Source organism: Dermacentor albipictus, unplaced genomic scaffold, assembly GCF_038994185.2.
Source record: "Dermacentor albipictus isolate Rhodes 1998 colony unplaced genomic scaffold, USDA_Dalb.pri_finalv2 scaffold_23, whole genome shotgun sequence".
NCBI lineage: Eukaryota > Metazoa > Arthropoda > Arachnida > Ixodida > Ixodidae > Dermacentor > Dermacentor albipictus.
The window spans coordinates 2,636,101-2,780,279 of record NW_027225577.1 but is presented as its reverse complement, the minus strand read 5'-3'; the positions used below and the strand labels follow the sequence as shown (position 1 = coordinate 2,780,279).

Here is a 144,179-nt window from a genome sequence, read left to right as displayed (position 1 = left end):
CGCAGAGGTAGCCAGTCTATTCCGGCTAAAGCGATGTCATCCGTAATCACCAATGATTGCTGATTGCAAAGTGATTTGCTTGTAATGCTACATTTGTGCTTTTAAGAAACAACGCGCGAATTCGTAGGGTGCAATGTAATGAGTGAAACTCGCCAACCGTTTTGAATATACTGGGATGTGAAAATCGTTTAATATTTAAACTGAGAATGCATGCTTATTCGAAAACTATTCGATATTCGATTGGAGTTGATTCCGGCATTGTTCTATTCCTAGTTGATTCGCTCTCGAAAATTGCTGTCCGCGCAATCCTATAATTTTCAGTGCTTACTCGAGCTTTGAAGCGATTTCGGCTTGTGAGCTACTCATCACATTAAAATGAAACTTCTCAAGAATAAAGTATTAATTGAGATAAACGTACAGAAGAAACTTCAAAGTTGTGGGTGTATTACCGGCAGGGTAAATAATTTCGAAGTTACGCTCTTCAAAACACTCTTTCAAGCAGTGAGATAAATTGTATAGTTGTTCGCGTGAGCAAATTCGTCGACATTTCTGCCTAATGCTTAACGCTTACATGGGAGACCCAGTGCGCTTAGAATTCAGCGTCAATCTGTAAGCGGTCTTGCCTGCAACGCTTCGGGCGCGGGCACTTTGTCGCCGGCGGTAAGTACTCCATGGCTTCGAGAAAGTTGCTCAGGAACCGGCAAAGCTCGTTGCTGGCAGTGGCGTACCAACTATTTCTCGGGTAGGGGGCCCGGGGCGGCAAACCGCAAACCATGTGACCGCACCCCCCCCTCTGTCTCTCTCTCTCTCTCTCTCTATATATATATATATAAATAAATAAATATATATATATATATATATATATATATATATATATATATATATATATATATATATATATATATATATATATATATATATATATATATATATGTTGTTTTGTGACCTTCAACAGCGCGTGCTTGGAGCTCGAAGGATGTTGACTATCGGAGAGGGTTCGGCAGGGAAGATGAGTTATGTAAAAACAATTAACAGAAGTTTAATACATTATGACGGATGAGCGGTGCGCTCCAAGACAAAAAAATTGAAAATAAATAATAAATTATGGGGTTTTACGTGCCAAAACCACTTTCTGCTTATGAGGCACGCCGTAGTGGGGGACTCCGGAAATTTCTACCACCTGGGGTTCTTTAACGTGCACTTAAATCTAAGCACACGGGTGTTTTCGCCCCCATCTAAATGCGGCCGCCGTGGCCGGGATTCGATCCCGCGACCTCGTGCTCAGCAGCCCAACACCATAGCCACTGAACAACCACGGCGGGTACAAAAGAAAAAAAAATAGAGGAACGTTCAGCGTGCGTGCGCCTGCACGCAAGGGCAGAGAAAATACGACTACGTGGCGGCTCGCTCCACCATACGGCCAACCTCATTCTCTCTCTCTCTCTCTCTCTCTCTCTCTCTATATATATATATATATATATATATATATATATATATATATATATATATATATATATATATATATATATATATATATATATATATATATATATATATATATATATATATATATATATATATATATATATATATATACACACAGTGAAGGTCTTGGATGGCAAGGCTAAAGGCAGTACATTGTCTGCCTGACTAAGGCCCTGTCACCCATACATTGCTCAACAGTGCGGTAGCATATAACATACAGATAGTATACACACATATCAATAGCGTGGATTAGAGAGAGAGAGAGAGAGAGTAGCGCGGAAGGAAACGGGAACGTAGGCCACGTCGGATCAAACCGTTCTTCTCTCTTTTTCAGAAGTTCAAAGCCCAGTTCAATTTCTTCCTCACTGGCCTGTTCGGAAATGATATGCAATAATTCCGATTTTAGCATTTCCTTGCGTACATCTAGGCCCAGTTCCTCACCAACAATCAACAACTCGTCTCTCAGCAGTGTCCTTAACTCCATGACTGCTGCTTTACTGCCTTGATTCTGCTCTCTAAATCTAGTTAGGAAAACACAACCTAGCTAACACTCAACAATCTAGCTTCCCTGCAGTTCTAAACAGAACAAACCCACGTGCGCGCTCTGCCAAAAGCACCATGTGCATGCATTCCTTGTGGTTTTGCAGAAAACAACGTCCGCGTCTACCAAAAGATGCATGTGCATGCTTAACAAGTGATTTGGCACAAATCCCTGTACCTGTAAACTCTATATACCGACAGTTGGAGCGAAATAACGGAAAAGGAATAGGAGGAGGGCCGGGAACACCTTGGTCGCCATTTTGAAGCGATGCCTTGCGCTCGTTTTCATGTCACTCTACATCCACCGTTTACAACGGGCGAGACAAAATCCTGTCTTTGGTCGCTAAATACATTCCCTCGAGAGTGATATCATCTAGACGTAGAATGGATAAACCTTGGATTAACAAAGCATGTCATAATGAAGCACAAAGAGGCAGATAGGACATCAGGAAGCGCGGAGTTGAGACGGTCGACAATCTATGTTGTACCGGGTCACTGCATTGTTCAGCAGCAAAGTTCAAGAGTTCAGAAACGCCAAGCACACAGGGCTGTAGTCGCTCGGTTCAGGCTCCATTTGGTGGACGGGGTACTGGTCAATATATAAATAAAATTGGCTGCATTTGACAAGGAATGCTCAGTTCCTCTCACTGTAAAAAGCTGAATTTTCATTCAAGCCATAGTTGTTTATATATTCTTCCCAAATATTTGTAAGTTTAAAGAAAAATAAAGCACGATGTTGATAAATGTGTACTTGCGCACCAACAACAGATATAGCAGTTCTGGGCTTCTTTTTAATTCAGGTACGACCAGAGGAAATTTTGTTTTGAAGAATGACTAAGGAACATTGCTGGATATAAATGACCGGCCGGCGCTTAGAGAGGACAGACGACGAGGGCTGCCTGTGAGCACGCCTTTTTCAATGTCTCGCTTATCGGAGAGGGTTTATCTGCCGCGCAACGCTGCTCTCTTGGGGAGACCGATCAGCTTACTGTCAGTTGCCTACAAACTAGTTACTAAGGTAATCGCAAATAGAATCAGGAACACCTTAGACTTCTGTCAACCAAAGGACCAGGAAGGATTCCGTAAAGGCTACTCAACAATCTGCCAAGTCAAATCCTAGCCACGATCCTCGCAAAGTGCCCGTGTTCGAACATGCGCAGGACTATTCATAGCGTTGTTCCTTTAATTTGCTCCCGAAAAACATTAACAGATGATTGCGATACTCGGAATTGCGAAATTTAAGCGTGCCTGATATAAATAAAATTGGCTGCATTTGACAAGGAAAGCTCAGTTCCTCTCACTGTAAAAAGCTGAATTTTCATTCAAGCCATAGTTGTTTATATATTCTTCCCAAATATTTGCAAGTTTAAAGAAAAATAAAGCACGATGTTGATAAATGTGTACCTGCGCACCAACAACAGATATAGCAGTTCTGGGCTTCTTTTTAATTCAGGTACGACCAGAGGAAATTTCGTTTTGAAGAATGACTAAGGAACATTGCTGGATATAAATGACCGATATATATATATATATATATATATATATATATATATATATATATATATATATATATATATATATATATATATATATATATATATATATATATATATATATATATATATATATATATATATATATATATATATATATATATATATATATATATATATATATAGAGAGAGAGAGAGAGAGAGAGAGAGAGAGAGAGAGAGAGAGAGAGAGAGTAGCGCGGAAGGAAACGTGAACGTAGGCCACGTCGGATCAAACCACACGGACGGCCATGGCAGGGAATCCACTCCTTACCGTAGAGGGAGTGAACACAGGACTGAGGGGAGTAGGATTTGCACATTACGCTCATAATCCCGTCGCACACACCCGACGGACAAATCTTTTTCATGTTGACGAGCGTGACAATTAGGCACAGCCGTGCTCCAGGCGCTTGGCATCTGTTCCATTCATTGCCGCACAAAGTGAACCGTAACCGTGTGCTACTCCATCTGTCGGCCCCCTTCTTGCTTTGAATTACATTAAGAGAAAGAGTCTGAAAATTCGTCGGTTAGTTGTCTTTATAATTAACAAACATAGGCTTTATTATCAATTATACATCGGGGACCACGGGAGATCGAAAGATTATTTGAATTTGATCTTTTAGGATGTATAAAATCTGAAGATGATGCAAGGACAAAGGCAATCAGTGCGTTACATAGGTCCCTGACCCCGAAGTACCAGCAGTACAGCGCATACGAAAAATACATAATTGCTATAAACAATTTTAATAGTTGAACAAAGACTAGCACTTCAGGTTTACGTATACAGCACGAGCTCATCGCTAGTTAAATCAATGGTTTTGTCAATGTTATACATAACAAAATACAATCAATATGAAGGACTTGCAACATTCGCAAGAAAAAAAAGATACTGCATATGTGTGGAACCTCGCAGAATTACAGCCCAAATGCTAGCAAGGCTCTTTCTTTCAACCGGCTGCAATAAATATCTCAGTTTCCTTCTGTAATTATATCGGATACATTAAAAAGTTGCCCGCATATGACTGTTCTGTTTGAAGCATTGCCCGTGTGTAACACTTTCGAGCACTTCCTGTAGGGAATTTTTAAAAAAGCCAGTAATTCATCAACGCATATTACTTCCATAGAACAATAACCATAGTGTCCCCCCTTCTCTCCCCCAATTCTCGCTAGATTTAATCTCGATTGCGGTTCTCGCAAGAGAGCGGGATAAATTCAACTCTGTTCTTAAAGCAACTTTCATAAATCGCATGTATGCCTAATTTACAGCAAAAGTCATAGTTAGTCTCCTCACTTTGAACTTTACCTACAGATTACCCATAACACGCCCTTTATTTTCTCCAAATATAAACAAAGTGCCTTCTTTAGTTCAGGAGGACGTCAAAGAAATCAACTACAAATGTCTTATGACGCGTGAAAATAGAAGAAAAAAAAAGCGACGGCTGAGTAATTATTGGCGAGGCTTCTAACAGGACCAAGACCGTAAAGGTTTTGTCACACATTGCACTTTTCATGACTCCCCCCACCCCAACCCCAACCTCCGCCTTTTTTCTGTATCCCTACCTTTCGTAAAGCCATGTAGGGACACTTGGGTAAATAATTGATAATGGCCATAACGGGATAACTCCGGATTAAATTTGACCACCAGTGGATCTTTAACTTGCCCCAATGCACGGGACACGGGCATTTTTGCATTTCGCCCTTATCGAAATGCGGCCTCCTTGCCGGGCTTTGATCCCGCGACCACGTGATAGCCTGTATGGATTCGCTGATAGCCTGATTCGCTATGATAGCCTGTATGGGCTCTCGATACTTTTCGAAAGCGACGTCCGGTTTACGAGTCTTGTCAGTGAAATATATAAGCGACGACATGTTGCGCGTTTAGAATTGGTGTCCGGATTCTTTTTTTATTCTCTGCCCCACAACCATTTGATGAAGGGCGTAAAAAAGTCGCAAATAATTTGCCCGAACGGTGAAGAACGGATAGCGATAACAGAGTGTTACAAACTAAACCAAGCATGGTTCGTAGTTTACCGTACGCATAAATTGCAGTAAACATTCGGCAATTAAATAAAAAGCACGGTCTCACGCGCGCACGTGCAAACATGAACAGATCTCACTCGATGACCGCCAGCACTGGCTGTCAAATCTCTGGCGGGATCAGAATTGCCGGCAGCAGTGGCGAGCGAATCGCCCGCCGTGCTGCCTCTAGCTTCAACGCGAACTAGTCGCACACGAAGCCGCGCCTAATATTCGCACCCACCGCAGATTATCTATACAAGCGCGCGGCCACGCTCAGCTTCCGAACTAGAAGACGAGACGATGTGCTAATTGAGCACCAAGCGCGATGTCGTGTGTTTGAGCTTACAATCAGCATTGGATATCAATTGCGTATTTCTAAAAAAATTGTTTCACGAATGTGACCGTACTGCAACCTTCACATTGTAGTTTTGTCTGTGTTCGCAGCAATGAGTATTAAGAAACAAAAGCGAGAATCAAAACAGCGTGGGTATACCGTTCTGTTCTGTTCTGTGAGTTCTGTTGTTTACTCTGGCAAGCGTTGAAATTGTTATCTGTAGATACATTGCACGACTACCTCGTTTATTGGACGTTTGTTGTTCGCGAATGACGGTGACCAAATTGGACAATTGGCCAAGAGAAAACCAATATTTATTGTTTTTGTTCGGTCTTGTTCGTCCCGTCCTCTGCGACGCACTCACCGGTTTTGCGGAAATTGTGTCCTTACATATAGGAGCCGCATTTTTTTATGCGATCCCCTTTGTATATTACTGTTTTACAGGGGGTAAAAAAAGGCAATGCCGAAGCACAAAGCTTATGCATGTATCATGCTGGCTTACCATGCGCAGTGATCGCTGTGCTGAGCCACGCCGTCGGCCTAATACAGGATGCTGATGTAGGCATAGCATAGTGAGTTCATGTCTGCTAGACTAGAAATGCTTGACAACGATCGATATCTTCGACACATTGATACCAACGATCAATCGATATCAACGATCGATCGATATCTTCGAGATTTTTTTGTCATCATTCTTTCGGCCGGATGGATGGATGGATGGATGGATCATATGAGCGTCCCTTTTGGAACGGGGCGGTGGGTTGCGCCACCAAGCTCTTGCTATTATACTGCCAATGTCCTACCTAGGTTAAACAATAAAAAAAAGACACTATGAACTTCCACAACCAAATTTTCTGATCCCCTATTGCGAACTGTGCTTTTGTACGTCTCCGTTTTTTGTCGTTTGCCGGCTAGCACTCGTTAGCTGCCGGCGACCTCCTTCCTCTCAGGCACGAGGCCATGTCCGACCTCATGGACCTGTTCGACAGTCTATTGGACGCTACGGGGAAAATAGCGGTGCCTGGCATCTACGACGACGTGCGCCCCGTGACGGACCAAGAACGCGAGCTCTACCGCCGCATCGACTTCAATCTCGTAAGACGCAGGCCGTTGCATTCACGCACGCACCTCCGCGACGCGAATACCATTGTACATGTCGCAATACAAAAATGCTTGGCAGGTTCGTCAGAAGTTTGTGACGTTTATTAACGATACACGTTAATAAATGGCCCACATGAAAGAAAAAAAAAGTAACCTCAAGGCTCTTCGCATAGATGTGCGACCGAAAGGACAACGGACAGCAAGTCCTCTTTCGGACATGGTGCCGCTGACGTATACGAGGCCGTGCTCGACAATCGCCGCTTAAGTTGCGCGATGACGAACTTGCCCTGGGAAGGCGTAGATGCGGCTTGGCCATCCACCATGTGCTCGGAGAATGTCGCCTGCGGCATTTGTGATTTATGTGCATACGTACATTTGCGCCTTTTACCGCTTTTACCGATTTGTATCAGTGTGTGTCTCGGCGCCTGTGTGTGTGCATGCGTGTATTTGTGTGCGTGTGTTTGCGTGCGTGTGTTTGTGTCCATGCGTGTCTGTGTTTGTGTTTGCGTGCGTGTGTGTTTTTGGGTGCGTGTGCACGTGCGTGTGTGTGTGTTTATCCGCGTTAATGTGCGCGTGTGTGCGTTTCAATGCGCGTGCGCGTATTTGCGTACGTGCGTGCATATGTGCATGCGTTTGCGAGCGTGTGTGTTTGTGCTTGTGTGCGCGCGTACGCGTGTCACCTTTGCGTGATTAGATATGTGACACATGAGGGACGTCAGACAAGGCGGCACGAACCAGTCTAAATACAGAGTACAACTTGCTATCCCGTTTCAAAGTTTGCGTGGTTACACACTTCGGAGTCACGTATCACAAGCAAAAGGCTCGCCACAAGAGGCTTAACGAGCCAGTCAAACACTAAGTATAAATTAATATTGCAAGTAAATGTAGTTCACATAGGTGCAATAATGCAGCGAAAGCTCGCCTCTTCTATATAGGCCCGGCGGAACGCTCACCGACGGAATCTGTTGCGGCATAAAAATTAACAGGAGGAGGTCATTTTTATGTTTCAAATGGCGTAACATATGCCGCATCAGGCTAGGTTTTGTTGAGCTGCGTTAGGTTGGATTATGTTAAGTTTATCTTATCTTAAGTTTTCGGTAGGTTAGGTTAAATTTGGTTGGGTTGGTGACTGCTTGAAGTCTCCCGAAAACTGCCATCATTTGCAGCGGTCCTTCTGAGTAAAACTGCATACCATATATTCAGTGCTACATTACTCTATGTACTCAATAAAATGTGGGCATTTGAATTTTCTGATTATAGAATTCTGCATTGAAAGCTGACTGAAATGACCAAAGACGCTAGAAACGCGTACAGTTTCTTTTTCTTTCTATTTGTACTTCTCTGTGTATGAACTTTCATAGGATGACACAGCAAGAATACGTGAACCCCAACTTGACTAAACATTTGTCTATAGTGAGCTTCTGCCTAGCTAAGAAAGAAAAGATAAACGAATATTTTCGTCTCAGATAATAAGTAGCGATATTTTATTTGCGGAGCCTTTAATCGGTGAGGTTATGTTCGGAGAGCTGTACGGGGGGAAGGGGGGGGGGGTGAACTGTCATAGGAGTGGTAAGCGTGTATGTCTTGGGTATTTTGCCCAAGAAACTCCACTTCCGTAACTTTTATCCTGGAGTCGCTTTTTTGAAGTTATTTCGCATTTGGTTACAGCGTCACTGCCTTCTCTCTCTAACAGAATGAGTACCGTTGGGAAATGGGTGCCTCGAGACTCGCCCACGAGGAGAAGGTCGAAACGCTGGTGAATCGTTGGCGTCAGCCGTGCCTCTCTCTGCACGGTAAGTGCCGAGGGGCGATGAGGACTCGACCGTCACTAGCGACGCAGTTGAGTTGTCTGCCTTTCGCGCACCCGCCGTCGCTTATACAATCAGACACTGCGAGAAGCTTTGACTTGGCATACGCCTGCTGTTCTTTACTTTGGGCCGAACAGGTTCGTTAACGATAACCTGTTGCAGATAGAGCGTTTAAACGATATGCAATACATGAAAGTACGCTTCTTCACATGCCTCCTTTTGCCTAACCAAGTTGGTGGACCTCGGGCTAGAATCGTGCTAGAAAGTGTCAACATGCCGGCTGCCGATATCCTTCCTGCCACCCTCCGTTCCGCGTGCTGTCAAGGCTTTCAAAACACGCTTCTTATCTATAGCGGCAGTGCGGCCATTTTGGTTATGACAAGTTATGTATGTGGGAAGGCATGCTTACGAAATTTTGCATATTGACCCGAAGAGGCGGGCGCTAGGTGCATACGAAAAATGGCAATATTAGTTTATCTAGTCAATAAGGTTTCATTAATAGCTTCCTAATTGTTCACTTTATCGCATAGGTTGTAATTTTTGTGTGATTGAATCCCGTCATCAGTAAAGGCATATACCTACCAAAGAAGGGGGCATGCGCTCTATCATGCTCTATCGCGCTTAGCATGATTCCCTTTTCAATAACGCATTTGCAGTACAAAAGAATATACCTTGCTTCCCAGTTAGCGTTAGCCAAGCTTGTCAGCTACAACACCAACTACAAAAGATTTGGAAGACATGGTACAACAAGTTACGACCTACGATGTTGCGTCGTCATACTTTTGACGATCAAATACCGTAGTTGTCATAGGGGTATAACTGCAGTTCTTGCGCGCGCACTAACCCCCGTATGCAGAGACGCAACTTAAGTCGAAGCACATGCTTGACTTGATCCGAGTGACGCCTATCGGGAACGCGCCGAAGGAAACGCAGTGAGCGTCTTTGGGCACGTTAACGCCAGGCGTCATCTAAATCAAGTCAAGCATGTGCTTCGACTTAAGTTGCATCTCTGCATACGGGGGTAAGTCTTCTCTGGATCGCACCGCGCCAGTGGAGCGGCAGTCGCTCGCTAACACTTTCGCAGCAGCCCTAGCATGTCAGAGCTGTGATCCCCAACCCGCGGTTCACTTCGAGCATGGCGGGTTCATGCCAGGGGAATAGGGCGAGTCTTTAACTTAAGGTGTTTATTCACCGTGGGTTCGTGTACCAACAAAAGCAGCAACATACAATACAAACACAAACAAAACAGAACCACAGCGGTAGAGAGTTCCGCAGGGCTGAAGCGAAAAGACGCTCAATGGTAGAACTACGCAGGAAGGTAATAATTGTGCAGCTCGCCTTGCGGGATACGCGCTCGGGCCCTGGGGCAGTCAGTCGCTCGCGAAGGCCGGGTGCTGTAGGGGGACGGGGTGCGGCGATCTGCGCGGCTGGTTTGACTTGCGGCCAGTCGCACGCTCGTCAGCTCAAAGACAAAAGCGCATCGGGGGAATAGCGCTTCTTTTCGAGCGGCGGAGAGGGAGTCTCCCCGGTTCCATGAAAGGAGAAAGGAGGGAAGCCTTGACTGTGGCGTCGCGGCCAGGCTTGAAGAGCAGCGGCAGCGGCGAAACGTGCCCTCTTCCCTTCCAGGGAAGAGATCATCGCGTGATAACTGAGCGACCGCACCGAAGGTATCGGAATGCGAGTGCATTCGCACAATCTTAAGATCGTATCTTGCACCATATCTTAGAAATTTTATTTCGTTGAACAGCTCGGCTAACTTTATCTGAGACACCCTACATACGGTAAGACAATGCAAAGTGTTTATTTGATGCCATGGTTTCGGTCTAGAGAGTTGGTTTTTTATTCGAAATGGTTTATGACTGCACGTGAACGTATATATGCATACCTGCGCAACATATTCTTGGAATAGCTGTTATATGGACACGCCAGGCGCACTTTTGCCGTCGCCGTCGCCGTGATGTTCCGTGTAAAGTCCGTCGCCGCGCGCCGTGTGCTGTACGTGCGAGTGTAAGCGTGAAGCGATGATCACTCTCGCACCGGAGGGTGATCGAGGGCAATACCCCTCCGATGCTTACTCTCGTGGCTCAATCTCGCGTGCGCAGGGAAGCGGGGGCTAGGGAGGCGGCCGTTGTACTTCGGCAGCAATTGCGCATGACGTGGGCATTTATCTTCAAAGCGATCCGGTTCGGGGACAGAGTCTATAGGTGGGTCGACGGCTCGTAGCTTTGCGTGTGCTGTGTTCGCGCCGTTCTGTTTGCGGTGAAGCGATAGACAGCACGAAGGTCATTTCCCTCGCTGCTTCTGCCGGGTTTTCTCACACCAGCGTTTTGACAGCGAGTGTCCGCGGTCATCGAGAGTGATGTGCATGTTTGTCTGTGTGCGCCTGAAACCATGCTTGTTAATTTATTTACAAAAAAAAATCGAGTGTTTACAAGTTTATACGGCCGATCAAACTAGTCTTACAATATGGCTGTCTACTAATTTACTATCGCAATCGATGCTTCGCCTTTAGGGCGAAACTGCGACTTTTTTAGTTAGTCCAGCATACACGAGAGAACGATAGAAGCTGGTCTCCTTAATTGCACGTCGATCAGTACACTATCTGACGACCTTGTTTTATGTGCTTGGCCTAACGCACACAGCATAGCCTTGATTATAACGGCGGCTGTAGCCTATTTACAAGCCACTCCCGGAAAATCACATATGCCCTGTTCCAATATTCCCTGTTTATTCCTTTATAAATCATAGAGGAACAAGCAAAACTGTTCAGGGCATATAGGACTTTCCGATAGGTCTGGCCTTGACTCACGGTCACCTCCTTCTCTTCATCATCACCGCTATCCGCAGCTGGCTATACTATTGAGCTGCTGTTCTCGAGGTCGAGGGTTCGATCCTGGCCGCGACGGCCGCATTTTGAAACAAAATACAAGAACGCCACTCTGCTTAGATATAGGTGCATTTCAAACACTCTGAACAGGCCAAAATTATTACGGGAGCTCCCCCCAACACGACGTGCCTCATAATCAGAACGTGGTTTTTGCACACGAAACCATAGAATTGATTTTGTTTCCTAATCGTTCCCTTTCTTTCCCATCCATCTTTGCCAGTGCAGCCAACTCAGACCGGTCTCTCTGCTTATTTGCGAATATATTAATCTCCATTTTTCTCTCTATCCGAGATCTTGGGAACTCGGGAGTCACCCAAGCATTAACTTTGTCCGGAAGTGCTGATGTATTATATGAAGGTGTATTTCGTAAACGTGCCGCACGCAGGTATCTCGGGCGCTTACTCTGATCCCGGCGAGCCGCAGTTGGTACCGACCCACGTGCACGGCAAGTTCTCCATCCGCACGGTTCCCAACCAACAGCCGGACAAGGTGAAGGAGTGCGTCACGAAACACCTGGAGCAACGCTTCGCCCAACGAAACAGCCCGAACCGCCTCAAGTGAGAGAAATCTGAGCGCCTCACGCTGACCGTATCGTGATCACGACGCTATGTTGCCGTAGCTGGCCACACGCTCCACGCTCTTCCCTGTATGTACAATTTGTTCCACGTAACTTGCGCCGAAATTTAAATATATGGAAGTGCCTCTTAGCTGGACGGATCCGAGGTAATGTTGTTTGCCGTCGCACGGAGCAAGTCAGACCATTCTTTATATTTCGCGTAATTACATAATTAGTTATAGAGTGTGTGTGTGTGCGTGAGAGAGAGAAATTTATTAGAGAGCACTAACAGTTTCTTCGTAAGTTTTGTAAGGGTGGTCTACAATTTTTTCGTTGACACTTTTGCTATAGATACAATATTTGAAAAGTTGATCAATAAATAATGACTAATTATGTAATTAGGCGAAATACAAAAAAAACAGTGACTTTTTCCAAGGGACGGCAAACAACATTATCTTAGTTCTCACCTCCCACGTTGCACTTGCATATTTTCAAATATTAAGACAAGTGACCTGGAACACTTGATATATTATATATGGTAGTGGTATCATATAGTATATAAGGTAAGGCAACCTAATTAGGAAAGCCCGCTAAGCTTCAACAAAGCACTCCCTCACCAGAACAGGAATTAACCTCCCTGGTGCAATGTTTGACCACTAGCTCCCTCATGACTCCTGCAATTAACCCATGGCCCTCAGTCCTCAGATGCTGCGGAGCACCTGACCAAGACGGCAGTCAGGCCTGTAACTCCGTGTGTAACTAATTGACTCTAGGAAGGATCATCGACACTAGGAAGGCGCTGACATTAACATCCAGTCTTCTTGTGAAGTACAGAACTATGTTGTGAAATACAGAGCTGTTATCGCAGTGGCTACCCATAATCTATTTGTCTACTTTCGTAAGCGTATCGCCAGTGGCATGTTGCTCCCGAAGGCATGTTTAATGTTATTATTATTATTTGTTGGTTTTCCAGAGAGAACGATTTTCAAGCGCAAGTTAAATTGTTCTTCCCTTCTTCCCTTTCATGAAACGTATGGCTCGCGGACTTCTGCAGAAACGATTTGTCGTGCAAGTGTTAAAGCTTGGGCAAGTTGCTAACAGTTCCTTTCAATGACGTTCACACCGCACACAGACCTAAGGAAATAAGAGACCTGCAGAAAGTCTCATATTTTCATGGTATGCGTGCGCTATAAATACCATCGAAATTATTTGTCCTATTCAGTGCCCCACGCTTCGAGTTGCTGGCTTCACCTTGTGACCTTGCTGGCCTTCTTGTTAGCATAGATGACAGTGTGACCGCCCCGAAAATGTGTGGTCCCGGGTTTGGTTCTCTGCCCAGGACAAAATTTTCATGAGCTGTGGTGGGTTTCTTTTTTAATGGGTGATCCCTGTGGGTTTTTTCTGTGGCTTCGTGCTAATGTTGGATGCATTACATTCCTTTCTTTTTTAACTTTCATGAAACTTCCCCTACCTTGCATATTGCCACAGAACTGATTTGCCAAGCACGAGTATACACGTACCTTTAAATTTTAGCCCATTATGATTCATCATAGTGCCACGAGATTTCGCCACGAGGGCTGCTATCTTTTGGGGCGTGTTCCATTACTTGTGGCATAAGACAACGTCAGCATAAGTCTATTATAAATCATTCTATTAGAAGCACCAACTTCTTTGTTATTTGGTTCTCTAGCGTGAGAGCTTAGGGGAACATCTTGGTCGTCGTATATGTCGTCAGACGGCTGATGCCGTACCTGGAGTATACCACTTCAAGCCTTTAACTACTGGCTCACCCGTCCAGATAGTATTGAACCTTCTCCCTCGTCTAGCAGAAAATAATTCGAGCGAGTAATGGGCCCACCGTGCTCTCAAAAGTGTGACGTGCACAGGAGTAGTGGAGGGATAGATAGATGCTCGAACTGATGCGCGCACTCACGCAGGGTGACGATGACTCACAGTACTTCCACATGGTTCACGGACCCAAGGACGCCGCACTTCAAGGCTGCTGCGGCTGCAGTTAAACACGGTGAGACCGCACGACGATCCCAGAAGACTGGCACAAATATCGCCTGAATGGCCAGATTACATTGCGAGTAAGAGATTTAGAGTAACTCTCTATCACACTTGCTCAACCATTTGTTGCAACTTCGACTGCAACCCGGATGCTGGCGTTGTGGAGCGTTGCTTGCGGTTGCGTGTCGCTTTAGATGATGTTCACCTGTACTTTATCAATATGACAGATAGTGCAGCGTTTAACACTTACTGCTGCAACGAAACTATAAGGTGCATCCACTGATCCGCGAATGAACGTCCATCTACGCTGAAAGACTTTGTCTTTGTGATAGCTTGAAGCAGGTTAGAAGACCAACAGGTAAGAAGACAAATAATCTCGAGAAGTCGGTACCGGGCGGTATTTTTGCCCACTGCTTTAAGACAGCAGCTGCGATTTTTAGTGTCAACTGAACTGTTTGTAAATGCATGATATGTATCACGTGTGCGCATTCACGAACTTATTCTCGTTTTCTTTCCTAGTATCATCTTTGCAACGATGGTTTTACCCTCTCCGATCGCAGGGTGCCATGTCTATAGAAAGGTAGCAAACTGAGGGCAATCCTGGTGAACCTCTCTGACTTTTATTCTTTTTCTCTTTGTATTGTCTACATGGGCCTACGAACTGTTATCGCGCCTGCTCGTCAAATACACCGCATAAAAAGACAGCGCATGGAAGCTGCTATAATCATAGCCATGTTTGAGTACTTAGGTTGTGCGAGTGAAAATAATTTCACGAAGGGAGCCCCTGCAAAATCTTCCACGCGATCGCGTTGATGCGTCGAAATTTTTGATCACAGCGTGCCTTACACAAGCTGAAATCTTGTTGGTCATTCAGTTAATAAGAAAATCTCTACTTCCTCGCGACAAAGAAACTAGAGCAATTTATTTTCATTGTCAACCCTGCGCCATTAAAAAAAAACAGAAGGGATTAATTGTTATGCTAAATAAAATGTTGAAATAATAGCGTAAAGGAAGATTAAAGCGCACGAGAAGGTTATTTGCCTCAAGTGGGAACCGTGCACACAACTTAAGAACTACGCGCACGGTTGTTTATCAATTATGCCGCCGTCGCGCCCATTATATTGTTGCACATGAAACGTATATTTACAAATATTTACAAGTGGGGCGAGCAGCACAGGAGTCACAGCAGCCAATATGGCGAGGACCCACCTCTACGTCTTCTTCATCGATGCTGGCCTAATGCGACAGACTTCTGTCTCGCGGCAATACCGCCCAATTTCTCTGGACGTTTGCGCACGTGTACAAGATTAGCGCTAGGAGCGTTAGCTAGCGCCACTTACGGTCAAAGAAGCGAAAGCGAAACATCCTTTTTTAACCGTAGGCGTCACGTATAGTACATCTGACGCAGTAATCTTCAACTAGTGCGTTATCGCGACACGCAGTGCACGGTGTGGAGCCCGACCTGACCTGCGAAGGAGGCACCATCGGTACTGTTTCGGCGTTGCAGGACCACGTGTGCCGCAACACGCTGTTGATGCCCATCAACTGCTCGGGCAGCGCGGCGCATGCGCAGAACGAGAACACTCGTCTCCGGAACTACGTCAACGGAGTAAGTCCATCCTCTCTCCTGTAACTTGCGCAGGTTTTATCTTAGGGCTGCGTATGATAGAATTTTCGGCAAACGTTTTTCGACAAGAGAATCTATTGTGTGACCATGTCCCAGCGTGTAAAACAATAGGTCGCAAAAAGTGTGGAACAGGCATGTCACGTCCCTCGTTTCACGATGCGTTATTCGATGATCAAGAATAACCAACATGCCCGAATTTCCGTATAGTGTGGTGCTCACAAATTCAAGAGCGTGCAAAACAGTGACCTCTATTTTCGTGGCTTAAAGAAACGATTTGTACTGAGGCCCCAGTACACAGCTCGTCATCAGGTTTGGTCATGTGCAGGGGTTTTAAAACTTTTGCCATGCATTATACTGGCGACGCTCTCCAGAAGTTTCTCTTTTTTTGTGGCTTTTTAAAATTGCCTTCCGAAGTTGGCTTCTCCGCAAGAATAAATGTGGTGAGGAGAAGCCGCCCCCCCCTCTAACTTTTGTTTTCTTTTTCTTTTTTTTTTGCGGGCGATAGCGACGGACGAATTAAGTGTGTGCGTGCCCAATAACCTCAGAACCTGTCTAAACGCCAAATGTTCTTATATATACGTGTAACTAAATAAACCAAGATGCATAGGCTGAAGTAACTGTACGTAGTATTTCTCCCTCTTGTGACCGGTGTACAATACAACGCTGCACGAAGGCATTTGTTTGGGTACATTCATGTGCTGAAGATTTTAAATGCTTCCTGGCAGTGCATGTAGTGTTCCGTTAATGTTCCGCAGGAATCCGCGCGATGACAGTGACTGGGGACTACACCAATGTTTTTTGTCTTTGGAAGAGACGGTGCGCACTTGTCAGGTTTGCATATTAATGCTCGGAAGTCTGTTTAGAATAGCCTGACGGTGAAATTATGGTTAACTTCCTGATAGTAACGCTAGTAGTAGTGTTCAGCGTGCGCTCAAGGTTGAAGCGGATAATTTTAGTACATAACGCATTAGAGAGACCAGCGAGATAAGTAACTGAGAGTCGACTGCGGCATTTCTTTGGGAGCCCCTTTCGCATTTGCAGCCTGTATACAGACACTGTAGACACTAGTATAGTGTGCGTGATTGATCTGGACTCATGTCTTCTCTATCTCTTTCACTCCCCCACGTGTAGGGTAGCAAACCAGACAAAGTCTAGTTAACTTCCCTGCCCTTCCTTTCCTCTCTCTCGCTCTCTCCCTTTGGATTTTCTGCGTGGGAGACAATTTAACAGCGACGAATGTTCCTTGCATAGTGTATAATTTATTCACTGCTGGTATCGGAGGCATAATTAAGATATCAATACACATTCACCCAGAACATTAACAGTGCTTCCTAAAGTGCGTATGCATTCTGCGTAGCAAGCCTTAGTGACGCCAGCAACGTTCAGCGTGCGCTCGAAGCACTTAACGCATTAAATAGACGCCAGAGCTAAGTCAGCCTCGAGTGGTGCATACTTTCGGGAACGATCTTTGCGTCTATTGCGTGGGAGAGAATTAACAGCAACGGAAGTGTCTTATAGCCTGCACAATTTATGCGCTGCTGGCAAGAGTCCTTGTTAAGAAACATCCACATATTTGTGGGCGTTGCTAAGAATTCCTTTTTGTTAAAGCACAGTACATGAATCAGAACAAGGCTACAGTGAGCTGCGGAACCAGATGACGCGTGTCACCTGTGCCGTCTAGCTATTATTTTTTGTTCGCAATGTGACACATTCGCCAAGCCCCTGCATATTCAGAATGTCTCCATGGAAAGCGAAAAGTATGCACTGAAAGACATCGAACTTGTACATGTGCGGAGCACAATTCTAGCGCGGGCGTTGAGTGAGAAGCAGACGAGGCTTATATCTTACGGACTTATTTCACCGTGTCGAGGCTGATGACGGAGCTGATGAAAGCCATGTCGGTTATTGACAGGGCCTTCGCGTTAAACTTAGCTATGTAAGTAAATATAATTTCATAAGCACTCGTTTATTCGTTTTCGTTTTCGCTCCTTTTGTTGCAGGCAAAGCAATTCGCTGCTTATTGGTACGAGGTCGCAAAGCTCCATTGACTGGACCGGACGACATGGCCCAGAAATCCGCCGTATCTCCAAGGGTTTTATTGCCGACAAAATGTTTCTGCGCTTACGGGCCGGTAGCACACTTTAAACACTCACCTCTCACTTCCAGCGTTCAATAAAACAGCGCAATCGGAATAAATTTACAGGTAATACATTTCTTGTTGTTTTCAGATTAAATATATTGCTAAGTGTCAGGAAAGTCTGAAGCTACATAACCACATGGAGTTGTGCAAAAGGTAACGCAATTTTTTAAAAATATATAACTAGTGAAGTGCTGGAGTGATGAAGTTGAAATGGGAAATGTTAGCAACTATTGTGTTTCTTCGCCACAGCGTCCGCATTTCGATGGAGGCGAAATGCGAAAGCACCCGCGTATTTAGACTTAGGTGCACGTTGAAGAAATCCATGTGGTACAAATTTTCGGAGTCCCCCGCTACGCCGCGCCTCATGATCAAATCGCGGTTTTGGCCCGTAAAGCTCTAAAATTTAATTTTAATTCAATTAGTTTCTTCACAAGAAAATAAATTGTCCGACGATCAAAGTAGAATAACATGAGGTGATATGAAATAGACTTCCAGGTAGTAAAGCACATTTCGTTTTTTTTCTTATTGAAATGAATATTACGAGAGGTTGGCGCTTTCATGATGACACCGGCTACTCCTTGTCACTTGGCAACGGAAAAAAATTTGCGTAAAAAGGGAGAATAACGACACAAAATATGTCACTATGTAGAACACTGGATGAACAAAAAAATATACAGTCCAACAGTACATGAATGGCAAAGTTTTGTGCATGAGTTCAGTACACGCACGCATATATAAAGCCAGATCTTTTGAACAGCCAAAACACACAACACATGTAATACTCTGCAAGTACAGAACAGAATTATACATATTGCGTAAAAGTTGCGATCACCACATAAACCAGCCAGGAACCACGAACAACATTTGTGTTACTCATTTAGCGTATTCGGACCATCTGGAACTTAATATTTTCGCAGAATGTTGGTGTCCTCTAAAAACTTTTTCAGAGCAAGAAGTGCTCTTTTCTGAAGGCCCGCAGTTGGCCATGGGCCAAGTACCTTTCTTAGAGTTAATGGTCTTCTGTCTAATATCAACAAATTCGCTTGCAGTACCCGTCTTTGTGGATCGTATTTCGAGCACTCGAGGAGAAGATGATGCACGTCTTCGTCTGGATGGCCACAAGAACACTGCGGACTAGAGACACGTTTTATCCTGTACAAGAAGTGTTTCGTAAATGCATCACCAAGACGCAGGCGGTGTACCAATGTTTCAAATTTTCTGTCTCTTAGATTTTCCGGCATTGATAAGTTTAATACATGTGTCTATAAAGTAAAACTCCGATTTTTTCGTTTGCTGATCAAACCAGGTAGTTTTGCTGAGGCGACAGGAAATCTGTCTCAGGATCAGACGGACTTCACTACGCAATAGGGGAAGATTGCTTGTCTCCGCGTTATTGTGCGCCCGATTCGCAGCTGCGTTCGCTGCAGTATTGCCAGGAATATTGCAATGCCCAGGTATCCACTGAAATGCTATTACGTGGTTCATTGCGCTTGCTTTTGTAAGTTCTTTGAGCGTCTCATACAATAGCAAAGTGTTCAAAGAATTTTTATTATTGCTCTGTAGTAACGTGAGAGCGGCTTGCGAATCACTAAAAATAACCCATTTTTCCGAACTCTTTTCTGATGTTATGAAACGCAAAGCACACAGGATTGCAAACAATTCTGCCATGGTGGAAAATGTCTCTCGGGATAATTTAAATGTTTGCTCTAGCACCAAATGTGGAATGACGAATGCTGAAGTCGAGAAATTTTTATGACTCGGGCAGTCTGTATACACGTGGATGTACTGGGGATATAATGAGTAAATTTGGAAGAGCGCCCAGTTGCTGTGCGGCTACCATGAACATGTATCTCTCAGATATTATCCCGTCAACCGATAATTCTATTTTAGGAATTTTTAACATCCAAGGAGGGTAACTAACATCTACTTTGCATAATTCAAATCTTGGTAATAATGCTTTGTGTTCTTGAACAACATCATGAATTTTGTTTTTGTTTGTTTCGGTAAGCCCGAGGTTTAATGGATGCTTCTCGTGTTGGGTTAAGATGCGATAAATATGTCGGCATGTTTCAACCGTTCGTATGACTGGAAATGGTGGGCGACGAGCTTAAGCAATTACTAAAGAACTCGAGGTAGCCTGCAGAACCTCAAGGCACACTCGTAGCTCCCTTGCTAGTAAACGCTGAAGACGTTCCTCAGAAGTTTGGGATAAACCATGGAGAATAGGTGCCGAGTAAGCATATTTTTTTGTTTTATGAGTGCGTTATGAACTTGTAGTAGTGAATAGACTGATCCCCCCCCCCCCCCAAGTTGTGCCAGCGAGTCGCCGAAGTACGTTTATTACTGCATTGGTCTGCTTTTCAATTGCGCGGATGTGTGATGCCCATGTTAGCTGGCGGTCACGAATAACTCCAAGAAATGTATGCTCTTTCACAAACATCAAAGTTTGCCCATTAAGCGTAAGTTGGAAATTATTCAGGTGTCGTCTAGAGAAAGGATGTACGGCTGTCTTTGCGCATGAAAGACTCATGCCTCTTTCTTTTAAAAGGTATCGATACTATCAAGACCCTCTTGCAGCGTTGTTTGAATGTCTTGTGTATGAGATCCAGAGGTCCATATGCAGATGTCATCTGTGTACAGAGAATAATGTAGACCAGACGGGAGTTTTTGTGGCAAGGCTGCCATGACACAGTTGAATAAGAACGGACTGAGAACACTGCCATGCGGAACGCCCTGCGTGATGCTGTGATAATTACTCACTCCTTCGATTGTTTCCATAAATATTTTTATATCTTTCAAAAAATTTGACACCCAGCGCAGTGTTCGACCATGTAGGCTAAGCTCTAACATACCAACAAGGACGTGTATGTGACTTACAGTGTCGAATGCTCTTTGAATGTCTAAGAATACTGCTACGGTCACATTTCCACAAATTCGCCCGTGCTTGACGCATGTGGCAATGTCTAATACTGCATCCATTGTACACTGATTTTGTTGAAAACCGGTCACGTAGCTGGAAAACACATTTGTGTGTTCACACTACCATTGCAGTCAACTGTCTATATCATCTTCTCCATTAGTTTGGAAAAACAGCTTGTGAGACTTATGGTTCGGTAGGAGTCAAGACAAAGGGGAGTTTTTCCTGGTTTTAGTACTGTAATTATCCGAGCTAATTTCCATGAATCTGGAAGAATCTCTCTTATGCAGATATAATTAAATGTATCCAAAAGAGCCATTCTACATCACATACGTAACACCATCTGGGCCTGCGGTTGTCTTTGTACGGCATGACGAAAGAGCACATTTCAATTCATTTAAACTAAACTCACAGTCAAGTTGAGGATGTTGTGACATAAATCACGCACGAACTTTATGTTCTGCTAGTGATGTCGAACTTGTAAATTGTAGGCAAGTAAACGGAATTTCTCGTCCAGATATAAGTTGACAGAATTCGTCAGCAAAAGATGTTTCCGGAGTGCTTCGAGCTACAACACGGGTTCGGAAGGGATGGCTCTGGGTAACTGGACCACTAAAAGATCGGACAACTGACCATATTCTGGGAACTGGAGTGAACGGAGACAACGACGCGCAGTATTCTCGCCACCTTCTCGTACCTAATTTTTGTAAGCGTCTGCGCAAAGTTGACCAAACTTTCTGTGCCATCTTGTAGTCATCCAGCTTTCCACTGCGGCGGTAAGCCCGTTCTGCGCGTCTTCTAATTGCTCTTGGAGATTCATATTCCCTGTGGACTGCAGCGTATTCATTTGGAACAATAACTTGTTTTGTGCAGATCTTGTAAGATTCACACAATATATTTCAGAATTTGAAAGTTCGGATTTTCGCCCAATGTGTTACTTAAATTGTGACGAAAACTTTGCCAGTTAGTATATGTTGAGTAGCATCGGGTCCCTTCACTCCGTATGAGACGATGTTTTACCAGGATCGAAAAATGATCACTACCATGCGTCTCTATGTCCGCTGATCATTCAACGCCATCAAGAAGGTCTTGTGAGCAAAGCGTAACATCTATACAGCTTGAGTATGTTGGAGTAAGTATGTCGGCTTGAGTAAGAATGTTGGAGAGCTGTCATTTAACACGATCAGATTACTTTGCTCTGCAGCAGACTCTATAATGCTTCCGCGGGAATCGTTATATTCACTGCCCCAGATGACGTTATGTGCGTTGAAGTCCCCACAAACCAGCACATGTGAGTTTGCGATACCGTACACATTCACCAAGCTGTCTACGGATATTTTGCTAGAACATTGTAGATAAAGACTGATTACTGTGACGCTTGTATTTCTTAAAGATATCTTGCGATCAGTGGTTGTTAAAACGGATCCTGAAAGGTGTTTCAGCCTGGCCTATGTATTGCATGTGACAAGTGCCGCACTCGAGCAACTACACTACGTTACATGAATCACAGTTGAAACTGCCTTTAATTTTGAACATGAATTGGCTGGCTGTGTTGGCGGCAGTATATGAGGGCAGACCTTGCAACGTGGTTGATTGCAGCGGCTGCAACGGGTTAGAAGTGGCGATTTTTGAAAACGTTAGTATGTCACCTATGCTTTCGGAACGTCTATGCACGACACGAGGTGACACACACACACACACACACACACACACACACACACACACACACACACACACACACACACACACACACACACACACACGCACACGCACACACACACGCACACGCACACACACACACACACACACACACACACACACACGCACGCGCACACACACACACACGCACACACACGCACACACACACACGCACACACACACACACACACACACACACACACGCGCACGCACGCACGCACGGGCGTGGCGCTGCTCGGGTAACTGACCAAGCGCAAAGCGCGAATGAATTGCAATATGATCGTTACTGCATACTGCATACACTGCGTATCTTGCTATTTCGATTTAAGTCACGCCATAGGCATAGGCATAGCAGTTGTGTGCGTACTGTAAGGAAATATAGCCTTTGCTTGAATCAAGGACTGTTTTGTAGTATCTCATGCGGTAACGACTTGCGAAGACATATTTCCACACCTAGACAGAAGCAGTCTGATTTGCAACGATGGACAAACCCATGATAGGCGGCGATAATTGGCTTCAGTTTCTGCAAGGACAGGAAATTTTTGAAGTTCAAGGATTCGCGCTTGGCCTTGCCGTAGTATATAGAGCGTGAATGCATGCCTTTGTGAACTTCCAAGAGCCAGCGCACTGCGAAGTGCAAAAAACTCGACAAGCATAAAACTGCCTGGAGTCAGTCATTACTGCAGCATCAGGTAGACGATAGTGCTTGTATGCAGGGAACACTTCGTGGGTCCCACCTATAGACCCCTGGCGTGAGGGGCACTACGGAATTTGTTTACAGAACTTATCTTCCACCGGACTAGGGGCGCTATAGCGTAAAACTATTCAAATTCTGCAATCAGCCCTCCACGATTGGCCAGAAACTTTTTTGGACCCCTCCCCCCCCCCCCCTTCACCTGTCTCTGTCAAGCGACGTCACGAAAACCATAATAGCTGCCCAGATGACGTGTGCACACTGATTATGCATGATTTGACCGAACAAAAAAAATAGTTAGTTTTCATTTGACGCCTTTTCGCCATTAGCCTTGGGATATTGGTCAAGAGCTTTCGGGCTGTGCCCACTTCACCTGCCTGTCATGCGAAGGCACAAAACCACAAAAACTCACCGCGTCAAAGCGACGTGTACGCGTTAAAGACGCATTAATATGCCTAACAAAACTGAATTTTCTTCTGAATACCCGCAGGCTGCCCCACTCCGAAAGGAATAAACGATGGCTGCCGCCAATCGCTCAGGCACTGGCTACTGGCACCTGCCGGAGAGCATGGTTTATTTGCGTGTAATACAACTTTCTGCGTGACAGTGCAACGTTTTCAAGCACTTTCGGCACGTTCATGACCTCGTTATGTCAACTCTTCCTCGCTGAAGATCCGTTTTAGCGTCATTCTGAAGCTTCCGTTGCGTGCCGCCGCGATTGTCGACGAGCCACCACAAGCTAAGTAAGAGAAAGCGGACCAATCGCAGACGCTGGCGCCACCCTCTTCATCCGCTTATCGAGTTTCAGTGCAGTGGCTCGGCCCCATCAAATCCCTCTCCACTTGAGCGTGTTCCTCGCCTCTTGTGCGCCAATTAGATAAGAGAAGCTGCTCAGTGTAGGCAATGTTATTCGTTTTTCAAGCAAAGAAAGGTGACCTCCTTTGAACGAGGAGAGCGTTTGATTGGTCTGTTGAGACAACCCTGCGGGTGACCGACCAATGCTTGCGTCGGCTGTTAAGCAAATTTGACGTCAGGCGATTGGAATAAAAACATATTGGAATAGTTTTACGTTATAGGGCCCCAGGCTCGTTAATGACAACTTGCTTCAGTACTTGCGTTACCAAACAAGCAGCGCGCCACTACTTGTGCATCTTGTTTTACAGCGACCCAGAATGGCTTATATTTATTATTGCGATAGCAATTATACGGACGTTAGAGGCGCATTAAAATTGAATTCTGAGTTTTACGTGTCACACCCACGATCCGATTATGAGGCACGCCGTAGTGGGGCACTCTGGATTAATTTTGACCCCGTGTGGTTCTTTAATGTGCACACAATGCACGGTACACGGGCGTTTTCTTTTCCTTTTTTTTCTATTTCGCCCGCATCGAAATGTGCTTAGCGCGCAGCTAAAGCCGAATCCCCTTAGGAGGCGCATTCCCGCCGCTGCCACCATCATCATGTTGTCCCCGTTATCGACGGCGCATGCGCGGCTCCCGCGCGGTAGGCTGTAGGGTTTTCAGATACGCGGTGTTTTGCTGGACAGCAAAAAAGAAAAAAAGATAAGAAAAAAAACCACGACGAAACGAAGTGGACCGTCACCACCTCCGGCGCTCCCGCTCATTCGGCTCGGTGGCGGGGCTAGGGCAACGTTGCGCCTCCCGCTGCTGGCTTGAGCACTGCGCGCACGCGCACTATATAAGCGCACCAGCTTTCCTGCTGAGCTGCTGCGCGTATGCACCGGTCTGAGCGCAACGGGTAGCGAACGTCGAGGTGACGACGTTTCACTGCAGGCGCCGACTAACGCCGACGGTTCCCCGCCGGTCTCTCGTATCTCGTTAACCATCGAGGTGCGACGCCTTCAGCGCCACTGCTGGTGCTCCTCGTTGCATTAGCGTTTTGAGACGCCTGGGAGCCGCCAGGGGGTTGTTCCTTGTGCCGCGCAGCAGTTGCTTCCCGTGTTGCGGTTCACCAGGATGTCGGACCAGCGACTAGCTAGAACACCATCGGAGTAGTTCAAATGAAACGTTACACCTTGCTACCGCTGTCACTACTTCTCCCTTCGAGTGAAACTTCCAAATTCGACATTATTATTATTATTATTATTATTATTATTATTATTATTATTATTATTTGTAGTAGTAGTAGTAGTAGTAGTAGTAGTAGTAGTAGTAGTAGTAGTAGTAGTAGTAGTAGTGGCCTTGGCGTTGCGCTGCTAAGTCCGAGGGTGCGGGATCAAAACCCGGTCACGGCGGACGCATACCGGTGGGGGCTAAATGCGAAAACGCCCGTGTACCTGGCAATAGGTGCACGTTAAAGAAAACACCAGGTGGTCAAAATTAATCCAGAAGCCTCTACTACGGCGTGCGTCATAATTATATCGTGGTTGTGAGACGTAAAACATCACATAATTTTCTGGATTTAGTATTAGTGGAAGGAGCAGCAGCAGCACCCATCTTAAAGGCAGTTGTGCCGTTGGCGAAGTATTGCGCGGCGCCATGTGAAATGCGTCATCGGTATGAAATTAAAAAGAAAAGCAAGAAAAGAAATGTGATTGAACAGTCAGACGCGAATCAAATAATATGTGTGTACGAAATAAAAGGGATGAATACAAGTGAGATAGAGAAAGAAATTAATAAAATAACAAGAAGTAGAACAGGATCGGTGAGGAGACAATAATTATACCAACGGAAGTTTGATCAATTACCAAGCGATGATCTGAACTCCAGCGAGTACCCCTACCCAAGCGTGTTCCTGGCAGGTGTTAGCCACAAAGAAATCTTTTGCATGACAATTATGCATTCATCTGGGTGTTTCGAAAGGAAAGCGGGACAGCAACGTTCAAAGGTAGGCCAAGCTTACCTCCCAGAGGGATTTACAAAACCTTTCTCCGCAGGAGGAAGCGACGATAACAAGCGAGTAAAAAAAATCATCAATTGATTCAGCTTTATCGCACTACAAACATAGTGGAGAGAGTGCCGCACCGGATCTGTGAGCGTAAAAGTTTAGAGATCGGACACGAATAGCGAAATCTCGCGAACGCCACTACAATCTGACGCATTTCACAGAATTTTCCGCTGCAAGGAAATGGCAACTATGAGTGCTCAGGGGAGGATGTTATGTCCGGATTCTTCCGTTGAAAGAGTGTACCCTACGCGATCTGGCCGCGGTAATAAAAGCCTGAGGTCGGATGAACAAAAAACCCGGGGCCGACAAGTGAGAGGGCTCACCTGAGGAAAGAGCCATTCCACTCAGAAATAGACCCTTGTGCGTAACGAAAAGAACAATCGTAAAAAATGAAGATAAAGGGGAGTCACAGTGAGTAGAAAGTCATTAAGACGCGTGATTCACCGAGCATAATCAACCAGAAGCGCTAAAATAATGAATATATGATGGTTACTGCCGTCAATAGGGTGGTGCAAATTTTGCGCGGAGATAAAACTACCGCTAAGATTTTTGCCATAAATATCGCGGTGAAGTTCAGCATTCCACAGGGAAGTTTCTTCCATACCAGTCACTCATAACATCAGACACCGCATTTGAAGCAGCAAAATCATTTCTGGGATGGCCACTAGAGTATTCCACGCAAGAAGGCAGCAAGTATATTGAAGCCTACAGATTGCGCCCAGTTCTATGCAGAAGTTAATATGTTGTTTGATAAACGTTTTCTATCGGAAACGCACAGCAATGTTACATATGTGAGCTCAACGCAGAAGCTGCATTTCTTGTATCTGAAAACATCAAGCACGTGTACCTGTAGTCGATCAAGGATCATAATTCCTCTTCCTTTTTTTTCGCAAGTTGGGATTCCAAGAAAGATCGTTCGCAGATTTATGCTAACTTCAGCAAGTGATACATCAAAGACAGCGAAGCTGCATAAATAGGCAACTTCTCACAACCTTCGGCGGAAGTACTAAGCCTCTGTTTGTTTACGGTCCCTATGTCGATTCATCGGCGACGCCCAGATCATACGGCATCAACGCAGGCGGCGTTGCTGAACAGCGGCCTCGATCAGCCTTAACCAACGCGACAAGCACCTATAGCTGGCCTCCAACATAGAGGCGGTAAAATGCCACTTGAGAAGCATCAGTTACCAATTACTGACTAACAAAGAAAAAAGCTGATGAAGAGACGGTGTACTTTACGAAGGTATACGCAAGGCGAGCTTCGTTTTATAACCATTAATTACAAACTCCCTGCGGACCTCCATACTGGAGCTGGTATAATGCAAGATGAGAAATAAAAGTAACGAATTACTGGTTAAAAAAAAGAAGTAACGCGCATATAAGTAGCTGTCTATTCGAATGAGACATACGCAAGTATAACTCCTATATTATTATTATTATTTAGTATTAGATATCAAAGCAAATTCAGGGCTCCACCGCACAGGTCGCGATGAGCATTTACATTCAATATCGACTGTTCCGTTAGGACGCTGCGTTCTTCACCGCCACGTGAAAAAAATTACAGCAGACTTTTGCGAACTTACAAAATTACAACCCTATTTCCAGCTAAGCTGTTTCTTTCGAGCAGTTGCAATACGAAGTTCAGCTGCCCGTGTAATCTCATACTTTAAGACATTGCCCGTACCTGAATAGTAGCTTGAAACCTTCCCCGCATGTAACGCTTTCTAGCAGTTGTTAACAGGATTTTTACAGATGGCAGTAATTCATCCACACAAATTTTACTTTACCAGAACATTGGCCCTTGAATTCGGCGCACTCTCAAAGCACTCATAACGTTCCCGTATGCTTGAATGCGTAGCTTATTTAAAAGGCTGCCATTAACCCACGGACCTTATGCTTTGACTACACATTACTTTTTATCTGAGCTTTCTTTCACCTAGCATTAAGAAGGCGCCTCGTTTAGTTCACTAAGGCCACCGGGAGAATCACCTATAGCGCACGAAAAAAAAAAGGAAAGGAGGGCTGGAGGCCAATAATTACTTGTAACGCTCCTAATTAGGTGATAAACCTTAAATTCGTGTGACACAGAGCCCATAAGATTGCTCTCACTTCTACTAAATATCAACATTTTTGTAACGGAATGTTATGTCGGGCCAGTGGGAAACATAGCTGGCAGCGTGACGTACACTTTCAGACACTTGCTTAAACAATGTTTTCTAAAAAGCTGTATTTGCTCCGCAGGTATATAACTTCGCGCACAGATTTGTTATAGTGGTCCGCCAATTTCTTCAAAGGAGCATTTTGGTGCCGTCTGCACTGATGCGAGCTTGCGTACTAAATTGTGCGCCGCCGATAAAGTTCAATCACGCGCTCTGAAGTGCTTGAATACGTAAGTTAATGCGCAGGCTATAAATAACACAAACAATTTGAATCTTGCCTACACATAACCAATAACGCGCACCTTCTTTTCGCCTAAATAAAAATTTTCAATGACGTACAGAGCTCTCTCTCTCTCTCTCTCTCTCTATCAGAACACTGGGAAACATAGCGCATGAACTGGTCATATAACGCCTTTCGCGCACTTGTCAAATTCTTTTTTTTCTTTTGGAAAGGCTGTATTCAATCCACACGCATCTACCTCCGCAGGCAAACTTGTCGTACCATTTCACCCATGTTCGCTAAATTTCATTTTGGTGGCGTTTGTAGTTATGCTATAGGAAACGTGGCTAACGTTTGTGCCGCTCGCAAATCGCATTCATAACTTTGCTGATCACTTCCGTACGTAACTTTCTGCGCAAGCAGGAATTACCCCAAACAATTTGAATTATTTCTTACACAGCCCATTACGTGCTCCTCATTTTCGCTGAATATAAGACTGTGTAAAGTATAAAGCCCCCTCGGGACACTGCTAATCATGACGTGAAATGTCCATATAATGCATCTTCTTCAAGAACACAAAGCATTATTACCAAAATTTGAATTATGCAAAGTAGATGTTAATTACCCTCCTTGGATGTTAAAAAGTCTTAAAATAGAATTATCTGTCAACAGTATAATATCTGAGACATACATGTTCATGGTAGCCGCACAGCAACTGGGCGCTCTTCCAAATTTACTCATTATATCCCCAGTACACCCACGTGTAAACAGACTGCCCGTGTCATAAAAATTCCTCGACTTCAGCATTCGTCGTTCCACATTTGGTGCTAGTGCAAACATTTAAATTATTCCGAGAGACATTTTCGACCATGGCAGAACTGTTTGCAATCCTGTGTGCTTTGCGTTTCATAACAAAAAGAATTCGCAAAGATGGGTTATTTTTAGCGATTCACAAGCCGCTCTCACATTGCTACAAAGCAATAAGAAAAATTCTTTTAACACTTTGCTATTGTATGAGACGCTCAAAGAACATACAAAATCAAGCGCAATGAATCACGTAATTGCATTTCAGTGGATACCCGGGCACAGCAATATTCCTGGTATTACTGCAGCAGACGCAGCTGCGAATCGGGCGCACAATAACGCAGAAGCAATCAATCTTCCCCTTTTGCGTATGAAGTCTGTCTGCTCCTGAGATAGATTTCCTGCCGTCTCTGCAAAACTACCTGGTTTGATCAGCAATCTAAGAACTCGGAGTTGTACTTTACAGACCCATGTATAGACCTATCAGTTACGAAAAATCTAAGAGGAAACAGAAAATTTCAAACATTGGTGCACCGTCTGCCGCTTTGTACTGCCTTTACGAGACACCTTTTATGCAGGTTTACGACGAAGGTGCCAAATAATACGACGGACGAAGAAATATGACACGGAACACCCACACAGGCGCTCCCGTGTCGTCTTCCTACGTCCGTCGTTTTATTTGGCGCCTTCGTCGTACACATGTATAACCGACTCACCCACCAGCACGTGCTCTTATAACAGGATAAAACGGGCCTATAGTCCGCAATGTTTTTGTGGCCATCCAGACGAAGATGTGTATCATCTCCTTCTCGAGTGCACTAAATACAATTCACAACGAAGGGTATTGCAAGCAAATTTGCTGCTTTTAGACAGAAGACCATTCACTCTAAAAAAGGTGCTTGGTCCATTGCCATCTGTGGGCCTTCAGAAAAGAGACCTTCTTGCTTTGAAGAAGTTTTTTGAGGACACCAACATTCTTGGGAAATATTAAGGTTCAGTTGATCCTAATAAGCTAAATGAGGGATATATATGTTGTTCTGGGTTATAATTTTATTTATGTGGTAATCGTAATTTTTACGCTATGTGTAGTTGTGTACATTGCTTGCAGTGTAAATACATGTGTTGTGTTTGGCTATTCAAAATATGTATTTATATATGCGAATGTGTACTGAACTCGAGGCGTAATATTAGTAATATAGTAATATTACTATTACTAACCGTAATATGTTATGTAATGTTAAGCACATATGTAATGCCTGTAAAAGTGCCTTAAGTGTACATGAAGAAAAAAGATTAAAGGAATTGAAAGTGGATGACAAAACAAGTTGCCGAAGGTGGGGAAAGATCCCACGTCTTCGCATTATGCATGCGATGCTCTACCATTTGAGATACCACGGTTCCGTTTTCCCATCCACTTTCTGTTTTTATATATATATATATATATATATATATATATATATATATATATATATATATATATATATATATATATATGGTCGTCCGAACACTAGCCTTAATCTTTGTCTTCCGTGCCTTCCTTCCACTGTCTAACTGTCCACCTTTATATATACATCCATCCGCAACCTTCTGCTCGCCTCACACAAGCCGACAGGATATAGACCTGGCAGCCACCTCATCGACCTCACATCATCATGCAAGTGCTCAACACCACGTTGTGAATGAAGCACAACGCACAGATCCACTACCTATACAGCGACCAGCGTCATGACCACGTCATTGAAAGCCTTGCAGTTATCCAAGTACACCGGATCAGCGGAATATAGACCCGTGGAAGAATGGTTCCCCCTCTCCGAGTTCCACGCATCCGCTGCGTCATGGTCGGAACGGGATATGGTCGCCAATTTCAATGAATACGTCAGCGGTGAGGTATTTCGTTTCTACCCCACGCACACCTTTGAAAACAGCAAATCGTGGGAGAAAATCAAGGAAGTGCTGATCAGTTGATTTAAAGTATAGGGGAATATGCACTGAGGTCATCAAGGTCGACATACTGTAGTACAGCGAGCGCGGTGAAAGCCTGGGCGTTATCTATATCCGCCTATCTCCAGCAGCACGAGCTGTGTGGTTAGGGCTACAAAATGCTCTCGTGCTGACATATCTTCGTGCGAGTTTTAAGCCCCAAGGGGCCAAAGTTAGTGCCCAGCCTTTCGACACCGTGTACGTGAGGCTTTCATGCATGCGTCGCAAGCATTGCTAACTTTAAAAAGAGAAGAAGAAGCAGTTCGAGCGATTCTCCGAATTTTGCCGCAGGGAGGTTCGGAGTTTGTTTTTTTGTGTGATGTAACAACGTTCTCGTGATTTTTCTGGCTCCGTTACAGCTCCAAACGTTTCAGGAAACGTTACATATACAAAGACAGCAGCATAAGCCAAGCGTCGACCGCGTGGAGAACGCCGCACGTTTCTCGTCGCCATGGGATGACGCACCGCTAGCTGCGCCAGACAGAAAAAAATAAATAATCAAAAAAATAGAAAAAACAGAAAATGATGAGTCGACGGGCGATAGCGGCGGCTGAACTTAGCTCTCAGCTCATCGGCGGTAAATAAACAGCGCGTGCGCGCGGACACCCGAAACGAGACCGAGGCGCTGCGCGAGCCTTTGGCCTAATGCGCCACATACGCCGGCCCCTGGAGTCCGCGGTCTTTATATACGCGCACGCTTGAAGCGGAGACGGCTCGCGGCCTTGGGAAGAGCAATTTGGTTTCGTCGCCAGGCTGTCCTCATTACGTCCTGGCCGATACACACATATGCTCGAGGCCAAGAGCATTTGCAAGGCGCGGGAGGCCAAATCGTTCGTTGGGCGGCTTAACAAAGTGAAATTTCGCTCAGTTAACCACCCCCCCTTTTTTTTTTCAGGACGAATGCTGATCGTTCTGCAGACTTCGTTCCGATTGGACAGATGAGGGGAAAATAAAGACGCAGTGGAGAGACGGTTGGTCACTCCTGGTCTCATACTGTGTAGAGGACTTCTACGACGTTCACCGCGAAACTGCTCTGTCTGTGTCGTTAAATTTGCTGTGATCTGGCACTTTTACCTTACGCGATGCTTTCTTGTCGAGCCTTACCCGAATTTGGTGACCGCGGCTGCTGATGGATGCTGCTATGCTGTCGGATAGCTGATACGCAGGACATCACTCGTACGAGGAATCGGCTTATGTGTAGCCCTATCCCTACTATGGCCCCACATGTACGCCGGTGGCCGGTTCTGTTCTCTATGCAATTCCGAAGTGAAACAACAAACGGTACCTAAATATGCTCAGCGCAGTATACGCCTTTACGCGGATAATTCCTCTGTTACAGCGAAGCTTTCTGTGCCTTCTACCACGGAGTTCGGCTCGTTGGCCCGGTCTGTTTCTTTCTGAATGAAGCGGGCCGATCTTGGAGGCAGCGGAATAGTGAAATGTGCCGATCCCCGAAAAAGGGTGTAATTAAAACTCGATCGATCCGGTGTAATGCGCGGTCACGTGGGTCTTATGGCGGGGATCTCCGCGTCTTTCGGTCTTTTCGTGTAGACGCAAGTGATCGCTATATGCTGCAAAAACGCGTTGCAGAAGATCAAGAGTTTTATAGCTCTAAACTGAACCGCGTCATTAAGGCTTCGCGTCCCATAGGTTCCAACACGTGCTCTGGATCTGCATAAATTTTAATATTGAATATACCCGTTTCATTGTGGTTCACTTTCAATTCTCATTTGTTTTTGAGCAGACGTCATGACTCACCAGTGCATGTATGTTTGTTGTTGTTTACAAAGCGAGTTAGCATGGAAAGGCTTGTCTTCTGTCGTATTCGTGATTTCCATAATGATTTTGGAACGACTGCATTTATCGTGAGCTCTCAGCAACGCTGCCTCCACGTTTCACTAACTTTACCCTAGTTTTTCAGGCTCGCTCATTGAGGACTGCTTAGGAACCGAGACATCCTGTCTCTTTTCGAATCACATGGGCACCAGTAGCTCTCAGGGAAATCGCCAAATTAAACTTCACTTTGTAGGCAAACGCCTCTTTCAAAATAGCTTCAGCTAAGCGAACCGAACTGTCTAATGAAAACTCTATTTCTTATGGGATGAAAATTTATGTACATAGTGGCCTAAACTAATTAGGTTATCTCAAGATGCCGAAAGCATTAAATTTATTTTACTTTTATTGCCCTTCTCGCGACATGCTAAAATGAACGCGCAAGTTGGCTGGAAGGCAAGTCTGATGCTCACAATAAAGCAAAGGCGCACCACATTGTTTGTAGATAAAGGGAACAGGGTGTTGCCCCCTGCATGTGTTTCATCCCCACCATCACCCCCCCCCCCCCCAAAAAAAAAAATAAAGAAAAGGGCAGGCAATCTCGGTAGCACTCCGCTTGCCTTTCTTTATGTCCGCGGACAACTTTATGCGACAGTGAAGAAAAAGCTACGGAGTCAAGTCTCGCACATGCGAGATCACTTCTGAAAAAAGTCTTGCGTTTTCATCCGCATTAGTTTAGGCTCCTAACTCACAAGAGCAAACTTAGACAAGATACACCCCCGAGTTTTAAATGCGACCGTTATTTTTCTGACAACAGAGTATGACGACGATGGCTTAAGGATGATGACATGATGCTGCGGCTGGCGATGATGATGATGCAACGACAACCTCATAATTGCAACGGCGTGATGACCATAGAATGACGACGACGGTGCGATGGCGACGAACTGACAACGCAGTGACGACGACAGAGTGAAGACGGGAAACGATGACTACGACATACTACGATGTAGCTACGACGTGTTTTAGACAACATGGCAACGAAGGAAGATCACGATGGAATCAAGGCAACAAAACGACGACGAATGAATGATTGAAGACGAAGGTTTTGTGTTGAAGCTCATGTCCGGTCTCACGTACATCAATGGCCGCCCCGGCCGTCTCGCTTTGAGATATAGCCAGTGCTTGCTTGTTTGCACTATGACCAATACCGGCGATTCGTGCAAGACAGCGGCCAGCAAATAGGTAGCATCTAGCACCCGAAAAGTGGGGGAAGAGATTAAAAAAGGTTCGCTTTAAAATTGTTACAAGTTTACATTGCATTGGCATTTTATGTGCGTCACGTGGAGGCGAATCCAAGTGCGCGCTTCGCACGTACGCGTCATCGTTGGGAAAGGGATTTCGGAGAGGAGAAACTCCGAAGAGCCCCGCTCTGCTCCACACATGGCCAGGGCCGCACACGCGCCTTGCGCCCCGATTCGTCCGAGAGTGGCCTCGGTTTGAGAAACGACTCGTAAATAAGTTTCAAAAGTAGCCCAATCAAAAATACACGACGCGGCACGCGCGCGCGGAGTGAGCCCCCGACCGCAAACAAGGGCTCCCTCGCGTCCCATCTATAGCTAACAAAATGCACAAGCGCAGCAACTGACGAGGACCAGGCTGGCGAAGAAATAAAAGAAAACAAATACAAGGAGGAAGGAAATATAAAGAAAGAAGAGCGAGAAGGAAGGCTGCAATGAGTCTCCATAAACATCATTCGAGCCACGGCCGCGCCACACAACGAGCGGATCTTCTTTCAAGCGGCTCCAATCGCCGCGGCAGCAGCAACAGCAGCAGCGGCATTGTGGCGGGCATCCAGACAGCTCGTAGAATGAAGTATACACGGGGTGGTGGTGGCAGCGGGCGGCGATGCGGTGCGGTGGCGGCGGGCGGCTGTCGAGGAGGAGCGGTGCACGGTGGATGCCGCGCGGCCGTCTCGAATGCCTCCGAATGAATGCAATTTCCTGTGCCCAGTGGCGCAACAAGTCAAGCGCGAAGGCGCCCTGTCCGCCGTGCCTCCTCCTCAGGAGTGCGTGGAAGGAAAGCGTTTGCAGCCACCGGACCTCGGCGTTAACATCGCGAGCATCGGTTCGCTTGGCCGCGGTTGGCGTCCGGCTTGGCTGAGTCCGCGGCAGCCGGACGCGCGGGTTCCGTCACTCTTGCACGTGCGAGCGCGCGCGGCGCCGAGCGTGCAACTTTGAGAGCCAACTTTTTTAGGGTGCCGAGCGTCGTCGCGGTCGCCTCCGGTGTACAGTATACCGCGGTCCCCGCACCACGCAGCGTCTCTGTCGACCGGTGCGTAACCGTCCAGTGCGGAAGCACGCTGTCCGCGCAGGGACAACAGCATCGTCGACCTGCGACGAAGAACTGCGTGGAAGGAGGAGCAGTTCCGGTGAATGGCGGTCTGTTGCTGCCAGCCGTTCGTGACGACTGGCTTCCCTTCCTCGCTTGGCTGTCGTGGGCCCGTTCAGCCGAAAGCACGAAGTTGTCCAGACAAGGAGCTCCCGCTCCCCTTTAGCAGCGAGGTGCCAGTGCAAAGACAGCCAAGGGTGTCTTTCCTGCGCGCGGAACTGGTAAATACGGATTGGAACGAAACCTTGCCAACCGTGGCTCACTGCGCCTTTGTGCTAACTGGAAATTGAGTAAATAACAAATTCATTTGCCCCCCCCCCCCTTTTTTTTTGCTAGAGAACCAGAGGCCGAATTGACAAAGCTCTTCGTGAGTAAAAGCTGTTTGGCATTAGCCGACCGTCATCGTTGATCTTGGCTCTATATTGGCTTGCGTGTGCTCTTACAAACTCTGCCCTAGCGTAAAAACTTTTTGGAGAGAGAGAGAGAGAGAGAGAATAATAGTCCCGAACCTACAACCTCAACTCGCTACATATGCCAATTGCCAATTACGAATTCAAGTATCTTGACCCTCCTTGCAAACTGGTATCTCGAGTGAGTGCTCAGTCCGTGTGATAATTCTCCAACAGACGACGAGTAGATAGACATACTTCATTTACTTCGCCATTGCTCTACACTACCAGCATGCCGAGATTTTCAAGGCTCCTGCAATATGCAGAAGTTCCACAAATGGCAGCATGCAACAAATACTTGCGTATAAAGGGTTTATTGCTGTTGGTTCCTTTCACGAGGGCAGGCATTTGTGACATTGTGAGATTAGAAAGAAAGAAAGAAAAATGGCTGTGGCTTAGGTAAGGTTAAGCCCAGGATGCGAAGCATACTAGCCTTTATTTTAGTTGTTGAACCACTGTTTAGCCTGGTGAACTGCTGTTGCTTGGCTATATTTGGTTCGGCTAGACGAAGAAACAACTCATGCATTACTGCTTCGCCTTCAAGAGTGGAACGCGACAGCGTTCCCGTCGACCCGCCAAGGGGTGTAAGACAATGGGCTACAGGGCAGCGACTACGCGCCCCGCATTGGACGCGGTGAGCGTCGAGCAAAGCAGCGTTCGGCGCGGCAACGAAATGTGCGCCTGAGCAAGAGACGCACGCCTTAGAAACAGCGCGTTTCTAAGGCAACACCGCATTCACTAGAGGCGCTTTTGTACCGCTTTGAAGCGTTGTACTCGTGGCTCAGTGGTAGCGTCTCCGTCCCACACTCCGGAGACCCTGGTTCGATTCCCACCCAGCCCGTCTTGCAAGAGTTGAGCCAAAGCCACTTCTCCTCTGTCGTGACGTCACGGTGTCACGTGATTTCATGGTCACCGCCGCGCCTGAGGAGCTGGGTTGAGCCCTCGTAATATGCTTCGCATAAAAGAAAGAAAGAAAGAAAGAAAGCGCCTGTGTGCGTTTTTCGCGTTTCTGTGCGGCTGGCGAAACAGGCGAGGATTCGCCGCTTTCTTTCTTATGTGGTCACGTAATTGTAGGACAACAATCTTTAATGGCGACGACGACTTGCCTTGCATATAATAATTCAGGCAACTATTACAGTAGGCCTTCTCAGTGAGAGAGAGCGTAAACTTTAATTTCAAATCAGCAAGATTTGAGTCCGGCGTCTTTTAGTGGGTCTGGGCACCCGCCGCGGACGCGGTTCCGAGAGCTCAGTGAGTTTTTTTTTTTTGTGTAAAATATCTACATTAGAAATGTCTGCACATGCTGAAGTTACTTTTTTTTTTATTTCGTAAACGTCATGCTTTCGGCGTATAGCGCTTCCACGCACAAAAAGGAGTCTTTTTTATTAGGTATGTTTCTGACTTGCACGTGCATACTGTGTGTGTGTGCGCGGCCACAAAGTTGGCTGTACTGGTCACTGTTTCTTCTCTTTAAGCTTCTTTGCATCCTCAGAAGCCTGTCGTCGGTAGTGCACGAATTTGTTGCTGATGTGCTGGCTCCTAACTAGCCACTCTTCAACATAGCCTCTATTTCTATCTCGATCACATTTGATTACATTATTTCAAGTCTTATACCCGGAGTTTAAATTCATCATCACCATCATCATTCCTATAAGATTTCTCGCAGCGATCCTCAATTCCTCCGGTCTTGCGCCAGCTGACTGCTTGCTATAGGTGCAGGTATCTACCTAATTCCATCCCACCAACCTGTGCTCTGCCGTCCTGGACTGCGCTTCTCTTCCCTTGGCATCCATTCTGTAACCTTAATAGACCACCGGTCACCTTCTCTACGCATTTCATGACCTATCCAATTCCATTTCTTCATTTTGATCCAAATCAGAGCATCGGCTACCTTCGCTCGGCTCCCTAATAGGTACCACTGCCTTCCTGTCTTTTAACGCGACTCCTACCATTTTTCGTTTTATCGTTCGTTGCGAGGTCCTTATTTTGTCATCAAGCCTCTTTGTTGACTTCCAAGTTTCTGCGTATGTGTTACTATCGGTAAAATGTTTGCATTAGAAGCCATTAAAATATTTAAGGTCTGGTTTCACACACGCTCTATATTTAGCAAGCACGTAGCCTTTTCCCCCGTTGTGATGAAAGAACTAATTTTAGTGTTAGAGGACGGAGTATTGAGGGAAAACAAAAGAGCGCCACTTACCACCGGGCATGCGATCTCACACTAGAGACGTAAAATTTCATGAAATTTTGACGGGCGTGAAAAAAACTGGTTTCTTTCATGTTCTTGTTAGAAAAGTAACATAAATTGAAACAAAAAGATGTCTGCGCTCAGAGCTGTCAGAAGCCTGACACATTTATTTCTCTAACACTGAAAAGAATGTAATTTTTGCATTACTGCATCACAGAAGACCCAGCAGAGCTTCCGGGTTCAAAACCTAGGCACGATTTCACACCAAGGCATGGATTTTACATCAAAGCGTCAAGATCGACATTTATTTCAATCTGTGTCCGATTCGATTGCGCTTGACGCGTCGACGCTTCGCTGTGCAGCGGACGGAACCTTCCGGACATTGAAGTTCGAGTGCGCGCTCACAAGTATTTGCATGCGATCCCCTGTGAGCCTGTTGCGTAGCTTGGTGTGCACATCTCCAAACTCGGACCAGTTTCTTTCACATCCCACAGAAAAAAAAAGGGGGGGGGGGAATCTGCAGTGCGCAACAGGCGTGGCCGGAGGCTCAAGGGCGTGTTGAACCAATGTCCTTGCCAGCACGTAGATAGACCCATATGTTTCGCAGACTCCCAGACTCCTTCTTTTGACCAAACATTTACATACGTCGGAACGACTCCCATGGCAACAGAAAAGTTCTGCGGGGAAGCTGTTTCCTTTTTTTTTTTTGCAATTTTATCCCAGTTAGAAAAAAAAAACAGAAAGAAAGGTTTTTTTTTTCAGAATTTTCGACGTTTTTTTTCAACCGCCTACATCTCTACATCCCAACCCCTGTTTCCTTCTGTCTCAGGCAGGCACACAGACGTTCAGCGGCCTATCTGCGAAGACGTCGCTTTCGCTCCACATATCGGCCCCTTACCGTTGCTTGCTCCTCTCCACCGCTCACCTCTCCCTGTTTTCTTGGTGTGCCCGCCCTCCGAGTCTCCGCGTCGCTGCTTCCGTTTCCGTTTCCTCCGATTCGCGCTGGAGGAGCGGGCGCGCGCGTGACGGCGTGCGTGGCCGCCGCTCAGACGCGGATAAGCTCCGGGGCCGTGCGGGGCGCCGTCGTGTGGCCCGCTGTTGCAAGTCGGCGTGTTTACCTTGCGCGCGGCCGGCCTGCGCCCACCGCGTTGTGCTCCGCAAGAGCGCGCTTGCCGGCGCCGCTGCACCACGTTACGCAAATTCGGGGCAGGCTGTGCGCTTCCAGGAGAAGTTTGCGTCACTCCCGGGAAACCGAGTGCGTCCATTGCGCGTTGGATGACCGAACAGCTCTTGGACGCGGACTGACCGCATGCACTGGATGTGATACGGGCGCCGCAGGTGGAGGTCTGTCGTGTTGGTTGCCGCAGTTTTGATTGCCAAGATACGGGATATACCAAGGTCTATATGTACAGATATACCAGGATATAGGTATGTCTGGTGCAGTCGCTCCTCTTAACGTCGACGACCGGAGACCTCGACTGCCGGATCGGTGCCTCGTCTGCATGAATGAACCAGCCGTTCGAGGAGATATGTAGGATAGACGTACTATATTTGGATTGCCAGAGTGTCGACGCAGCCATTCTCGACGAGATAATTTTGAACGTGTAAATGTGCGGCCGACGTCTTCGACATCAACTTTTCTAAAGAGCGCGACGTCTTAGCTGCCGGATAGCTTTGTCGACGACGGATTGAGTGCGCACGGTTGCACGCACCTGCACGGTATTTCTCCTGTTTTTCTTAGTCACCCTTGACGAAGCGCTTGTGTTTATCCTCGCCTGGTGTTTACCCACTGTTTAGCCCACTGCGAGCTTCTGGATACGTGCTACCAAGAACGTATACGGCCCTACCGCCGGCTTTCAGCCACGCCATCCGATACACAAACATTGCGCTCCGGAGGAAACATCAGCCGCAACGTTCCGTTATAAACGTTCTTTCTTTCTATTTTTTTTTTGGGGGGGGGAGGGGGTAGATACTGTTTGCTGCGCACGTGACCATGACGTTCACTCGCTCCGAGAGAACTTCAATGGGCTGCATCTCCGTTACGCGCCTTCCGAGATAGGATTACGCTGACGTGCCATTCCTCTGCAAGCACGTTGCCCGCAGTGACCGCAAGGCCTCCCAGCGTGGTGGTGACCGCAATGTGAGAGGACGAAAGGCGCGACCATTCCTGTACACGGCTTCACGCTCTGCCCCACCGGAAACGGCGGCGAGACACCCTGAGCGAGGTAAGCATCTTTTCCCCGCTGATAGCGCTCATCGCGCTCTCCGCGTGTGGCAGTTAGCGGTAGGCCGCCGACGCAGGAAGAGGGCCATAAATGAGCGCCAAGGAAAAATAATGTGCCCAACTGGAGGCTACGACAAAGACCGGCGGCTTCCTTTCAAAATCCGCTTCACTCTGTCTTGTAGCGCTTTCGAAAGAAATCCGTCACCGGTATAACGCAGCGATTCCTTTCGCTTGATCCTATTCCATGCTGATCATCCGCCGCTCACGGTAGGCGGAGCGCCGCTAAAACCACTGACGAAGCGTGGAAAGGAAAATAATTGCAACAGAATCAATACATTATCTCGATTCATATATGTGGTTGCCTTATTTATTATTATCTTCATGATATTTGGCGTTTTACTTTTGGTCAAGAGAGCGCTGTTTCGCATTCTACGGTAGGGAGGAGGCGCTTGGGTGGTCAATTTTCTTGCGTTGTTATGTCTTGCATCTTTGCCGTGCGAAAGTATATGGTTGACATCTTTAGCATGTGTGCTAATCAACGTGCATTTCTCTAGCGCTTTCGCCTACGACAGGTCCATTAGGGGTCTACTCTGAGCGCAGCTCCTGCGCACTTAAATATTATGGAAGACCACATTCGTCTGCGGTTCGCGGTGGGTGCCTGCGCTAAAGTCGGAAACGTACACGCTGTTCGATTCGAAACGGCTCCGTCCACATCGCCAGCGGCACCCTTCACGGGCCGTGCAATTTCTCCAGCGTCGTCGACAGCGCTGTCTGCATGAGGCTTCGACACCCGAAGGCCCATGTACGAAGAGTCTTTAGGTCACCATTCACCTGACGCATTCATATAAAGTGAAACAGGTGATTTTGCAGGCTTTAGGTGGGGATTATAGATATCGATTTCACGCTTTGTGCCATAAGATGCTCTAGTAAATCATTGCACCCCCGTACGCCCGCGTATATCCAGCAAGCCCGCACGAACAAAACCGCGTGCAGCGATTTACCCATTGTATATGCCGCAGTTGTAAACGCTTTCGCTATAGACTATAAGTTGCACTTACCCTCAAAACAACGTTTGAGAGCGTCGACAAGGAGTACGATCAGCGGTATCTTCCCCCTTTTTCGAAATCAGGTAATGGGGTCTATTTAGTTATTTCGGCTTCTCAACTATGGCTCTGGCAACAACGTTCGCCGAGGTGTTCCTATGTGCACTGTGCGTTGTCCCACACGGAGAACATGCGGAGGCGAATAAGAGTCACACTTTTTCGCCGCAGACTTTGCTCCGTTACGCGTTTAACTTATCGCTTGCTTCATATCACGGTTGCCTTTGACAGCCTATAGAGCTGGTGGCAGTACAGAATCTCTGCACGCAGTTTGCACAACGCAGGATGACCGGCCACACAAGGTTTCAACTTTGAAACAGGGTCAATCATTCCTTCTCCTCCGCTACCCTCCGCAAACTAATGAATGTGCAAACCCTCAGAACTTTCACTGCGCCTTCTTGATATGCGCGTCGTGCAGTGGTTAATCCGCTCCAAAAGCCGCGATTTATTTGTATCGAACTGCCCCGGCAGGCTGAGGGTTGTAAGCGGATGGCCCTCCGAGGACTTGTTGCAAAATGTACTAAATCAGGAAAAAAAAATGTACGTAATAGGCGCAATTTCGTTTCAAGCGGGCTTGTTATAATCTGGCTAAAGAGAACGAGAGGAAGAGAGAGAGAGGGAGACACGAGTGACAAGGAAAAGCCAAGGAGGTTAAACAGGCTAAGCCCGGTTGGCCATTCTGTATTGGGGAAGGGGGAAAGGGGACGGCAAAATTAGAAGGGGGATACACGTTCACGGCATACACTCAGATACATGCAGAAAGGTTCATTTTTCAATTTGTCACAGACGATCGTATAAGTTGGTGGACCTCTGAAAGCGAAGCAGCGCGAACTGTACACAAGAGGCAGAGTGAGCGAAGCGCATCGTGGTTTACGTGAGCACCGCGCTGAAACATTAAGCGTGAAACTATCGATAACGAGACGGCGGCGTGGCATTACACGTAACTCTGCCTGTTCACACGTTACGTTCGCGGGAAACGGAATCACGTTTCGCTCAACGCGTAGAGCGCGGTACAGAAGCGAGGCAGGATGCAAAGTTGTTTGCGTGCGCAGCTTGGCGAGGCAAACGAAAACGGACACGGCCGTCGTCTCTAAAGGGTGTGTCGTTCTGCGCGTCACATATATATACATGGAAGCAACAGACGGCACGTACGTAGTGCTTACAAACAAAAGGAAAAACACACAGTCACATCTGTGCGACCTAGAAAACAGTAACTCACGCACAAGTCGAGGCATACGCGCGGTAAATCCATCTAAATGCAAATTTTTAAAGGCACGTCACATGCTCGTTCAGAGATATTTTTTTTTCCTATTGAAAACCTTATTGAAATAGCGGCCGGGTACTCGGAGCCCGCAGAGAAATCGCAGAAAGAAAATTGAATACACGCGCTTCGTTTTAAACACTCGGCATCCATAAATAAGTGCTCCTTTCTCAAAGCACCGCCGAGACTCCCTGACGTTAAACTCGCAAGACGAAAGCCTGTTTACAAACGCAGCAGAGGAACTGTCGACACCGTGCAAACAAGCCGTGTATTTCTGACGGCGCAGTTTCTTGCGCGTGAGCGAGGGGCTCTTAATTTATGCGCCCCTCTCCTACTGTCCGTCCCGTTCAACTTTGCTTGTTCGCTTGTCTTTTCGCGCAACTCCGCATGTGTGTGACGGTGTATTCCCCATTGTATGCTACTTCCTCGACAGCGCCGGGCACAACACAGTTCGCGCAGATTAAACTGATGCGCGCTACCGACGTCTCGGGCGACCCAACGGCAGTCTTGAAGCTTTATGATTCTCAAAAGGGGGCTCAACTTTCCTCAGGCGAGCTTTCGCAGATTTGCTTGTGTTCTTTGATGTCTCAAGAGAGAAAGAGGGAAAGAGAGAGAGGGGGGAGAGAGAGAAGGGAAAGAAGGAAAGGCACGGAGGTTAACCAGACTGAGCCCAGTTGTCTCAAACTTGTATGCGCGGCTATAAGCCCTGTTTTACTTATACTCCTTACCGGCCCTCCCGCTCCGCTCCCCCCTTCTCTGCTATTTGTCTCATTCCCCAATCCCCCGTGCAGTGCCATTAAGGTCATCGCCTAGTGAAGGGGCAGTAACTGCGCTGCGCTTATATCTTCAAACTTCTCCCCTTTTAAAGGTCACCTGGCGATAGAATTTGGTGAATCTTTTCGTGATCTTCGTATACGAGGGACGTTACAGGTTTAACATGTCGCGACTACCTCTGACGGCCGAGAGCTGGTGGGCGTACGTTAACTCCGCATGCTACAGTATATTTTAATTCTACAGCACTAAAATCAACCTCGACGACGCCATACACTCTTCTCCTTATAGGCTGACCTTTCCAATTTCAACATTAAACTTTACTACCTTTTCGCCCATGCAGCGTGCTCGTCATTTGTTACGGCGTGGCCGAAGTACATAACAGACTTCCCTCCTGTATAAAGGTCTGATATCGTTCAAGGTGGCACATAAATCTCATTTTAATATGTTTGAAATGAAATTCGATTTAGCTTTTTCTAGAACGTAAAAATGGGTCTCTTATGTCTCCTGGCAACCTGTTAAAAGCAACGAAACAGGAACTAAATGAGGTAGAAGTTAGTACCCTTCCAGTGGTGACGTTTACTATATTAAATAGTCACGTGGCAATTAAAAAAAGATATTAAGGAAACGATTAGAACAAATGTCACAAGCTGGCTAAATCATGCCATAGGAGAGCTTCGTACGACCGAAGACCGCAGGTCTTATAATCATACCTGACACCGTACTTTATCTTGTTTTTTTCTTTCTCAACAGCTTGGCTAACGTTAGCTGGGACACATGGTATGTGCTACATATAGAGTTCTTTGTGGTCAGTGAAGTCCAGCAAGGATCTATGGTATATATGTACCATAGATACACAGGTATACTACTTCGCAAGTTTCAGTATACCATATCGACGCTGATACATGACCACGGCATTAATTGAGCTGCTCACTTGGAAGTGAAGCTGCATAAGGGTCCACATTTCGTACGTTTTAAAAAAAAAGGAATTATGGGGTTTTACGTGTCCAAACCACTTTCTGATTTATGAGGCACGCCGTAGTGGGGGACTCCGGAAATTTCGACAACCTGGGGTTCCTTTAACGTGCACCTATATCTAAGTACACGGATGTTTTCGTTCGTACGTTTTTCACCTGTATGCCGTTTGTGCGCTTCATATACCTAAAGCTACTTTTAGTCATTCTCGTTGCGCTCACTGATAGCAGGAGTTGCCTATGTTATTCGTTGATCTTTTTATGTCTTGATTCTCTTTTCTGTACGCACTCCTGCAACATCTAAAGTTTGAAGCCGCAGTATTTATAAAAAGGGAAAAGAAACTAGGGTACTTCAGGGGTGAAATCGTGACCACTACTTGCTTCCTTCTTTCTGTTCCGTGCGTGGACTTCCTGCAAGCCTCCTTCTGCTTCTTCTATACGGAGTCACAGTCCGCGTGTTGAGCGCCAACGGGGCTCCGGGCAGCTATTCACGCAGCACAACTCGTGAATCATCAGAACTGTCCGTATACCCCAATGAAGAGTTTGTGTGGTGTACAGTGCACTTGGTAGTTCGGTTCTGAGCTGTCCTTAATTGTAACTGGTCGAGAAAGCGACGGAAAAACGAATTTCACGTATGACTCTATACTGCACGTTATTGTCCATCAAGCCGTAGTACATATACATTATATTGACCCGTGGACTTGTTCATATTTTGCGGGTGAGCGCTTTTGACCGCCTAACAAATGTTATCGCTCAGCGCGGGACGCGCACGCATGTCATCTAGAATGTTATCGATGGTTCTGTTGTCACCGAAGCTTGCGGAATCTGATTGCATATATAATCTGATTGCATATGCGACGCGAATCGCGTAGAACTTTCTGGAAGACACGCGGGCATCAGCGATTACTCTGGAACCTTCGATGACTGACGTATAAAAGCCGACGCGCTTGACCGGCTGATCAGATTTCGACGATCGCCTACCGTGTTCACCGCTATTGCTGTGCTTTGAGTGCAACTGGCTTTTGTGGGCACAAGTTCGCCCAACAAAAAGTGAGCTTTGTCATTCACAGTTTTACAGCTGTATTATTCACCGTCACTACTACGTGACATAAGGTATCACCTCTTCTCATCGATTGATTGACTGGCTGGCTGGCTGATTGAATCACAGACCTATTGATTAATTAATAGGTTGATTTACTGATATTGCGTTTGCAATTCTGCCTTGGGTTCCGACTGGCGCCTTGACTTTCATTAGAAAAAAAGAGGGGGAAATGCAACAGATCCAACGAGTTGGAATCTATATAAAGAGAAGCTTTGTGTGAGTGCATGAGGAGTCGAAACACAAGTTTGTGTTTATTGAATCGCCGCACAGAATGACGCGGAAGGCTTTATTCAAGCATTGTAGAGAGGCTAATGCAATGCCGCCGCAGCTGCCGCGGATGCACGAAGGCGAGCTTTCTGGTTCTTTTTTTCCCTAGCCGCGCACGGCCGGCGCCACCGCTGCCGCGAATGATGATGATGATATATTGGACCTTTGAAACGGGGCGCTGACAAATATTCACCTAGCGTGTTTGATTTACTCAGGTGTGCGGTACATGTTTTTCATGCTACCACTTTTGTACACATCCCCATGATCTTTTTTCCCCTGAAATCTTGTCTATCCACCTTGTATACCTATGCCTATAACGCATATGACCTTATCAACCTCTTCCCTGATTTTTCCCACTATTACTATAAGCGTCCCTGGATTAATTGTCTCGGCTGCTGACCGCTTGCTGCTTTCGTGTACCTTAAATCCAAGCGCTTCAGGAAGTTGTGCGTTCCTACGCTTCTCACTGGGTGACTCACTTCGCATTCCACTAGGCTGTTCTCTGTGGTCTCCGGATTTTTGGTGCAGTATACACATGCTTCATCTTGTTGCGAGTATTTGCTCCAGTATGTTTTGTCCTAAGGCAACCAGCTCGAATCTCAAATAGCAAGGCACTGCCCTTTGTGTTATCGTACAGATTTCCCCTTCTATAGCTTCTTTCTTCCTATTCTTGTAGATATCCTTGGTCTTTGTTTCCATCCTTTGCGTCCATTTCGCTGTCTCTGTTTCACTATCCTTCTGATCATTCCTGGTTACTTGTACTTGGTTGCCAACTTCTACGGCGAATCTGTTTATGGATAGGTTCTGGTGGATCTAGTCTCCGTGGACATAGACCAACAATTTTTCATACGCGTGGGCCGATCCCGAAGATGGTGCGATGCCAGGCTGACCCGCGGTGGAGGTGAAACAGTCGTTAAGCACTCGCCATACAAACGTGGGCCGATCTCGGAGGTAGTTCAATACCGAGCCGACCCGCGGCGGAGATGCAGTTCGCCATTAAGGGGCCCACATTCACAGCTTCGATGGTCATCCTTCCTTACATAGTGGAAGGGCACTGAATTTTTGACCTCTTCCTCCATTCTGTGTCCACCTTTCCAAGTACTGATACTTGCGCACTTGAGCCGCCCACTCATTTTGATCCAAAACTAATTTTGCTCAGCGCTTTTCTGACTTGGAAAGAGACCCAACCCATCTCACCTACCACAGCCTCATTTGTGAGTGTCTCAATTCGCAAATTGATTGATTGTCGCAATTGTCTGTAAATCCCTTGCATTTCCCGCTAGTAGCACTATGACGTCCGCATACATCAGTACGGGGACCTTCTTTTGCACCATTTGTCCATTACACATGTAGGATAAACCAAACCCTAATTCACTGTTTTCCTGTCGTCTTTCTATGCTCTAAACATAAAGTGGGAACAGCAATGGAGACAAAGGACATCCTTGGTGAATTTCCCCGCCACTGCATTACATTTTCATATTTCCCATACAATTTGTACTCGGTCAGTTGTCTCTCTCTCTCTTCATATATATATATATATATATATATATATATATATATATATATATATATATATATATATATATATATATATATATATATATATATATATATATATATATATATATCAATGCGTAAAATTAGAACTGTTTGTACTAACTCAGTGCATAGAGATTTTAATAGTTCAGAACATGCATTTATCGATAGCATTTCTAGATATTAAAGGAACCTACGATAACGTAGCCAGGGAATTGTTATGAGATATTCTCAAGCATGAATGCGTAGGTGGCGATTCCGTGGAGCTGCTGCTGATATATATATATATATATATATATATATATATATATATATATATATATATATATATATATATATATATATATATATATATATATATATATATATATAATATAAATGCATATTCTGAACTATTAAAATCTCTATGCACTGAGTTAGTACAAACAATTCTAATTTTACGCCTTGCATTGTCATTATATGTATATGTCGCCGACGTTACTGTAATTGGCCTGTGTGCGCTCGTTTTATCCTTATCACCTTTGCCTTTGTAGATGAGGCTCACCTGGCTTTCACGCCATCCAACCAGAATTTTCTTTGTTCTAATCACTATGTTATGCTATGTTATTAGTCAGCAGTGCCTCGCTCTGTGGACCGAGGTTCCTGATTAATTGTATTGGGATCTCATCGGGTCCTGCGGCCGTGTTATTAGGGAGATTTTCTTCTGCCTTTCTCCAGCAAAAGCGTTCTATGCTCAATTTTCATCTCTCATGCTGCTCTGTTGTCACTAGATCTCTGATCTCGATGTTTGAGTCTGAACCACGCTTTCTTTCGTGCCGAAGTTACCACTAATAACGTCTCTGATGTACCGCAGCGCATCGTCTCCTTCGAAATGTTACCGTCTTCATCCCTTATAGCCGTTTGCGAATTTTCAGTTGGATCTCCGAGCGCCATCTGGTGGTGTTGCAAGGATCCCAGGGGCGCGCGCGACGGCGCGTCCTCCACTGTGATTGGCTGGCCTATTCGGCTAGAGAACAGCCACGCAACACCCACGGTCACGAAAACCCGGTGATGTTCGCAAAGAGCCGCTTTTAAAAGTCTCGTGGCACCCACACTGAATGACACCTCCGCTACTGTTGGGCCATTCTGTCCACTTGTCGAAGGTGTGAGCGAGAAGCGGGAAAACGCATATGCTACACTTTAGTGAAGTAGAAACCACATAAAGCCAACACACCGCAACGAAGGAAAGCAATGAGAAAACGAACTTTTTTTTTAATTGAAATGGTAATTAATTTGAGTAACGCGGTATCTGCGTTTACCTGCACACATTTCCTATGAATGGCAGCGAAGCGAAAGCGGAACAAAAGACAACTTCTGCGGCCGTCAGGGATGATTCATCTAAGGCGACTGATACACTCTGACGACCGCTCTCGAACCTTCAGGCGCCTCTGTACCGCGTCACGCAATGAGGAACTAGCAGCGGACGCCGACAGTGGGTGTTTACGCAGTATACGGTGGTTCGGTATCGTCGCTCATGAAATACCACTTCAACCCCTTCACCCCGCCCCCTTGTCGGCTCCCCGGCCTCCCTGTTCTTCCACAGCCGAGTCTACCAGTTACGCGGCGGCGCAGCTTTATCACCGAGAGGGGTAAGAAAAGCTGGACCCGCGATAAGGGCAACCGCTTCCTTATCAGCGCGCATTGTCTGTCATCGGCTCGCGGCACCTCGATCGGCGCGGCCGTTCTGCCGGCGGCTGCAGGCGGCGAAGCGGTGACCACCACGACTGCGTATAGGGCATCCGTACGTGCGCGCACTGCGAAGGTGAATGGTTTGCCACTGGACGCATGAAATAGCGACAGAGTTTTAAGTGCTGCTAAACGCATTGGGAGAAGTGCACGTTGGACCGTTCGACAGCGAACCACGCGTCAATTCAAGACGGCGACGGCAAGCATGACGCGACGCAACGGTAAGGTGCGCGCGCGTTCGTTTCAGGTGGGCCGGCTATTTGCCTCCACATTAGCCGCGGGATATCGCTGAGCTTCCTGCGCAGAGCGCACTTAAACAGCTGATCTGACTGTGTGCTCCATGCATCTATCGCATGTTCTAAATCGACTGACTCGGAGCGGCCAGCCAAAGCGCAATGACAAGTATGGAAGGGCGAGTGTTCGCTGAGCACTCGCGTATCTCTTCAGCGCAATCCTCTGGCGTGGTCGGTGATCTCGCTGCATGTGTATACTGCGGACTCTTCAGCACCGACAAGAGCGTTTAGCGACTCCGATGGGCCCCTTCCTGTGTATGCGGACTGCGCGCGATTCCTGAATACTGCGCGCGTCTGCAGGACGCGTCGTTACAACAGGAGACGAATTCTATACGAGTGGCGACGTTTATTCGTAGAAAAAAGAAAGTATGCACGAATAAAGAAATACAGACCTTACGGATTGCCTTCCGAGATACCTGCACGTCCGTATTCACGAAAAAAAAAATTGTTCTTGCGATAAAATTGTTCGCAAGAGCAGATGGTGGCCCATCGTGATGTCGTATACAACATTAGCGAAGGCAGCTGGACAATATGCAAAGAGCAATTCACGAACGGAACGCTTTGTGAATTCGGTTCCCGAGTTCTCGGCGAGACGCGCGCTCTTTGGCGATGTAACGCTGTGTGAAGTCAACCACGAAATTATACGTCTTCGAAGGACGGAAACTTGGGCGCAATTGTTTTTTTCCTTATTATGCAATTTATGCGCATGAGTTCAGCGAGGTGTTAACAGAGTGTGAGTATTCAACGAGTAGTTCCCTAAAATGCGTCGCGGCGAAGCCAGTGCAAGCGCGTAAGGGTCTTGTCAAGAGATTAAAGACCTCTTCTGCGTGTTTTGACGCCACTCCCCCCAGTGGCTTGGCTGCATTGTTTTCATATCGTCATCGGTCGACGCCAAGCATGATGTAATATGTGAATGAACTCATTCCAGTATTTTGTTACTCTATAATTTTAAAAGCCTTATTCTGTTCCATTTCATACTGCGATATCAGTAAAAGTGGAAAGAGGCAGCTGGCGTGCCTCATAGACATCGTCGTGGATGCGATGTCTTCGTCACATGTAATAACAACGTGGTTTGTCTAGGTTTGCTGCGAACCTGACACCTATAGATGTTTTTTTTTCTGACACAGACTTGTCTTTGTGGGGAGCAGCATGCAGACCAACAAACATGACACTGACATTGGGTAGACGAATTCGGCGACCATCGAATTGCTGGGAAAGTCCCGCATAACTGGTGGCAACAACTGCTCGGTGACTCGCCACAATGAAACGAGGAGATCTGCCCCAAGCCACCAGCAAGATTCAATGTCAGCAGCGCTTTAACTTCAGCACAGCGGATGTCCAGACAACCTGGCGATTTCTGTTCGTTGACAGTTGTCTTACAGAAGTTTGGTGACTATATTCGAGGTTTTGAGTACGAGTTGATTTCTTTTTCTTTTTTGTTACAGCGAAGTTAGTCTCTTGGTGGTCAGCATTTTTCGTGTCCTTCCGTGAACAGAAGTTATCATTATCAGCAATGGCTCATACACATTTGGCAAGCAAAAATGCAATGGCTCATCCCCCTCGTAATTCAGAGGCTACCCGCACTCAGCAAAGTCAAGCGAGCAGTGCATACATTCATTGGAATCACGCATACAACGTACAGAACAGCGTACGCTTCAATAAATAACTGGCTCAAAACAAACATCTGTCATCACTAACAATGGTTCATGCCCCCGTAGCAAGCAAAAATGCAATGGCTCAATGCAAAGGCAGAGGCTACAAGCGCTCAACAAAGTGATGCGAACAGTGCATACATTCATTGAAATCACGCGTAAAACACACGCACCAGCATACGTTTCACTAACGTACAAGCTCAAAACAAGCATCCGAGCCGTCAATAAAGCGTTGCCAACCACCCTCAACAGCTGCAGGGTCGGGATGGCGAGTCACTTTTTTCTTGTTCAAACACGAACTTCGAGAGAGAAAGATAAACCATTTATTAAAGAGAAAAAGCTCGAAAGCTTTTTTTGTTTAAAAGACAACTCCTGTGTGGTTTCCAGGCGGTGTCTATACAGTAGGTCTACCTATTGCCTTGCACCTCAACAGGTGTGGCAGCCAAGCTGTCGTAGATGGCCTTTAAGTGATCAGGGGCCCCTCTTTGAATTATCCGGTCGTTGAAACTAGGCATTGAGCTTCGTGACCCATCAAGGCATCTGCATCACAGATGTGGATATACCGGAATACGTCTATAACAATAGGTACGTTGTTAAGGGGCCCGCCCGTGTCATGGGTGCGGCAGGTCGGGTCCAGCAACTTGCTCGTGGATCGGGGTCTGAAATGCGGGAGTGACCACCATGCCGTAAAAAAAAAAAGGGGGGGGGGTTTACGTGCCAAAACCAATTTATGATTATGAGGCATGCCGTAGTGGGGGACTTCAGAAATTTGGACCACCTGGGATTCTTTAACGCGCACCTAAATCTAAGTATACGGGTGTTTTCGCATTTCGCCCCCATTGAAATGCGGCCGCAATATTCGATCCCGCGACCTCGTGCTAATAAGCCCAACACCACAGCCACTAAGCAACCATGGCAGGTGCATGCACGAGCCTTCTTTGTGCTCTTCAGGTCGTACACAGTGCAGAGGGAATGAACACAAAAAGGACAGGACGACACACAAAGCGCAAACTACCAACAAAATATACCAGGCAGACGGGCCTTAATGATAGACTCAGAGAACACAGTGACAATATCAAAAACTGCACGTGATCGGTGGCTCGCAATTAACTGTAAATCCTGTGGATGTGAACCGACGTTCAGCGCGAACACCGTTGTATGCTTCATGCAAGATAAGCTCACAAGAGAAATCATCGAGGTTGAAAACATTTTGAGATTAGGTCCTGAGTGCAGAAGCACATCTTCTCTTAACCTTTCCTATAAGGAACTTGTTTTTCTTAGGAGGCAATCATTTGCGCATGCGTGGTTGCTTTGGGCGAGCTTATAAAATTGTGCTCTGGAAAATAATAAACTTTTGTTGGTGCAGTTTGCGCTTTATATGTGTCGTTCTGTCCTTCTTTTCGTGGTCGTTCCCTCTGCGCTACGCAACCCGAAGATCATGAAACAACAAGTCCAAATTTCCATTACCTTCTTCGGGCATTTCAAGCGACCACCCAATCAATGGAGCGTTATGAATAACAGAAAAATAAATGTACATGTGATGAAAAGTGCATCAAAAAGAAGGAATCCTAGGGTCCATGCAGAGTCAGAGACCGTTTGGCTGACCTTCTGTTCAGCGCTTGACATCAGCACTAAACACACATTGCAGCATTTAGGTAAAAAGTGCGAGAAAATTTTGGAAATGACCACATAATCACAAATATATAAAGAGCGCATTGTTTGCTTTTGCCATGACTTCTTATCTGAACGTTTCGTCTCATCTGGGGCGGCGCCAATAACAATATAACAAAACAGGGTTGCGACATCGATACTTTTCAAGGATAAGGTAGATTGAAAAGAAGTTGATGACCGACCAACAAGTAACTGAAACGAATTTAGTAATCGGAATCTTAGTAGACAGAAAGGTGGCAGTGCATGGTGTTTACAGTATATTGAACAGCAAACGTGGATCCCTGACATATTGGTTGAGATTAAGCGAAAGAAGTAAGCTAGGATGGGCCGTGTAAGGAGTAGATTAGATAACTATTTCTCAATTGTACCAATAGAATGGCCGCCAGTGAAAGAAAAATGCAGTTGAGGGCGGCTGAGGATTAAGAGTAGGATTATGCACGAGAATAGGAAGTATTCAGCATGCAGGATTGATTGTACTTGCGAAAGACAAGGGTTATTGGAGATCTGAAATTTGGACGAACTTTCCGTACAATTGCATGCTTGCCTTAAACGCGCAAGGAAGACGATGACACACGAGAAAACGACAGGACAAGTGCTTGTCCTGTCGTTTTTTCGTGTGTCGTTATCCAAACTTGCGCTATTGAGAAAAACACGCAGTTGGAGATATCTGGGAGTGATCGCCCTATGGACGAACACGGTAGTGATAATGAAGCCGCCTGAGCAAATAGTGTGTTCTCTGCTCTACGTCCAGTCAAAGATCAGCGAAGATCTTTACAGACCGCACTAAGTCGACTGGACTCTAGCAGAACGTTTTCTGAAACAAAAATTATTGAGGCCTGGCCGCATCCGTCAGTGACACAGAAAGCTATTCGGGTGCTACTGCAGTTGTTTAAGGAGCACCAGCCTCGGTGACAGAATGTAGTGCTGCTTTGTGTCCTGCTGTGTGCGCGCAGAGCTCACTCTCTCTTTCTCTTTCCCTCTTTCTGTTGTCTCCTTTCCCTTACACCCAGTGTAGGGTAGCAAACCTGACGCTCGTCTCATTGACCTCCCTGCCTCTCATCTCTTTGCTTTTTCTCTCTATATATAAGCCTCGTAGTTAGTGAAGATGTCAGTGTTGACGCATGAGGACAACGTTGAATAATGCTGGTAATAGCACGGAGCCTCGAGGTGCACCCATGACGAGCGGATGTGGCCCAAATCGTTCGTGTGCTTGAATGAGGCGGCCCATGTTTAAAGCTAGACCAGAGTTGTACATCTGAACAGCAACACGACATCGTGGAACCGCAGAGCAAGGACTAAAACAAAACAATACAGCCTTCTTGGAGCCATGTTTTGAGGGATCAACAACAACGATGACAACGCTGTCGTTTAGCGATGAAGTTCAATCTACTCGCCCAACTCATCACATTGCTGCAACTAACCAGGACGATGTGAGTGAATATATATTGTGAACCCACTGCCTTAGCATAGTGGCTGCTGAGCTCGAAACAGCGGGTTTGGTCCCGGTCGCAGCAGTGGCCTTCCAATGAGGTCGGAATGCTAAAAGGCTCGCGTACCGTGCATGGGATGCCCGTTAAAGAACCTCGGGTGGTTAAAATTAGTTCGGTCCTTCATTATAGCGTGTCTCACTACTGCAGATCGTGATTTTGGCACGTTAACCGCCAAAATATAAAAAAATAAAGCTTTTATGCTTCGAAACTTGAAATGTTGAAAATTTAGAGTATACACCGCGCTTCTTTAGAGCCGACTACCCAAATACACCGCTAAGGCAAAAAAACAACAAAGACATAAAAGACATATAGAAGAATACATCAACACGCACTGCACACACGAACACAAGTCACAAGTACACAAGTATAGTGTCACATATGCGGACAGGTGTCAGTGTCTGTGGGAGGCTCTCTCAGGTTGACGAATGTCAAAAGTTTTGATTAGACACCTTAAACAGGCTCAAGTTGCGTTCCGCAGTACTTGCGCATTTGAAAATTTGAAATAGTACGATATTTCTTTTCCGTGCTTAATCTTATCACTGACGTCGGCACATCACGTGTGTATCCCGTGTATCTCCTCTGACCCACTCCGGAGCAACCATCTCTGCTTTTTCGCTGTCGTGACACGTATTTCGGTCATTCACGCGTGTCGACACTAACTGCATGCTGGGGCAATAAACTCGTTTTATGGCCTTCTGCAAAGCACTCGGAACGTCGGCCCGCGCGCACGCCAAGATACCGCACGTCACGTGCTCAAGATATACGGTTGAAAGCTACGAACGGAAACGCACGTGTCCCCTGTTATGGGATGTCGTGTCGTTCATGCCTTACGGTCCAGTTCCAAGCAGCAGATCTGAAGAGGCTTACGGAAGTGGCAAATCAGTTCTGCGGAACTCCACACGGAGGAGGAAGTTTCATCAATCAACCTTGCGAATTTCCGCATATCTGATTTGCCAAATTGCGTATCCCTGTGCTTTCAGTTGTCCATTGATTCGACCTGGCTCTGGTGATCTGCTGTCCTCCTGCAGGTTTAGCTCAGACAATGGAGCGGCCACCTCGGGAAGGCGTTGGCCCAGCGTTGGAACGCCAGAGCGGGACGATATTTTTTTTTTCAACTGTTAATCTTTCGGAGATTAAGATTAACAGAACGATCATTCTTCATTTGGTTCTTGTAACCTTTCGCAGTGCCGCAAAGTTCAATGCATGTATCACAGTTGCACAACCGGTCGTCGGCAAACGTTGTTACCAGTGCCACTGAAGGCGCCGGGATCGCTTTGAAATAACACGGGTGGTCGAAGTCGGCGAAATAGTCTTAACTCCGATCGTTGGACATTGGAAGATTGCGGAGTGTCAGGGTCGACCAAATCGCAGCAATCCCTCCAGTCCCGCTATAGAAACACTAGCTAATGCATAGATTACGACTTGCCACAAGCCTATACACAAATGACTTCTTATGCAGGATAGTAAAATAGCCCGATATGTTCTTGTAAAGAATCCGATGAATCCGAGTATGCTCATTGTCTGTTCTTTATTATAGTGTATAGCATATTGTGCTGGTCTTTATGCTAACCTTTTCTTACCCTGCTTTTATTTTTCACGCGTACTGTATTAGATTTGTGTTTTAGCTTGTGAATTTGAATTGTGAACTTGTGGAACATGTGTCACGACTTCTGAACCACTCGCAAGTGCCGCTCTTGGGTACTTTTTGTATCGCCATGACTTTGTTCTTCTCAGTATGTTCTTCTCGTGATTGCACGTCAGAATAGAGTAGACGACGCCTCCGCGAGGCGCCGACACCTTACATCCGCTTTACGAAAACAGAAACAAAGTTTGGCGAAGGAGTAGCTGACTGACGGGGCGAAGTGTAATAAACAAATACCTAAAACCAACTGCGCAACAGAAAGATATAATACGGTGGTTTGAAAACGTGGGATAACAGCGACGAGATCACGGGCTCTGGCTGTTCTCATGCCGCGAGACTTGTAGGATTCTCGAAGACTTTCATGACAAAGGCTGGGCCTCCTTGACACTTCGCTTTTACAGCGAAGCTGTTGCATACGTCGCTTGTGGTGGTGGTGCTGGTGCTGGTCTAATGACCGTACCAGCTTCATTGTTCTTTCACATCGTAGAATAGAGGCATATTTTTTTTTCATCGTCTCACCTCGTTTTAGAAACGCGAACCGTAAATTTCGCAATAATGCCAAGAACCGTCTGCTGCCGAGGAGGGAAAATTGTGGGAAGAGTATACAGTCTAGCGCCCCTATGCAACGAACGCCTCTATACAACGAAATTACGTGTACAACAAAGGAATAATTCTGACCCGGTTTTACTGTGAGCGGTGCGGTGCGCGACATTTACAACGAAGTGACCTGTATAACGAATGATTTCAGAGGCCCTAAGCACTTCGTTATAAAGGTGTTCGACTGTGTGTCGCTCGAGCGGACGGAAAACCGACAAAGATGGCGGCCACAAATGACAGTAGGACAGTAGTACAGCCGTTTCTTAGCAGCTATGGTGTCGCGCTGCTAGGCACGAGGTCGCGGGATTGAATCCCGGCCCGGGCGGCTGCATATCGATAGGGGCGAAATGCAAAAACGCCTGTGGTCTCGTGCACTGGGGGCACGTTAAAGATCCCTTGGTTGCCCAAATTAATCCGGAGTCCCCTACTACGGCGTGCCTCATAATCAAATAGTAGTTTTGGCACGTAAAACCTTCACATTCACATGAAACATTGGGTGTCGCAGCTTTTCTGTCGCGTAAGAGTAAGTATTGCGGCATTGTGGAACCTTTCTTGTGCTCGTGTCTACTGCGCAGCTCGCCGGAGGTTCAGAGTGGTGCCCAGGGTTCGCGCCAGCATGAGCCTACACCAGGAAGTGACGACCACTCCTTCGCATCGGTTCCGGTTCATTTCGGGCCGGCTCATCCGGAAACGACCTAACCACCACAGCCGGAAGCTGCTTGAAAAGCTCGAGAAGCTCGTTTCGCAGGTGAGCTCACACGAAGAATGCTGTTACGGATGGCGCAAGGTTTGGAACTACGGTGTTGCTGGCACTGAATCAACGGTGGTAGCATCTTTCGAGCTATGAATTACGATCGCTCCGTGGTTGCGATACGCAAGGAGGTCGCGCAAAGTGCTGCGGAGGGTCGCGATGCGGCTCGGGAAAATGAGCAATGCGGTAATGAAAGCGACGAAAGCGAAGTAATAATGATAAATGAAAAATACTAATTTGCGTTTCATGACCACAGTTCACTGAGACTATGAGGGACCAGCTATGTGGAAAGTGTCGTTCTTTAACGTGTACTAGTAACGCTGAGAAAAGCATAAAGTTCCATGCCTTGCACTCTCAGGCGGCATCAGGCTTCGAGCTTTTTTTTTTTTTGTCTTGGCAATAATGACTTGTTTGACAAGCTAAGGAAATGTAGGCGCGGTCATGCGCACGGCGGGAGGAATCTCCGCATTTCAAAAAATAAAGTGTTCTATCTTCCTCGGACCTGACATACGAGCTCTTGTGCTCAAGCTTTCCTTGATAATATTAGTTCATATAAACAAGCTCTATCGTATCATTAGGAACGGTACTACTTACTGGCGATCATTCTGCCTGTCCGTCTTTATTTTCTCTACTTTCAGTTTGTTTCTGCCTAGCTGACTTAGTGTAAGTAATCTAAATGCGATACAATCTAATAATCTTTGTGAAATGCTGGTAGAAGGGAGCAGAACAGCACATTTCGTTGCTCGCAGGTTAGTCGATTCTTAGAACTGCGCATTATGGTCGTGAGTTATTACACATTTGTTCGCCAGAATTTCTTGGTATATACACTAGCACGTGTACGTCAGCCTCCCGCTTGGAGCGCGGCGGCCGCGACGAGAAGGGCAAACGGCGTTCCGTCTGAAATGTCAGGTCTTTCCGCGGCGCGTAGTGATATAATACTTTGCAGACACGGTCGTTATTACGCATTGTATGCTATGCGCGTGTCAGCTCAAAATGGCCAGACCTGGTGAGAGGCCCTTTAAGGCGTTACAATGTCAACATAGCCCACAAGAATTAAATTGTATTAAAATTACCGCACGCATATCACGTCATATGTTCATGGTTTTAAAATACATGGCTTGTCATTAAACCATTCTCGCGTCTTACACCCAGGTGGAGCCAGACGACAGCCCGTACACCGGCCTGCTCATCAGCCCGACGTTGCAGAATAACTCCGATGAAACGTTCGACGTGAAGCTCAAGATATTTGCGGAGGATCTTCACAAGCCGGTGTCGTTCACGTGTCCCGCCGCTACTCGGGTCGGCTACCTGGTGGATAGCCTTAAACCTTTCCTGGGAGACTCGAAGGGCTCGTTCGTCTTTAAGGTGACAGGCCTGGACGAGTACCTCTCCAACGAAACTGTTCTTAGTGACTACGAATACATCTGCGCCTGTCGTCGACTAGGAAAAACAGCATGGCTGACGTTGATAAGCCTGGACTCCGTGCAACGACCATGGACACTGGTGACTTGTGAAGAGTGCGACTTGGACGTCGGCGGCGGCGGCGAGTCGTCTTCCGGCACCTGCATCGGCTATGAAGACGTCAGGGAACGAGTTATCAATTTCGAGAACGCGGCAGAACGCTTGATCGCCGGCGCCGAGAAATCGCCGACGTCCGCGTCGGGGAATGGGGGCGTGGACCTCCTGGCTTCTGCTGACGAGGTCAGGAGGGCGGTGGTGGATCTGTGCGTGCTGGTGGGAGAGACGGAAACCGCAGACGTGCACAGGTCGACAATGAACCTAATAAACTTCTTGCGTGAGATCGTGTTCGATAACAGAGACGCGGTGGACGCCACGAGAAAGACGTTCCTCGTCAGCCGCTTCGTCGAGGACATCGAAATGGCGCTGGCGAGGTTCCTAGACATGCACTCGGAAAGACGTCTCGTCGAGTTCGCGGTAGATTTCCTCGACGATAGGTTGTACCGCAGGACTTACGACTACGCGGTCGACAGCAACGAGCTGTTCGGACCCCGCATAGAAATGGCGACGCAGCTCCAAAATTGGTGGCTCAACGAGTACGACACGTTCACAGTAGACTGTGCGCTCACGTACGGCGAACGCCTGCTCAGTCACCAGACGACGCGCAAGGTGTGCGTGACCCAAAAGTTATTCCAGTGCGTAAACTTCGACGAGCTGGTGGTGTTTAAGACCGCGACAATCCGATCGCTGCCCCGCGAGACGAAACTGTACATGACTCTAATAGGCCACCGAGAAGGCGTGGGCCAGGTGCTCGGATGGACCGCACTGAACGTCTTCGCTGACAGGGAACACTTCAACGGCGGCGAGTTCCTCCTGGGCCTGTGGTCGTCCGAGACGGTGTCACCGCGCGGACCAGCCTGCGCTAGCGAGCGGGACAAAGGTTACCTGCACGTCACTTTGCCCTACGTCAGAAACCCGGCTGCGCTTTCAAAATCCATATCGCGCGAACCTCAAGAAGCAATAAAGAAACCCTTCCACAGTCTCAGTGCGGACATACAAAGGACTCTACTCGACCTTACGGTGAACGACGTCTCTCAGCCGCTGCCCCAAAGCGTTCGCGACATGGTATGGCACTACCGCCATTACCTCTGTGACTTTCCGAGCCTGTTGCCGCACTTACTGCGACACCCTGCCTGTTGGAACGCAGCAAACATCGACGAGACGTACATGCTGGTGCGAGCTTGGTGTCCGCTCAGCCCCGAGGAGGCGCTCACGCTTCTCTCCGCAACGTTCCCCGACAGCCTGGTGCGCAAGTACGCCGTGCGCTCCCTGCAAAGTGTCGGCAGCGACGAACTGTCTCTGTACTTGGCTCAGCTGGTCGAGTCCCTGAGGTTCCAAACGTGGGACGATTCCTTCTTGGCTGTCTTCCTGCTGCAAAGGGCGCGACAGAGTGTCCGGCTCGCCCACCAGCTATTCTGGTGGCTCACGGGAATGATAAACGAGCCACTTATGCGGAACAGGGCGCTAGTCATGCGAAAGGCGCTATTTTTTATCGCCGGGGAGAAGGTCTCGGCCAGCTTACTCACGCAGGTCATAATCGACGACATGCTAGCGGAGACGGCACGTAATATCAAGGACGCCAGCGACAGCCAGAAGGAGGAAGCCATGCGCCGAGACTTGTCCAAACTGAACGAATCCTTGAAGACTCTCAAGTTGCGGTTACCTCTGGATCCCGCGATAAGCGTCGAGTCAATCGATATCGACACGTGTTGCATATTTCCCTCAAAGACCCTGCCCTTCAAGCTCGTCTTCAGGTCATCTGAAGAGGCAGCAGAGAAGATCGAGGTCATCTACAAGGCGGGCGACGACCTACGTCAGGACATGCTCATGCTTAGCGTCATCCGACTGATGGACAAGCTGTGGCTGGAAAGCGGCATGGATATGAAGATGCTGACTTTTAAATGCATCGCGACGGGAGAAAATCGTGGCTTTGTGGAGGCCGTCCGCGACGTTTCCACGCTCCGAGCCATACAGACGGCACACTCCGGTGTTACAGGGGCCTTCAACAACCGCACCATCACCGACTGGTTCTGGAAGCACAACCCGTCTCGCGCTCAGTACCAGGCGGCAGTAGACAACTTCATCAAGTCGTGCGCTGGCTGCTGCGTGGCCACGTACGTGCTCGGTGTGGGCGACCGGCACAACGACAACATCCTCCTCGCGACCTCTGGCCACATGCTGCATATTGACTTCTCCAAGGTGCTGGGACGCGCCGAGACGCTGGGAGGAATCAAGAGGGACCGAGCTCCGGTCGCGCTCACGCCGGACATGGTGTACGTCATACGCCGGAGCGCCGGCGAGGCCCACTTTGTGCGTCTCTGTTGCGAGGCCTACAACGTGATTCGTCGAAACTCCAACCTCCTGCTGGCGCTCTTCAGCATCATGAAGTACTCGGGCATGGTCGACGTCGACCGTGACGCGCTCGCCTACCTGCACCGGTCCATGTCGCTCGACGCGACCGACGAACAGGCGGCGAGGCACTTCGAGAAGCGCATCCGCGAGAGCGTCATGACCCTGGCGACCAGCTTCAACTTCTTCATCCACAACCTCGCCGTGCTCGGTGCGGCCACGCGAGGCGAGTGTGCACTGAAACTGTCCTTCAACCCGCGCGACTTCAGCGTCGCCGCTGAAGGGCGCATCGTGCAGCTGCGCGTCGAAGGGATCCGACTGCGCTACCACCCTGAGCGTTACTACGTGTACGTGGTCGCGGTGACGCGCGAGTTCCCGCCGACCCAGTCGGTGGTGCGCACCTACAAGCAGTTCCTCGAGCTGTACAGCAAGATGAGCAAAAAGTTTCCGGATTACGCCTTCTGCCCGCTCTCCCGGGGCACGGTGTTTAGCTCCGAGAGCGACGAGTCACTGGCGCTCCGGCGCAAGCGCTACATCCAGGAATTTCTCGACTCAGTCATGGCGCTGCCGGACGAAGTGGCCCACTACAGGCTCATGTACAGCTTCTTCCACCCACTACCGCGCGACCTGGAACTCAGAGACAAGGTGCCCATCACAATAGCTACGTGAGCGAGGTGCGCGCGTGCTTGTGTAAAACGCTATGTAGTGAATACCGTGAGGAGAAGTGAGGGGTATAGGCCGCAGCTCCCTGCGCCTAACACCACAACGCAGAGTGTGTGGCTGCGCAAACACAAGGTTGGTGCATACGTGTGTGCGGGAATGTGTACGTCCGTTGTGAACTTGTAGAGTACAGTCAAAAGGGTAAGTATAGTGTAAAGTAGCGGCAAGTGAACGCTGGAGTCAAGAGACTATTCAGATGTGCACGGCGCAAGCCAGAAATGACCAACGGTAATCTACGCTGCAAACGAGACCGGTTAAACGGCGGTCTCGTTCTTGGTTTTCACGCCGGTGCTAAATGAGAGAATTCAGCAATGGAAGAAAAAACATAAGACTGTGTATAGTTGTTTGCTCTAGTCAGGTCTTACAGTTGTGCGGGAAAAAAAAGAAGAATGTCGCAGTAAAAGAAAGTTTTGTTTACGCCATGTCAGCATTACACGGACTCATCGTACACATTACCGTGAGGCACTGCTACCTTTGCTTGAAGTGTTCCAAATGTACATATGACGATGTTAACAGGATGTTAACAGCATTAGATGCTGTTGGTTGACACAAGACGAGTAATTGGAGATACGTGGGCAAGGCCTTCGTCCTTCAGCGGACGTGAGCTCACAATGATCATCACATATATACGCGTGAACACAAAGACATTTAGATTGACCGCTGCCATAAGTGAAGATAATTCACCTGGTGAAATAGAACATGGTGGGAATATGATACACTGTGCATGCATGTACAGCGATGCAAAAAGAGTTATCTCGCCCATGACTGCTGGCTTTGTATGACGTTACGCCATCATCAGCGATTTTGTTGATAATGGCTGATAGATTATTATGATGGATGAAGTTACGCCATCATCTGCGAAAAAGTGTTGACTGCCTGAACGAGCCATTTCTATCATGGAACGCTATGTCGACTATGATCGAGACAGTGCTTTTGCGACACCAGTGTTGTGAGCAACAGAGGGAGAGAGAGAGAGAAAGAGAGAGAGTGTGAGGGTGTGTAGGGACCATAAACGGAGAAAGATATCATCCTTGGCACCGCCCAGCGACACGGCGTGTTTTAAAACGTAGTATTAAGGTCACCAGGGCTCAAATACTCACAATTGGACGTCTGTACTAACCACGCCAGCAAGCCTTGCACAAAGCGACAAGCCACTTCGCCATGTGGCGTCGAAACGCAGTTGCACAAAGCCGCGCAAAGGCGGGCTGGAGGTCACTTCGGTTCGCAAAGTGTCGAGCGACACAGAACTGTGAGCTCCATTGTGTAGAAGGCAGTGCGAGCGCCGTTGTGTGCGCTGCATCTGCGCCATAAAAGGACAGTGCAGGCGTCCATTGCGTGCCGCGAAGATTACGACAGCCAACAGAATCTAACATTGTGGGAACGAGATGAGAAGATTGCTCTTTGGCGGACGCCTTTTTCATTTTTCTCAAGAAAGGAGCTACACTTTTTTTGCGATGACTGACGAAGAAAAACTGCATATAATATATACACACGTATGCTGCTGATGCCATTTAATATACCTATATATTATTTGGCTATTAACAAATAATTGCGCAGTAATTTTCTTCGCTTTCATTTTCTAATTTAAGACGTTACCGGCAGCAATGAACGAAACAGTGACAGACGGCTACATCTATCGGTCATTACAGGCCATCAAACTTCCCGTTTAGTTCCGCATTTCATGTTTAATTAATTCTGCGCTTATATCCCAGCGCCGATACGTCAGTCTGACGTCACAAATTGCGAGTGAATCTTTTTTCTCATTTGGCTACTTGTGGTTCCGCAAAAGTTCCTGATTCACGTTTAGTCTTCGGCTCTTTCAGAAATACAACGCAGTCGCCTTTTACCGATTAAGAAGATAACTAGGCCTGAGCAGACGCCATCGAAATCTATGACGTCACCGCAAGCAGGTGCGAGAACATTAGGGCGGCGCCGCCACCGGCGTCCATAATTTATTTGTTTCTTTTCTGGCTTACCATGCCTCCTCTTGCGGTAAAATTGACTTCACCTGTATAGTAGAAGATATATTTGCCACTTGTAATCAATTACATCTTCTGGATTTTTTGTAATTTAACGATTACTTTGTTTATTCGTTAACGCTCGCTGTAATTCAATTACCGTGTTTCCCTATCTATTTGCACGTAACCGGTTACCATAGTGACGAGACAGGCTTTAACAAGCGCTTTGAGAACCTGAATTTTATGAAAACTAGAGTAAAACGCCCGCAAGCATGCCATGCAGCAACCTCGTGAATGCGCATGTTCAGACAGGCAAACCCGGGGATTCAGTACGCTCCACCAGATGTTGGCCGATGAATTGAACAAGTGCCGGTACGGCTCGACAACGATGGCTGCTTAGGACGACAATGCCAGGAAAGCAGATACGGACGATCTTTTTCAGGTTTTCATTGGCCCTACCGGAAGCGTCAGCTCCAAGCCCAAGTAACAATGAAGCGCTGCGTTTCACAGAGGACCCAGTGCTGTGTAACCACAATAATGTGCGCAAGAACAGTATACGTTACAACGCCACCCAACCACTCGGCACGTACATCGACTTGCCCTCTCTTTTTCCTCCTCCAGCAAGTTTTCAGTGTCGCTGCTGACGTCTTCACAACAAAAACGATGGACGATGACCAACTAATTTTCTTTTTAAGCGGTTGTTGGTGCAGATGAGTAAGGTATGAAGGCCTGCAGAGAACGCACTAAAAGGGCCAGACCAGCTCGTTCTGTTTACTGTATCTTCACAAAAGTTCGGAGGGAACTAACGTAGAAGTAATCGATTGTTACTCAGTAATTATTCAGTTATTTTGATGGGTCAGTAACGGTAATCTATCACATCGATCAATTACATTTTTAATGAAGTAGTTGCAATTGTAATCGGTTACTTTTTTGTAACATATACAAGTCTCATTTAAATGTAAGTACACGAGTGTCTCTGCATCTCGTTGCCACCAACCGCTGCTGCGAATCGAACCCACGACCTTGTGCACAACAGTAGAACGTCGAGCCAATCGAGCCACCAGCGCCCTTCAAAGCTGCTTTCACCACTATAACATTCCTTGTAGGGAGAAGCCCACTTCTGTAATATAGTTGATGCGTGCGTGCGTGTGTGTGTGTTACCGCGGCAACTGTAAAAGTGGTAACACAGTACAAATAACTGTAGGGCGCATAACATGTTATCGAAGCTGGGATCTCTCGAACGAAGAAGCCCACGAATACACGCAAAGTGCCTCGAGGGGCCAGTCGCGCAACAATTTTGCGTGTATTCGTCACCTTCTCTCGTGCTTCGAAAAACATTTTTATGTAGCACGTACTGAGCAATACAAACTGTATCGGGAATTATTCATGTTGCTCTACGATTTTCCCATTAACAATTTTCATCTCATTATAATATTTGAGAAGTTAATTCAATAATTAAAACTAATTACGTAATTAGCCTCTATACAAAATTAATATAAGCACCTCCAAGCGACAGGAAACAACATTGCCCTTGTTTTGTCCAGCTACGTGGCATTTGCTCATTCTTAATGTTTGGCTCAAGCTACGTGGGACACCCTATATAATATATGTGTGAATCACTCAGAAAACAAAATAAAGCAACAACAAAAATCGAGAATAAGGCGGTAAGAGATGCAAAAGCGTGCATCGAAATCTCGGTGGTGACAACCGTCTATTGCCGAGTGCAATCACGGCACGATACTGCCCCGCTAACTAATCTTCGCATAGGATGAAGTCGGTAACATCTTCGAAAGAGACGACATGCTGCTATACGTGACAGAAGTTATCAGTAACGAATTCGGCAATAGCGAAAACGTAGTTCAGGAACAGACAGATTCAAGCAAAAGAGAGGCCGAATAATAAAACATTTAACGCAGAAAACTTCAAATGAAAAAAAGAGCACAAGAGAATGCCCCTAATAACACGGCATATGGAATTAATGAAATTCCAGTACAGCTGATAGAACGAACAGCTGGGTCCAAAGAGCAAGGTATAGCTGACTAGTGCCATCGAGCAAGTGATCGACTACAACAAATAGGATTCTAATTGAGCGGCATGAAAACAGGAAGTATCTAATCTATAAAGGCAACAGCGACAAGCACAATACAAGCCTGTACACGCCAGTTACAGTAACGTACGTTGGTTATATGTAGAACGGCAGTGCAAGGTATAAAATTAGGGCTATCAAAGGGGGTGGAGAGAAATGATATATTGGTGAACTACACAATGGATTCAGGCCAGGCAGGCGCTTAGAGAATATCTTTGTACTAGCTCAGTGCAGAGAAATTTCAATGGTTCCGAGTAGACCATTATGGATAGCGGTTCTAAATATTAAGAGTATACTTACGACAACGTGGGACAAGGAGTTGCTACGGGATATTCTCAAGCACGAAAACACCTCGATGCTGTCTGAGCAGACTTACCACGCCGAGCGATTTGTTTGTTTCACAACGTAGTCCCTTTTTATGTGTGAATTTTGTACTCAACTGAATTCTTTCTTATTATGTTTACGCCGCAGAGGACAAAACCCGGCCTTGCCAACTGCGCTCATCTAGTTTGACTGGCGCTGCTCTGCCTTTAAATATATCATGCGACATTGCTCTCTAGTTACATTTCAAAAAAGTACTGAAAAGTTGGTCAGACTTTAGCTTTGCACGTTTCCATGCAGTTCTCTTGAGGAATTTAAAATGGTAAAAATTGCAGCGGGAACGGCAGTTTATTGGCGTATATGCAGCAGAATTGCATCGACGGTACAGCGCCAACACGCGCTTTTATTAACCCGTGCGTTTGGCGACTTCATTTAGTGTACGCGTTTCCATCAATAAATTCGCAATTACTCTTCTTCAGGCGACTTTCACTGCACTTGTTCGGCGATGTGACATGTATTCATCGGCAGAAAGATCACAACGGCATGTGCATACATCGCACCGTGCGAATTTGTTTGAGATATAAGTCTGCACTAACGACGGGTGCTTATTATTGAGGTAAAGAAGCAGCATTACGTCAAGGGTAGAATTTAAAAAAAACGACCGAGACATTGCATTACTCAACAAAATTTAGCGGCTAGTTAGCATGAGCTCCATTTCATTTAAATTGGGTTCACAAGTGGCATGCCGAATGGATCTACAAGGCAACATAACACAAGTCGCCCTTAAAATCATGGGCGACGCATTGAAAGAAGATTATGCAATTTTATGTCCTGACCACGAGGGTATCTTGGAAAACGAACAGGCACACTCTCTGTAACCAAGCTGGAGATACGCACAACGATGACAAAGATCCCCTACCGGTCCACGATATATTGGAGCACCAGAGAAGAACCCGACAACAGTACGCCCCACCACAAAAACTACTCAATGTGGGGAGGCGCAGAAATATAGAATACAGACGCATAACTACCCACATTTTGGTAGATGCCATAAACTAAACCAAAAACTCTTGCCCGTGGTGCAGGTCCTGGCCTTCATTGCCTCACTTAACATGGGAGTGCGCCAAAATGCCTACTATAAATTCACCTTTAGTACTCCCCTTATTAAAGGGGAGTACTAACCCCCCCCTCCTCCCCTTTGGCCCTGGGAGGCCATTTTCGCTCTTGCTGACCTCGAGGCCCAGAAGGGCCTCCTGGATCAAGCTGGGCGGGTAGCGGTGGCCGCTGGAGTCTTGGTACAGGGACCCACCCTGCGCCGCTCCCTTCCCCCATTTTTTTCCTCGTCAATACGATGTTTATTCCTCCTGCTCCTCATGGTGTTTGTCTGCGGGACGCACCTGGCACGTATGTGGACCAGGTTGTCCCAAACACCGGTATCACCATGTTCATACTCGCTCCCAAAGAGGCCAGCGTCTTCCCTACAGCTGTCACCGCAGAAGCAGTAGTCTGGCTGCTGTTGTTCCCGTAAAACCAGCCCAGATTCCGAATCTACAAGGTGCAGAAATTATCCTGCGAACGCCCTTTGGACAAACCCGGGGCTGCGCCGAAAGGCACAGCGCCCTAACGCTCCCTTGACAAGTCAAGATGCTGCGCCGCCAGGCAGCGGTGTCCTGTGGAGGAGCATCGGCGATCGACATGCCAAACGTGCAACAAAGTGCTAGCCAGCCCGGCGCCGTATTTCCTTTCCCCTGGAGGTCAACGCGCGCGGCAAATTTGAAGCGGGTGGCCAGCGCGGTCGCTGGTTGGACCTCTCGGACGACCGTCGAGTGCAGGCTTTGCATTGGGCCGTTGGAGTGACAGTTGTTTCTCGGGGCTTTATAAGCCCCGACGCCGCCGCCTGGAGAACCGGATCCACCGAACCACCGTGAGCCGAGTGCCGCTCTCGATTGGAGTGAGATGTGTTACGCGTTGGAGTCTCGCCGGACGTCACCGTGCAGGAACAGTCGCGTTTGCTGTGAGGTCTCGGCCTCCATGCCGATCCGATCATGTCCTGTATATAGTGTTTAAAGTCCCTTTTGTTATTCTCACCAACGCCTGACTCGTAGGTCTTCGCTACCAACTAGAGAGCCGGCAACGCTCTGTCACGAAACGGGTGACGAACGCTACGGGACCACCTCAAAGTCGCAACACGAGCTGGCAACGCTCTGTCACGAAACGGGTGACGAGCGCTACAGGCCTACCTCAAAGTCGCAATACTGCCTCTGGCATCCGAACAAAGGAGAAACTGCAGCCGCGAACTTCAGCCATCTTTCCTGCAAAGGGTTGTCGTCTGCTACTGCTCCCGAGTGTACTGTTGGAAGCGCCTGCTAGGTGGCTATCAGTGGCTCCTCTGTAGGCGGCGCACTAGGCGAATATTTATATTCTGGCATCCCCATGTTGTATGCTATAATACCAGGTGTAGATCCCAAGCGTAGCAGTCAGAATGTCATGATTACGCTTTGCCACAGGCAAATTTATTTCGTATTTTCCCGCGCCAAGGGTGGTCATGCATACAAGCATGTACGAACCGATGGTGCGAAATGTCAACACATGTTCAGAAAAAATTATATGACAAGGCAGGTCCTTTGCCCGATCAATGCCGCCGATTTAGTTGTCAAGAACCGTGTTTCCTACGTCTGTCAAATACATGAAAAAATTGGAGGACGCTTAAGCTTCGCCTTTAAGAACGGAACACGAGCATTCAAATGTCCCTTACAGCTTCTCACGCTTCCGGGCAACTGCAGCGTACGTTACCGTAATGTTTACTGGGAAACACTGGCGGCGAACGCTATGCACGAAGGCGGGCTTTATGGTAGGAACGCGGCCTTTTGCGTGGGCCGCTATGCAGTAAAGTGTTGCAAGGAAGCGGGCGCGCCGCTTAGTGGCCCTCAAGACACCTGTGCGCCGGCGCGTGCAAATGGCGGACGCCGCGGCTGGTTTATGAATCTTCAAGGGGAGTACGGTAGCGCGATTCAAAGACGGGACAAGAGAAGACACAAAGGGACACACACAGCGCTTGAAGATGCATTACCAACAAGCCCACATTGCAACCCTCGTGAACTTTATTTCTAGTACATCGGTTTATGAACTCTGGAAAAACCGTTTCTTTGCGTTTTCGTGCAACACCATTATGTTTTCTCGTATAGTCGAATTACCATCCGACGCTACCATGTCTAGATTGTGTGCAAGTCGTACTTTACGATTTTTCTACGTATTTTAGGTTGAGAAATTCAATTAGTTCAGTAACATCCCTGCGCCACATGGAGGGCCTAGGCATGGGTGGTTCGAAAATTTTGGCGAAACGACGTCCGACGCCGGACTTTCTGCGACGCGGGGCACTTAACGCCATCGCGTTAAAAGTACGCCAGGAAAAACCAGTGGCCGAAGCGTCAGTTACCGAGATCACTATCTATAGGATGCTCAGCGACAAAACTTTATGCTGGTATGTATGTTTCTGTGGACTCTTGAGCAGTGGCGTAGCTAGGTCGTCTGGCACCCGGGGCCCATAGGTCTTCTGTCACCCCCCCCCCCCCCCCCCGAGGTGTAGCCGGCGGAAAGAGGGGTGTCTTCAGACGTATATGACCCCCCCCCCCCCCCCCCCCACTGGCCCCTTTCACCCGGGGCCCACGGCCCCCCGGCCCCCCCCTGTTGCTACGCCACTGCTCTTGAGACATTTAAGCGCTAACCGCCGATGCATTTATGAGTTGAACGCGACAGAGGAAACTTGTGTGTGCAGTGTTTCGCTGCAGCAAAACATGAAGTTCGAGTGATGCAACACTCTGGTAAGGCAATAATTAAAGAGGCATAAAAGAAAACCAGAACTGCGAGACTCGTTGAGGTTCCAGTCGCAAAGAAAGTTGGAAGTGGTGCCCTACGTTCACATGGCTGTGCACAACCTGAAGAATGTGGCAGAAAAGTATGACGTGCCTACTGTGTTTTCTGCGCCATGAAACTTGCTGGGTAGTGCCCGCGCATTTCGGGACCTCAGGAAACTTGCCTGTGGAAAGGAGCATACATGCCCTACGTCACATGCGCCGTTGGCGTTGTGTACGTTGTGTATATATTGCACAAACCGGCCGGTGCATCAATGATCGGGCACGGGAACATGTGCGCTCTGTAGCTAACAAAGCTTCTTTTCATTTGCCTAAGCATTTTAAGTCCTGTCCCTGTGAGACAATTCTTTCCGGTACTCGAATTTTAGGCAGGAGTGGCAATGCTTTGGCCAGAGAAATGGTAGAGGCATATCATATTAGAAAGAAACTGCCTCTATTAGCGATACGTCGGTTGTTTTGAATAGCAAAGAAAAGCAGTTTTTAGAAATGCTGCTGTATTCTATACGCTTCTTGATATGATGCATTGGTTGGATTGATGGGCAGTGCGCTTAAGTGATCCTGGTCTGCTGTGTACTTAAGTGGGCGAAGTCTTCAGAATAAAATTTACAGGGTGTCTACCAAGTTGACATTTCCGAATTCCCCGAGTTTTCCAGGTTTCCCCGAGTGATGCAGAACTGTTTTATGTCAAGACGGGCTGAAACCATATCGCCCAATGCTATCACTCTCTAATAAGCATATGAAAAAAAAAATTAAAGAAAAACAACTTAATCCAATCTGAATACCAAGGAGTAGTGTTTATGTAATTCAAAAAGAGAACAAAAGGGTGGGGTTAACAAAAATGAACGGCGAATAAAATGTCTTCGAAAAAAAATTGCAAATTAAGTCGGACATTCTCAAATACGAATAAAAAGGAGATGCATACAAAAGCAAATATTTTCGAATATGAGCTATTTTTATCAACTGGTAGCAAGCTTAGTGGTATGAGGCCACTCATTTGCCCCACGGACCGTTTGAAGCATCTTCTTGTTCAGTTGCACAGTCCACGTCTAATTTTTCGAACTCCCTAGGGGCCGCGAAAACGACCGAAAAATCTGCCAGTTGGAAAAAATAAATGCATGTCATTTACTGCCCTCAAGGGCTCAAACCGCCGCAGGCACATTCGAAAACACTCTGAAGGCCTGTCGGTACACATATTAGGCATATCGGTGCTCGTACTGTGACAGGAGATACCGGATACCGGGTGTCTGTATAATTAAGGAATACATACTGTGTCCCGTGGCAATAGCCCCTTCGCACGCTCATGCTTCACTGCAATACTTTTGCGTATGCTTCACCAAGTAACATATCTGTACAGAGGCGAAGCTGACTTTCGCGAACCGGCACTATGCAACGCATTGTGTTTTCCAAGCATGTTTCCAAGCATCTAAGCCAATCGCGAGGACGACAAAGGCGGAGTCGGGGCCATTTCTGACAGCAGCGAATTCTTTCAATGAAAAACACGGCACCCAACGGCAAGAAGCTTAATAGAGAACGTCGAAGCAGCTTAGTCTAGCGTTGCCGCTGTGGTGGCTACGGCTGCCAGCGGATCTGCGTGCGAGAGCGCCGATTCGAGGCGGCGATGTAACCAAAACGGCAGCGGTGGTGGATCTGATTAATGCCGTTTCGAACCTGCGGTCACGGCAAACGGTCCGGAAAATCGGACGGCGAAGGGTTCTTGCGTCCGAAATTTCAGACTTTCTGATACATTGACTCTATGGTGTACGTGGTGGTGCCGCGAAGCCGTCTAAATGACCGGGCATGCGGAAAGTCGGTCATTGACTATACACTGGCAACTACTCCAGCCGACGACAGGGAGTCAAAGACGACTCATTACGATTCCTGTCTGTTACTCGAGCCAGCATTACCTCAACTTTCGACCCTTTCAATAAAATTACAGCAAATTTTCCCTGATAGAGGCACAACTTCCCCGAGTTTTTCCAGACTACTCATATCCCCGAGAATTCCCGGTTTCCCTGATTGGTAGACACCCAGAATTTAGTTGCATGTTAGCGCTTGCCCTGTGCTTCCATGTCTATCTTATGTCCCCTCTTAGAATTGCGCTTACCAGTATTACTCAGTAGTACTCATGTCGTTTATAGTCAAGCTTATGTAATACAACGGCAAATTGTTGCACGAGACCGTGTACAAAGTGCAGTCAAACGTGAAAACTATTAACATGCGTTAATTTGGATGTGATGATATTTACAGAAACACATACGTATGTGTGATGCGCAATAAGTGCTTATACAGCACAATACACGTGCAAGAAACAAGCTGCCGACCGTGAAACAAAACTAGACCTGATTGAGGCATTACGACTTGAATGCAGTATGTACCTTCTGGAAATGGACCATTGTTGGAGTCTAAAAAAAGTTTATGCCCGTTGGGTTGCGTTTTGTCCCCACATAATAATAGTCTTGCTTGCGTCTCTTTCCTTGGAAAGTTTGCACTTGCTACTTTCCCGTTACGAATGCTGCTTCACCCCCTTGGCCTGCTTGGGGTATAGAGCTTCATACAAACATTACTAAAGGGAACTGTGGTGCTAGTGTCTAGGGGAGATGCACGCAGAGCGGTTCAAAGTAAAAAAGAAAAAAATCCTCTCAACCTTCCTTGGTTCAGCCAGAATGTGAATTATGGCTAGAACATGGACTTGCATAAACTTCGTCCTCACTTTAAATAGTTTCACGACTTTTCGAACTGACGACTTTCGAGCATTAAAATTGTTTGATGGTGGGTACAGGTGTTTGTGCGCCTTACCTCGACTACAGTGTACTGTACCTCGACTCTGGCTGGGAGCGGTGCTTCCTTGAGAGGGAGTACGAGCAGCATTTGGTTTTAAATTTCAGCTGTTTTCGCAGCACACAGCGCTGCAATACTTTGCAGACACGACTGTCAGCACATCAAGTATGCGCTGCGCTGGTCTGTTTAAAATGGCGAACCCTGGTGAGCGGTACTTTAAATAGGTGAGGGCAGTATGTGCAAGTGCCAGAAACTTCACTCAGATTATCCATCTTTGTTAGCATTCCGAGATGTTAATGCCTACCACCTTGAAAAATACAATAGACAATTTTCGTTGAGGTCGTCTTCCATGTTTAAAAAAAATGCTTAAGTGTATCTCTGCTATAGGGTCTTTGTCTGCAAGATAGTCTTTGCACTGCAATACAGCTCGACTCCCCTAATGAGAATTTATGCGCAGACCAACAGTTGCCATAATAAAACTGTATACATGTTCGTAATAAATGACAATTTTTACACTTGCTCGCCCTTCGAACGTGCTCTTTTCACTCTAAGTGATCCTACTGCTCCCCAGGTCGAGTGATACACACCCGGATTATTTTGAACTGCTTTTGAATTTCAGGCACTATATCTCACCTAAGATAGGGCAGGCTCAAATGACAACAAAGCAGAATGCAAAGAAGGTAAAATAAACAAACAAATATATATATATATATATATATATATATATATATATATATATATATATATGTGTGTGTGTGTGTGTGTGTAGATTCAACGCAGAAGTTGGATGGAATCTACGTGGAGCGAAGCTTTCATGAAGCGGTTAATAAAATGCTATAAATTTGTCCATTTCGATCCTTCGTCTTTGGTGTGAAAGGAAACCGACGTGCACACATGCCCTCACTTATCCGCGCTGCTCTATGTGACAAATCTTATATTGGCTTATATTTCCATATTTCTTATTTTAAATATACTGGCCCCTTCTTGGCTGATCACTTGTTGCGGTTATGTGGCATAGTATAAAAATTATCACCATAATGAACACTTGGACACGTTTCTTGGCCGTTTCCCTGTTGTGGGTATGGGCCATAATATGGAAATCGTCATCATAACCAACATCCTGACATGTTTCTTGGCTGATCATTCATTGTGGTTATTTGTCTATCAGTACGAAAATCACACTCATCAACTTGCACCTATTGTCTCGAAGATAGTTGGCATTGTCACAATATGTACCGTCCACTTCTTGGCCAATTTCCTCTCTTTGGCATGGGCCATTGTACCACCTGCTACTTAGATATGCCCTATTGTCAGGCAATCAGCATCACGATTATTATTAACATCCATTCACACTTCTTGACTGATCCCTCGTTGTGGCCACATGCCTTAGTAAGAAATCCCAATCATCAACAAGCAGCGATCATCTCAAAGAGCTATTGGGTGGCAAGGATCCGTACTGCCCACTTCTTCACTAATCGTCGTCGTTGGTATGTGCCCATGGTGTGAAAATCTTCATTATAATCAGCACGTGATGACCATTTGAAAGAGCTAGTTCGCAGTGGCACGAGAGAAACATGTGCATTTGTGGCCTAAATAAGGAAAAAGTTTGCGGACTAATGTTTAGAACATTGAGCTGCTGCGCTGGCAGCCCAACGTTCGAATCACGATAATGGAAGTTTTGCTTTAAAATAAATGGATGAAAACTGCAACCACATCCAGCTACATAAATGCAATTGCTTTGAAGGCAGTTTTGGTCACCCTGACATACCAAAACAAAAATTCAAGGGCTGCCAAAACAAGAATGCAAGGAGGAACATCTAATGCTGCACCTCCAACTGAATTAACAGCACAGTAAAAAGGATGTGTCAAGACAGCTGCAAGCTACCGTCCTGCTGCAACATGCAAGGCTACATAGTTATAAGCAATGGTGATGGGGCAGCACTCCGATGTGAATTATTTCAACATATAAACCTTTATTCTTTAACTCTCCACAAGTCTGTGCAAGCTGAAAGAGAACACAACACAAGCAGAAAGAATAAAAAGCACAGTAGGAAAACGAATCTGTACAAATGCTCTTGTTTACAAAGTGGGAAAATTGCAGCTCTGCGCCAATCTGCACCTTCACAAATAGCATGTGTGCATTCCAAACAAATGCTTTGTAATTTATTTTGATAGGCCATTACTTTGACTGGTAAGTGGGGCTCACTTAAACATCATTAAAAGCCAAGACCTTAAGCAATGATGCAACACCACCGTGCATACATTTGCCAAAGTGAAGCCTAACATGCCATAAATTATACACTGCACAGCGCAGGTCGATGGAGTATAGGATGTTAAAGAGAAACAAACGAAGTGCATGCCAAAATATAAAAATAAATGAGTGCAACATTAAGAACAGAAACTGATGTTAAACGTAACTTGCTCCAGCTGCCACAGAAATGTAGTTTACTCATTTAAAATAATAACAGCATGAGAGACAGGGACAAACAAGAAAAGAGAGACACAGCGCTGCCCATGCGTCTTTCTTCGATTGTCCGTCTCTTGCTCTGTTCTTATTTTAACGTGAGCCACCAGCATGTCCAAGTCTCTAACCTTCGTTACTCATATTTGTTCTCAATGTCAAAATCAAACTTGTATACATTATTTCGGCAGTGATGGAACTGAACTATGACAGTGATACAGTGCATAATGACAAAGAATTTTCTGCAGCATAGTTATACGAAATACAGGAGCTCCATGCTGATTCCCAGTTGCACAAAATTTGCATCTCTTAGTGCTTGTACTGCCAACAGGCTTAGCACTGGTACAGAATGCTTTGCAAGGCCCGACTTGCATGATAGTTCAAGAACCAAGCACAATTCTTGTGCTATTAACCTTATGTTAACCTATGAAATAGACACTTCAGCAGCTGCTACTGAAGTCTTGGACTTGAGGTGGATGCATCTGCAGATTTTATTTGCTGTCAAAACTGAGTGGTATAGCAAATAGGGGCAAACTTTTACCATGAATGTTTTTATTAAGTAAATAATTTTCCTAAATGGTAAGGGAAATAAACATGTATAATGTTTACTGAAGCCAACGGAAACCTTTTTCACTGACAAAGGGAAGCAAATTTGACACAAGTCCACTAAGCTTCTCTTTGTGCTCAGCCCAGCTCAGCAGGTTTTCGTTATTGGTTTTAGGAAGTTTAGAAATACAATAACAATGACAAAACATTTAAGCAGGCTGCAACCATAACAACAAGAATTTAAATATAGCACAGCCTAATTTTCAAGCAGTGAGCTATCTTTCTCCAATTTGGCATCACCCCAAGTTGGAGTATGATCTTTCCTATACAAACTCGCAAAACTCACCTACACAAGTTTCAAGGCAAGACATGTTAATTTAGTCTAATCACCTTGCCACAGCTTTGAAATAAAATCTTGCACATCTTGGGTGCACAGTGTATTGCTTCATTAAAAAATAGGCACCTAAATATAACCCCACATCCTCGCACTAATCATGTGGTGAGAGAGGAAATGATGTTGACAACATAGAAAGCAGGGAGCAAGCAATTTTCATAGAGTGGCACAGGCCCCAACTGTGTTGTGTAGAGCATTCGAGTGCCGCATTGCTCTTCAGCAAAAAATTTGATAGCCGACAATGGCTGCCAGGCTCGAGAAGCAAGGCTCGTGTCACGTGTGGCTGCAGTGGCACACGAGGCCATGTATACGCAAGGGCAATAGTACTTCAAGGCCAGTTAGCCACTGCTTCATATCGATTGCTCTGCTCTGCTATTCTAGTGTCCTATGCAAGGTCTTCATGCACTGTACATCCATGTTGCAAGACAAGAAGGCACACAACTTGCCTTCTGCTGAATCACAAGTACAACATGATGGCTTCCAAGCACTTCATAAAAGAAGACGACAATCTTCAACGAAACCCAATCACCCCGGGATTCACCTGTAAGTGGACACTATGCACTGCGACACCCCCAACAGGTGGGGAGATGCACAAGTAGCCACATATAACATAGTGGAGTGAAGCTTGAGAGGTGTGCACACAGAAGTCAAAAATTGTGTCAGACATATACTTGGAGCAGAAGCTTTTAGAATTAAGCAAACTGGCATGATACCAGTGGACTACAAAACTGGCAGCTGCTGCAGCTTCTTCAGTCAAATGCCCATTAAAAAGAGTGGCAAACTGTGCCAGTTTCCTCAAAAACTCCTTTTGTAACTGCTTTGACACATACTTCAGAAATTGTCAGCTTGGTGGCATCGGCTCTTCATCTTCCTCCAAAGTTATGTAGCAATGGCTGTCAACACGCTCCTTTCTTCCACAAATACTTTTCCGTACTGATTTCCTTACTGCATTTGAAAACTATCAAGCTACATGACCAACGCAAAGGGCCATGCAGGGATTGCAGGTGATCTGTTTTCTAGCTGATGCATACCACAAAGTACAGAGTTGCCCACTATTAGAGGAAACACCTAGTCAATACATAGCCCAATATAGCTTAAAAGTTTTACTGACTTATGAAAGACTAAACAGAAATTACAACAAATTGAATATTAATAAAAATATATGTAACAAGAATTTACATTAATTAAAAATATAACAAGAAATCCAGCAGACAGATGTCTGGTGGCTTTCTTGTTATACCTGACATGCTATCATTATTAGTGGAATACCAACAATGCGTTCCTTGTAAAAGTGGACGAGCCTGTATTTGCGGTCCAGCACATGCATCGTCAGGTGAACAAACTGGACGCAAAATGCTCCTACAGCAAACTAGCACTCTTATGCACTGAGCTGCTTGGGAGGAGATGGACTTCAAAAAAAGAAAGGCATAAATTAGGCCATCAAGGGAGAGGAAACCGAAGTGTGATCTAATGGTCGCAGATGTGTTTTAAGAATGATGAATAGTGATGATAGAAGTACCATGGCAGCTAGTGAGGGCAAATGACGCAGTTCGTGGGAAAGCCCCGAAAAACAACATACACACACACACACAAGCACTCTCAATGAATACGGCTCAGCTCTTCAATGATTTTGATGAGGTCGTCCACACCAGCATCCCTCTTCATGCCACTGCCGTCGTCCATCTGTGAGCAAGAAGAAGCTATCACTGAAGTCTCAAAATAAAGCAACACTTCAGTATCAAAAAGGCACTTCAGGGACAGTCAAACATTCAGAAACAAGTAAGCTACTGAAATACATTAAGACACTGTAGAAATAACTATGTATGCACAGTAGAACCTCATTGATACAACATTTGCGACTGAGAACACAACAAATAATCCAATACAGTTATGCCTTCTTTGCCAGTTAATACACCCCCGACAAACATGTTCTTTTGGCACCAACGTTCAGTATGTCAACAAACTGCAATCATATGATACACTTTCAGGCCACTAGATCCCATGTAAACAATAACAAGTGCGAGGCACGTACAATCAAGATCAGCAGGCCCCTGTTGGGTTGGCTTCCCTGCAGTGCTTGCCTACCCGTGTCACATGAAAATGCTACCATGCACTCGGCTGTTTAATCTAGTACCAGCCAATTTCCTCACGAGCCCTCGCAAGCTGCCATTCCCAGCTATCGCTGCCAACCAATCACGATATGCAACTTCGCCTATCTCTTTCATAGCACATGCGGCATAGTGTCATTGTAAGCATACTGCATGCTTTCAATAGGCGATAACGCAAACACACCGCTGTCTTCTGCTGCAGGTGCTGCAAAATCAATGTCAAGTTTTGCGCTGGCAGCATCTTGGCATCGTATCATGGCATTGCCAACCAGCTCGATTTCATTTCGGTTTCCCATCACCGCCTTAAAACGACAACATGCGTCTTGAGTCACTCAGGGCCCATGAGCTCAACATGCATCAGCATCTCATGCCACAACAATTCTCGCCGAGCGGCCACATGAAAACTTCCTGCTAAAATGCTCCACCCGAAGAAGGTGCTGACCCAGGCCAAATTCATTCAAGGAGCGTGAACGTTAGCTTGCTGAAGCTGCAAAAACAACATATATCTAGAGTTGTTCAGGTCCCACCAGAAGGGCGCGTCTCGGCGCCATGTGCTGCAACAATTCGTGTAATGTCTCGCATTATGTAGATGTGAACTCTAGTTAAGTCTGTCAAATATTTTAGTGACTTTGGATCATATGTTTTCCCGGTTAGTATGTTCTTTTCTTGCATTTTTTTCCAAGATGTACAAATGAGGTTCTACTGCGTTGAACAAATTAAAAGGGATTTTAAATATGAAGATAGAAAACAGCCACTTTTTATGCATTTAATAATGTTTTCGGTGACAAAATTTATTCCAAAGCATCCATGCACCAAACAGCCAAATAAAGGGAAATTGGGGGAGGCTGGCTGTGATCTTGAAAACATGCATAACTGACAACTACCAGAGTTTGGTTTAGTAATTGTTTCCTCGTAATGCTGTAAGAACACGTGTATTTATGGCAGCTATCTACAAATTTTATGCAAGTGTGCAGAGAAAGCAGAAACAAGATGGTATCAGACAGCATACAGCCCACATCATCCTTATTGTTCAGAGTTGACCAGACCTCTCTATCATCTTTGACCAGATGTCTTCGTCAAGCGAGTACAGTAGCAATGTTACACATGCACCGAGACGCAAGCACCCGCAGTCCCAAATAAGAGGTACACAAGGTAGAACTGCCACACACTAAAGCAGTAGCGGTGCCTTTTATAGCAGCTTTCATATGACTAAGACTTGCAGCAGCATTTTGGAATGAAAATATTCAAGGACATCACTTTCAGTGCCTACTGACTGTCTGAGGTAGTGAAGACAAATGTGACAACAAACCTGCCATACTTGCTACAATTTCAAAATTATCTTGTGGTTCCTTTAGTTGGCTTACAATTCACTAGCACATTTTTGAAGGTAATGCATATCACTCTATATGTACAAGGCTGAAACCCACCACATCGAGTATTCCTTTCACACTGCATGCAGGGGCGAAATGGGCCAAGTCAATGCAACTTGCAATCCCCTCATAATGCACTTGACCAACACCCATACTTGCAACTCTGACCATGCATCAGTTCCATCACCCCTTCCATTGTTTCCAACCTTCATCACACTACAATATTTGGTTCTCCAGATACGTGCACATTGGATCTTGGATGTCTTTGTTTAAGTCTCTCATTTACACACGTCTACTATGTAGGCACGCTCGCACTGCCTGCAATTGTATACAGCCGAACTCATTTATGCGAACTAGATGGTTCTGTAAGAAGTGGTCATTATATCAGCAGTTCGTTACATACGGCCTTGCCCATGAGGAGGCTCAAAAGCTAGGTGCACTGAAGCTGCCGTCAGCATTTACAATGCCGCAGCACTTTGGTGCAAAAACCCTATTTTCAGTGTCATTTTCTGTTCTCGGTGTACTCCCACACCGAGCTATGAACTTCTGTCAAGAATGTCCATCTAAAGAACAAAATGCAACATCGTATGCAACTTTCAAAACGGCACTTGGTTCCAATTAGGCCATTTCAAAACTGCAAATGCAGCTGCCATATTTTTTTATTCAAGAGCTTGTGATATATTTTGCTACCAGTGGGTCATGACTGTATTCTGCACAAGACATCAAAGCGTTCTAGTTGGCCGGAAGCGTAAACTTTCACAACTACTGTGGCATGCTGCCGTTCTGCAAACGTCTCTGACATTGTGGTCTCGGCACGACGACTGCACATCAGCCACACAAGAGCCGCAAAATTACACTATCTCTGTTGCTTTGGGAGAAGGAACTGCGATGTTCGAAAGGTAAAAGGTCACTGCGAACCATTATCAGCAATCAGCAATGTGTAAATGAAGCACAGCCAAATCGTGCTCTCCTGATAACGGCATAGTAATTGCCAATTATTTGCAACACTGTGGTGGCAGCATGTTGTGCAGGGTTCTTGCCAACTCAGGCCACATCGACAGGAACACTTGAGCTGCCATTGTTTCCATGTTGGAAGGACATACCGCACCTACTTGTGTAATGGCGGCAAGTTTTTTCCTAGATTTGGGGTGAAAAATCAGGGTTGTGGCTATTACACGGAGAAAAAGGCACATTTTTTTTTTTACATATTTTCAACGGTACTTGTTTTTGTTGAACTACAGTACTTGTTTCTACTGGCTCTGTCTATTCTTGGCTATTCCCGTAGGTGTCACCTGCTGGCTGGAATAAATGGTGATGCCCCAGAGACCAGCCAAAACAGTGTCTCGGGGGCAGCCACTAAATCTGGGAGGCTGTGCTATTGTAACCTGGAGGCGCCGAAAACTTCGCACAGCTGTCTTGTGTCACCGCCAAAAAAATAAATAAAAAAAAATTAAAAAAAACAGACCCCCCCCCCACGACCCCCTCCCCCGGAATTATCACACCACAAAACAGATAACACTGCCTACCTTCTAAAAAATCAAGGGTGCAGCTTATACACGGGTAATTTCTAAATGCATTTCTGGGGAATCTTTTTTGCAAAGTTCTAGCTGCGGTTGTTGCATGGGTGCAGCCATTACACGAGTATATACGGCAGCAGGTCGTTCCAAGTCGTTGAAATAGAAGTCATCTATCTACATGGTGCCGCATGAACAATTGCGCAAGAATGAGAGTGACGCCATTGTGGCATCTGATATCGCACAGGAACCAGTGCACGCCCCTCACCATGGTGTCTATGCTGTACGCCTCCTCCTTGGAGGCGTGCTTTGAGAGCGTGTGACCTTCGCAGCTTCTGAAATGTGCGCAAGGCTGTCACTCGCTCATGTCGAAGGCCACATCATCGTCCTGGTTGGACTGTAGCAGGATGTGTGCTACAGTGCGCCCAGCTTGGTGGCGCTTCCATGCTTTGGTATTTCAGATGTGGCCTCTTTTTATCGTGACCGGGTTCAAAGTGTTCATTATAATAGAACGCCGATAAATGCACTGAAATGTGGTCGTTATAGCCGATAGATTGTTATATCTGGGTTTTTTAGAAGTGGATTCAACTTATTTCGCTATAAATGGACCAGTCGATAAGGATGCTCAGGTTGTTCCATGTGCCCAAAAGAAGTGTTCTCAAATTGCCTTTGACTCTCTCTGGACTCAAAACTTATTGCATTCACTCAAATGCTGAATGTGTGGCAAGATCAATTTGGGACAGCTGGTGTTAAGAGAGCTTCCAGAGGTGGGATTTCACATCACAGCAGCACAATGAACGTCATCGGCCTCATTCCAACCTACAAGCTCACCTGAATTCCTTGAACAACCTCCTGCATCTTGTCCCGACTGAGGTCAAGAAAGCTCTCGATGAGGTCGCCATCTATAAAACCTACTGCCTGTTCTGTCTTCCTCTCCGTTGAAAGCGACCGCCAGGTGCACAGAAAACTGTCAAGGAAGCTTTACCAATGACGACGCAAGCACACCATGACACACACACCTTGACACAGGGCAAACTCCCTCACATGCATCAATTTTTTAAAAGTGAAGCTTTTCTTCGTTACCCTCCCCGGGTTTGGTGACCTTGGGCACTCCGACCTGGCTGTTTCCTTGCCAAATAGGCCAACCAATCACAGAGGAGTATGAGCGCCGCACGTGCCACTGGGTTCTTTGCACCATCACAAGATGGGGCTTGCCTCCGCACATACGCGGCGCTGGTTGTGCAGGGGGAAAAAATTAAAAAAAAGAAACAAAGATTGCCTTCGTGCATTTGCGGCTGCAGGGTAATGCTTCTTGCAGATAGAATAGATTCGAATTGCGCAACATACGTATACGTACGCTGCCACTGAAACCATGATGCGTTCAAGGCATCCATCGGACTTGCTAGTAGTCAGTAACTCTGCTTAACAAAAACCTCGGTATAATTTGCATGTGCCTGTGCGTGTGCATGCGTACGTGTACTTGTGTTTCAACTCTTTATGCAATCACACAAAGCTCCGCTGAATGTAGACTGTTTTATCAGCAAGGAGGAACGCAGCCTAGAACCAGAGCGCCGTGCCGCTCTCCTCCTTGCACTGGTATGTGCAGATGCAGTTTTCTCCCTGTGGCAGCTTAGAGAGGTAGTGGTTCAATTGCGAATTAGTGCGATTCTAACATGTTTGGTCTGGCATTTCTGCAATGTTAGATGACAAGGTTGACGGACTACAACTCTGCTGTATTTGGCTGTAAAAATAACTTTCGGAAGCCAGCGTGAAGTGCATCTTCAGCTGCAGCAACTTCGCGGACATTGCCGCTGCGATAGCAGAGAAGCATCTGCTGTGTATTGCCAGCATAAACAGAAAGGACTTGATGCCATCGTGTGTCTGTTTGGAAGGTTTTGTTCCCAATGAGCGCATGGCGACAAACTCGGAACTCGGCGCATATGACCAAACTGGATTATGAAAGAAAGGCGCGTATTCGAGTCGGTCAACTATTGCGAATGGAAGAAGTTAACTATTTCCTTGGGCGCGCACATTAAACTTATTCTGTTCAAACATGTTCTAAGGTTATCAAGCTTGGCAAGCAACATTCTGGAGGAAGTTGACCAAGGACGCATTATGAAAACAGTACATGACTAAGAAATGAAGGTGTGTTCTTTTCCATTCTGTAACCAAAGCCATGCCTACTGTGTGCTGGCCGGCCATAGCTCACATGGGCTCTCCCGTGCTTCCGAATCTCGCCAGCAAGTTGTTGATGCCCCTCATTGCGCCTGTATTACTGCACCAACCAAAGAAATCTGCTGCTACAAAGAGTAGTTGTTTGTTTTTCAGCTTTCTTGAGTTGGCGAGGTGCTCTTGCATGTACAGGCACCATTTGAGATCTAAGAGTGCACATAATCTTTCAACATGTCGCGCGCGTCTGGTTGATCATGGCATATTCACGGCCACTGTCACCAGCTCATTTTATCCATGTTAACATCCCTTTCAATAGAGTTATTTTACACTTCTTTATTTTGTAAAACTTGATGCCCGGGTTCTAGATAAACAATGTTTAGAAAATCGTACTACAGAAATTTTAGGAGCACGAAAGCTAGCAAAATGCGTTTCCTTGGAGCTTCGCAGTAATCTGGTTTGGGATGCACGCTTGTGCAGCACACCGCATGACACATGGAGACACCCCTGATTGTTGATGCCTGAGTGATACCTAAATAGAATTCAAGGCTAGACATACAATAATAACATGTTACATGTACACGTTATATATCGACAACATTCAGACTTGACTTGCCTCCTATTTCGATCGTGGGCAGAGCTGCGAGAGCGCCTCTAGGCCCGTTGCGACTCGATATTGTGGCTATATCAAAGCTAGAATCTATGTGATGACACATTAAGAAGTTTCCCAATCCAAGAAACTTGTTGACACCTCTGGGGAAAGCGCAAAAACTTGTCACTCATCGTCAACAGCATGCTCGCCGTGCACCCTCCAGTGCAATCCCACATACCAGCATGGCGCTGGATGATAGATAGTGCTGTGATAGCAAAATGGCAACACCCTCAATAACACGGTCTATAGATTTCAACTTGTTGAACCTACTGCAATTTTTTAAAAGATAAGAAGTCTGGTGATCTTCAGCTGGCAAAACAAAGCAACATAGTAACAGTCAAGTGCCTCTACAACGAAATGACCTGTATAACAAAGGAATAATTCTGTCACAGTTCTACTGTGAGCTGTGCGGCGCGTAACCTTTATAATGAAATGACCTGTATAGTAAATGATTTCAGAAGCCCCAAACACTCCCTTATAAAAGTGTTGAACAGTACGAAGGTTGGTGTGAATCATTCTACACGTTTGAAAAGCTTGTGCTGCAAGATTAATAACAAGATAGAATTCAGTTCCTGTGACTCCCACAACTATAAACAGCATGCGTGAATGAACAAAGCACATGGTTGTGAGCAACTGCCATTAAGACCATGATATGGTTGTCCGACTATTCTCAGTTTATCATTGCAACTGCCAGAGGGCCCAATATGGCTATACAAAAAAAAAAAAGAAACTGGGCTCTCGCGCACATTTTAACTCAAAATTTCAATATGAAATAGTTGCCACTAATCCTCTCCTACCGACAGTGACTGTTTGACACTGTGTGACATTAGAAAATAGGGGGCCACTACTGTGTCGTCTGCACTGAAACAGTGCAAGACCACATCAAACGTCTTGCTCCACATGCTCTGGCATCCAATGGCGCAGCAGCAAACCACCAGAGGCGCAGGCAAAAACAAAACGATGCACTGTGGCCACGACATATTTCTAGATACGTACTGCAATCACTTCCAGTGTTCGCAGTACACAGGAATCATGGCCTTCGAGACCAGCTTTTGTTGCCCAAAAATGCCGTTTCTGGGTGTGTCAATTCATTTTGTCACCACTCAGCGTAGCCAAACTGCTGTACAGTTCAACTAAAATTTAAATGCAACTTTTCTATCACACCGAATGCGCTCAAATTTTGCCAGCCTGCTGTGGGATGCGTACAGTTTAACATGAAATGCACAATTCAAGCTCAAAAGTTTCACGTCATGGCCCCTTTAAACAAGATGAAGCATAGACACATTTAGCTACCATAGTGATCTAGAGAAACAGTTCTAGTGGGCGCCAAGAAGTTGCAGCACCTTTAAGGCACTGGTCCATCCTTCCAACAAGGTAGACTATTTCAAGTTGGCAGTCTGACCATTTGGGACTTACCATATTTACTCAAATCTAATGAGCACTTTTTTACCGATAAAACGGGTGCAAAAATGGTGTGCGCGTTAGAATCGAGTACAACCCTAAATCTGTGTTACCATATCGCCTGTGGCATTTCAATATGTCCACCTTGGACGCGCTTAGAGCCTAGCTGCCGTAGCTTCCTCCATGTACTGTAGTACGTGCGTTTAGGCCACGGTGAAAGAACAGGCGCTTCGACGGAAGCACGCAGTGCGTCTCACTAATGTTGAGCCACCACTAGGAGGCGCTCGCGACTAGGGAGTTGTAAGGGGCTGGTGCGCCCAGGTCCAGACATTCCCTGGCCACGATGGTGGGAGCATGCTTTGCAGCCTGTGTTTTTTAGAGTGCCTGCTACTGTATTTAGCGACAAACCTTAAGCCACTGTATTTGTGTTACAAAATCTTAAAATGTGATTTATGATTGCTGAGGCACTTTGCTACCTTTTCTAAACAAAAGCATGCTGTATTTCTCTTAGTCAGCAGTCACAGTTCATCTCTTGCTGAAGCCACTAGTAACCTAATTCACTTTCGTTACTTCTGCTTCAACAAACCATCGCTACTATTATTCACAATATGTAGCATTCCCACTTTCATTTCATATGAAGCAGCGTTCTGAGGAGTGCTGCGTATGATTAGTTTCTGAATAAATAGAAGCACCTCCACCTAATAAAGCAAGTTAATGTTCATATATTTCACTGTTTATACTCAAATAAAAATTATGCATCGTACGTTTCGCATAAGATTCTATGCAGAAGTTTCAAATTCTAGAAGACACGAATTGAGAGACAGCTAATTCCTTATAAACCATGCTGCCCCGGAATCCATGGTATCAACGTGCATACTCTTGAATGAATTATTCTAAACATAGAAAAAAATTAATTTGGGGAACTTGGTTGCCAACACTACACTCTGATTAGGATGTACACCGTAGCGGATGACTCCGGTATTATTTATGCCAATGTGGACTTTTTTGACGTGCAACTTAGCCACATTTCTCAAATTTGTTCTTCTGGATGTGCTGACAATAACAAACTTATTGTGCACTGCTTCGTCACAGGGAAACAGAAAAAAAAAACCCAGACAAGAAAGACAAACAGGAAAACGCCTGTCGGTCTTGTCTAAATTTTTTCACGCTGTTTCCCCGTAATGAAGCGTTACCAACAAGCTCAGGGTCAGACCCTTTTAAATTTGATTGTGCATTCCTGTCAACGAACTCGTGACGTACATCGAGTTGAAGTGCGCGCCTTTTTTGTTGTTGACCACAACTATTAAAAAGCCTACACATAATAAAGGCAAGTTTGGTTGTAGCTTTATTTTTGCCCTGGAAGTGCGGAAAGTGATGAAAGGAATGAAACGGGGCATCTGCTTAAGAGTGTTTGGTGCGTGCAGACCACTTGGTTTGTCTTGAAGAGTCGTTCGCATAGCATTTGACAGATGGTAAGCGCGATCATTACTAGCTAGACTTGGCACACTACATATCGCTGCGCCAAGTTCGGGGTGCAATCATTATGGAGTGCGATCATTATGCGAGTAAATATAGTAACTAATTTGCTATCGCAATAATCGATGCTTTGCTTTCCAGCGAAACTGCGCCTTTCTTTATTGCAACTTTAGTGTATTGGGAGTAAATCATTGTTTTTCCAAATGAGAGAAAGTTGTATTTCTGTATGAAATAATGAGGTGCGCGGCACTGTAAAGGACTTTTTTTTTTTATGTCATGGCAAACGGGTGCACATTACAATCGAGGGCGATTGTTTTTTTTTGCCTTGTTTTGGTCATAGAATATGGGTGCGCGTTACAGTCGAGGGCACATCAGAATTGAGTAAATACAGTATCCCTGTCACAGTACTTGTACAGCAGTTTCCCTCAAGAGATAAACTGAGTTGTTCAAGTGACAGTCAAATGTGATCCAGGCAAGTGAGTGCTGAAAGTGACATTAGCAGAGGACTGCAAGCACATTCTTCCTACCTTGTGCAGTTTTTCAAGAAAAACAACTCGCTTATTCGCCTAAATGCAGCATGATTGTAATTACAGTAACCTGTTCCCATCTACAACAGGGAATAAATTTAGACAGGCAAAAGGATATAAGGCATGGTCAATTTTTCCCACACTCTTGATCACTTTTGTAAGATTTTCTTGGACCTCAAGGAGGAAGGTGTAGAAGTCTGACGGCAGCTGGGCCACAAGACCTGATGACGAAAAATAAAAAGCAGCAGCAGTTATGCAGTTTAGAGACAGCACCAAACAGCAACCAGAAACCTAAGCTCAGAATGTCAAGTAGGTGCAAGCTGATAATCTGCTTTTTCTGAGGTAACACGTAAACAGCTCCAGCCAGCGTCAAACAGGAAAATCAGCAAGGTTGACCCAATCTCAACACATCCCGTCAACTCTGCAGCAAAGCAGAGGACACTCATTCACTAAGTACCAATAGCACATTGATTGAGTGATGGTGTTTTGCATCCCTAAGCCACTTCTGGCTATGAGGGATGCTGTAGTGGGTGCCTATGAATTAATTTTAACCACCAGGGGTTCTTTAACATCCCCTAAAATATAAGTATATGAGTGTTGTCAGCATGATCTACACTATGTTATGAATAAATCTGTTTAAAAAAATGTGCTTACAATGAGTAGGAAGCTTTCCAGCTTTAAGCGGGAGCACTAGTTTGATAAACAGCCACTCAACAAGCATGCAGAAGCATATTTAATCACAGTTGCTGTACTGCGTGGGTAACTGAACTCCACATATGTTGGAAGCTGTAGTATTTTGGCAGAGGATCCACAGTTTCATAGTCTGCCATTTAGCATTCATCTATGTCCTTTTGTGTCTTCCATCAGAGGCCTTGCCAGGGGGGGGACACTGAGCAGCACAGCGAGCAAAGGCTCAGGCAGTGCAAGGAATGACAGAAATGACATCTGTCAGGCTCAATTGTTGTATGCCAAGACACAAGGTCAAGCACAGATTTAAAGAGATTTTCGCAACTAGCAAGGTAACCAGCCTGTGTTCGCACCTACAATTCATTCTTCAAACTTGACCATCCTCATGTAACTCCTCATCCTCAAGTAACTGCAGGCTTTTACTTCTCATAGCAGAGCAGTGTGCCACAATATATCACATTACATGACAGGAACAGAAGCAAGTGGGCAGGCAGAAAAATGTGACGTAGACTCACCAATAGCTCCATGGACGGTGCCAAAAAGCACAGAGCCCTGTGTGGGCGAGGATGTCTCGCCAGGATGCTGCATAACCAGCGAACCATGCCGGAAGATGTTGACGAACTCCCCAAGATGGAACTGCCCCACTTCTTGCAGGTGCTGCCGCTCTTCATCAGTTGTGGCCGCACTGATGACATGCACAGCGGAGGTGGGCACACTCGGACATCAAACAGCAGACAAAACATCCACAATACAGGCGAACCTAGACATAGTAACACCTAACACAAGAATACCTTGGTTATATCCGATACCCATTATAAACATATATTAATTGCGTGCTGATATTGGTAAGAAACACTTTAGATTTACTTCACAACATCAAGGTTTGACTGTACGATCCCCACGGCGCGCAGAAACTGAGAAATAGCGGTGCGCCACTGTGACAGCACTACTCTAAAAGCATACTTGTTAGCAAGCAAAGAATGTGCCCATTGTGGACATAGTGTAGGTGGTCTACATGACATTTACCTTTAAGCCATTTCGAAAAGGAACAAAGTGGTTGGTGGCATAGATAGCATTCTTTACTGGGCAGCTTTGGCTGCTCTGGTTCAGCAGAAACATTAAACAGTAAATACTTTGTTTAGCGCAATACAACGGCAACAAGAAAGGTGACAGGACAAGCATCTTGTCCTGTCGCCTTTCTGGTGTCCGTTGTATTGCGCTAAACAAAGTATTTACAGATCCGCACCAACTAGCCCGTCAATGCATTGAACTAAACAGTAGCACTGATGCAAATTTGCATGCACAAACAGATGCCCACATATGGAGCAAGTGAGTTCTGCAAAAATCAACAAAGTGGAGGAACATTTGAGAAAGAAATTTGGTTGGATGACGATTTTTCCATTTCCACACAATGCTATTGTTTCATGAATATAATTCAAGCTTCTTTTGGGCAATTATCAGTTACAGAAAATACTCTAAGCTGTATTTGGAACTGCACTTCATCCACAACCTAAGATTTTTCATTTCCATTTTCAGGACTCAAAATGTGGCATGCTCAACTGCTAAATACTAAACCTTTCAGGAAAGGCAGCCCTTCAATGTTCTTAGGAAAATACAGATAAAACAGACCTTCTACCAATGGTGCCGGCTTTGGCAAGGGTGCGGTGCGGATTAGTGTTGGAAATGCATGGAAGTATGGTGGCCTCAGCAAACAACATAGCCATCAACAGGCGCACCTGCTTGACCTGTTGATGCCCCCCCTCCCCCCCCACAACCCTATCACGCTAGCCATCTATACCTATCTGCTCAACGGTGTATGTAATGTCATGCCATTGGAAAAGCATTCAACACGTATTTAATGCACAATGACCACATTTCGCCCAAGAAATATTTAGGAGGTGCCTATTTTGGGACTTTGAGCGAGGTACACAAGTGACTAAGCTTCTCTTTTCCTTCCCATTACAACCGTTACGCCATATTATAGTTTGTGAATTCAAGTATTTTTCATTTTGAATGCTTTAATGAAACTAACCCGAGCCAGCAATGGATCCTACCATGATCACAAAACTTCATGAGGACAAAAAATGCACAGCTCACCGCTCGAAAAATGCGTGCGGAACAAGCGCCTGCGATTCAAATCTGGATCAGCCAATAGGAGTGCTTCCTGTGTCCGCATGGCAGCAGTAACAAATCCCGACACATTTCTTAAATTTCTCTCGCTTTTTTTGCTCTATTTCTGCACTGCAAAATACGGTGCCATGGCTGTTCGAAGGTCAGATCTCTCCTCTTGATGATGGTTCTAAAATGGCAGCATTATGTTGATGGAAAGTCATGCTTCAAGGTGCAATGACACCTCCCGATGACTGATTTCCTACCCGATTTTTGTCAGCAGCACACTAAAAAAGTGTGATTTTCTCAACTTCTAGGTCACTTTTATTCCAAACATTTGCTCACGTGGTAGAAAAATGCCCGGGATTGCAAAAAAATGTCACCAACGATTACGATACTCCCTAATGCAAATTTTGAGCACAGCTGACTAGGTTTGGAGTTCACAATATATGGCATCAAAGAATTGATTCTTGAGCAAAGCTGCCTAGGTTTGGAGTTCACAATATATGGCATCAAAGAATTTGATTCTGAATGACAGGGTCCTCTTGGCAGCAGCGCTGAGCCTCAGGCAGCTCGTTTAGCAGCAGCAGGAGACGAAACAGTTCCATCGGTTGCGTCACTCACTGTTCGGAGAGAAAGCATGGCTCGCGCGGAGCACATTCTTTAGTGACGGCATCGCAAGCAACATAGCCCATGCTCAGTGGCTTATAAGCCCACGCCAGTGGTGGAGGCGCTCACCGCATGCCTGCTCACGGCCGTGGATCATGTATTGTGCGGCACTCCACTTTCCGCCTCACCCATTCACCATACTCTTCTCCACTTTCCTCTCCATTCTTGTGCTGTGCCCTCCTCTGTTGTCCTCTCTGTGCTCTCTTTGCTCTCACTGTCTTTCACCCTTGTCGCGCTCCGCGCTCACTCTTTCATCCTTTATTGCGCTCACTCACTCAGTTACACCGATGCTCAATGTAGGAACACGCACCCCAGAGTTGCTCTCTGAAAGAATTAGAAATCTTGACCAGTCAACTGGAGCACCCGATGCAGTCAGCAGCCAAACAGAGCAATGGGGAGAACTCTGGCAATGACCCATATACACCGCTGTTCTCTGCTACCTCTGAGCGGGATGAGTCCAAGTGTGTACCACTTGAAGAAAATAGACCAGCATGCAGTCACCGTGTATACTCAACAAGCTACGTGCCACACTAGTGCACAATGTATACAGCCAGGAGTGGTGCAGGCACAAGGACAGCGCACGCAAGCACCCCAGCACGAGGATGGTGTGCGCATGGCTGTAAGCGCAATTGAGCGCATACGCAGCTGTGCGCCCTGCTTTAGAGGCAATCGGCCGCGTGTGCAAACAGTGGGCATGCCGAGACGGCGTGGCATCATGCAAGCTGTCTTACGGCGCGTCTAGTATTTAGTATTTAGCAGTTCAGTAGTTGCGTAATCTTAAGTTTCGGTGACCCATTAGAGTGAGAGGAAGACGAAACATTTGCTCCCCGCTGCTGGCGCTTATGATAGCATTGTCTCAGTTCGGGTGTCGCTATCAGCCGCAAAAACGAGTGCACGCAAATGCGTGGCTGACTTTGCTTAATTCGTACTGCCGATGTGAAAATACTGTCGACGTGGCGTAAAACCATATCATTTGTTGCCGACACCCAAATTCATCCAAATAAATTGTTTTTTCATTCAAATTTCCCTTTTTTGATTGCTAGATAAATCTGAAAACTCTGTGGCCTCCTTCTGAGTAAGAAAAATCAATCAGCGACTGTACTTATTTGCATGGCAGGTTGAATTTCAATTAAATGAAATTTCGATATAACGAAGAAAATTGCTGATTTTACCTATTTTGTTATATCAAAGTCCAACTGTACCAACACACTGCACATAAATCGCACAGGAAGACCGGTCCTACAAGACAGCAAGTTTTGATAAGCAGTACCAATTCTCACTCAGTAGATTGTTATACAGACACACACACTCAAATTGGGGAAAGCTTGACGAGTTGATACACTGTCTGGTCTGCCACTGCACTTTGCTGTCTTTCAAAGTTTTGAAGTGCTATTTGGCACTGCCCATGCTCTGTTGCACAGTTGTGTGAAAGAGGCAGAATTGTTTTTCACTGCTTTGGAAAAAGAAATCTCTTATTGGATATATTAGGTGACAATTAGTATGGTGTTGCAGATGGGCATTTGCCAGTTAGTGCATGCTACGGTTTAGTACGTACTTATGCCATGTTCCTGAGGTACATATTAACGAAGTTTCTCAGTAATAATTAGCACCTTTGCTTTGTAGCAAACAGAGCCGCCCCAAAAGTAATATGCAAATTCCACTTTAGCAAGCACAAATCACAAATAAGATCACTTCATTGCAATCTACGGTTTATATAGTGTGTGTGTGTGTGTGTGTGTGTGTGTGTGTGTGTGTGTGTGTGTGTGTGTGTGTGTGTGTGTGTGTGTGTGTGTGTGTGTGTGTGTGTGTGTGTGTGTGTGTGTGTGTGTGTGTGTGTGTGCGCGCGCGTGCGTGTGTGTATTTGTTAAGCTTCACTAAGTCAGAAGCAAAAGCAGCCAAACAGCTTATGAGGCAGAAGACATTTCCTTCATGTAAAGAGTAGTATGCCTTTCGATACACAGAAGGAGCGTGAAAAATAGCCGTAACTGTATACAGACAATGATGAAATGCTAGGTTGAGCTACTACGTATAGACGATAAACTGAACTCCATTTCACATTCATGTATCCTACCTGTCCTTCTGGCAAACAAACAAATTTGTCGTAGATTCTACCCCGAGGAAAGTGTCATCATCCAAGATCTCCACAGAGGTCATCCAGTTGGTCTGGTAGTCTCTTGCAATCTGGAATTTAGTTTAGCCCATTAAGACACATATTATTACAGCTTACCCTTGGCAAATAATTTCATACCTCACATATTTCATGTATAAGGGGTGAAGATACATTTAAACAAGACACAGACGACTAGGCTAAGCCACACTGCAGTTTCTATCGATTACTAAGCGCAACTAAATCCTAATCTTGTGTACACGACAATGCTCAGCCACTCAGCGTGGGAGCCTGAGGTCCTTATTGATGTGGAATGCACACTGCAGTAAACATGTTCAGAGTACAGAAGGAACACCAAACAGCCAAGTTATTGCAAAACAGGGCACACATATATTTTCCAACATGACACATGTTCATTTCAAAACGATCTTCTAATAAATCCCTTTGCATCTTCTAATATTAAAATGACATGGCACTAGCTTCCACTTTTACAAAGAAGAAGCAGATTATAAACTGAAAACCTTCTAAAATGTATGTCTACCAACATTGCTAAAAAGATGTGTCATTATGTAAGAAGTTGAAAGATCTGGGCTGTATCAAGCAAGGATTCTTTTATAATGGTTCTATTTAGCTCTTGTCACTCATCGCAGTGAGTGGCCAATACTGGTGATAAGGAAGGCGTGATGTCATGTCAGCCAAAGAATCTAAAATAAAAATAATCATAACAGTCAGAATACAGCCCTGGATTACAATCACAGGATAGAGAAGTGGCTCAGTCATGTGACACGCATCCCTTTTCATACGGACAGGCAGGTTATGATTTTCTTTGAAATGCTCCTTATACACAGTGCTACAGACACTAATGCAGCAGAGAGGTTATCACAAGCAGAAATATTTAAAAAATCAGATGACCTTTGAAATGCATAGAAGCAAAGAAAGCCAGCAGTAGTCTTAAAGGCATATAAGTCTTATAAGCCTGTAAGCAAGGGCTGTGTGCAATAAGTATCGGCATTCAAATGTACCCACTCACCTTCTAAATTATAATTACAGTTATAAGGGATGCTTTAGTTGGGGGTTTCAGATTAACTTGACCACCTGGGGTTCTTTGACATGCACCTAAATCTAAGTACACAAGCATTCTTGCCTCCTTTCTTCATGAAAATGAAGCCAGGAATCGAACCTTTAACCCCATGCACGCATTCACTTTGTAAAAAATGAACTAACGATTTCACTCGCACGCAAAATGCCACACGAACTAGGGCCAGAAGAGCTCGCAGTGCAAGCCATGGCACCACAGACACCACAACAAAGCAGCAGTCGTACCTCCTCGAAGCTTCCCTCCAGGGGCTTGTACGCCAGCAAGCACATGGATCGCATGAGATCGCCGACGAGCACAAAGTCCCCCTTGGCACGCAAGTAGAGTGCTAGGATGTTGTTGAAGTGGCTGCACTCGTTCCGCAGCTCCCTCTCCGCATTCCATTCAAACAGCCGCACTGTGCTGTTGATAGAGGCCAGAAGCTTGCCATTGAACTCTAGCATGGAGTAAGGCGCTCCTTTGATCTCCTGCTCCGCTACCTGTTCCAGCTTGCCTGCACATTTATACAGGTATGAGCATCGAGATTCCTGAAAGATATGTACAAATGCATACAAAACAAGCAAAAGCAATATTCCATGAATACTTTTAGGTAGGGGTGTGCGAATATTAGAATATTCAATTTAAAATAAAATAGCGAACGCTCCAGTAATTTGATTCAGGAATAAAATATCTAGTATTCTATTTCTCGATTACCTATTTATTCGAATCTAACGCGCACTTTATTTTCGATAAAAGGGGTCCATCAATTGTGTGTGCGTTAGAATAGAGTACGACCCTAAATCTTGGTTGGTTAGACAGTGCGGCCACACTGTCAAGCCATTTAGGCCGAATTGGAGCAGCGTCGTTGGGTGTAGGCGACTACAGTTAAGATTTTACACCAAATCAACGCAGATATATTCACAGTGGTTGCAGAACTCTCCGAAAACCAACAAACTAGTTCTTTAACAAAAGCGAGCATATGGGATGACCATGTTCATGGCTGCCATCTTTGTGAAACACTGCTCAGTGACCCCTCATTCCGAATATTGTCCATAGACTTTAGAGACCATTGTTTGCCTTTCAATGACATTCGAAGGGTGCAAACCCTGTTTACATGGACGGCAGATGGATGTGGACGAAAAGAAAAAGGGTGTGGAGAGGATGTCCCACGAACTTGCTGTGAGCCTCCCGATTTAAAGATTCTACAGTCAGCGCCAACCGCGTTGGATGTATGGAGCACTGATGACCATGCAAAGTGGTGCTATATGACGTGATGCGCATAGCCCATTTTTGTCTGTCACGCAGATGTGCCTTAACAAGCTGATGATAACCCACGGACACCTGTCATAATGATAGGAAAAAATCTTTTTTCTGGAAGAAAAATGGACAGCAGAACCTCCTAGGCAGTAGAAGATTTGCATTAAGCATAGTATGACCTACTATTAAACTGAAAACCCCATTGGTATTTAGGACAACTTTGCTAGTTCTTCAGATTAGGACAGAAAGCAGTACTTGATTCTGTTTGACAGACATCGTATTGAAAAATATTTTCCAGATCTTTGTATGTGAACCGAGTTGTTACCAGATCTAGCATACTAATTTGGTGTTACCTTTAATAAGAGTAGAGCATACTATACATCTAGATTCCTAAGCATCTAAGTTATTGATAGCTAGCAATATTCTTGTTACGTAGTGCAAGTAGCCCCCTGAGCATGTGCAGCCCCGTGTTTTGATGTGAAAGCATCAGATGGCTCATTAAGCGAAAAAGTTGCTGTGCAGCATCAGTAGCAGCCTAAATTCCCATTGGCTGCGATGCCACATATTGAGCATGCCTCGACGAAGTTCCCATTGGCTGCGATGCCAAAGCACGAGGGTGCCTCGACGGAGCAGAGTGGGCAAAAGGCAACTCCTGTTGGTGCTAGGTGTTGTATTAGGGGAACGAGCATCGCTACAATGCCATGTCACCTTCACTCTTGATCTCGGATGCCTGTGATATTCACGCATTCCTTTTCCACACAAGCTCTCGCCTGTGTTCTTCAAAATGTGCCAAGCATCTCAACGCGTTCGCTTGCCCGCGAGTTCACAACTCAGGACATTAATGCTTTCGCATTCACAACTCATAATAGGTGCTTAGGTGCCCTCAGATATTTTCTGCGCAAAATTTGTAATCATAAGACTTGTGCTAACATTTCTGATATTCAATATTCGATTCTAAATCTAGTAGTTGATATTCGTACACAAGCAGTGTGCCGATTCCTGCCACCATTAGATTTGAAGACTGCAGACGTTGACAGTGCGGCTTCATCGCGTGCCAAACTGAATAATGAAATAATTGAGCAAGTTCTCCCACCGTCAAACAGCGACTCTGACTCAGATGATGATGTGCTGTGTGCTCTGGAGCCTTCCACATGCGGATCTGACTCAAGCCTTTGCAGTCCTTGCATCGGTGTACAGCAAAACTCCAAACTGGCAGAAATACAGGCAGACTTGGTTGCAGTTATTTATGTTCCCCGTGGAGCCCGAATTATCGGTCGCCGACTGTATAACAAAGTGTGTTTGCATACGATTTCAATATACAGTCGAGTCTCAATAATTCAAACTCGATGGGGAACGAAAATTTGTTAGAATTATAAAAAGTTTGAATTAAAAGAAGGACTTGTTCCTGAAGTACTTGTGCATCATACTATGATTCATGAACGGTGCAAGTTGTGAAATATCGCGGCGTGCAAGCACACAGCGAGCGAGGACCACGAAACTGCCTGTGCCAGCCAATGCTTGCCTCCCGATAACGGCAGAAAACGAAACTTCAGGAAGCGGGCTAAGCTGGCGCTGGGCCGGTGCGGAGGCGGGCACGTGCGGAGACCACTGAAGGTGAGGGAGCTACAAGGGAGTTGAGAGGCAAGGCGAGGGGAGTGCAGTTGCAAGGAGGGGCAGGAGGGAAGTGGATTTGCTTTCCTGCCAGCTTGATGGACGGCGCTAATCACCTCTGCCACCTAAGCCCCCTTACTGCCTCCTAGGACTGCCACGGCAGAGTTGCCGAGGCCCCGACTGGGCCTCCGCCACTACTTCCCTCTGCGTGCTCACATGCTTTTTCCTTCGTCTGCTGACAGATCGGCGCTGCGTTTACGTTCTTCGTCTTGCTTTCTTAACACATCATGTCTTTTGAAGATGAAGTTGTTGCCACTGATCATATTCATGTTGGTGCGCTCCCTTCTGTTGCGGCGCCACCGCATGCAAAAGATAAGGAGAATAAGGTACTGGGTGTCACCTTCGCGAACTTGTATTAAGGGCCTTTCTTGTTGTACAAAATCGGATGCGGCGCACTGTCTCTGACAATCTTACCATTGGGACGTCTCAGTTTAGACTCGTCATTGTAAAAAAAAGCTGCAGCTTCGCTCAAAAGGCAAAGCACCGATTGCTATAGCCAGTTAGCGGGCAGCTTTACGAAGCAAGGATAGCACTTTTATCAGCCATATAAGCTTGCAAACATAGGCACACTAAGTAAATTGACAAGCATGGTGTCACACGTGCACAAGCAAATGTGAACATGTCTCATTCAATGACCGCAGAAACACGCTGTCAAAACACTTGCATGCACGGCAGCAGTAGCGAGCGAAGTGACATTCATGCTGTCTATCACTTCAACGTAAGGTGAGTGCCGAGAACACACAGCACACACAATGCCACGAGCCACCAACGCACTCCCAAAGCAGATCGCTCTCAGGATACGGCTGCATGCGCACAGCCACGACATGTGCACTTGCAGCCGGAGTACAATGCCGCCCCGCCCTCGGTGCTTCGCAACGTTGGGTGCCTCGCACACAACGGAAGATGGTGTGCTTCCTCCCCGCTCCGTCTCTTTCACACGGGCGAGATTGAGCCACCAATCGTCGGCTCCTCTCAGATGCTTTCACTTGAACATACAGTGTAGGGCATGCAGCAATGGTGTTATCGCCCTTGTACTTTATACGGAGTGTCGCGCACGACGTCGAGGGGTCTCTCCTAAGCTTTTCCTCTATGGCGGGGTCAGAACAATGCTGGTCGGGGGTGCAGGCACATGATTTGGCAAGCAGCTGAAAGCATTGCCAGAGTGCGGTATGTTTGAATTAACTGTCACAAATGCTTGTGCATTCGAATTACTAAGCGTTTTTGCCCATTGGTATACACATAACAGATGAAACGGTCAAATGAATGAGCTACAAGCCGCTGCTTGCAAACGCACCTATCAAATCGTGCCCCATGCAACAAGAGCACGAGCTGAAGTGGAGCTGCACCGTTTTCCGTATAATGTCCAAGTGCAATAAGATCCTATCGCACCTCACGCATTGTGTGCTTTAAGTGCAAGTGAAGGTGCGCAAGGATGAGACGAGAAAGATGGCGGCTTCATGAGTGCCGCCTTCTCACGCTAGCAAGGATGGGTGGGGGGAGCTCGCAGTAACTCAATCCAGCGCGTGAGAGAGGGTGGGTGCCGGGGTGGAGTTGGGGGGCAAGTGGGCGCTTGTCTCGATTTCTGGCGCACATCTCGTCCGTGGCTGTGCAAGGCTGTAAGTGCGGCTGAGCGCATATGCAGCCACGCACCCTGCTTCAGAGGTACTAATCTGCCACCTGTGCAAAGAGTGGCCGTGCTGAGATGGTGTGGCACCATGTAAGCTGTTTTCCCATGCGTTCAGTATTGGAGAATGAGTAATCTCAAGTTTCGCTGACCCGTTGGAGAGAGAGGTCGACGAAGCATACCCTACCTGCTACAAGAGCTTTCATGATAGCGTGATTCCAGTGTGAGTGACGCAGTCAGCCGCGGGGGCGGAGTGCATGCGAAAGCATGGCTGGCTTCACTTAATTCGTACTGCAGTGTGAAGATATCGCCATGTACGTGGAATGAAACCGTATCATTCGACACTGACACCCAAATTTATCAAAATAGTTTTCTCATTCAAATTTGTTTTTTTGATGGCTTGATACGTAATTCAGAAAATTGTGCAGTCCCTTTTCGTGTAAGAAAACTAGGTCGGCGACTGTACTTATTTGCATAAAATGTCGAATTTCAGTACAATAAAATTTCTATATAACGACACAAATTGCAGATTTTTACCGACTTCATTGTATCGAGGTTTAACTGTACTACCAGCAAAGATCAAACGGTAGAGCGCCACATGGAACACAGGTTTTGGTTATGGTTCTCTCCGGCAGTTGGCAATTATTTCTACTTTTCTTAGTTCTATTTTTAGTACTATAACTAAGCCCCACTATTTATGTCGCCTAACGATAAAAACAGTCTTTTCAAGATGCCTTTTCTGGCTACAACTACTATTGTTGTCTTGAGAGTTGCACCATTTTCGTAAGAGACTTTGAATGAGTGTTCATAAATTTCATCACACTAAGTTTGACAATGCATTTACTAGAATGATCTGCTTAGCTATGCTGTACCTTAACTGCAGAAAAATACAGAAGCAGACGCATTGTGCTTGTCGATCAACAGACCACTAATAATAAGCACAAAAAGACATTATTCGAAGCTCAAGGTTATTAGTTTAGATGACTTTAAGGAAGGGCGATTACGATGAGAGGAACTTCAGACCAGTGCTGAAAATAGGCATGTAAAGAAATCAAAAACGAAAAAGAAATCAAAGCATACACGCATGTGCACAAACAATACCTCTGGCAGAGCATCCATACACAAGAACGACTTACCATCCACCCAGTGGAAGACTATTATGCGACCCTGCTTGGGGTCCGACTCGTCAGGCAGCACATTTGCCGTTCCAACTATGTAGTAGGTGTTGGGATCATTCCCCAGTCGAGTCGACACGATGCTCATCGCATACTCAGTCTGCATGAACTGGTGGGCATGTAACACTGCAATAAAAGCACGAGTTCCTTAAATTATAACCACATACTTAAATATTTACGCAAATTTTATAGCCCACTGTCAAATTTTACAGATATACATGCCTGGATAAGCACACATTGCAGTAAAGAGTTGCCTATCGTGCCATTAGTACTACACACTCACGGTGATGAGCACTGTGCAAAGCAGCCACATCATTTAGCACTGGGCTGGCCGCATTAACGCAGACAAAGCTGCACTGTCATGCACTGAAATAGTGGTATGGGCTGTTTTGCTCTGCAGCTACATATACACATTGGTGCACCTCTGATTTCAAGCTGATCTTCCCATTTGGGAGCATTTGTAATTGAAACTACGGAGGGATTGGCTTTCATCATCAGTCTCCTAGTGCTTTAGCTTGCCATGTGACAAGTATGAATTCAGGGAGAAATACTTTGTGAATTATAGCTGAAATATGATGTAAAAAAATAATGAGAGACGCCATTTCAAGCTGGTAAGTTCACACAAAATCCTGCATTCCATTCCTGCAGGTATGGTAACAGAAGGGCTGCTTCTTTCAATGTCAGCTTTTTCGAAGGTAGACAACAAAAGAAAAATGAAAAACCTAGTACACATGAAACCACGTACCTTCGAAGGTGTGCTGGTCAATGATGAGGAGATTGTGAACTTCAACTTCTTGGCCAAGCTGGTCATTAGCTGTGCTCACTGCTCCAGGCTTGAACACAGAGCTCATGTTGGAGCTGCACAAGTATGCAAGAAGTATATGCTCTCTATTCATTTCAAGCTAGCAAAAAGTGTAAGAGGGAACAGCAAACAGGATTTGCAAAAGTGCACATACACGCACACACACACGTGAAAAAGAACTAACATAAAACTGGACACAGAAAAAGGACTGAATAAAACTTTTGCCAACCCAATCATAACTGACACCTTGAAAAGAGGAACAGACCTGTATGTAACATTCTGTGCCTGTGTGCTTGCACTGGGCCTCACAGGTGTTAGGCCACTACTGCCCAAGATGTCGTTGCGAATGGTGATAATCCCAAACGTCTGCGTTGCTTCCTGGTAAGCAATCCTCCTGCGCACAAAAGCATCAGTACCATCAGTGACACAGGAAGTGCTAACTAAACATAGTTTCAAGCAGGGTGTCGAACAGTAACAAATATTCGGTTAATTCAGGTTCAACGCACTCCAATTTCATTCCCATTCAGTTCCTGTTAGGAGAAATAATTTTTAACTGTTTGCAACACTGAACTGGTTCGTAAACTGCTTTGGTGCAGTCCATTTAACCTTTTCTTTTTAACCTTTTAACTATCTGTCAATTTTAACAGATAGTACTATCAACTTGTCCTCATGGCATATGTGCGTTCTAAAGTGAGAGTTAGCAAGAATCCCTGCATCAGTGTAAGGTCTGCTTTGCTTCAACAATCCTTATTTTGACAGCAGAAGAGTCTGTTAATTTTAGTGCCGCTTCAGGTTTTTACTACAGGACTACTTTTTACTACAGGACCACATTAATTCCTACTGCATTACATAAATTACAACTTTGAACTTATAGTCTGTAGCAAATAAAGAAACGAGCATTGGGCATTTTACTCAATTTGCTGCTTTTTTACAAGTAGGTGAGGACATTGGTGCTTCTGAACAATAAAGACTGGTTTGTGTCGAACCATAGTCGATATTTTTTGTGCATTTGGGCATGGCACGTAGTCTTGTGCTAGCTAAGGGTGGACAAAAAAGTCGAAAGCACGCGTATTGTGCCCCATGAATTATTTCTACCACAGGGAAATGTACTCTGCATGGCTAAGCACCAAACATGCATTGAACCATGGCATGTAACAAAGGAATATTTCATGTGTTGTTTACAGCCGTGGTTACCACTCACTGAGAAGGTGACAATATTCATTAGCAACTGCAGCGTTAAGATCACAACAAGTCATCCAACAGAAATCGTTGATATCAAGGACATTGTCTCTTCCGCTCTACGTGTTTATCTAGTTTCAGTAACATGTTGGGCTAATGACCTAATTGGGAGAGTTATCAGAAATGTTGATTCAGTGGAGCCCCTGAGACAACTTTGTGGCGGTGGAGCACAAGTGGCACGGCTGCAGAGGTGCAAGCGCCATTGTTACCAGCACGCACCCATTTGTCTACCCCCATTGTTGCACACACCGTAACTCACGAGTCACAGCAATATGCCGGTATCGTGCACTGATCGAAAAAGCTGGTATTTGAAGAATCGTGCAACTATTGAGTACCCGTTGCCGCCTCATACGCTTGAATCGTTTCATGTCGAACCAATAACCATTATTATTTTGTTCAGTTCAACTTCGGTTCGGTTTGGGTTAAGGCACGATCCAAAAATACCTGTTTAGGATGGGTTCTGCCCAAATCTGCGGTTTGGGTATGGTATTTGGTTACAGTTTAGTTCCACACCCTGGTTTCAAGGTTATCACTGACACCATACACAGGAGTGGTGGTCTAATGCCTGACCAATAACAATGGGACTGCCACTACCACATCAGCTGGCATGCAGCAAAAATGAAATTTAAGTAGGAATGTGCAAGTATAAAATTTTCAATTTCGAAGTGAACCCAAATAATAAAATCTAAGTGCGATTCACATCAAATATTTACCAAATACATTTTTCAATACAAATGTTACCATTTTATAAAAAATGCAATTTCTTTCACCAACTGCAGGTAAGAAAAAAAATTTTAAAATAAGGTTTACTGCGCAGTAAATAAAGTACAGTCGAACCAGACTATAATGAACCAACTTACATCGAATTATTCTGTATATTGAACAAGTTCTGAACATGGTATAGTTACAATGAGTATATATAGCAAAAATTACACTTACATTAACCCTTTCAGACGCTGTCCACACAATTGTGTACGGCAAGATAATGCATCAACAGCAAACTGCTGCTAATGCAATTATATTTAAAATGTGGTGCATACATCTGGAAACACTTATTATTAGAACAGTGCTGCAATTTTGAGTAGCGTTCATAATTTTTTTTAGGGAAATGAATGGGAAGGTAGACGGTTCGGTGTTTTTACTCTGTGTCAGTATGTTCAATGTAGCGGGTTCACTTCTTTCATTGTTGGTCACAATGTCATGCACCAGGCATGGTTTTCAAGTGGCTGGATAAGTGCTTTTCAAGCTTTGCAAAACACGAAATAGTTTGTCCTCATATTTGATGTTCTTGTAGCGAGTTTTCACATGGAGTCGACATTTTTTAAGCTTGACAAAATTCATGAAAGAATTGAAAAGTCTTATTCTCTGCAGCTGTACACATTCTATGATTCTGAAGATGCAAGAGATATGGTGAAAGCAAGTTTTCAATGAACTTGATAAAGCGGCGTCTGAAAGGGTTAAAGAAATATAGTAGCGACTCCCGATATATGGAACGTTAAGCAGTACAAAAGTGCCCCTCCAAGTTCGCTTTCCCTCATGGCGGTGGGGAAACCCGGCGGCGTGGCTCCATCCTATCCAACCGCTCTCCCTATCGTGACCCCGCCATGACAGGTGAGCCGCCAACCCCCCCCCCGCCCTTCAAAATGTTATCCTGGCCCGTTCGCAGTGCTTTCTCAGACAGCCAATCAGAGGCTCTTGTGCCCATGTGCAAGATGGCGCAAGTGCGAGTTGCCTTGCTGCTTTGCTGGTTCCTTGTGTTTGCGCCTTGTAGGCCTTTTCCCGCAGTGTTGCAGTGATGAAGTGGCAGAATTTGCCTTTCACCGGGAAGCTCGAAATCATAAATTGGGTCGAACATGGTGCAAAGTCGGATAATAAGGGGGAGATTAGGGCTAAAGCGGACAAACTTACGACCAGGTACAGCCGTGTACAAGTGTACAAGGCCGTGTACAAGTGATTCATCTGAACTTGCTTCAGATGTGCCGGCTTCCACGTGCCCAGTGATGACTGTAAATTCTGATGAGTGTGATGAAGTCGTTGCTGGTGCTGCCGAAGTTTGGAGCAAGCTGTCAGAATTTCCAGAAGCCATTGACAAATCAATGGCCGAAGAGTTTGTGAGTGCAGATGATGGTGTCGCGACCACGCAAGAGCCCGAAAACAAACACTACATTGCCGACATCGTCACGAGCACATGTGAAAGCAGGCACAATGAGGAAAGCAATGACGGTCCTTTGCCCCCGTCCTCCAAGGTGATTGGTGCACTCACACTACTCCGGTGCTTCTGCGTAAATGTGGAAGGTTGTGGCCTCAACTGCTCCGACTCTTTAGATAATGTGGAGAAGTGCATGCTTCGCAGGCAGCAAAATTGCCCAAGTAGGAGAAAATATGGGACTATTCGATGCGAAACTAAGCTTAGTTTCATCAATAAAGTGATTTTATAAATGGTATGTGCTTTTATGACGTCCACTTATTCAGCAGGCTTATATCGAATTATGCCCTATATCGAACTGATAGGCGTTTTTTCCCCCCGAGTTCGATATAGCCGGGTTTGACTATACACAGAAAAAGTTATGCTTTGTGGTCAACAAAAATTCTCTAGTACACCACTTTTGTCTGACAGTATCGTAAATGCAATTATTTAATGCTGTCATGAAGGAAGGATAGCTGCTTGACATTTCGGGAAGCAGCAACACCCTCCTGCATGGTGCAATTCCTCCCGACACCGAAAACAGCTGCCTCAATGGACACACTGGCGTCCGGTATCGGCAGGTATCTCTTCGCAAGCCGAACCAACACTGGGAACTATGCTTACTTACGCCACCACTCACATTGATCTTCTTTTTAGCCCAGAATTCCATCCTGCACATATCTTTCAACATGTGCTTGGGTAGTGAAAATTGCTGCCACAAGCAAGTGAAAATCGCTGCTGGTTGATAAGCTTATCAAAGTCTTTTAACAGTGCTAACGAGGAAGGAGCGTTTTTCAGTAGCTTTCGTTGTTGAGGACATATCTGGGTTCCCTGGTGTTGAGATTTTCTTTGCTTATTTTAAAGCAAGGTTTTTAATCTAGTTTTGCATTGAAGCATCCTGGTAGTATTCAACTACTTTAGAACGAAGATCTAAAAACATAGCCATGCTTGCTAATTGGTCAAACTTAAAGTTTGGAAATCGTGTTTTTGAGCACATAGCTAGATTAGCAGCAGACATAGAGGTTTCCACCCGGAGACTGGTGTTGCCCAGATGCATGAAGAGGAAGCACAGTGTGGGTACTTAAGCTGATAGAGTTGGGCAGCTGTAAGCACCAGCAGGGGCCCTGTGAAAGTGTCTGCTTCTTTCGTTTAATATACTTCACCGCACGACAAATATGCTTCACTGCAATAGTATGTGTGCTTTGCCGCATAACAGGACTTTACTGCGGCAAAGCTGACCTAACGAACTGAAAACAGCATACCTGCCAACTTGAAGATTTGGAAATTCATAAAACTATCCCGACGGATGATGGGGGGGGGGGGGGGGGGGCAGCACTATTTGGTTGTTAGAATAGAGCCCTACCACCAACTGCAAAAGATATGGACACTTGAGTCACAGTCATCGAGTCGGAGCCGCTACTGCAATGTTGTCTTGGTATTGAAGAGGTCACATGTTCTTCTATGGATGCGAGAAGGCTGGTGCCTGGTTCGATAGGCATATTAAGTTTCCAGAGATGCAAGTCACACAGTCTGTCTCGCAGCAAAAATGACGAAGCTAAGTGGACACAATGTGACAGTCCCGTCAATCAGCTCAACAGCAGAGCCAGGGCAGTGTTCTGCCTTCCACTGCTGGCATGAGCATTGTGCTGAGCAGCTGGTCCAAGTGGAATAAACAGTAAACGTCAAGCTAAGTTATCTAATAGTTTCATTGGTTGCTGGCAAACATCAATTGCTTTCCACTGGTCTCATTTCATGCACCACTGATGCTTGATGCCGTGTGCCACGCCTTTGGCAACACTCGTCAGACCAGCATTGTGAGATGCCTGATAGATCCCAGGCCAGTGTTTCTGCAGTGCAGTAGCAATAACCTCGTGTTGCATAGTGTGAAATATCACCCCTACATTTTAACAGAACACAATTCAAGGAGCTCAAGTGTGATGCTAAATCTTGCCATTGCTGCTAATGCTTCGTGCAAAACTGCCAACAGTATTTGGTGCCATGTTCATGATTTAAAACCGTGGCTTCAAAACAAAGAGAACCCTGGCAACATGCCAAAGGTTTTGAAGTGACTGATATTTTCTGCAGTAAAAAATATAAAATAAAATGAAAATAAACTGAAGAAACGAGATGCAAAAAGGAAGGTGCAACTTGCCTTGGCAGCTCCCCAAGAGGCACAGTTCGAATGTGGAGCTTCTGAATCTCATCAATGGTACCAATGAGGAGGGTGTTGTCATTGGCAAGGGCAAGGCTGTGGATGAAAGCAGCAACAGGTCAAAAAACTATAAAACAGGATAAGGCTAAAAAGGCCACAACAATTTGTAGATCGCCTTAAGCAATCGGTGAAGGTGACTCTGTAAGTAAGCCGTCAATTGCATTAACAGATAAAGAACTTGTTTTCTTGAGGTAGCACATGTGCTCTCGTTCATTTTAAAATGGCAGTCATGGTTTGAATTTTGAAAGCATACTCATGTCGGTTTGATGCTTTGGGGGGGAGGGGGCACTTTTGTCTTGGTGTCTCGGTATATATGCACATTACTCAAAATAAAAATCAGTTGGAAGTCAGCGCTTGTATTCGTCGTTCCTTTGGTCCCTGTCTATGTACGCACTGAAAGTGATGTTTACAATGCACCAATGCCTCTCTTGGGATCACTCAAACATTCTGCCGAGTCTCATCTTTCCTGCGCAACAATTGCACAATAGCTAAGAGTGGCTTGGCCTCAACATTATCACTTGCCAATTTGTCCATCCTGCAATATTACATTCTGTCTACAATCATAGGCTGTGGCTTTCGAGGAGGCCACCAACTGTTATACCACAACATGATTTTCACTTTCAGAATGTAATATTGCAGGCATGGCTCCCTATCTTTCGCCTGCACCTTTAATCAAAGAAATCGGTGAGGTAATAAGCAACAATTGATGTAATGGAACACAAATGAGAAATGCTGTACTAGGCTTGAAATATAACAAGCAATACATCCAGTCATACCACCTGTCAGATCAGTAGTGTACTACATAAAGGCTTTATGATGCATATGTTCCACATGAAGTGCTTTTGCAGATGCTTGGAAGAGTGTCAAATGATAGACGCACATGCTTCTGTGAGCTAATAGCAGTCATATTTGTGTATGTAGCCATCTGGCACATTTTTGTACTGGATGTGGCAGGTCTGCTATGTAAACAATATGCAATATAATGAACAGACTGTATCATCTGTTGGCAGCAAGAATTACTACAAAGCTCTGAATGTCAGCCTAAGAATATTGCGTACTCTTAACGCATATCAAGGGGCTGCTAATTGCAACATGTAACAATCGAGTTTTGCTTCAAATGGTTTATAGCATTTGTCGGCATTTTATCAGTCATTGCTTCCATAAAAAATTCAAGTCACAGACTGAACGCTTGACTAGCTTAGTTCACATCAAGACATCAGTTAGGTGCCTATTCAGAAACACCAACTGACATAATCTTCGTATTCTACTAAACTGAAATGGGCCCCACAAGCAAGCTTTTCCAAATACTATAAGCAGAGGGCCCAGATTATAGCCAAAAGCATGAAACACAAAGCCAAAGCAGAACAAAATCAAAGCCAGTAAACACCAGTCACCTGTCGGGATAACCCTCAGAGTTGAGAGGGCACATGTGATTGACCTCCTTGAGATTCACGTTGGAAAACACCAGCTTGTGATTGCTCGAATAAATTACTGTGGGTCGGTCAGAGCAGGCAAACACGTTGCTCGTTGAGAGCGACTTGAACGTCTTCAAGACTGTCGGCTGTGTGCCCAGGGTAACCTGCACGCGGCAACAGCATGACCGTAAAGAACACTGACTAGGATGTTGCTTGCAGGATACTGCATTAATGAAACATAATAATGTGCTGTGGCAGTACTAATAAGTGCCGTGGTAGTGCCCCATACTAGTGCGGTAAACATGTCATCAGCCAACCAGTGCTCACGGCCTGCATTGTGGCCAACATGGGTGTGCTTTTGTGGAAAGGTGCAGGGGCCAGGAAAACTTCCTTACTATTCTAACAAGGCAGCCTGCCAGATCATTACCACCTATGAATGCTCCGGAAGATGCTGACAGCCCTTGGCAGACTACTAAGTATCTTTTTTCTATACCTTAGGAAATTGCAAATACGTCCAACGAACAGTGTACAACAGGTAGGTAAAAAAATACTCTGAACTAATGTTCTGCCAATTTTCTAGTTGTGAGCCCTAGGCATCTAAAAGAATGCAAATTCCCTTCTGAAGAAGATGGACTTACAGCATGCTTTCAAGTAAACCCTGCTGCACTGCAACCTGAAGAAATTCTTACTTGCATAAACCCAATGACTGGTAATAACAACACTCACTTGACCTTTGCAGTGTCATTCAGCAATTATTAATGAAATTATGTGATGTGCTACGACAAAGGGGTCTGGACAACTGCCAATACAAATGTTTAGGTTACTGTCTTTCCGTGAATTTTACTTGCAGTTGTGGGTCATGCAAAGACCGCACACTCAAGTGTTGTTACAAGCTGCTCTGAACTTTGCATGAGCTTTAGCAACATATTAAAAAAGAAATAACCTTTGCTCACCTTTTTCCTGTCCGTAAGGGCACCCTTTGTGGCCTCAAGTAGGAAGTAGAATAAAGAGCCATCTCCAAGGGCACACAGGAGATAGTGAATGCCTTCAAATGTTGTGATCAGTATCGACCTTGGGATTATCTCTGTACAGCCACAGATTAGACCAAAAATAGGAATTATGAAAGCAGTGCTGAAATCATATTGCGACTCACCTCAATGCGATTCCAAGGTAAATCACCAGTAGCAATCACAATCAAGTATGCATTTCTATATACAGTCGCCGACTGATATTACGGACTCCAAAAATTTGGACATGAAAGATTATTCAAACATGACGATTATTCGAACACGAACGAGAATGGCAGTGCTGCTTCGCAGCACTGCCATTCTCCCCACAGACCATAATGTATAACAACTGCCGAAAGTTTGGACACTTAGCAACCTCTCGTCTGATTTTTTGGACACTCCTTGAGCCAAGTCGATCGAGAGCACCATGCACCAATTCTGACCGGTGCATAGTTCGACTTGCTGAACGCCATTTTTGTTTTGAACAGATCCTCCTTGATGCCTCACGAAGTGGCGCTACTGCAAATCCCCGCTCATCATTGTTTATGCCTGGTTTGCAGCTACAGCAGTTCCGGTCTCAGCTTAGTAAGCCATGTCAAGACAATGAAGGAGCTGATTTGTTTCTTTCTTCGTGCACGGCACTGCGAGTAGGCCACCTTTTTTGTTTCTGCAACTAGTGTCAGCGTGACAGCGTGGTGATGTTTGCTCTGTGTGCTGTGTCGAGGTTGCAATGATGCAATGTGGCACACGGAAACATCGCGTCGAGTGTCTAATGGCGCCGACAGTGCCCGCGCAGACTGCGCTAGGGAATGCGGCAGGCGGGTGCTGGGAGGCCTAGGATTTGTCGCCTTCCAATGTGGTCCCTACTGATGCCTAAAATGTTCTGCTGAGACCTGCGCAGTGGTTTCATTGCAATTCCTGACACCGTCTCATTTGACAGTTTCACAGGTGCTGATACTGCTGTACTGACATGCGCAGTACTCGATGACAGCGAGATCATTCGTCAGGTTTCTGCTATGCCGCCGGACGATGACTCCGAGTCGGAAGATGACGCACCATGTGCTACGCTGTCGTCACATGCAGCGCGTGTACAAGCAGTGACTCTGCTTTCAGCCGCCTATAGTGACCATACGACCCTCCCCGAGATTCAGGCTTATCTGATTGCGCGTAAACAGAACAGTATGCAACGGAACATTCACGATTTCTTCAAGCCCACTGCCGAGCTCGAATAAGTGCGTGGAAATAAAAGATTTCTTTCTTTCTTTTTGCTTAATCTGCTCTTTCGGACACCTGTTTATTCGGACATTTCCGCAGTCCTCGTGAGGTCCGAATAAACGGTCGGCGACTGTAAAGTTGTACACTGTGATACCGTTCATGTAGCTTTATCATTCCTCACCAGATAGAAAAAGCGTGACAACAAAGCACAATAGCTATAAACATGTATATATTTTACTTTTTCAATTGCACAGTGATTTTAGGAAAAACCCAGAGACATATTTCAGTAACAGCAAGCAAGCAAAAAAAGAAGGTGTCAGGTGCAAAAATCATGCTTTTTTTATCTGCATGCTCCCAAATGTAGCGCAGAGATTTCTGTTCTGAAAACTTTCTAATAACACAATGCACTTCGCAATTATAATTTCGCTAAAGATGAACAGTGAGCAAGGCTGACATCACACCTGTGGAAGTCAAATATGGCTGCCATGGTGAGTGTCCGTATTAGGCAGCTGCCTGCCCATATGGTTGTTCAAAGAATGCGAATTGCACATAACCCTTACATACACACAGCTGCTGCTTCCTCTTAAAATAATGAATTTTCATTTTTTTATGTGTAGAAACCAAGTACTATATATCAAAGCCCGCATTAACAAAACATTTTTCATGTAGATGTTTCCCACATTTGGTTATTGCTGTGGCAATCTTCTTGTGCTAACTGCTATCACATGTGGGCAACGCCCAAACACCAGCCCACAAACAAACACTCTTTTGTGCTAGAGCAAGGTAAAGAAGCTCTGTCAATATAGGCACAAATGGCATAGCTGTGATGATCTGGACACAGGATAAAATTTCAGCAATGTCTAGAGTTACAGGAGATCTTTTCTTATTAGAGCACAATTTCAAATCATTGAGCACTTCTGTTGCTCCATATAACACTTTCATTATGGAATTGGTTACACACACTTGTGCTTCTATACTGTCACTGACTTGGTGGTCAGAATACAAATGTGTCATACTTTCATACAAGCTCTCCATGCTGCTAAAAGCAGCATCTGTAACTCGGATCAAATAGCACTATCCTTGCAATGAACCAGAAAAAATTGACAAACACTTCCCCTCACTTGCACTTCACATCACATGGCAAAACAGGAATATAGAGAGTGAGCAAAGGAACTACTGCGCATCCCCTCACCGCCTCCAATGTTCTCCTTCTGAAGTTGCTGAAGAGAGGGCAGACTGAGGATGCGAATGGAGATGTCCGTCCAGAGACCCACCGCACATAATGTTGACTTTTCAGCCCCTTCCGTAAGGGGTGTAATGTCCAGGCAGGCAACCTCATTTTCCAGCTCTGCGTTACTGTGGCAAAAGGACAGATTCTCCCCTTTACAAATTGTTCTGTCGTCCTCTACTGGCACACTGTGGCATATAATATGGGCCTCTTCAATTTTCCATCCCTGACAGTCCTGGACTGCTAGAGGCAATGCTTTCAACCAATGAACATTGTGTACCCAGCATCTTGGGTAGTCCTGGACAGGCCGGGAAGACAAATCAAAGAGGGCTAATGAGTGAAACTCATTTACGCCATGTAGCTTGAACCATGTTATGATACACACACGCAGGAAGTTGAGCAGAAAATTGGGCCACCAACTAAGTCAAAAAAGAATGTCTTGATATTTCGAGTTGTCTATGGAATCCTTGTCACTGTCTCTGATAGTGAACAGATAGATTGTAAACAATGGTTCCACAGGAAACTCGAAACATTGCATACTTTTTCTCAAATGTGCTGCCGGAAAACTAGTTGATTCATATCTGCAGGTATGACAACCACACACACCTTACACAGGACAAAAGAAGGTAGACACAAGACTGGTGCCAATCTCATGTCTATGTTTTTTTGTCCCGTCTAAGGTGCGTTCTTGTTAGACCTGCAAATTACCACTTTATTACTTGGTCAGTAATGCAATTTTCTGCTCAACATGCTTTTACCTGACCAGACGGGATTCTGTCATACTTTTGATCACACTCACCCAGGAAACATAGCGAAATGTAATATGTTTTGTGACCTCACCCTATATGTGGCACAGCAATTGGTGCAACCGGGAAGAAATAAAACATCACGGCACCGAGTAGATGGTCCCGCCACCAATGCAGCCTTCTGCTTTCTACCTGAGAGCACTCTTAGCTTTAAAAGATTAAATGCTTTTGAAATGGGCATCTCTAGCAACATTTCACTGCATACACACTGCCAGTGGATCTGCTGCTGGCATTCAATGAGTCAGTGCTGCACCCAGGATATTCTTAATTTCATCCTATTAGCGGCACTCATCCCTGCAAACACACCACCAGGATGCTTGGTTCAAGCTATTTGCCCCAATTCAGTTTCAACAGCATATGATTATCACTCACACTCGTACCTGTAGGTCACATTGTCATGGAACAAACTAACACAGAGAGGAGTACCGTGAAACCTTGTCAACGACTAAGTCGAAATAGTGGTGCAGTTACCTCATTTCAGCCACTGTTCCATCACAACCACACACGACTTCAACCAAGCATACATCATTTAGTACCAGGCATCCAGCATTCACAGTCAGTCAACCAGAAACAATACAGCAGTGCAAAAGATGCCCAAGAAAATAGCATGCACAATGACACTTTTATCCTGAAGTGAAGCATTGCCTCCTGAGCAGAAACTGCTACGTCAAGACAAGCCTTGGCGTTTTCAAGTGCACTGAAGTGATACCGAAGTTGGAAGCTCGAATGTCAAATGTGCAAGTTCATGCTTTCCGTCATCCTGAACTACATAAAGCCTGGATATAGCATGCATAATTTTATGGTGAATTATGCCTCCACAAGTAAGTTTTCTTTTTCTTTTTTTTGCATGGGGGAAATTCATTGAGCTGGTCACACAAGGTGATAGCTCTCCCTCTCCACTGCAGTATGTACACCCGGCCACAAAAGTTTACGGAACACGGGATCGCAGAAAACGTTCAATTTCCAAGCAGCCTGCAGCAGTAGCCAGTAGAACTGCATATGAAAATCTTCTTAACATGTTCTAGCCGATGCCCGAAATGCAAATACCAGGTTGCGTTGTGAGGTTATGGAGATATTCAGATTTTTCTCAAATTTCATGGTCCGTAATATTTTGTGGCCGGGTGTACAATGGCACCACACCTTCACCAGAGACCCATACACCCTTTAAGAGTGCCACACGTTTAAGGCCTACAAAAGATTCCCACAGCCCGTGGGTGATTAGCTGCAGAGTCTCTGTGCACGACCTTGCTAAATGCAATGTCTCAAAACCCTTTCCCTGATCCCCTGGAGAAGTAACCCATGTGAATAACCCTCACGGAATGCTGATCAAATGAAACAAGCTACAGTGTGATGATCTGCCAACAGCCCTACATGCTCTTAAAAAAGCATTGTGCATGGTTTATACACCACAAACCTTGGCAGTAAAATGTGGCACATTGTCATGGAGGCAGGCGACTTAACACCATTCCAGGCAGCTTGTGGCAGTGAACAGTAATAATCAAGAGACACCGTTTCAAATTGAACCATTACATGATATGAAGTGGGCTGACACTTCTTGTTTTGGACAAAAATTGCTTGTTATATCCAATGACAGGATATTATCAAATATATTACAATGACGTGATATCCTCTGACAAGAGATTAGCACTCTGTTAATATGAGGAACCAAACATTTTGCTCAAGAAGTTTCATGAGATGTTAAGTTTATTAATACATATTACTTGAATAGAGAGTACCTCATTACAACAAAGTTTAGTTACAGTGAAAGATGCATGCAGCCCCAGAAGACACAAAGTCATTGAGGGAGACATTTATCACAGGAAAACTAGAGGGCAGGACGACGAAACGCCAAGGAGGAAGGCATATACGAGCACTTAATGCATTTTCTTCCTTCGTGTTTCATCATCCCGGTGCTCTAGTTTCCCCAATGACGACATACCAACTAGCCCAGCTACACATCCTAGGAGACAGTAGTTGACATGCCCTTTTTGACTTGCCCTTTTGTGTACACCTAAAGAAGAAGCCCTTGACTCCTAGGTTAACCATTTTGCACAGGAGGCAGTAAGCCTAGCAGTAGGCCGTAAGGAAACCTTTCCAGCAACTGCTACATATTAACGCTTTCACTGCCGCCAGTGAGGTGTATTAAAAAAAAAAGCTTTACTTCAGGTGCTCCCACTTAAATAAGCGATAATGAAGAAATCGTCTTGTTCAGTCAATGTGGCGACATTTGCTGCTTTAAAAAGAAGTTTAGATATGCCAATTACAGGGACAAGCTTTAATTTGGGTGATCAATTCTTTTACAAGACTTCCTAAAAATCAGATCTTTTAAGGGGGGACGCGGGTCTTGAAACGGCAAAAAATCACAAAAAAGTCGATTTTCGGAAAAGTGCATTTTCGCTACGTTTATACATTCAAGAATCCCTCCGCGAAATCTAGAAGCTAAATTTAATCGGAAAATAATAAAAAATCGCGCTTAAAGGGGCCAGGGTGAACGCGAAATCAGCAAAATTTGGTCAAAAATGTTCAAACTTCGCGCCGTCACCATTTGCGAACGCGGTGGCCGGTGGCCGCCATCTTGCGCTTGTTTTGAAGCTGTTTTCTTTGTGCGCATTTTGCACCAGTTCAAAATGGCGTCGGAGAAGGGAAACCGACGCTATCACGTCATTTCTGGAGGATGCGTCCGTGCCGCCGATTGGCCAAAGCGCGCACACCCCCCGCGCGCCTCGCTCCTATTGGTCCGGTGCTCGTCGGCGCGCGCTCGACCGCTCTCGCGTCTCGCTGCGTCTGTTTATCTCTGGTTTCATCGCGCCGCTGTCTACGTTTGTTCAGCCGCTTGCTTCGCGACGTTTGATAAGATGCTCATTTCGCTGCCCGGATGGCTGGAAAAGATTGTTGTCTCAAGGCTACTACGCGTCAAGCGGCTGTGCAATGCGCGACGGAAGGCGGCTAGGCCTGTCATACTCGCGGAGTTGCCGGTTGCTGGTCTGCCTGGACATTCTACCGGATCGAGTTCCGAGCTGCCAACTGGCGCGTCTAGCGTCAACACTTCGTCCGCCCACGCCACGCGTGTAGGCACAGATCGTGCAGGCACCGTTTCCTTCACGACTGAAGAAAGTAGCGAGCGCGCAGCGAGCGCCGGAAAACGTCCGGAGCGCCGGACCTTCGAAGTGCTAACTCCAGCAAGAAGCGAGAAGCCTCTTTGAGCGCAAGGAAGCCGGCCAAAAAGTGGCAAAAAGATAGGATGTATCCAGATTATGCCCCTAGTGAATTTCCTTGAGATTTTATTGGTATGTTCTCAATAAAGATGTTGCAGAACGTTTTTCCTTGATTTCTCAAAACAACAATTCCGACAGACTTCCAATTTTGGAGGTAAAATAGCTTTTGTCCTATTTCAGCTATCAACATAATTTTTTTTTGCCAGAAAGATAAATGTATGCAGTAAGCAATATGCACCTTTTCAAAGCAGCACTCTTCTCCAAAAGTTTTTGAAATGGGTCAAATTCTTGACATGTCAAGATGGCATTTTTTTCTCACAACTTTGATGAGCTCTAACTCTTGCTCAGATTAGCCTAGAACATTGAATAATACCTTATGGCACTCCCTGAACATCCTAGATAGTCTTTATACTCAAATTACTGTGTTAGGGTTTTCTGTTTAGAAGCTAATTTTCCTCCAAACAAAGGACTCAGTTATACAATGCATTTGGATTATATCAGAAAGTGCTTATCCTATGGCAAAATTAATTATATTTTTAGAATCTGCATATTAAAATACACAATGTGTGAAAATTTCGTTGAGATCTGTCCACAAATAAAAAAGTTGTATTTCAAGTGTAGCCTCCCCCCTTAAAATATCAAGCATAAAGTTTAGACTTCTAATTCTGCAACAAAAACTGAGATCACATTTCTTTAAAATGCATCTATTGGGACATCTAAAGCAGGCAAAATTGATTATACACAACTCTGAGCTGTACAACCATCCGTGAGTAGAACTTTTGCAGAACTTGCCTAAATATTGTAATAACTTCATGTAAGCCGTAATCTAATGCGTTCACTGTATTTTCTTTAAGTGATATAACAGGTAAAGCTTACAGAATCATACCTTTTTTTGTAAGCTTATATTACAGAGATCTTAATTGAATTCTGGGGTCTTACATACCAAAAAACAGACGTTTAAGCGAGTTGGTAAGACATATTTGAAACAGAACAGTACGGTTTTCACGGGAACAAGCAGGGAGAAGCGCTCGTCCGTGTCGTTTCTCCCCGCTTGTTCCCGTGAAAACCGCGCTGTTCTGTTTCAAATGCATACCAAAACCATGATTTGATTATGAGGCACACCGTAGTGGGGGCTCTGGATTAATTTTTACCACTAGGGGATTTTTCAACGTGCCCCCAATGCAAAGGGACACGGGCATTTTTGCGTTTCGCCTCCGTTGAAATGCGGCTGTGGTGGCTGAAATTTGATCCCACGACCTCGTGCTTAGCAGCCCAACACTTCAGCTGCTAAGCCATTGCGGCAGGTATTACATATCTAAACTATGATACAACCTTTTTAACCTATGTTTAGCAACTTTTGTAACAAACAAAAAAGGCCCCAGATAAAAATTCTACAAGTCAGTAGAATATAGCTCCAAAATCCTGTAGTTTTAATTCAATTCAGCTCAGTGGTCGCCTACAGAGAACATTTCAGCATTGCTTGAATGAAGAAATCTGAGCTGACCCCAATATCCCTCCCTCCCTCCCTCCCTCTCTTGTTGGGCTGCTGAGCACAAGGTCGCGGGATCGAATCCTGGCCCCGGTGGCCGCATTTTTGATGGTGGCGAAATGCGTAAACACCCGTGTAGTTAGACTTAGGTGCACGTTAAAGATCCCCAGGTGGTCGAAATTTCCGGAGTCATCCACTACGGCATGCCTCATGATCAGAAAGTGGTTTTGGCACGTATAACCCCATAATTTAATTTTGTTCCCTCCCTCCCTCCTTCCTTCCCTCCCCCGTATGTGAGCTGGGCTTTCTCCCTCCAAAGATACAGGCCACATAGAATACCTGATCTGATTCAGGACACCATCGCCAATTTCCAAGCAGAAGACTTCCTTCCGAACGGCGCACACTATTTGGCTCTGGTTGCACGTCACGACACTAATGTTACGTCCACCTGGTGGCTTCCACTCGTTCAGCAGCTGCTTGGTCTGGCTGTCCACAAGACGTACAGCTGCTGCGGTGACCTGCACCATTGAAGCAACCACAATAACTATATTGCTGGCATTGTCAGTACCACCATGAGTGACAGGAATAAGAAAATCCAAGGGGCCTGGCTTTTTGTTAGTTACAGAGAACCCCACTGATATGTCCCTTGTTGTTGCAGTCTCCCCGCTGCTACATTTTTCCATGGTCTCGACCTAAATCCAATTGGCTCCTAGCGTGTATTACGTTTTCATTTGATACAGCGCCATTCTGTAATGTTCCTGCATGATAAGTTGCATTTGAAAGTGGCTGCCACATAAATATGGACACATGAGGACAGGAAACCCTCATAGGCTATGTCATAGCATCAAGGCTACCAATGTTGAGGCCCTTGCTATACAATGAGCAAGAATAAAGGAATCCGAGGAGCTCGATTTTGTTACCATAGAAATACAATGCACTGATTAAAGGGTTGCCACATGCATACATTTATTTTGGCACAGGTGGTCACGTTCGCGTAACAATATTATGTCTATTGCTCAGTCTGTTGGCTATCACTGAAAATCATTAAATGAAATTCCTGCCAGAGAAGCAGTGAGTTCCAATAAGGCTGTCTGCATGCAGCATGTCGTATTCAGTTCTGGATGGTGCCACAAGGAAGAGACAAACAGACAGACCTGAATAAGCTGCTTGTTGCGAACATTGCCACAGAAGAAAGTCTGTTGGGACGTGTCGAACCCAGCCAGCTCTGTCTCTTCCACTTCTTCGCCGCTCAGCATGAGAACCCTAAGAAAAGAAAGTCAAGAAAGTCAGTGGCACAACACCACTTTCGAGCCACCAGAAAGTAACGCATCTGCAATAATGTAACTCAAGTTGTATTTCTATAACTGTCGGCCTGAATGTGTGCATTGCAGCATGTTCATGACAGAATGTGTAAGCCCGACTGCACAAAGACCTAGAAAGAACCAGATGCACAGAGACAGCACTGTTCGGAACTGTTCGAAACCATGCTCCAAACTGTGCTGTGAATACATCGTGCTTTTCCTTCACCCCACTTGCACGTGGATTGACCATTACACAAAAGAGCAATGAAAAAATCAAATATTCTAATACGCAACAAAAAGGGGAACACTTCAGCACTGAGAGAAGAGGCCCAAACAGCGGCTACGCTTAGAGACCAGGTTTCTTGTCAAAGTAGCATTTAGATGCTGTGGCAACATTCAGGTCACATTCAACAACAGTCAAACCCGTTTATAATCAGCTTGATGGTTCTGCGAGAAGTGGTAATTGTATATCGTTATATGTAAACTCACCCTTCAAAAGTGAAGCTGGCGTCAGCAGTAAGATCTGACACCGGTTTGTGTCCAAAAATGAGATTTTCAGCATCTTAACTCTTGTTCTTGGCACTTTCCCACATCTAGCTGCAAACGTCACCTAAAGAGTGACATGCGGCATTGTAGCTCTTACAAAATAGCACCTTGCTGGTTTCTTTCACCTGCAATTTCGAAACTACCAGTGCAGCCACCACTACGTTTTCTTCGAGAGCTTGTAATTTACATCACAGGCTGCTCATAGCGAAAGTCACAAGAGTAATGAATATGTGCACTATAAGTGGTACCTCAGCCCAACTTGAACAACATTTTTTAAAGACTGCACATGTGCAAACCATGTACATAAAGCAGCTGCATCTATCCAAGAATCGAAACATTTTGACCGGGATGTTTGCACCCATGTAATTTACAAACATTGAAAAGTTAACATTCAAGGACTTACATTCTTTGCATGAAGCAGGCAAAGTTAAAAAAAAAAGAAGAAAAAAAAAAGAAAGATGCAGAAGCAGCACAGCCACCAAACCCACAGAACCAATGTAAAACGGTGACTGAATGGTGTCTTGTTCTATTTCTCTTTTGGCATATGAGTTTGTGTGGGGTCAAAAACATGGCAGAGCTGCTTGTGGCTTTCTAGCGCCCCATTATTTTGCTGCGCAAGTCCAAGAACATCCAGCTAGGGCAAATCGGTAATGCTGACCAAATGCCAGTTTATCTGGGCATGCCATCGCCCCTCACCGTGCATGAAAAGGGCTCTAAACAAGTTTATGTCCGGTGCACTGGCAACGAGAAAATTCGAGTTACCGTCATGTTCTCGTACCCGGCAGACGGATGCAAGCTACCGCCCTACATCATCTTCAAGCGCAAGACAGTGCCTAAAAGAGAGGAGCTGCCAAAAAATGTGGTCATGAGATGCCATGAGAAAGGCTCGATGAATGAGAATCTTGTGCTCGTCTGGATAAAGTCCGTCTGGTGTAGGTGGCCCGGCGCACTGTAGTCGTTCTCGTCCATCCTTGTGCTGGACGCATTTCTTTGCCATTCGGCCGACTCAGTGAAGAGGCTGTTGCTCCAATCCAGCACTGAACTCGTCGTTGTCGTGGGTGGGATGACGTCTCAGCTGCAGCCTTTAGATGTTTGCGTGAACAAGCTATTCAAGGACGCGGTCAAGCGGTGTTACACAGATTGGATGCGTTCAGGTGAGCCTGCAGTGACACCGACCGGGCAGCTGAAGCGGGCTTCGCCAGCCACGCTATGCAAGTTGATTGCGGACGCATGGGCCAGCATACCAGAGGACCTTGTGCATCACGCATTCAAGAAGTGCGGCATCCCGAACGTGCTCGATGGCACAGAGGATGAGTACCTCTGGGAAGATATGTTTGACAAGGAACTATACGAAGAGAGGGCAGCTGAGGAAGACAGCGATTGAAGTGCGGAGTGCAATTTAAATAAATGTTTGCCTCTAGTTTTCCTCATTCCTATTATATGCGGATAAAACTTTTTTTCCATTTTGCATCCCGAAAGTTTCACCTCGTACTATGAATATGTGAGTTCGTATTATACGCGGGTTTTTACAGTATGTTGCAACGTATTAGTCACACGTTGCAACGAATAGGTTGCTTGTTGAAATGTCTCAGCTGCTTGTTGCAACATAGCATTCGCCTGTTGCAACGTACCTGTCAGAGATGTACGGCTGGTCATTGCAGCGTATACATTTATCATCTTTGTAGAAATGTGTGAGAGCAAACTTCCCTCTTCACCGCTGAATTTACGTGACTGCGGCATTCAAACGACACATAAGACGTAGGAACATTACAGAATGATGACGTATCAAAGGAGAACGTAACACATACATGGGAGTCAAGTGGATTAAGGTGTAGCAGACAGGAATCCAGCAGACAATGTAGCAGACAGGAAAATGAAAAAAGTAAGGAACGTATCAGCCGGGTTCCGCTGTTGAAGACACTTTGGGTAGATGTTACATTGGTTGTTAAACAAAGTTTCCAAATTACTCTGTATAGAATGTAGTGTTACGGGTGAATTAAAACCAAAGAAACGATTGTACAGATGGCTCTAGCATTTCAATTTAGCACAAATACAATGAAACCACATTAAACCGTAGTTGGCCGGAGCTCGGAAAAAGTGCGTACTAAATGGTAGTCCTGCTTAACCTAAATAGCGTGAGATCGCCCACTTACCTGTAAAAAACGGAACTACGACAGTGCGATGAAAGGGCAGAAAACAAGTAGTATTTACTCACTTCGCATGACGAAAGTATGTTATTTTCGTTTGATGCCGCAGTGGGCTAGCAGTGACGACGGCAGCCTCAAACTCGCTCACGCTGCAAGCCAGTTTTTCCGCCAGCCCCTTCGTTTTGGCAAACACTCGCATGAGGTTGACGTAACACGTAACATCTGCCACTGTCGGGCCTGAATCGCCCATGCTGTCACTTTCTGTGTCGTCCTCATCACTGTCATTAGGCGACACTTCCGCAATAACAGAGGCAACGATGGCCAGAAGTCAAACCTCGTAGCCGACATATTGTCATGGTCGCAGCAGCATTGCCGATCAACTTCTTCACCTTTCAAATGCCACATACCGTAGTCAATGGCAGACCTCTCTCGCATGCCAGCACTGACTTCTTCGTGCCTCGTTCGACAGCATGAACGATGCCCAATTTTTCTTCTATGCTGAGCACCCGGTTTTCGTCCTAGCTTGTCCTAGCTAGGACAAAAACCGGTCTTGGAAGCCGTTTCGATCTCTGGGGCTTGTTATTCTGCTGGGCCGACATACCGCCACGATTTCATGATGAAAAGTAGAAACACTGTGTTAACCGATACGTACGCAATAAGCTGATACGGTTTATACGGATACAAAACCCATTACATTCAATGGCTGCTGAGTCAGGAATTTGAATTGACCACTTTTAAAATGAAACTACTTTTTAAGCGGGTACAGTTTGACGAGGTTTTACTGTACAACGAGAAGAATGTTTGAATTTATGGCCTAAGGTTGAAGCGTTTGTGGACCAACACTGCATTCAACTACAAGGGCAGGCTCGGCACAACGTACCTGGTCTGGCGCACAAAGGAGAGCACAAGCGTGTTGTCACGTTCGGTGCTGTCCCCAGGGTCCTTGCCGTCGCCCCCTTGGGGTGCTGCGCGGGGCCCCACCCGCAGGGGCCACATGCCCTTGATGCCCGGCAGGTCAATGCTGGCATGCTCGTGGATGCCAATTCCATTGCGGATGATGCGCAGGGAGCCTTCCTTGAAGGCCCCTGAGCATGTCACCAGCTGGCCTTGCCCCTGTCGCTCCAGGTCCACCACGCACATGTCTACGATGGGACCCAAGTTGGTGAACACCTCCATGATCTCCACGTATGAGCCCTGTAGTATTGCCGAAAGGATGGAAAGTTGCAGTCAAATCCTTCTTACATCTCTTTCATTGAATGTGCTGAAAAAACCAGGAAAGTAGTAGCAGCAGCAACTAGTACTACAGTTGAACCTTTCTATAACAAAGTCGCACGAAAAATAAAAATACCAATGTTATACAGTAAAATTTTGTAATAATGAAAATGCATTTGGCACAAGAATACCGTCATTACAATGAATATTTGTTATTAGCATAGAAGCTGAAATACTGGCTGAAAAACAACAAACTCAGATTTACTTTGTTATATGTATTCAATAATTTGTTATATACATGTAATCAAACCCAGACATATGAAACTCGAAGGAGATTGCAAAATAGTTCATTATATTAATAATTTGCAGTATAAGATATGCCTGTCTGAAGCTTATTTGAGATCTCTGCACGTCTCTGACAGTTTTCTGAGATTGTGAAAAGCAGGGGCTCACTGATTTGCTTCTCCAAGATTGTGTCAAACACGTGAGAGTTGATTTATTTTTTTTCCCACAAACATTGCAAGTAGCTCACACTGCGGCATTGTCTTTGAGATACAGTCGAACTGGGATATATCGAAGTCATGTATAATGAATTATTGTATACATCGAACAGCTTTAAGATCACCTTAAAGATTTTTTAATAAATTTTTATTTTATATACAGTCAACAGCTGAATTTTCGGACGCCCAAATTTTCGGACATGCCTGATATTTCGGACGTCTTCACGGCACCGCCACAAGTTCCGTAGAATCAATGTATAAGGACATCTGAAGTTTCGGACGCTCGAACCCCCCGCAGTCCAATTTTCCAGACTTTTTGATGCGACGGAAGGTCCTTTGGCTCCTCGCACAGCGCCCTTGCAAAGGAAATCGACTTGCAGCTGAAGCATATCACCGCTTTGAACCACAACTAAAGAATCTAGCTGTCACACACCGATTTGGTCTGGCCACGCTGGCTATGTTCATCGCCGCAAATGGCCGCACTTCCGCCTCCGGCGGAGTTTCCGGAGCGGTGCTATTTCGTTTGTTTGCGCAGGCTACGTTTTGGCTAGCGTGGTGTGTGCTTGTGCTGTTGTGTCAAGTGTGCTCTGCAACGCTAGGTGCTTCGACACTCATCAGCGAACTCCACTGTTCGCAACTTGAGGATTTCGCTTGCCTTTGATGGCCCCCACTTCGTCTTCGTCATCCTCGCCGATGGCATCGAAGCGCGGAAAGCAGTACCGTACCCACAGAAATAACTTTTTAACAGTTTGTTGATGCTGACAATGAACTCAACTTCTGCGCAGAACTGACTGACGAGGGAATAGTCCGTCAGGTTGTGGGGGATTCAGAAGACTCCAATGTTGAAAATGAGGAGCCAATGCCTGCGCTGCCTACAAGCGCCGAGTTGACGCGAGCACTGTTGACTCTTTCATCGGTGTACAGTTCTGACATGAACCTTGCTCAGATCGAGGCGAATATGATCACATGCAACCGGAATGCCGTCCAAACAACAATCGGCAAGTTCTTCAAGCCACTGCAGCAATAACACTGGCTGCCCGACGATGCACGTGTACATAATAAACCGGCAGTCGGCTGCATACAGAGTTTTTGAACGCCGCTTTTTATAGCACGTTCATTGATGCATTGGCAGGGTTTCGGAAGCGTGGTACTTCGTCCTTTACTTCTATATCCGAGAAAAAAAGAAAAAAGGTGCGTTTTTTTGCATGCATTCATTTTTTCGGACTGCCTGAATTTTCGGACGTTTTTACATTCCCTAGAGGGTCTGAAAAATCGGTCGTTGACTGTATTGAATTACCTATACTATATCTATACAGATCGTTTTCTGATCCCCTTGTGATTCAATACACAGTAGAACCTCGTTCATACGTTTTGGAAAAAATCGCAAGAAAAAACGCAATAACCGGAAAAAAAGATGTATGATCCGAACTAACTAAAAAATAGCCAGACTCAACTATTGTTGACAGCTAGCAATGCAAAGCATCGCGCGGGTCGTTGCGACACGAGACGCCGACGTGCGTCAAGCTGGTGGTGCTTCGGCAGCCCGAGACCCATTTTGTGGCTTTCCTATGGCGTGGTGTTTTAAGAGGGCGACGGGAAAGCGAAAAGAAATCGAGCTGATGGGTGATGCCGGATGCCGCCGAAGCAAAACGTGGTGTCCGCATCATGCCACCTGCAGCAGTGAACGGCGGCGAATTGGATTAACACCTACTAAATGTGTGCAGTACGCGATCAATGGTACTATGCACCACAAGCTGTAGAACAGTTCACTGAAGATGCTTATCGTAATAGGTTTGGCGAAGACAGCTATGAATGCGGCGTGCAACGAACCAGGTGAAAATTTGCTGGTACCGGAACAGGAACCTAGCGTGCTGTCGTTTTCACGTGAGATGAGCGGCTACATATACTGTTCTGGATTGTGCATGCCTCGCGCCTGTTCTTGCTCACATAGGATCTAGCGGCCAGAAAACGTACATGATCACAGTCTGCAGCAAGGAACAGCGACGCGTTTCGGTTATTGCCTATTAAAAGCATGCACTACGATTCTGACGGCACCATGTGCTGTGAAATAGACAGGCGAAGATGCTTATTGCAACAGGATTGGTGGTGATAGTTATGAATGCCGTGTGCAACGATCCCAGAGAAGATTTCCTGGTACTGAAATGGGAAACCAAGTGCACGCCGGCGTTTGCACGTGAGATGGGCAAGCGAGTATTGCGGTGAAGCTGCCGCAGCAGGCAGCTTATACTGTTCTTGATCGCACGCTTCCCACATTCTCGTTTACATGGGATCTAGTGGCCGGAAAACGTACCATACGATCGCAGTTTGGCAACGTACTGAACATTAGTGCCGAAAAATCCATGTTTTCCGGGAACGAATGAACCGGTAAAAAATGAACATAACTCTTTTGGGTCATTTTGTGCATTCTTGATTGCGAACGTTGGCGCCGGGAAAACGTACGTAATGAGACCTTATCAATAAGGTTCTACTATATACGAGTTCAAATGTACCAATCGCTATGCTAACCCTAAAAGCTGGCGCGTGTTGACCGAACACGAGACTGCAGTGTTCCTCACACACGTCAACGCGATTGTTGCACTTTTTTATTCAAGATAAGACAGGAATGGACACAAAGCATAAGCAAGCTAGCCAGTATGGATATGCACTGTGCAGCTATCAGTGCACTTGTACGGCGAATTGCACGTGAATGTGCCCGGCCACATGTCCGTTACAGTACCAACAATGCGCTGCTTAAAACAGCTTATCATAACATGGTCAACGAGCCAGATGCACTGTTTTGCTGGGTTTTTCGACTGGTTACAACAGACTTCCTGTTGTAACCAGTCGTACTCGGTTCTTGAACACCCAAAATTTCCGCGCGTCTAATCTTCCATGCAGCTAAGTGTTCTGGCACCTTGTGCCCAGTACATCCTTTCATTCTTGGCCCTTCCCTTCCGGCCCTTCCCCTCCAGCCCCTGCGCCAGTGACTGCCATCACTATGCAAACATGGTTAGTTTCGAAAGTGGCTTTCAACTTGTGAAACATCCAAGCCCATCGCCACTCACGTGTAACCATGTGAGGATGAATGAAATGCGTTCAGCACGGACATGTGAATCGCATAGCAATGAGTCTTGCGCGTTGCTGCCACAATGGGGGTCTTTCCGCTAAGCGTGGATGTGGCATGTGGTGGTTTTGTCAAATTCAAACTGCAATGTAAAGATCCATCCAAGTGGAGAGTGGGGTAGCATTCGTTTTGGCCGCTCACAAAATCCTAAAATTCTGTTTGCTGAAAGCCCTTGTCTACAAGAAAACAAACCCCGCAGTGCAGCATCTCCAGCTCGGCATCTTGTGCCGACCTAAATTAAAAGATTGAACGTCATCCAAGCTTTCTTGTGGAACGCACATCGGACAGGGAGGGCTTTCGCATTCTTGAAGCAGAGTGGCGATCTGCTCTTGTCAATAATGAACGGCCGCAGTTTGCATGAGCCTTCCACATATGCAGGAAGCAAAACAGAGCACCTTGCCCAGTTTTCCTCCATGGCATGTACTGTCCTTCAGATTCAACCTCTTGTTTGACTGCATCTGCCAAAACAGCACCGTTTAAACTTCGTTGGCAGTAAATATTTCTGACGACGCAATTGAAGTGATCTTGTCATTGTTAGGAGAAGCGCACTTGCAGGGGCACAGCATTCGATATATCAACTGCGGCGGGGAACTTCAATGTACTCATAGTACATCACTATACATTTACGGGGTGCACTTTGGGGATCTTATAACTGCTATATATAGACTATAATTCGATATAAAGTTAAACAACTATGTAACTAAGCCGGTAAAATCTGCAAATTTGCTTCGTTATATTGAAACTTTGTTACGTCGAAATTTGATCTTTTATGCAAGTAAGTACAGTTGCCGATAGATTTTTCTTACACGGAAGGGGCTGCAAAATTTTCCGAGTTATCAGACAATCGGAAAAACCAAATTTGAATGAGAAATAAATTCATTTTGTTGAATTTGAGAGTCAGTGACGAAAGATACAGTTTTATGCTGTGTTTTTTATTTTCTCAGTATTCTTTTGTGGCCGCAGTGAAATTCTGTTACAGTAAAACCTCGTTAAACCGTACCCGCTTAGACAGTAGTTTCGTATTAAAATAAGTAAGGTCAAATCCTTGATTCAAAGGCCATTGAACATAATGTCTTTTGTATCCACATAAACCATACCAGCTTACTGCATACATATCGGTTAACACAGTGTTTCCACTTTTTGTCGTGCAAACACGGCGCTGCGTCATCTCTATTGGGCAGCCTGGCAGAACAACAAGCCTCAGAGATTGGAATAACGGCCTCCAAGTGCCCTGTGATTTACGTAAAGCCACATCGACATCAACATCATTTCGGCGCCGTGTCAGAGAGCGTTATGTCATCGTGCAACCAAGGAATTGCATCTTGCCGAACCTCGGATAAAACAGACGCCGGGTGCTCAGCATAGAAGAAAAATTAGACATTGTTCATGCTATCGAATATGACACGAAGAAGTTGGCGCTGGCACGCGACAGGGATCTACTGTTGACTACAGTGCGTGGCATTTGGAATGCGAAGAAGTTGCTCTGCAGCGCTGCTGTGATAGCGAAGAGATGTCGGCTACGAGGTTAGACTTTTCGCAATCGTTGCCTCTGTTGTTGCCGAAGTGTCGATTAGCGACAGTGATGAAGACGACAGGGAAAGTGACAGCACAGGCGATTCAGGCCCGACAGTGGCAGAAGCTGTGCAATACGTAAGCCTCATGAATGCTATCGTCGTGACGAGAACAGCACCCCACGATAAAAAAGGCGCCCCGCGACTTCTGCAACACTACCGCGCGCGTGCACGGAGAATACGTAACGCCAACGAGGAGTCTGCCATGCGAGTGTTTGCCGAGAAGTGGGGGCTGGCTGAAAAGCTAGCTCGCAGCTTCAGCAAGTTTGAGGCCGCTGTCGTCGCTGCTAGGCTGGCTCGGCATCATACGAAAATAATACTTTTGTCGTGTGAAGTGAATAAATAGTGCATGTTTTTATTCCCTTTCATCGCACTCTCTTTGAGTCTCGTTTTTGACAGGCAAGTGGATGATCTCATGCTATTTCGGTTAACCAGTACTACCGTTTAGTATGTACTTTTTCCGAGCTCCGGCTAACTACGGTTTAACGAGGTTTCACTGTATACTGAAATCGTGTATATACCCACTTTGTTATACTGAGGTTTAGATACATGGTGTTTAATGGACAATAAGTTATAAAATGATAAATACTGCCTTATCATTATGTCGAGAATTTGTTGCATCGAGATTATATCAAGTTATATTGAGGCTTAACTGTATCCGAGTGATATATCCAGGATCGACTGTAATTGTGTTTGTTATATTGAGGGTTCAACAGATCCAATATTCATTATAAGCATATATTCGTCACACGTTCACATTGGCATGATACATTTTGCATTTACTTGTTATATATGTGTGATATATCAAGGCTCGACTGTACTACTACACAGAGAGAGACCAGTTAATTTTATGCTAGATGCACTACACACAGATTGTTTTGTGGCATGCTTCACAAATCTTCAATACCCTGTATAAATTAGTTTGTGAAGCTTGTACTATATTATTGTAAACAACTACTTGCACAAGTGTATGACTGATGTTAAACTGGGCACACTTACCCAATCATTATCATCACCATCAGCCTATCTTTAAGCCCACTGCCGGACGAATGCCTCTGCCAGTGATGTCCAATTAATTCTGTCTTCAGCTAGCAGATCCCTACTTGTGCCTGCAAATTTCCTCATTTCATCACCCTCTCTAATTTTCTCCCGTTCTCGGCTGCGCTTCCCTTCCCTTGGCACTCATTCTGTAATTCTAATGGTCCACCAGTTAAATGCCCTACGCATTACATGGCCTGCCCAGCTCCATTTCTTTTAGCCGATTTCTTGGCTCCATTTTCCCAGCTCGCTGCCTAACCCCAACCATGCAGAGAACTAAATACCTGATCATTGCGCTCCGAGTTGAGCTTGATGAGTTGCGAGTCGCCAAGGCGGGATCCAACATACACGACGCCGTTGTCGAGGTAGGTGATGCACTCTGCGATGGTGATTTCCCCCAGGAACTCTAGCTTGAGATCCTTGACAGCCGTGGTGCCGTCCATCTTGTCCTCCCGCTCCAGCAGCAGCATGAACAGTCGACCCGCCATGTCGCCCAGCAGATACCGGGACCCATTTGCGTCCACCTTGACAGGTTCAGGAAATGGAAACTTAAGTTGCAGTTGGTTTAATGTCTTCATCAGCCTGGTTACGCCCACTGCAGGGCAATGGCCTCTCCCATACTTCTACAACTACCCCGGTCATGTACTAATTGTGGCCATGTTGTCCCTGCAAACTTCTTAATCTCATCCGCCCACCTAACTTTCTGCCGCCACCTGCTACGCTTCCCTTCTCTTGGAATCCAGTCCGCAACCATTAATGACTATCGGTTATCTTCCCTCCTCATTACATGCCCTGCCCATGCCCATTTCTTTTTCTTGATTTCAACTAAGATGTCATTAACTCGCATTCGTTCCCTCACCCAATTTTCTCTCTTCTTATCCCCCTTAACGTTACACCCATCATTCTTCTTTCCATAGCGCGTTGCGTCGTTCTCAATTTAAGCAGAACCCTTTTCGTAAGCCTCCAGGTTTCTGCCCCATACGTGAGTACTGGTAAGACACAGCTGTTATATACTTTTCTCTTGAGGGATAGTGGCAACCTGCTGGTCATGATTTGAGAATGCCTGCCAAACGCACTCCAGCCCATTCTTAGTCTTCTGATTATTTCCGTCTCATGATCCGGATCCGTGGTCACTACCTGCCCTATGTAGATGTATTCCCTTAACACTTCCAGTGCCTCGCTACCTATCGTAAACTGCTGTTCTCTTCCGAGACTGTTAAACATTACTTTAGTTTTCTGCAGATTAACTTTTAGACCCAGCCTTCTGCTTTGCCTCTCCAGGTCAGTGAGCATGCATTGCAATTGGTCCCCTGAGTTACTAAGCAAGGCAATATAATCAGCAAATCGCAAGTTACTAATGTATTCTCCATTAACTCTTATCCCCCAATTCTTCCCACTCCAGGTCTCTGAATATCTCCTGTAAACACGCTGTGAATAGCATTGGAGTCTCCCTGCCTGACGCCTTTCCTTATTGGGATTTTGTTGCTTTCTTTATGGAGGACTACGGTGGCTGTGGAGCCGCCATAGATATCTTTCAGTATTTTTACATACGGCTCGTCTACACCCTGATTCCGCAATGCCTCCATGACTGCTGAGGTTTCGACTGAATCAAACGCTGTGGAGCTGCTGTAGATATCTTTCACAAACTGCCTTTGCCGCTCATGCTTCTTTCATTAATGCGTCCTGGACACATTGGAACAGTGATGAGGACATCGTTTATCTGAGATAAGGAATCTTCCGCTCAATTCTGTACCTTTTTTATCACCCACGGCTCACGACAGGTCGATCCCAATGATAATGTAGGTGGGCCACTGATTAAGGAGATAAAGCAATAGCATTAAAATAGAATCACTACATTATTCCAGCCTTGTTTACATTATGCTGATGTGGCAAAGCTACTGCATGCTATTGTGACGACTGCAGCGATGCTTACAAGCTCGGCAGCGATTGGCAGCGATGTTTTACAAGCTGAATGCCAGTGCCATGAAAGCTGCCAATTGTGCTAAGAGAAATGCTGCTGTGACTTCGCAATTGTACTTTTCTTTTGCAAGCACAAGTTTGCTAAGTAAAGAGCAAACTGAAGTTTGTTTAGCAGCCTTCCTGCTGCTGCCCATCACTGAAACATGACAACATCCATATGCAACACCGTAGGTTTCTTAATGTAGCCCAACCTTGATTAGCTTTTGCTTCTTTCTCTCTCTTTCCTAGCGTAGCTTCCTTGTTTGACAGGCTAACCTTAGCGCCTACCACCATGGCTTCCCATGGAATGCAGCCATTTTGGAAAGACGCATCTTTCACAGCCTGTCTTGAAATGCCCACAACCATCGAAGCACTAGCCTACCTTTCCATAGCAGACAATGGTGCTCTGTCGGATGAGATGTGGTGTGATGACGACGTACTGGTCACCATTGTGATAAGTGATGGACTCCTGGCCAATGACAAGCGCACCGCAGAAGGGCTCTGGCACAGCAATCACCAGGGTGGCCTCGCTCTCCACATGGTCCTGCTTCCAAGGACCCCGCACAAACTCCTTGTCCTTGAGTGACACCTCATAGGTCTTCATGTGACGTGCCTGGCTGTCCTGATGCAGCAGCACGATGGTGGGCGTCTTGCAGCCATGCAAGAACTCCATGTCTTGCACCGTCAGCTCTTCCATCCTGCACAAGGTGCGCACAAACAGTGGCGCGGTTATTATAAAAAATTTCAGATGGCCATCAGGCTGAGGCATTACGCATGTTGACGAGCGCCTATGCCCATTAAATAAATGCATGAGACTGAAGAAATGTCATGACATACATGCACAAGGAATCTAGCAAGCCTTTATTATTCAGATAAAGCCCATCATGTATCAGCATGGCAATTATTTTTCTGCAATGACAACTGCTTGTCAATAAGAGCTTGAGAAAACTGAAGGCACATTTACTTATTTACATTTGCAAGTAATTTACTTGAACAGGTAATTTTTAATTTTATGTAACAACCTCCCCCCTCCTCCACTTAAGTCTTGTAAAAATTAATATTAAATTCTTTGGTTTTTCGTGCAAAAGTCACGATATAATTATGAGACAAGCAGTAGTGGGGGACTGTGCATTAATTTTGACCACCTGGGGTTCGTTAGCATGCACTCAATGCACAGTGCATGGGCATTTTTGCATTTTGTCCACATCGAAATGTATGTCACTGCGGCCAGGACTCGATCCCTGCCCTTGGGCTTAGCAGCGCAATGTCAAAGCAACTACGTCCCCATGACAGGTGTCAGGTTTTGTGTCCAAAAAAAGAACACTCCTCAGGAAAGTTTTCATCGGCACCTGATGCCCTTAGCCCTGTAATGCCCAGAATATCAGACATGCTGTGCCACGTATAATACCCCAAAGTCAGTTTTATGCACGAGAAACTGAACGCATAGCTTATGTAGTATTTTTGATACAATGGAGCAAGTTTTGATTTGTGGATGACTTAGCAAACCAATTATTAACAAATTACTATAGTAACTAAGCTTTAAATAAACACATTTTATTTGTTTTGTACAAATGTACGCTCCATGCCCAGAAATTAAGGTGAACAAGTTGTTCTAATTTTCTTTGATGTCGAATTAAGTGAGGGCATTATTGGATTAATTAGTTGTTTCAAATGTAGAGGAATAGAATGCACTTCAGTTTTTGTAATGTTTAACGTTACCACCAAATAGCCCCTTTAAAGCCGCAATCTGAAGTAACGAATTGTGTTTGCACAGATACGAAGTGAATGATGTGGGCATTTATCACGCTCTAAATTAATCACGAGACAAACCTGATGTTAAACGCTTTCAGTTCCCTATTGTCTCTGTCCAAAGGAATAACCTTGAAGAGCCCATCATACAGTCGAAGGCCAATAACTCGGCACTCAGGGTCTATGATGCCAATGTTGCCCGTCTCCGATGGCCTCGAGAATGTGTCCTAGAATGAGAACAGTCGAGTATGAGCAGCTGGCACAGCACAGAGTTCACAGGCCAACATGTACTGCAGCTATGTTGGTTTGTGAGGATGGTCCATGCCAGCACATCTTAAGAACAGGGCGTGAATTTGAGCGGGTTAGTAAGCGCCACGTTAGTTGTTCATGCCCCGTTCACGTCATTGCTGTCCATGGGGTGCTTTTTCATGTTTTAACTTTAAGAATGGCTAAGCAATATTCGTTTTTATTCTAATTATGTGTAAGGGAAATATAGAAATAATAAGGCAAATGAAAATTAATAAAAAGACAACTTCCCGCAGGTATGCAGGAGCTGAACCCACATCTTCTGCATTACATGTGCAGTGCTTTCTTTACCAATAAATATTGCGGTGCCCATCCTCCAGTCCACTTTCTTGGGTATTTATGCATGTGCACAAGACTGGCCATGAGAGAGCTAGACCGCATCATTCAAGCACAAGGGCATCTTTTCAACTGTAGGCGTAACATAGTGTATCAGCTTTGAGAGCAGACAACCGGTCAAGCAGCAAGCAAAAATTTCCTAGGGTTAATAAGCTCGCACTCATCAAGTGCTGACATAATTCAGTTGTGTTGATTCGTTGTTGCAACACACATGGTATTTAAAGAGTGAAGCTTTTGCTACACATAAAATGTGAAAGCACGCACAAAGCCACTAAGCATATCATTGACACCAAATGTGTCCAAAACTTTGTTACAAATTTAAAGCCCTGCCTGCTGTGCTACAGAGAACAAGGATTCTGTAAGAAACTCACAGCAATGTTGCCATGGGCTTTGGTTATAATTTCGATGCTGTCCCCATATTGTACACACTCCAGTATTGCTGCATTGTACTTTGCCGTCAGAAAGAACAGTAGGTCTTTCTTCTCTCCCTGCAGAAAAGAAATAGAGAAACAAGCACAATTATTGCACCTGACTTTCGGTCAGCATGACGCTGTCATGCAACAAAAGAAAGAACATATGCTGCTTTGCATGCAAGTGCTCTAGGAAAGGTGTAAAACAGATGTATAAGAATGAGGCAGCTTTCATTTCAATCTTTCTTCACTTAAGAAAAAATTATAGCTGAAATGAACAAAACCGGGGTCAGAGATATGCACATATATCACTGCACCTGATATGTAATGCAGCTACTATGCTTCGAAGTGCCCGAAGCATCAAAAACTTCTTTATTACTTACTGTGAATTCAAATTTTATAATCGTTAATTCATGTGTACATACATATTTCTGCTGCTTGCACCCGAAAAGGGGTTAGTTCTTGCCTCAGCAAATATTATCAAACCTTGCACCATCCAAAGAAAAGGGAACACTTTCTTTCATTACATGTACCATTATATGACAGCTTTGTTGACTCACACCCTCGTAAAAAAAACTGACATAACGGCCCCAACTGCACCGTGGGTTATGAGGAATGCCATATACTGGTAGGCTCTAGATTAATTTCGACTATCTGGGGTTCTTTAACGTGCACTTAAAGTATGGTACACAAGTGCACTACACACCAACTAGAATGCAGCCGTTACAGCCAGGCATAGAACCAGCAACATTGTGTTCAGCAGCACAAGGCCATACCCACTGAGCCAACGTGGTGGCTGCATACCCTAGTCACACAGACTACCTAAATGCACCTAGACTGGACTTTCGTTATGACCTACCATGGCTATATTCAGTTACTTGAAAACCTAACATATTTAAGGGTTCTACAAAGGTTCACCTGGTCAGATTACATGAAAAGTGATAACTGCTGTCAATTACCGTCTGAGAAGTTACAGCTTAAAAATTTTAATTCTGGGGTTTTACATGCCAAAAACATGATCTGATTATGAGGCATGCTGTAGTGGGGACCTTCAGATTAAGTTTGGCCATTTCTGGTTCTTTGATGTGCACCCAACGTATGGTTCCAGAGTGTTTTCAGCATTCTGCCCCCTTCAGAACGTGGCAGGAATGGAACCCATGACATTAGGCTCAGCAGCCCAATGCCACAGCCGATGTGCCACTGCAGTGGGTTACTTACAGCAGTTAATTCTTCACCTTCTGCCCCATAAACCTAACCACAACCACAACATAGTTATGCCACAATGGCATAACTGTGTTCAAGCTTTTGGCCTAACTGATCAACTACGGTAGGCAACAATTAAGGCAAAGTCAGAGTGCCGTTAGCCTGCTCATGCAACTGAGGTAGTAGATGAGAGTTGCTGCTGGGCTAAATGGTGTGGCATGATTAATAAAATGCCAAGTTAAGAGAAGGACAAAGAATAGAGAGTGCATGATAGATCATGTTGTAAAGTGGCCATAAATTTTCACACAGCTGCTTGCATAACACTTGACTGCAGCCATCATCCCAGCAAGAACCAATTATGCCATAAGTGAATAGATATGCTTATTGCATAGTTGAATAAATGCAGAAACCTTCATGTCTTTTGAAACAAATGTTTTTTAACATTTAATTCAATATTAAGATAGTTATGTTTAGCTTCTACATACCTAATGCCATTTATGTCTAAACATTTGTTTTCACAGGCCTTTTACCAATAAAATTTGTTTTTCTCAATAACACTTAGGAATAAGATATTCTCCAGTTGCAAAGAAAAAGCTCGCACGGCTAACTTGATTCAATTACGACTAAGTTTCGCTGCCTAGACAGCATACAACTACACGTTTGACACACGTGAAGCCCACAAGCTGTGCAGGTGGGCAATAGGAATGACAAGAGCGCTTACCGGCGGTCTGAAAAGCTTCATAATACTGATCCTCCCATAGATGCCGATCTCTTTGACAGGTCTGAGGCCCTCTGGGGAGACGACATATATCTCAAGGCGGGTGTTTTTGGCGAGGATAAGGTTGATGTCATCCGGTGACGTGAAGTTGCCTAGAACGAAACATTGACACTCGTTACGCCGGCGGTCCAAAAGGATGTCCCACTGATGTACGCAGCTAAAAGCAAGCACCACAACAAGTTTGTTCCATTTGGTCGCATTAACTATGGCCTGACAAATGTCCAACAGTCAATAAACACCATGTCATCGACCACCGCTCGTTTTCAGTGGCGTCGGAGGCGAAGAGCACAGGTAATATTAAACCGACGGCTAACTGTCTTGCATTCGATTGGTGCGCTGTAACAGAAAACCAAGCACAGGCACGAAATGATTCATCACTGCTTAACAACTGCTCATGTGAGGGCAACGGAGAAAAGAGAAAGAACGCCGAGCGAAGCGAAATACCGGTGGGTCGTATGCAGTAAACATCGCTAAACAGTGGTGGAGCGTGGTTTTCAACAGTGCAGTGGGCGTTGAATCAGCGCGTACCATTCTCACAAGGAGAATGCTACACTCACTACAAGTAACTGAGAGCCTCTGGAGCATAAATAATGTTCAACAGCGATTGAACGCGGTTATATGGTGCCAAGACTCGAGGCATGTGCTCGAATCAAGTGAGGTCGCAACGGCGAGTATCACTGCAAAGTTGTTCAATCTGCCGCGAGGATATGGAGCGATTTTTAACTGACCTGTAGCGCAGGCAGACACGCCAGTCGGCTTGTGGGCCGTCACGACGTAGTTATATGACATTTTGGACCATATAAACTGTCGTACTTTGAAACAGAGAGCCCCAGAACACTTTTAGAAGTACGACCCCCCTGCCCTCTGGTAGCCGCCCGAGGAACGTCTGCCAGTGTGGCTGACCTCAAGAAAAAATTGCGCGAGAAGAAGCGAAAACATTACGTAATTATAATAATAAAACTAATCAGCAAATATATTTAGACAATAACAAGTGTTCTGAATATAGAATAATAGAAAATAAATAATAAATAATAATAGAAAACTATAATATATTTTTTTTAATTCATCAATAATGCTGTTTTGGTTGGCGCGCGATTTGAAACTTACTTATGGTGCGAAAAACGGACCTAATGCGAACACGTAAAGGTGACCAGAACATGCAAAAGAAATCGACTCAAGAAGGTCAAGTTATCTTTGTTGTTCATTGTCTCTTCCCTTACATGGTATGTACTCATATGTGAAGGCCATACAAAGTATGCGTGTAAGCTGTAGTCAGGGTCGTGCAGGAAAGTGTGGGCATCCTGGAACACCGCACGCGGCACAGTGTAAAAGCGCCGACCGTGCTCCACATCCAGGTGCATATCTGCGCCTGCGTATAGAAAACAAACTGACGCATAATTGCACTGTGCCCCTCGCATTCCGAGGCAGACAGACTGTATGTAAAACCTGCAAGTGCGCTTCTCCGCACAACTCCTCTGTACTAACCAAGATAGCACACATCGGTTTAGAATCGTAATTAAAGTGTGAAAATGCAGATCAGTGACAACATTTGTGTCGCCCTCAATTCACCACACCGTCCAAGATTTCGAAACGCGTGCCGCAACTTTAACAGTTCTGCTAGCGGGAACGCGGCCATCTTGCATGGTTAGGGCATCAGGCTTGTGGGAAAGCCTGCTTACAGAATTTTGCATGCGTTACGAAAAACTGGCAAAAATTTTTGATAGAAAAACTGAGGGAAAAAATACGCAGCCATTTACCGCTCTTCGGAAATTTCCCAAAATCCCCGGCACGGCCTCCGAGATTCATAGGCGCCCGCGGCACGCTGAAAATCTTAGAGACGATTAGCTGGATCTTCGTCACAACGTGGAGGCGTCGTCCGCTAAGGGCTGTTCAAGGAGTATCAATTAGATAATTAGATGATCATTATCCATGCAGCTTTCCCGTACTCGTTTATAAACAATGTAAGAACAGTGAAATGTCGTTGCAATTGGCATTTAAAGAAAAAAAGACATACTCTGCAACATGATATAGATAGAGTAGACGAGAAACACGGGCTCCGTTTGCATCGCCCTATCAATTTAAAGCTTTAAATTTTAGAATAGTCTATTTATTGCATAGTCGTACAACACGCGCGTTGTTCCAGCGACGGCTCGTGCCAATCATTTTCAAAAATGAATTCGAGACCAAATTATATATAGTCTTCGCTGACCAAGGCTTGCAACAGTGGTTGATCTCACTAGATGGTATTGTGCGGTAATCGACAATAATATCACCAATAACGTAGGTATTGACTTTGGTGTGGATGCCAATAGCGCAATTGAAGCGAGTCAGTGCTCAAAACATGTTCACTTCGTGAAATCCTGAAACTGCCACCAGTTTCAGATATTAGTTTCGAAAATTAACATTCAAATACGCTGATATTCCGTACCATAAAGAAAGTCTTGCAGAAAAAAATGACACGGTGAACGCCAGCGCATTTTCGACACAAGTTTTGCGACGGACATCCCCAAAGTGGTATCCTCAAGACTACGTTCAAACTAGAATAACCAACTTCAATTCCCCAAGTGCACCATATGCGAACTCAAGTCATAAATTCCTAAATTGAATTAGTTAATTAGCGAACTTATCGGCTATTATCACGTAATTTATGATCTCAGGCGCGGCCATAAATATTGGCCAACAAGAATTACCATTTTCACTTGATTAGACCCGCCATACCGCAATAACGCAAATAAAGCCAGCCAGATTTGCTCTAAAAAGGTAACATTTTCATTAGGTGCACATTTTCAGAATTTATAGCTGAACTGCATTCTTTACATTAAATAATTGTAAAGGACACTGTAATTTCCATTATTTGGTAATTTTTCGGGAGCACTGGAGGTATAGCGCCGACGCATTAGAGTTTATACATTCAGCCTTAGTACTGAAGCTAGGAGTCATGTTATATAGATGAGGTAACGTGACACCTGGAAGCGTATTTATCTATGTTTCGCTCACATAAAATTTGCACTGTGTCAGCTTTAGGCCCGACAGAAAAAAAAAGTAACGACACTTTCAAGTACGAAGTTTCATTTCATTTATTTACGCTAATTAGGGGCCCAGAATCGGGCATAAATAGGGGGAAGGGGGGGGGGACAACAACAAGAAATTTCAAAAAGGGGTTGTAAGCATGAAGATCAAAACACAAAATAAAGAGGGGAACTGTTTTCAGCATTAAGGAGATACAGTGCATCTAGTACTAGCATGACGTAATGATTATATAATGCAATAACACAACATCGAACTACAACACTATTTGTAATAGTGCAAGAAGTACATGACAGTGATCAAAGGTAGTAGGGCGCTCAAGCAGGATAACATGGTAGTTTACAAAATATTAGCTGGTATGGCAGGCTTGCTCATTGAGGTAGTTAAGCGAAGCCATTCGAAAGAATTCCTTAATGTTGACAACGAACTCCGGAAGGGCGCGTTCCTCTCGTTTATTGATAAGACTAAAGGTGAGTGTAAATATTTTTTAGTCCGTGCGAAGGGTGGGTATACCTTGAGTTCGTAGTCAGTACAGGCGGAGTTGTGGGCTGCTGGATGAATGAATTTGCGTGAAAAGGCACTGTCACAGTAATAAACAATGTGACGAAAGGATAATTGTGAATATTTTATGCGTATTACGAGAGGTAAAATGCCAAGGGTTCTTTTATGGATGGCACACTGTGATAACGAGAATATGAGGATGATACGAATCTAGCGGCTTTGATTTGAATTGATTCCAGCATGTCAGTAAGGTAAGCTTGATGTGGATGCCGTATGTTAGAAGCGTACTGTAAAGATGGTTTTTAGTTTGCGAATTAAATGCCTGAAGTTTGGTGTCGGAATTAGCAATGCGTAAGCGACGTTTTAGAACGCCAAGCTTTCTAAAAGCTTTGCTAGTGATTAGTTCAGTATTTAATCGACGAAACTGTTTCAACTGCAGAATTGTTAATTGGGTGCTCGTTAGGCAATAAATTGAGACTGGGACCAAATGTAACGTGTTCACTTCTCTGGATGTTAATTTTCATCTGCCATTTGCTGCACCATTCCGAAATAGTCGTTAAGTGGTATTGCAGGGTTAAAGTGTCGTTCTGGTTTGCTATTTCTTTATATATTACGCAGTCGCCTGCAAGAATACGTATGGAAGACTGCATGTTAGTCGATATAGCGTTTATGTAGATTAAAAATAACATCGGTCTCAAAACTGATCCCTTGTGGGACTCAGACTTGACATGCGTGTGGTGAAGTACGTAGTGATCAATTTTAACACTCTGAAGCCTGTTGGTTAGAAATCACTTAGTCCAGATAAATATTTTGTCATCTAGCTGTAGGCTACGTAGTTTTGTTAGTAGACGTTGGTGAGGGACGCGATCGAATGCTTTAGAAAAGTCAATAAAAGTTGCATCGATGAAAAATGGCCCATTGATGGAGTTGTGTAAATTGGTTACTAGCTCAAACAACTGGGTGTTACAGGATCTGCTTTTCTGAAAGCTGCGTTGGTTTTCAAAAAAGAATTTGTTAGATTCAATGTGAGACATTATTTGACTGTATATGATAAGTTCAAGTAGTTTGCGGCAAATAGATGTAAGTGAAATGGGACGGTAATTGTTAGCGAAGTGTTTGTCTCCAGATTTAAAGCCAAGGAATTACATGCGCAATCTTCCATTCATCTGGAAGAAGTCCAGTTTATTTCGTTATCGGAGACACTGGTGCGGGCGCATGCGCAACAAAAACTTGATGACGTCAGCGCCCCCTGTTACATGTCAAGTAGGACATGCATATCTGGATATGCGATGCATGGAAGCAACCTTCAGGCAGGTGGGAAAAAATAAAACTCGTGCATATCCCTATAGGTGAATATACTAAATGAACAATTACGTAGTGATATTAGATTCTTTTTCGGTAAGATCGAAAGTAAGCTAGTATAACGACATAACACAATGAACACTAAAGAACAGCAATAGAAAACTATCACTTATATAAAAGCTCTAGACGCACCATGCGATGCCGCATAAAGTCTAAGTAACCAAATAAACGTGCAAGACATTAAAAAAAATAGTTAACAGTTCAACGATTTGCACAGATCATTCTCCAATAGAGACACTTTGCTAACACTGACAGCTCTCGCATGTCATTACTCGCGTATCAGCAAAGGGAGCACAGTAAGTGATAACACCAGTCTAATAATCATAATTAGCTAACGTCTGAGAATACTTATACAATAGCAGTTCCACATTTTATTCTAAGCATACGTACCAAAAGAAAAAAAAAGCGTTTCAGCCAAAGTCGACGCGAAAGAAGAAAAGTTGACGTACATGGTATATGCGTTTATGTGTGCTGAAATTCTGGAATTAAAGGTGATGCAATGTTGCACAATTGCATGGTATTTTCGCATTATATGCATTGTTTTCTTCGTTCCTTTGCCAGACAGAATTTTTTCCCCGCACCCTAAATTTCGTTTATTTATGTCGAGTTTTATCATTCGCTTTTTTTTTTCTGCGTGCTCATACGTCGACGTTGTCTTATTTGGTTGACACGCCTTTCCTCTTCTATCTTCTTTGTCTGTGGCCCAGGAGCGGGGGTGGGAGGGGGGGGGGGGGAGTAGTGAGGCAAGGGGTCAGGTGGACCGATACCAGTGACAGTGCAGTCTATGGTGGTGCGATGCGGCTAAATTTCGTCTATATTGGCTGTAATTACGCCCGCACCGTTATTTTCACCTCCTCTGCGACTAATTCTCTCTTCTTGTCTCGTTGGGAGTCGCATTTTGATGCCTTTTTGCGACTCGCAACAATGCTCTGGAGGCGCGAAAGGGTCGTTTTTTGACCAAGAGGCCACATAGGTACCCAGATTCCTCGTACGCTAAACACGTGTGAAGTCATCAAAGAAAGTTTTGCCTTCAAAAGTAATAAACATTTCCAAGTGCCCCTATTCGATTATTTTGTTTAGTAGAATTGGCAGGTGTGCGTAGCTTTAATTTGAGACTCATATAGCTTAATGTTCAGGGATCGTATTCGCAAAAAAAAAGCTCTTACGATAGGAATGTTCATTACGGAGTAAATTCAAGTCACTTGTGATGTTAGGCCGCCAGCCAATGGCAAAGAGTACTTGCGAACGAAATGGGAATTTGGTCATAGTTCTTACGTTACATTGCGACCTCGCGGGCGAAATATAGAACCGCTTTTGTTTTGCCTCTATCGATATTAAGGTAATATCTCGCCCGTTCATTAATTTAATTTATTGATGATTAACGCATATTTAATAACACATAATTTATTGATGATAAACAGACGATTTCTATCTTCAATTTATGGTATAGTGTGCTATAGGCTGGTTACCTACATAAATTGTGAAAATGTGCACGTAATAAAAGCTTAATAAAATAATAACGCAAAAGCCTCCCCAGTAGTGACAATGAAATAGGCACTAGTTTTTCACATTTTCAATGGAAAAAAATGTTGCACACTATAGATCGCTGTATGTCTGACAGTGCGCAAGGTAGGATTTTGGAGAAGGTAGTAACGTACGTGACGTGCCAGTGTATGGGCCATACATTGCACTTAACGATACTCTTAGTCCTGTTATATTTATTTCTCAACAATTAGCAAAGGCAAAAAGAAAGAGGTAAAATGAAAAGAATCTGGGCATAGTGTGGGCCTAGGTTTTCATAGCCGGACTTCTGGTAACTGGACTTGAATTCAGTATTGACTATGTGGCACCGACTCATTTCAATTCCATGATTACAACGTATGTAAAAATACGAATAACTAAGAACATTTCTTTAATAAATATTTAGGTGCGCGTATTACTCCGATTCCAGTGACCGCGTTGCCGCGATTATAGATGCCTAAGAAAATGAAATGGCCAGTATAAAGTAAGATTTTGTTTCGTGCGATTGTATTAATTTATCATCTACCACTCCTAACCAGCCTTTCCTGGTGATGATCTAAAGGCACAACACTGCTCGTACCACCGACGAAGCGCAGAAATGAAAATAATTCAAACCTAATCTTTACATCACCCCTGCCAATTCTCGTTTTTCGCAGATCTATACGGAGAGAAAGAGAGAGAGAGAGAGAAGGAAGTTTAATGAGAGGACAGGAAATTAAAGCGTATTTCTTATGGGATCCTCACAATAACAGACTTATCGCTTCCCTTGAAGCTATTCAAAATCGTATAGTCGCTTTATTTTGTCCAACTATTCCCGCTATACTAGAATCTCACGAATAAATAAAAGACAATATGCCAGGTGTCGCCACGCTGTGTCGCATCTCTCGCGAATGTCGTTCACGCAAGATATATAACACTAACGACAATCTTTAAAAAAAAAGCTGCTGTTTATTACTACAACGCATATTTTCAAAACATTAGCTTCCGAATACCTTCTTTAAATTCACGTGTAATATATAACTTTTTCTCTTTCTTTTTTTCTTTCCTTCTCTTTTTTTGTCTAAATTCTAAACCCATACTCTCTGTACGCCTGACCGGCCTTGAGAGTAATAAAATAAAACGAAAGTCGAAGCCGGAGCAGCATGCTAGGCTAACCGCGCCTGCTACAACAACGACGACGACGACGACGACGACGACGACAAGAACAAAAATTAAAGAAAAACATGAATTTAAGATTTTGGGTAGCTGGTTTTGAAGTAGCCTGCATTCCTATGCTTCTACATTTTAATAATAATAATAATAATAATAATAATAATAATAATAATAATAATAATAATAATAATAATAATAATAATAATAATAATAATAATAATAATAATAATAATAATAATAATAATAATAATAATAATAATAAATGAAATCAATCAACGGTGTTTATTGAAATGCCCAGGAACAACCTCTGGGTCTTGCTGTTGGTGCACTCGGCAAAACAATGCACAGGAAGAACAATGCGAACTCTCTCTCACACACACGCATACACACGCGCGCACACTAAAAAAGAATAATAATTTCGCGAATACAGACTTTAGCAGACCATAAATGTGCACACGATGAGAATACAAAGCAATAGGGGAGAAACAGAAGAAAGGATTACTGCAGAATGACGGAACACACAACAGATATGAGAGTTTTTGTTCAGTTATTGAAATTCCTCTGCAACTCTTTTCAGAAAAATATTAAAATTTGGCATGAAGATATCCAGGTACTCTGAATGGGCGTTATACGTAGCATGCACTGTAGATGGAGGGTATCAAAAATCTGAAGGCAGAAAGGCGCGCTGTTTCCTTGTGGCTTTCTGCGGACTATAATAGCGCACATTAGAAAGCAAGTGAGAGAAGCAGATTTTTCCGTGTATTAATTGGTGAATAAAAAGAACCTCCGGTTTGTTGCGTCTACAGGTGAGGGTAGGTAACGTGAGTGGCTGTGTTAGCTGTATGGAGATGGAAGGCTTTTGACAAAATATATGTTTAAATATAGATGTGAACTTTCTTTTTGCACATTTTCGATAAGTTTACAATTTGACCTACAAGTGCCGTCCCAAACCACGAAGGCGTACTCAAGAACTGGAAGGCATACGCTCCTATATAAAGTTACAAATGATTAAGGTTATTTGAAGTATCTCGCCAACTGACATACTGTGCCGAGCGTTCGAAGTGCACATTGCCTCGTCTGTTGAGCATGGGGCGAGAAAGTCAGAGAGCCATCGATGTACATTCCAAGGGCCTTCGTTCCCTGAGCTCTTGGCAGGAGAACATCTCTAACGCTACAGGGAAATAAAGTCCTGTTAGTCTTCCGCGTGAAGCCTACAACCTTCGTGTTTGGTGCATTTATGAACAGCTTGTTCCCAACGCGCCATGGCGCAAAAATTGCAATGTCCCTCTGAAGAGCGGCGCAATCATTCACATTTCTTACCGCTTTGAAAGGTTTCGCGTCATCAGCATTTAACAAAATTGAATAGTTTTTAATGACAGCCTTGAGGAACTCCACTTGTAACCGCATAAAGTTCTGACGACTGATCATTTACGCTGACGTAGCAGTACCAGTCGCGTAGGTAGCTTCTTATCAGCGCTGTAACAGAGTGGTGCAGATCGAGTTGTGTCAACTTTTGAAGGAGTATTTTGTGGCATACGACATCAAACGCCTTACTGAGGTGAAAATAAATGACATCCAGCTGTTCTATCTTATACACTGCTTGAGAGGCATGCGTCATGAAGCTAACGAGGTTGGTAGTTGTGGAGCGTCCCGATATGAATCCATGCTGCTGAGGAATGATAGTATTTTCAATAGAGGATGAAATTATTGAGTGCAGAGTTGACTCGAATAATTTGAATGCTGCGCATAGGAAA

At 45.3% G+C, this 144,179-nt stretch overlaps 3 protein-coding genes across 4 annotated transcripts in view; 2 read left to right on the top strand and 1 right to left on the bottom strand.

The window, feature by feature from the left end:
* LOC139046635 (cytosolic non-specific dipeptidase-like) overlaps window positions 1-18,110 on the top strand; it is a 31,762-nt gene extending 13,652 nt beyond the window's left edge. The window contains exons 8-13 of the mRNA XM_070529539.1: window positions 6,861-7,005; window positions 8,705-8,804; window positions 12,092-12,263; window positions 14,200-14,285; window positions 15,715-15,881; window positions 17,900-18,110. Of these exons, the coding sequence (XP_070385640.1) occupies window positions 6,861-7,005; window positions 8,705-8,804; window positions 12,092-12,263; window positions 14,200-14,285; window positions 15,715-15,881; window positions 17,900-17,947 (718 nt within the window). The 3' untranslated portion in view covers window positions 17,948-18,110. The remainder of the gene's footprint in view (window positions 1-6,860; window positions 7,006-8,704; window positions 8,805-12,091; window positions 12,264-14,199; window positions 14,286-15,714; window positions 15,882-17,899) is intronic.
* Window positions 18,111-39,282: 21,172 nt separating this feature from the next.
* Window positions 39,283-62,284, top strand: LOC135898886 (phosphatidylinositol 4-phosphate 3-kinase C2 domain-containing subunit alpha-like). Of its 2 annotated transcripts, none has more exons than XM_065428081.2 (3): window positions 39,283-40,444; window positions 57,100-57,272; window positions 58,428-62,284. In XM_065428081.2, exons 2-3 carry the CDS (start codon window positions 57,141-57,143, stop codon window positions 61,809-61,811), a joined length of 3,516 nt encoding a protein of 1,171 aa, XP_065284153.1. In that variant the 5' UTR covers window positions 39,283-40,444; window positions 57,100-57,140; the 3' UTR covers window positions 61,812-62,284. The 2 variants fall into 2 exon arrangements, with proteins under 2 accessions (XP_065284153.1, XP_065284152.1); XM_065428080.2 differs by lacking the exon at window positions 39,283-40,444 and adding an exon at window positions 49,194-49,400.
* Window positions 62,285-74,826: 12,542 nt separating this feature from the next.
* LOC139052448 (DNA damage-binding protein 1-like) lies at window positions 74,827-135,737 on the bottom strand. Its single transcript, XM_070529550.1, has 22 exons — window positions 135,591-135,737; window positions 134,806-134,954; window positions 132,843-132,959; window positions 131,911-132,056; window positions 130,463-130,778; window positions 128,406-128,645; window positions 121,557-121,870; window positions 117,837-117,945; window positions 117,022-117,200; window positions 111,137-111,300; window positions 108,676-108,806; window positions 107,702-107,886; window positions 106,248-106,343; window positions 100,937-101,065; window positions 100,615-100,727; window positions 99,831-99,995; window positions 94,391-94,656; window positions 93,032-93,141; window positions 88,698-88,867; window positions 87,614-87,716; window positions 82,102-82,225; window positions 74,827-77,961 (listed from the first exon to the last, which is right to left on the bottom strand). Exons 1-22 carry the CDS (start codon window positions 135,649-135,651, stop codon window positions 77,878-77,880), a joined length of 3,471 nt encoding a protein of 1,156 aa, XP_070385651.1. The 5' UTR covers window positions 135,652-135,737; the 3' UTR covers window positions 74,827-77,877.
* Window positions 135,738-144,179: the final 8,442 nt, after the last annotated feature.

What these genes read in the sequence shown, in the direction of transcription:
- LOC135898886 (XM_065428080.2), top strand. An exon ending in TCGAGAAGCTCGTTTCGCAG is followed by an intron (nt 57,273 to 58,427) that starts GTGAGCTCACAC and finishes TCTTACACCCAG; the next exon opens with GTGGAGCCAGACGACAGCCC.
- LOC139052448 (XM_070529550.1), bottom strand. Translation starts at nt 135,651, where the DNA reads ATGTCATATAACTACGTCGTGACGGCCCACAAGCCGACTGGCGTGTCT. An exon ending in TGAAGCTTTTCAGACCGCCG is followed by an intron (nt 132,960 to 134,805) that starts GTAAGCGCTCTT and finishes TCTTTTCTGCAG; the next exon opens with GGAGAGAAGAAAGACCTACT. An exon ending in CACCGTCCATGGAGCTATTG is followed by an intron (nt 87,717 to 88,697) that starts GTGAGTCTACGT and finishes TTTCGTCATCAG; the next exon opens with GTCTTGTGGCCCAGCTGCCG.